A 144,179-nucleotide genomic window follows, 5' to 3' on the forward strand; every position below is an offset into this window, starting at 1 on the left:
GCTAGAGCTACCACTGAAATGGTAGTGAAAATAGGGGAACGTGAAACTCCTTATGTTGCTTTACTTGACCATGGGTCTGAGATAAATGTCATTCAGCGGGGATTTTATGAAAATGGTGCATGGCCTGTAGACACACTAATCATGGTTGGCAAATGAGGGCTGCAAATAATTCTTCAGGGGATCTCTATGCTGCATGTCCTAATGTAAAAGTGACGACTGGTAATGTACAGAAAGAGCAACACTTCTTTGTGCAAGATAATTTCTCATATGCAGTGATTTTGGGGCAGCCCTATATTACAGGAGTGCGTATGGAAACAAAGGTGCTTGATGATGGTTCTGCTTATGCAAGAGTAAGAAGCAAGGATGGGAGAAAAGCATTCCAATTTCTTATTGTTTGTGTTAATCATCCTAGAAATCGGGATACGCTTCGAGAGTCTCCTTTGGTTCCAAATGCAAGGGAATTCAAAGACTTGGATTTTCATTAAGCACTACTGTAATGCAGGGCTACAATAGTGATGTTCAGTGGTTGGGTGTACTCGCCTCTTGATGAAATGAAGCATGTATTTACTATTGGTAATTCTTAGTTTACAGCAAACAGTTCATGTTGGTTTAAGCTTATGGAAGTTATGTGTAGGGCTGAACACATATCTATGAAATGGGCTACTAAGAAACTGAGAGTATTAGGGTTGTTAGCTGAAAATGATGGCATTTCAGGCATCTTTTATGGGCTAAATATTACTAACACTATGGCTGAAATTTTAGTAACTATACATGCAGAAAATGAGACTGAAAACAAAGTGTTGTCAGTATGTTCTTTGGATATGTATGATGTTACAACATTGTTTGCTTAGCAGGAAGGATTACAATCGGCTAAAGCACTTGTGGAGACAAAGTATAAGACAATTGACAAAAAGGTGAAACCAATTGCTTTGCCACTTCCACTAAAGAGTGAGGATATGTATGAAAAAGTGTCAAGGTAGCCAAGCTTACAGGATCCTAAAGATATAAGTCATCAGTTTACATATGAAACATTATAGGAATTGAAAGTTGGTGTAGAAGGGTTTCTTTTGCCTGCTGAGAGAGACTGTTTTATGTGGATGTTGACTAGACATGGGAAGGCATTTGCATTTCAACCAAGTGAAATATGTTGTGTGGATCCAAATGTTGTCTCTCCTATGGTCATATTTACTATGCCACATGTACCATGGAACTTGAGGCCTATTCCAGTGCCTAAAGCTTCCTTCCCAAAGCTGATGGATTTGCTAAATGAAAAGATTCGCGTGAAGATCTTGGAGCCTTCTTCAGCCCCGTACTCAAATCGTTGGTTTATTGTGCCCAAAAGAAATGGGGCTTTGAGATTTATTCAAGACATGCAATGGTCAATAAAGTGACCATAAGAAATGTGGGTGCAGGTCCTGTGGTTGATGAATTTGTAGAGGCTTTTGCAGGTAGAGCGATCTATTCTTTGGGTGATCTTTACTCGGGTTATGATCAGTTTCAGCTTGCAATTGAAAGTAGGGATATCACAACCATGAAGACTCCTTTGGGGTTAGTACGGATGTGTACTCTCCCACAGGGTGCAACAAACTTAGTGGCACACATGACAAATGCTATGAATAGGGTACTCAGGGATTTTATACCACAATTGACTATGCCCTCTTGGATGATGTTCCAATCAAAGGGTGTGCAGTGGATGAAAAGAATGAAGAAATGGGTGCTCATGGATGCAGATAGTTTGTTGCAGACTGTGGATTGTGAGAGGATTTTGACAGGTCTGGAAGAGGTGCATTTAACTCTTTCTAGACAAAAATCTGTCTTTGGAGTTGAAGAGGTTTTGATTGTTGGGCATATGTGTGGGCCTTATGGGTGAAGGCCATCACTAGCAAAAATAGATGGGATTGATAGAATGCAAGATGTATGCACGAATGTATCAGAGGTGCGTAGATTCTTGGGTGCATGTGTGTTCTATTTGATATGGACTCCTCACTTTGCACATGTAGCAGATGCTCTTTATCAGCTTCTAAGGAAAGGTCAGAAATTTTATTGGGAAAGAAAGCATCGGAAAGCAATGAAGAAATTGAAGCAACTCTTAAAATCTACTCTTACATTGAGAAAGACTGACTATTCACATGGAAAGCCTATCATTATTACTATTAATACAAGCCCAATCGGGATTGGATGGGCAAGATGATGAGGAAGGACAAAGATATGCAATTCGCTTTGGTGCTAAAGTATTGATTGAACGATAGAGAAGATATCCACAGGTTAAAAGAGAATTATGGGGAATTGTGACAGCCCTTAAATGTGATAAGGAGTATTTTATGGGTGCTCATGTAGTCATTGAGACCAAATGTTTGCCGGTATTGGGTATGATTACTAGTTGTGCTACTCTGGACATTGCTATGCTCCGATGGATTGCATACATCAAATCTTTGAACCCTGAATTTCAGCATATTGCAAGAAGAGATAACCTAGTGGTAGATATGTTATCTCGAGCACGTTATGAGAATGAAGATGGGATGATGGATGAGGAGGAAGAAGATGACTTTCTTATGGCTGAAAATGATGTTGCAAGAGTGAATTTAGCAATGCAAGGTGTTGCTACAGGCATTAACAGAAGCTTGGACAACAAAAAGACGATACTTTAGATGTTTTGTATCTTGTGTAGAAGTGTTTTTGGAAGACAAATATACAAGAGAGTGGCTGAGAATTGGTCAATACCTCACTACATTAACAAAGAGAGATGAATGGTCAGATGAAGAGTTTAAGAAAATCAAGAGGAAAGAGTATGGGTTTTTTTTTTAAAGATGGATACTTATGGAAACATGCTAAAAAGAAACAGGGTATGCCATTGCGAGTTTTGGGTGATAGAGCTGAGCAAGTAAAAGTGATGCAAGAATTTCATGAAACCTTGTGGGCTGGTCATAGAGGTGTTTGGGATACTTTTACAAAGATCAAATAAAGATATTGGTGGCAGGGTATATATAAGGATGTTGCTCACTTTGTGGAAACATGTACGACATGTCAAATGTATTCATTTGTGAGACATCGGGATGGATTGCAACCCACATATCCATTGTCTTTTCATTTTAAGTGGGTGGTGGATTTGGTCACAATGCCTACAGGTCTTTGGCAAATGAGGTATCTTGTGCTTGCTCGTGAAGACTTGACTAATCAAGTGGAAGGGAAAGCTTTACGTACTAAGACAACAAATGTTGTGTGTACTTTTCTCTTAGAAGAGATCTTTTGTCGATATGGCTGTGTGGGAAAAATTACAGCAGATAGGGGTGAGTTGGATGCAGATGAAGCTCATGATTTCTTTGCATGGTTAGGGATAAAGCTTGCTTTAACTTCATCCTATAACCTTGAAGGAAATGGAAAAAGTGAAAGAGGTCACCCACCTATTGTGAAGGCATTGGCAAAATCATGTGGAGAGAAGGTGAAAGAGTGGCCATGATTGCTCCCTTATGCTTTGTGGGCTGACATAACAACTCATAGTGCTGTTACAGGATATATGCCTGCAAAATTGATGTATGGTCAAAAACCTATCATGTCGATAGAAGAGATGACAGTCACATGGAGTGTATTACCTTGGGAGGAGGAGTTGAATCAAGAGGAGTTGTTGGCCTTACGCATTAGATAGTTGGAAAGAAAGTTAGAAGACATAGAGGCAGCAACTGCAAAGTTAAGGGCAGCAAGGATACAGAATAAGAAATGGTTTGACAAAAGATATAGATTGAGACCAAGAACCATACAAGATGGGGATTGAGTATTGGTTTATGATAGCAGTTTAGATAACCAGCATAGTGCCATGCGTAAAGTTTTCAAAAGATGGTTTGGACCCTATGTGGTAAGACAGGTGTTTGATAATGCTACTTATGCATTAAATGAGTTGGATGGGACAGTCATCAAAATTTGGTAGTAGGGAAAAGAATCAAATTATTCAAAAGGCCGGAATCTACTACCTATGAGTTGCCAGAATTAGAAGAAAATAGTGGTCCTGATACATGGGCTAGCCAGGAAGATGTGGAAGAAGAAGAAGTAAAGGATATGGTTGCAAAGGATGAGGAGGACTCAGAATCCTGTGACAACTAGGATTTTGGCACATACCGGAGGATGTGCAAGTTTAGAGGGGGTGGATGTTGTGATGTTATGAGGACACAGTGTGAAAAAGTATGGAATGCATCATCATCCGACTTCTTTATTGATCTAGAGAGTCAATGTGATCTGAGCCATTAGTACTAGTGCGAGTTGCATGGATTATCTGAAAATACTAGATTTTTGGATAATTTTAACCTATTTTTTATATTATTCATTGTAAAAATATGAAAAAGTTAGAAAAAAAAGCTTCTAGATTAGGATGGCATGCAAAAAGATAGTTGCTTTTTCAGTCAATTAGGGGATTTTCACAAGAGGGATAGATTGACGAAATCACGTGCATTGCGATCATTGTAAATAGGTTGAAAACTGCAGATTGAACTAAAAGAAGAAGGAGTGATCTGGGAGATCCGTGACTAGTTGTCCTAGAGTTTTACCCATCTTTCGAAGCCAACGGAGCCATTAGATTTGGGTTCCGGGCAGTAGAGAAAGAGCAGATTTTTCTGATCCACATTTTTGGTCTACGAAGCAACTCCAAGAGAACTAATGCCTGGAGATTGCTTCTGAGTAGTGCAAAGATTCCAGGTTCTTTCAATACATATTGATTCAATTCATTGTGCTTTGTCTTTGTCGTGTTTACCACTTGTGTATTCTCTTTCTTCTCTTCCATCTCCTATATCTACTTCCTTCTACCTCTGATTCCTCGGTGGATTCGACCTTTCAACAAAAACCCCTCTGACAACGTACTTGTTATATTAGGGGAATCCACAAGAAAGGGGATTGTTGAGACACAAGGGCACAAGTTAGTGTTCTCAGCTATAAAGTTCTATAAGCTTAGGGCAATCATACACATTTCAATGTTACATTAGCCAATGAAACAAAGGTTAGGGCATTTGGTACCATGAACGATGCCTATTAATATCATAGGCATTAGGTTCTTAGTAAACTTCACTATTATACATGGATTGGACTATGATATTATACTCGATTAACCTTAGTTGTGAAGTGCATAGGTAATTGAGGATTGGGGTAATGGCTTAATATTCTTCAAAAACCACAAAGAATCAATTATAATTGAGATGGATACATGGAAGACCTCACTAGTCAACTTGGATACCATCTCTACCATGCTAAAGGGTGACGTTAAACTTGTATGATGGTAGAAGTATGCTCATAGCTCTTAGCATGACATACCCTATGTATACCAATGAAAAGTCGATCAAAATCATAGGATTTTTGAAGAATAAATTACAAGACAACCCAGGTGTAATCTTGAGTAGCTCTTGGAAGCTCGGCTATGGAAATGGACAAAGGTGCACGATCTAAATTTACTCTATAACCGGGTGCTTCTCAATAGGAGTTTTAAGTTGCTTGAAGACCAATGATGAGTTTCTAGAGGTAGATGAGTTTGTAGAGGTAGAAGATATAGAAAGAACCTATACTAATTATGAATTAGTAGGGAAAGCCTTAGTCATGGAGCTTAAAATGATTGACTATGACACCATGGACAATCAATAGAATAAATCATCATTAACTCTAATCTTGGCAAAATGCAAGCATTGCTCATTGTTGGGGCAGTCAGAATGGATTGTGTATTGGACATTGCTAGAGTATCTAGAGGTGGTGGATTTTGAGCAGGGTAGACTCAACCAAGCTAATTTAGTAGCATTATATGAAATTGGGTCCACCTTTGAGCTACAACTACTAGAGGTGGTGGATTTTGAGCAAGGTAGACTCAACCAAGCTAATCCAGTAGCATTATATGAAATTGGGTCCACCTTTGAGCTACACCTACTTGGAGAAACACCACTGTCTATTGAGGGATATGATTTTAACTCTGCATCAAACATTAACTCTAATACCAAAATTCCTTCACTACCTAAGACGTGACACACTAAAGAGGATCTTCCAGTCCACTTGAGGTACAAAAAGTTAAAGGAGGAGAGAAAAAAGACTACTAAAAACTTTGATGTTGAATAAAAAACCGTAAAACCGCCCTAAGCACTTTATAAAGTTAAAAAAAGGGAGATTATATAGTAGTATTGCTAGGGGCAAAGAGACAAGGACAAATGAATGAGTTGATTGAAGGGCCAATCAAAGTAAAGGAAGTCAATTTAGTTGAAGAATGTGAAAAATCTAGACTAGCCTTCATAGTTAATGAGCTTGCTGAAGATAAGGAGACTAACCTTATAAGTCTCTTACACAAGCTCAAGGATATGTTTGCCTAATCACTCGAGGAGCTGAAAGGGATAAGTCCTAGCATTGCCACCCACAGCATCCCCTTGATACCAATTATGATGCTAGTTAGACAACACCCTTATGCAAGGAGTCATAAATATGCTCACACAATCAAAGAGAAGATTGACAAACTCTTGAATGCTCGATTCGTTTATGAAATCGAGCATAGGGATTAGATTTTCCCTATCATCATCATGCTAAAGGAAAATCAAAATGTGATAAATGATTTAAAAAATTCAATGTTGCAATGAATAGAGACAATTATTCACTGCCCTACATGAAACACATGTTGGAGAGGGTTGCAAGAAAAGCCTATAGTTTCCTTAACTAGTTTTTAGATTATAATCAAGTGTAAGTTCATCTGAATGATAGCCACAATAAGACTTTTGCAATTGAATGGGGAGCGTTTGCATACATAGTGATACCCTTCGGTTTGATCAATGTTCCTACCGCATTCCAATAGCTCATGTGTAGCATCTTCGAGGAGATGCTCCAAAAACAGTTGGAGGTGTTCATTGACTATCTTTGCATACACATGAATTAGAAGGAACACTTGGAAAGACTTTGAGCTTTGCATACATATGAATTAGAAGGAGCATCTAGAAAAACTCGAAGCTGTCTTTAAGCATTGCATGCACTATAGTTGAACATGGTTGTATCCAATGAATTACAAGTTATTATCAAAGGTTGTATGGTTGTATCCAATGAATTACAAGGGAGTTTGATGTTTCCTTGTGTATACAAGTTATTATCAAAGGTTTGTGCTCAATATGTATTGATTGCTTGATTCCTGTACAAACTATTGATCAATTTTGAATGGACAGGGAATGCTAATGTGCCTATGAGGAACTAAAAATGCTCTAACCACAACACTGATTTTACAGGCCTTAGATTGAAACTTGACCTTTCATGTACACACTGATGCTTCCACTTTGCTATAGGAGTGGTTTTGTGACAGCCTTGTGAGACTTTTAGTGAGTAGATCTACTGGATTTTGGTTAGTTAAGATCTTGAGAAGCCTAATGGACTTGTCCTTAATGACCTCTCAAATAAAGTGGTAACTCACCTCAACGTCCTTTGTCTTTACATGGAAGACCAAATTCCTGGCCAACTAAATAGCACTAATAGAATCCGAATGTAGTGTAGGGACCATATTGGTAATGCCAATGTCTATCACCAGATGACCTAGCTAGAAGGCCTCCTCGCAAGCCTCAGTAGTTGCAACATACTCTGCCTCTGTAGTAGTAGATAGGGTCGTGTATTTCTGCATCCTATACATCCAAGAAACAATACATCCATCAAAAGTGAAAACATAGAGACAGAGGTGGACTTTCTACTATCTACATGTCTTACATAATCATAGTAAGTGTATTCCATGACTCCTATATCCTAGCCACCATAACATATGCACATAACTTTTTTACCATTTCCCAGTGTCGTCTACTAGGTGTAGCCATATAGCATGCCACAATTCCCATTGCAAATGCTATGTCAGGATGAGTGGCTATCATGCATATACCAAACTACCCACTACAGATGCATAAAGAATGATCATTAGAATGTAGATAATCAACTTGACTAACCTTCATGTAAGAAGGTAAAGGATAGCCAACAGGCATAATATCCTACTGATGAAATCGTTCTTAAGGATCTTCTGGATGTACTCCTTCTGTGCGACAAGTAGAGGAGCCCCTTAAAGCGATCACACATAATGCATATCCCAAGATTATGTGAGGCATATACCATGTCCTTCATCTCAAAGCTCTTCTTGAGCTAACCTTTCAAGGCATCTAACTCGTCATGAGCACTCCTAGCACCAAAATATCATCCATGTAGAGAATCAAAATCATAGGGCTACCATCAAGCACCTTCTTCATGTAAAACACTGATCCATATCATTGCGAGAATATTCATGCAAATGCATAAAGGCATCAAACTTGTGGTACCATTCCCTAGGTGCTTGCTTAAGGCCATAAAGACTCTTCCTCAATTAGCACACTAGGTGGTCCCTGCCAAGATTTACAAACCCCTTAGGTTGCTCCATGTAAATCTCATCATGCAAGTTCCCATGAAGAAAAGCCATTGTGACATCCATTTGAGAAAGATCTAAGTCATGCTGAGCAACCAAAGCTAGTACCGAGCGTAGGATAGTACAACAAGAGAAAAGACTTCATTAAAGTTCACACCAGGTTCCTTCTTGAAGCCCTTAGCAACCAATCAGGTTCTTGTATTCTGTCTTGGGGTATCCGGGGGTACTTTTCAACTTATATACCCACTTGCATGGCAAAGCATGCTTGCCACTAGGCAAATGAACCAAATCCCATGTATGATTTTTCTACAATGAGTCATATTGTGACTATATGACCCTCTCCCAAGAGTGACTATCACCTCTACACATGGCCTCATCATAAGTAAGAGACTCACCAGTATTTGTCACCATAGCATAATCCATAGAGAGCTCAAATCGTGCAAGCTATCATCTATCTCTAGTAGACTGCTTGGCTATGGGGCATGTACTTCCTATGGAGCATCAGGGACTTAGGCCACAGGGGCATTAGCTTTGTTGTTTTAGGTTGTCTAGATGGCTATACAGTAGTAGGAGGCTCCTCTTGAAATATTACCATGCATATCTCAATGACAGGCTCAAGCTACTTATGCATTTTCTCCTAATGGAAAATAACATCATGGCTGCGGATAACCTTATGAGCTTGCACATCCATAGGCGATAGCGTATCTCATATCCATCTCCATAACCAATAAATATGCATTTCCTAGACTTAGGATCCAGATTATTACGCTTATTCTTGGGTACATGGTAGAAAGCCTCACAACCAAAGACACACAAATAAGCATATGAGGGAGTTTTTCCAGATCATACCTCCTCTATAACTGATAGTCAAGAGCAGTATATGGGGACCGATTTATCAAGTGTACGGTAATAGTAACCACCTTAGTCCAAAAATTATATGGTAAGCCTACTTGGCTAAGAATACTTCGAACTCACTCCTGAATTTTCCTATTCATGCACTCAACCATACCATTCCAGGGTGGGGCATATGGGGCCATCAATTAACGCTTAATACCCTTCCTGTCACAAAATTGCTCAAAGTCTTTAGAGATATACTCACCCGTGTTGTTTGACCTTAGGTATTTCAGCCTATACCCAAGCTAGTTCTCGACCAAAAGCAAGCCAACACTAAAATGTAGCCAAGATTTCTGCTTAATAGGATATGCCGAGACCTTACGTGTATAGTCACCAATGAAAGGAACAAAATACTTTGTGTCACCTAACGACTTGCAGGGCATGGGACCACATACATTCGAATGACCAAGAGCTAAAGACTCACCCGTGCATGTCATACCAAATTTTTTATGCATATTGCGTATTTGCCTGCCATATAAATAATGATCACAAGACTCAAAATGTTTGTAGTCAAGGGGCGAAAGATACTACAAACAAGTAACATTTTCATTTCTTTCAAGAACATGTGCCGAAGATGACGATGCCACAAAGATACATGTGGAACTACATCCACTACCAGAATATGGTCAATAGACCCAGATATAAGCAAGGAATAGAGAGCATTGGACTTAGTACCACATGCAATGACAAGATTCCTATGTGTAATCAATCTTCCATGAGGAATCACCAAAAGAGACTACATAACTTACATAATCCAATGTGCCAGCAAAGATAAGGCTCTTCGTGAGAGCCAGTACATGGCATAGATCATCGAGTCAAATGAGGTGGACATCGAGCCACTAGAGTGGGGTAGATGCTCAAAGAAGGGTGAAACCCTAACCAAATGTGCACAAAAAGAATGAGAATTGATGGAGAAGCTATTATGTGTATGGAAACTATGCTTTTGTCATATTCTATGACTCTCTCGAGAGTGTGAAGGAGAGGAAGAGAGTGAAGGAGTGTGAGAAAGTGAGGGATAAGGAGAGAAGCTTCTTCCTTCTTGCCAATCTACTTCTCATTTCATCCTGTTGAGTGCATGTGGGTGCAAGACAATGTGAGGTTGAGAGGGTGAGGAAGTGAGGGATGCATGTGCAAAGTTTCTCTCTCTCTTATTCTTTTATATTCATCGCTAACCATTCTTCATGTCAAACAACCATGGATGCAAAGTAGCGAGCAAGGTGCAACAACCTGTGTGGATCATGGAGCGATGCATGCCAACCATTTGTGACAACAATTTAGTAAGTGAAGATAAGTGCCCTCACTACATTGTAGGTTAGATCATGTGTGTGTTCATGCAAGCATGAATGGGCTAGGCGAGAGATGTCCTATGCGTTAGTGTTGAACTCTTGAATCAATAGGAGCATGCCCATGGTCCCAAAGTAGCAAGTGAACATGACATAGCATGATACTTTTGACACTTGGGTCAATTTTGTTGCTCTCTCTATAGGGCCCTTGCAATGGCTATTATTTGGTACTTGCTTGATTGGATGATTTCCTCCCTTAAAATTAAATGCCTAAGTAGCTAAGTTGTGTTGTGAATTTCAATCCTCATGTTACTAGGTGGTTTTGACCTAATAATACTAGAATATTGAATTAATATATAATGATATCATATTTATTATTATTATCTATATTTATATATATTGAATATAATAATACATTTAATTATATATAATATATACTTATAAATATGATAATAATAATCATAAGTACATGTTAATAATTATAATCCACATATTGTAATTACAATTATTTTAAATAATAAATTATTTATTAACTATACATAATAATGAAGTGTTCATATGTAATATAAATATTAATTACACACACACATATCATATGTTAAGTATAGTTTATACAATAACAATTAATTATTAATTATTAATATGTAATTAATGTGTATGAATGATACACATGCACACACACATACTTTTTTTTTTCTTATTGCCTATTCTTGTTTTTCCTATGCTTTGTACATGCACACACACACACACACACACACAAAATGTATGTATATATGTGTTTAATACACGTGTGCTTATTTGTGTAGTCTCATAAAAATGTGTCGTCTCTCTCCCTCTCATCATTTTTATTTTCTCTCCTTTCTTTGTCTTCCTACTGTACCTCATCTTTCTTCACCGCATATGTATGCATGTGTATGCACATATTTGAATGCATTACATACATGTGTGTGTGTGCGCGCGCGCGTGCATGCGCATATATGCATATTTATAAGATCATATTTTAAAAGCGTGGATCCATTCTCTCTCCTATGCTCTCTCTCACTCCATCTATGTATATATACATACATGTATGTTTGCACATGTGTGTGCTCACATACATGTGTATGTATGTATATATTGTTCATGTCTTTTTATAGTCTATGTGTATTTGTCTATGATTTTAGAGTATGTATGTATTGCAATAACATGTTCAACCATTAAAACTATTATGCATGCACATGTTCGACCATTAACTATCATGTCATTTCATATATCTAATTAAAAAACAAATTCATCTCTCTAGAGAGAGAGAGAGAGAGAGAGAGAGATAGAGTACACAGTGCGGAATCCCATTCTCTGTATGTATCATCGTATTGCGATGACCCTACTTGAAGAGTTTGAGAGGGTGTCTTTTTAGCTGATTCCACGTTACTGGAATCAGTTTGCAGATTCATTGGCAAATCTTGCTTATGAGGAAGACCTCTTCTTTAATTATGGTCCTAGTCTGGATATTATTATCAATGATGAAACATGACCCTGTCGCTTGTGGGGAATGTTATCAGAGCATGCAATATATGGCAAACGATGGTTGATATGGGTGATGCAAAGAGTTGCCGAGACCAATCTACCGTTATTATCTTGGACCCATAGGTTAATTAGACAACATATTATGCGTACGCCTCTTGCTATATATGCAGGAGGGATGGGCCATAACCTTATGCATTTAGTTTAGGGCTGCGAGCCTGTTTTTCCTCCTTGGAAGGAGTCTATTATTGTATATCTAGATTCTTTCAGGGAGGGATGTGTAGGTGCTACTACGTTTGATCTCATTAGGCCAAGAAGGCCCATTGTCTGTTTAGTGCAGGTGCGGTTAATGGTTTCTTGTTTGAGTTCTATGCTAGACAGGTTTGAAGAAGAGCTTGGAAGGAGCCTTTTATTGCGTGGAAGCTTCTTGTGGCCCTATGGAACCATTCGATTAGGGGGTGTATGTGTGTTCAATTGGGTAAGGGATATGACAAAAAATAAATATAACCCCCACTCACCCTTGAAGAGAAAGCTATCTTCATTTCTTGAATACCAAACTCCTTCTCCTTGTGCCACATAGGCTTGGGGGACCCCTTCTCCTTGTGCCACATAGGCTTGGGGGTCATTTGGTTGGTTTGGGATCCCCAAGGCAAAGCTTTTATTAATATATATAATATATTTTTAAGGATTCAAGGTTTTAAGCCTTCTTCTTTAAATTTTAAAGGTTTTTTTAACATTTTTGTAATTCATTTTCATTAAACCTTGATTTATCGTGAACACTGAACAAACCCAAGGTTACGAGTATAGACTTGGATCTTTTGTGAGCGAGTGCAACTCTTCGACTAGGAGGGTGAGTGGTAGCCTAAGCAACAATTAGAATTATGTATTCGATTAGTAAGCATTGATCGACAAGGAGGAGCCCAAAGGTAAAGGGTTTGACTCACTACACCTGCTCAAAAGGCATGCTACCAAAGGACACAACTCCACATCCATATATTGATCAAAACCAAATCATTAGTGCATGCTTTTCTGATCTTGGAATCCATGCATACCCAACAACCCATTACAAGACAAGTGATCCACAAAATGAATCTTTTAGTAATAATGGTGCCACACAATCTATTTACAATAAAAGTTAACATTTTGGGTGCTTGTATTTTCTATTTTGTATTTTTAGGCTTCGCCTTTATGGTTTGTACTCTCTCTTTCCTTCCTTTAATGCACACACCACTAACCATTCTTGATGAGTGAGATGCATTAACAAATCTTAATGGTGTCAACATGTCCAAGCAAGAAGAGTTGAGTTTTGTGTTTTGGGTTTTTATTGTGTTTTTGTGTTTATCTTTTGTGTTTTCTCCTACTCAAACAAATCCAATCTTTTCAATCTTCAATTCAAACTTTCTAAACTAGCTATATATGTTTTGATGTATGCAATTTATGAGCATAGATAACTATTGCCCCATCAATCCAATCCACACTCAAGTGTACAAGTGATGCCAGGAGGCATATTTCACGGTGGATTTCGTGAGGTTTTACGATGGATTTCGTAAACTTTTATTACCGAGGCTCATACACAAAGTGGATTCTTTGTGCGAGAAGTTGATGGGGATGCCTATTCTTTTCAAGTGTTTTGTTAATTTAGTGTGTACATGGGTGATTCCATAGCGGGTGATTCCGCAAAATACATATTTAAATTAATAAACGTTTATGAGTTTAGAGTGCGCACTCGTGATAAATTAAGGTTAGGATTGATTTCTAACCAATTGATTTATTTATGTAGCTGAAAACTGCTAGGTATTCACTTTTGTCAGTTTAATTGTATTATTTTACTAGCGATTGTGAATGCTTCAGTTGATGTGTAGAGATAGCAGCAGTGGCGGTGGAAAGCATTGGAGGATAGTGTATATTCGAGTTATCATCTATATTTTGATGGGCGCATACCTTAGGCATGGCACCTATATTTTGTCGGGCCTATTTATTAAGGCGTTTGATATTTATTTATTATTTTTGTATGTGCATGGGCGCACGATTTAGATATTTGTATTTGGACATTGTATTGGGTATGCCTGACTTCTTGGGCGCCCATTAGCTTTATTTCTATTTGGCACTAAAGCAAACTCAAAAGCCAAAAGTGTGCTATTTTGTAATTTGGGCTATTATTTGAGCTTGAAGATGATTAATATATAAAAAATACATGCTTTGTGGAGCGCTCACACAAGGCATGGGGGAAGATTGCACCCAATTGGTCTCTTGTTTATGTCGTGCATGCTTTTTACATTGATTTGTGTGCAAAAAGTAGAGTTCTTTTGTTCTTGAGGACCTTCTATCACTCACTACGCGCACTTACGGCATCCGATCTGTGCAACAATGATATCAGAGCGAAGCTGAGATCGAGAGCTTCCAATCGCTACCCATCTTGCGCGAAGGCGGAGCTCCTAGAATGATCGAGCTCTACAGTGAGTTTCATTGCGAACGGTCGATATGGGTGGATTCCTGGCGGTCAAGAACCTCTGTCTACAGCCTCTGATTGCGAGGGACCCGCCTGAGGAGGCAGAGGACCACTCCTATATCTCCCTCTCCAAGTCGTTTTTTCCACAGAGAATATAGTAAGCTTTACCTCCATATCCAAAAGTTCTTAAGCTTCAAAATAAAGATTAGTAAGCTTTAAAAGCTTACTTAATACGAATTTCAACTACTATGGCCGTGGCATCTTCTGGACGGAATTGGCAGCGTGAAAAACGGTCCCCCCCCCTCAAAATTCGTCGACATCTTCAGTCTTCTTAAGCTTAAATCACTTAAGCTTTACAAAAGCTAAATCATCTAAGTAATCTCCCAAGTTCAAGCTTACTTACTCTGCAAGTTCTGCAAGTCCACATAAATCAAAACAGACTTATCTCAATTACTCCCATAAACACTGTTCCTGGGCAGAAGCACAGAATCACGAAATTGTTCTCTGGAAGACTCTGTTCACATACGCACACTTTGCTAAACTAGTTTCAGCAAACGCAGAAGGTCATACACAGTTTTTACAAAGATAATGAATCTCGCAACTGCAAAAGACAAAGACTGTTAAAGCCAAACAAAAATATATAAGCCTTGTATACCCGACTTTGAGCTACGCTCATCTCGCTAATCAGATTTCGAGAGTGTGAGGTCTTTTGGATTTTTACAGGATGACGGAACAAAATATGGACGATTTAATGGCTAAAGGCAATCTTCTCAAACCAACGATGGAACACAAATTGGATTTAATTATGATGCAGCTTGATGGAGAACGAAGAGCCCGACAAGCTTTGAAAGTTCAATTGGCCAATTTGCAACGAACTACCACCGATAAAGATGAACCGCAACTCGAAGATCTTATCCGACATGCTATCGATGCGACACTCGAAGCCCAATCCATCTGCAAAGAAACAAAGATAAGTAAAAGAAATTTCAAATTTCGTACTTTCAATGGAACTCGAGATGGAATGACTGTACTTGAATTTATCAGTCAATTTGATGACTACTTTCGTGAAGAGACATATGCTGAGAAAGACAAAATTAAATGTGTCACTAATCATTTAGCCGATCGAGCATCTCTATGGTGGACTGTGGTTCACAAGAGCATTGATCGTCCCACTACCTGGGAGAGTTTTCAAAAGAAGTTTTTGCAGAATTTCCTTCCTCCTCAATTCCATGAAAAAGCCATAAAGCAATGGGATCTTCTACAGTAAAGAGAACGTGAACCTATTTCCCAATACACTTAACGTTTTTGGAATGCCCTACTGCAACTCCGAATACTCGAAGATGTACCTGAATCGACTCACAAACGCAAGTTTATGTCTAGCCTACTTGGACATTACTATGCTGAAGTCAATATGTTTAAGCCTACAACCCTTGAAGATGCAATTTCTTTGGCTCATGATACTGAAGACAAGATTCGAGGAAGAGACAAGCATCCATAACAATTTCAAGCAAATGGTAACTACGGTTCCAAGCAATTCAATTCAAATTTTAGAAGATTCAATCAAAGTCGTTTTCTTCTATCTTCATTCCGTAAGTCTTGGACAAAACCACCTGCTTTGCCATCAAATACCAATCCAAACCCTAAGCCATCCTCACAGCCAAATCCTAATATTCCTAGACTTCCTGCCATTGCCAACAATGTGTCTAAAGCCAAACCCATAGTTTGTTACAAATGCCATCAACCTGGACATCTAACAACCAATTGCCAATCGAAGAAACCACCTGTCCATATCAATTATCTTGGAGCAATGGAAGAAGAAGAACATGAGGAAATGCCTGACTTTACGGAAGATGATGACGACATTGCTACTCCTTCATATATTTTGCCAGGTATGCCAACTCCACATTTTTTGTTGACAATGAAATGTTTAGTGCATGGTAAAGAAAATATTATTTTGCATGATGATGGTAGCACACATGATTTTATTTCTGCAAAGTTAGTGAAAGAATTGAAATTACAAACTGTTTCTACACATTAGCGCATTAAAGTAGCATTCCTAGGCACAAGATATAATGGAACACAAGAGGTGCATAACTTAGAAATTAAAATTGGTGAATACACCAAACGAAGGAATTTCCTAGTTGTACCTTTGTAGTCTAGTGATATTATCCTAGGTATACCTTGGCATCATCAGTATAATCCTGACATAGATTATTCCACGCATTCAATTAAAATTCATTTTCAAGGAAAACAAATTACATTGCATGGTATGCACGCTTCTAATAATTTTCCACTGCTTACTCATACTCAAGCTAAACGTGCATTACGTAAAAGTAGTAAATCTTATTTAATTTGGATGAATGAACTTCAAGCTAAAGAAAAACATATGCATCCTAGGCATACATAATTTCTTGCTCAATTTAAAGATTGTTTTGCTGATGATTTACCACCTGGACTACCACCTTCACGTCCTGAAGATCACAAAATAGATTTAATTCCTGCTATACAACCAGCATATAAAGCACCATATAGGCATAATAAAATTGAACAGAAAGAAATTCAAAATCAAGTAGAAGAATTACTAAACAGAGGATTAATTGGACCTAGTAGTTCTCCATTTGGCGCACCTGTTTTGTTAGTAAATAAGAATAATAATACTTATCGTATGTGCATTGATTATCGTGCCCTAAATAAAATTAAAGTTAAGAATAGATATCCAATTCCTAGGGTAGATGATCTTATGGATAACCTACAAGGTTATGCCATATTCAGTAAGATAGATCTTAAATCTGGTTATCATCAAGTGAGATTGGATAAATCTGATATATTCAAAACTGCATTTAGAACATAATTTGGACATTATGAATTTCTAGTGATGCCTTTTGGATTAACTAATGCACCTGCTACATTTAGTTGAATGATGAATCGCATATTCTTGAAATATCAGCATTGTGTTATAGTATTCTTTGATGATATATTGGTATTCAGTAAAAATGAGAATGAGCATTATGAACATATGTCTTTAGTTTTCAAGTTGTTGAAATATATACCAGAAAAGAGTGAATTCTTTCAAACTAAAATTGAATATCTAGGTCATATTGTTTTATCAGAAGGTATTAAGATTGACCCTAAAAAGATAGAAGCAATTTTAAATTGGCCTATACCCAAAAATGTGCATGAGTTACGTTCTTTTCTAGGTCTTGCTAGTTTTTACGGAAAGTTTGTGCGAAATTTTTCATTATTTGCCTTGCCTTTGACTAAACTTTTAAAGAAGGGTATTGTGTATAGCTGGACTGATAACCAACAAAAATCTTTTGATTTATTGAAACATGCATTAACACATGCTCCTGTATTACAACTATCTGATTTCAATAGACCATTCTTTTTAGTAGTTACTGATGCTAGCGGATCTGGAATAGGAGCTGTACTTATGCAAGATAATCATCCCATAGCCTATTCTAGCTGTAAACCAAAACCATCCGAACTTAAATATTCTACATATGATAAAGAATTGCTAGATGTAGTACAAGCCTTATGACAATGGAAACATTACTTAATGGGTTCTGAATTTATGATCAAGACTGACCAACAAAGTATTAGACATCTCCTTAGTCAACCCCAAATCTTTGACAGACATATCAAATGGGCAGCTTTCATCCAAAGTTTTCATCCCCTTGTACAATATCAACCAGGAAAAGAGAATGTAATAGCTGACGCTTTGAGTAGAAGACCGACCATTCATAATATTTATGTGATATCATTTGATTCTCTTATCCCTATGAAAGATACTTATCATCAGGATCTTACTTTTCAAGCTGATTTGAATAAATTAGTTGCAAACAACTAGATTCCTATTGATTCACTGTCTTACAATAATGGATTCATGTTTTATGAAAAGAGATTATGTGTTACAGTTCCATTTAGATCTATTGTTTTGCATGAGATTCATTGTCCTCCATATCAAGGTCATAGAGGTATTATATCTACTTTGCGTACATTGACTGAAGATTTTTATTGGCCACATATGGACACTGATGTATCTAACTTTGTTTTTGAATGTTTAGTTTGTCAAAGAATTAAAAGACATCATGGTAAACAGTATGGTTTACTAATGCCCTTATCTATTTCATCACGACCATGGGAACAGATTTCTATGGATTTTATTACTAGTTTACCTAACACTAAAGCTAACCATGATATGATTTAGACTGTTATAGACAGGTTTAGTAAACAAGCATATTTCATTCCATGCAAGAAAACTCTAACTACATCTCAAGCAGCTCAGTTGTTTTTGAAAACTATGTTTACTAATCGTGGTTTACCAAAAGTTGTTATTTCTGATCGTGATTCTAGATTCAGTAATAATTTTTGGATTACTTTGTTTGCTAACTTAGGAACAAAGATTGATTTTTCATATGCATTTCATCTTGAAACTAATGGTCAGACAGAAGCTACTAACAATACTATTTTAGATCTTTTACGTGCTTACACTATTTCTAAACCACACACATGGGATACACATCTACATTTACTTCAGTTTGCATATAACAATACTTCACACACAACTACAAAGAAAGCACCATTTGAAGTCATTTATGATTATAGGTTGCCTACACATGTTGCATCATTATCAAATAAAATTCAGACTGCTGCTGATATTGCTAACATGCACGCTACTATTTTTGATGGAGTTAAAGACATGATTGCCAAAGCCCAGCAATCATATACAAAGCAAGCAAATAAGAAAAGACAGGCCATAAATTTCAAAGTTGATGACTATGTTTGGTTAAGAATAGAAAAACGTAGATTACAAAGTGTAGATAAACACCCAGTTGTGAAATTAGCACCTAGATTCTATGGACCATTCAAGATCATACACAAAATCAATGACAATGTATTTAAACTAGAACTATCACCACATTGGAAAATCCACAACACCTTTCATATTAGTTTATTACGACCCTTTAGAGGCCAATTACCTGTACACCCTGTCTATGAAAACCCACCTTTGTTAGATGAAGAGAGTGAAATCCTTGAACCTGAAGCTATTATAGATACTGACTTTATGACCACTAGAACTGGCCATAGATACTCTAGATATTTGGTCAAGTTTAAAAACCATCCTGTTGAAGATGCCCAATGGATGCACGCTAGAGACTTAAATGCTTTCCCCACTCTGTTAGCTCCACATTGAGCTAATAGCAATTGAGAAAAATTGCTATCTCACCCCAGGGGTATGATGCCAGGAAGCATATTTCACGATGGATTCCATGCCACTGTGGATTCCGTGAGGTTTTACGGTGGATTCCGCAAACTTTTATTACCAGGGCTCATACACAAAGTGGATTCTTTGTGCGAGAAGTTGATGGGGATGCCTATCCTTTTCGGGCATTTTATTAATTTAGTGTGTACATGGGTGATTCCATAGCGGGTGATTCCACAAAATACATATTTAAATTATATAAACGTTTATGAGTTTAGAGTACGCACTTGTGATAAATTAAGGTTAGGATTAATTTTTAACCAATTGATTTATTTATGTAGCTGAAAACTGCTAGGTATTCACTTTTGTCAATTTAATTGTATTATTTTACTAACGATTGTGAATGCTTCAGTTGATGTGTAGAGATAGTAGCAGTGGCAGTGGAAAGCATTGGAGGATAGCGTGTATTCGAGTTATCATCTATATTTTGATGGGCGCATACCTTAGGCATGGTGCCTATATTTTGTTGCGCCTATTTATCAAGGCGTTTGATATTTATTTATTATTTTTGTATGCGCATGGGTGCACGATTTAGATATTTTTTTTTGGACATTGTATTGGGTATACCTGACTTCTCGGGTGCCCATTAGCTTTATTTCTATTTGGCACTAAAGCAAACTCAAAAGCCAAAAGCGTGCTATTTTGTAATTTGGGCTATGATTTGAGCTTGAAGATGATTAATACATAAAAAATACATGCTTTGTGGAGCGCTCACACAAGGCATGGGGGGGGGGGGGGGAGATTGCACCCAATTGGTCTCTTGTTCGTGTTATGCATGCTTTTTACATTGATTTGTGTGCAAAAAGTAGAGTTCTTTTGTTCTTAGGGACCTTCTATCGCTCACTACGCGCGCTTACGGCATCCGATCTGTGCACCAACAAGCCTCCTATTCTACCATATGTTAGGAATGAGAGAACCTCAATGGTTTCATTGTCCTTTTGTCGTAACAATGGAACCAAAATGTTAAGGTAAATACACTACATTCAAGACATTGGATATACTTCTACTCTTTTAGAAGTTGGAACTCACTTTAGTAACAATCTCTCACCTTGTATTCTCGGCACTTTACTCTAACTAACCATGTATCCCTCTCTCTAACCCTATAAAGCAAATAACATAAGATTAGTTTTGAGGTGTAGTAAACTCGCTAACTTATCTTCGTGCATTATAGTCCAAAAGCTCAAAAGCTTGAAGACGATTCCACAATTTAAGCAACGTGATTCAACATCATAACTCCTTCACATCCACTAGCAAATACGCCCATGTCAAGAGAAGAGATAAAGAAGATAGAGAAGAGATTCACCTCATTGGATCTCTCTCTCTCTCTCTCTCTCTCTCTCTCTCTCCTCTCTCTCTCTCTCTCTCTCTCTCTCTCTCGCAATCCCACAACCTCAAACTCAAACCTCTTACGAGATGAATGGGGAGAAGAAGAATAAGAAAAGTAAGAAAATGATGCAAAGCTTCATTATCCCCAATTACTCACTCAAACATGACTCTCATTCACTCTCTCCCTCACTCTCAACAATGATGACATAAGATGATAGAATAGAAGAAGAGATTGGTTGCTCAATAGTTGCAAATACAACTACCGAGCATATCAATTTAGTGCAACATAGATACACTAAACAAAATGACTATAACTAAGACCTCCCATTCTTATGTAGGCTAAAATTAGGGTATAGGTCCCTTGTGAATTAGGATTGGGGTTTGCACCCCACTATGCATTCTAGGATTTCCACCACTTTTTGGGTGCCCTATATGACTTTATGGGCTCTTGGTCGATCCTTCCTTGATACATGCTTCTATCTTAACATAATTGAACCTAGCTTAGACTATTACGATTACATTTATTATGCACAATCCACACGATATCTACAAGAGTGCCAAATACAACTACATGAAATAATATGCTGTGCATGAGTCTAAGCCTAGCTCTCACAAAATAATACACCCATAAATATAGTGTGTCCATGAAGTGATACAATTGCCCAAAATATTATTGCCACTTATATACTGAAGCTTAAAAAATGAATAATCTTTCAAAGTCTGAATTTGGCACTAATGCTTTGCTTTTTTGACCTTCTTTTGACTTTGCCTTTTCACGTTTATTGTTAACAAGCACTGAAGTCTTCTAGCTATTGGCAAGGTCTTTTCCCTTAGAACCATTGACTTTGTACCATCTCTTCTCCTTACCTTACTGCTCTTGCATTGTCCCATCAATCTTTTCCTCCTTTTGAGTCGATTCAGCCACCTCCAATCATGTCCACTTCTTAGATTTTGGTGCTTGTTGGCTTCAACCTTCTTACTGAGCGGGGCATTCTTTATAATAATGTCTACATTGACCACAACTAAGACTACAAATTTTCTTTAAGCTAATTAGAGCATGAGTTGCCCCATGCACATAATGTTAAGCTCCAAGTATTTAGGTTTCTTTTCATTTGTGTTCCATAGGAGATACACCCTATTCCTAATATGGCTTGCTCGTGGGGGAATGTAGAGGGTTTTGTGAAGTCCCTTGGTGATGTCCAACAATAGGTCTTAGAGATAGGCTAGGAGATTCGGTATCTCAACCCAAATTGGGCATTTCTTCCTAAGAGAGTCTTTGCCAATTACAACTAGTTGTGAGGGCATTATGTAAACCAAGTTGAGGCCCTAGAAGTGTATTCCTTACGCCAAGACTCTCTAGTTGCTTCATGCTCTTTGAAGACCACCTTACAAAATCCACAACCACAACAATAGATCTAGTTGACAAAGTGGTCATCCTTGAGAATTGTATTGAACTAGGTGACAATATTCAGAGCCTATAGGGGACGACTTGTAAAGAAGACGAGAACTGCCTTAGTGATGAATCATAGCACATTGCTTGCATCCAAGACCACTTTTGAGAATGGCTTTCTAGCTTATCTTGCATATTATAGTTAAGCATTTCTACAAGAATACCAGAGACAAGTCGAGAGTTGGATTCCACTTGCATTTTGAAGTCCTCTTTGCTGATAGTAGAGCATTGCCCAGCATTGTGTCATTGTTTTGAGAATCAACCAAGCTATCTTCAACATGGATGGTAGATTTAGTCTCCTCCCTTTATCTCTTGTGGAAAATGCTAGTGCAGTTTGAATCATGGTTCTCCCCTATGCTTTCGTCCTCCATGGCTTGTTCATGCCTTTCCTAAACTCTTGGAATCTTTAGAGCGAGGCTCCATGGAGTGTCTTGCTCGACGTGTTGTTGAGACACATCGGTAAGTGAATTAGTACTCACTTAATGCGATTAAATACAATTGGTGAGATGTTAATACTACCGTGGGATCTTGCTGTTTCGTTTCGAAAAATGTACGAGCCTTGAGGTGCTAGTTCTTGCAAGCTTTGTCGGGGGAAGAATGGCCAACCCTCCTGTACGCCTCCTCAATTTCATCTCTGAGCAAGAGGTGCGTCAAAATTTCTTCCTGTTGTTGCTTCCCTTTGGTCATGGTCTGCCGATCGGTCCCGACTGATTGTATAACCTATTTTTAGGTAGAGGAAATCAAGCAGAAGAGAGGAGAGCGTGGTGAAAGCGACTCCACCTCTCCTGATAAGCCCTTGTTTGAGGTAGCTCTCTGTCTTTACGGCTCTCACTATTGTTGTTTATGCGCTTGTGTTTTCATCATTCTTGTCTACTGGTGTTGTTCTTGTTCGTGTTCTACATTTTTTTTTGGGTAGCAAAGCGTTTGAAGAAGGACATTGAACAAAATGGAAGCTTTAAGGCTAAGCTTTCGCAACAAAGGAAGAAAGTTACAAATTAAGAACGACAAAGGAAAAAAGTTACTCTCTTCAACCGGAGAATAAGAGATCTGGCAGCAAATTTAAGCAGTAACAGATTCCGGATCCCTAGAGTGGCTCATTGTGATTTCTGTGATTTAAGATTAGACATTGCAGCTTCTAGGAGAGGTATGCACGATAGTCAAGTACCCTTGGAAGGTTGTAGGTGGGGGTTTTACTTGCTGTGAGGACGGTTCTTTTCATCTTGGGAGATTTCTGAACCAGTTATAGGTATTTGATTACTTATGATTCTGATAATAGTCGTGGAGAGGAGTGTGCCTCCTCACATTCGGCTTTCTTTAGTCTCATTGGGAGACGTTCCGATTCCAAAGGGGGCTCACTTTAATGTTTAGGTTCCTTTGGGAGCCATTTCCTCCGAGGGAGAGACATCTAAGTTCCTATGGAGCAGTCCACGTTGGAGTTCTTGTATGAGCCATCCAAGACTTTGAGGGGGCCAACCTAGTCCTTGAGGGCAAGGGGCATTTTATTGACATTTTTGACACTTTAGTTTCAAGGACATTTTTTTGACAATCTTTTCATATTATAGACATAGTTGTGGTTGATAATGTCAAGTTTCATCTAAGCGGGGGAAATGGCAGCTCCCTAGCCCTCATGGAGGGTTGCTACTTTTTCCTTGGATTTACTAGAGATTCAAGGAGAGTTGAAGTTCTGATTCTTGATTGAGATCAAGCAAGAGTATTAGGTAACATCGTCTCAGAATAAATATAAATGTTTTTGACATTTGAGTTGATATTGGCATGTACCTATTAGAGTGCAGCGATGTAGAAGGGGATGCATGGGGTGAGAATGAGATGAAATGCAGAAGGGAGAGAGAGAAAGTAAGCGAGAGAAACTCTCAAGAAGATGAATGCTGAATACTGAATATTGAGAGTAGAATATGTACAAGAATGTGTGTGTGCGTGACTCTTGAAAACCTCATAGTCTCTCACTGACTGAATTAGATCAGACTGAATGTTGATGACCACATATTTTTGTAAGCAGTTTAGTCAGCTCATGTGCGAGTTTGGGTCATGCATGACATTACTAGGTATATTAGGCATTTTGTTGTGGCCATTATGATGATTATTTGGGCATTTTATGCTGGCTGGTCTGCTGCCATTTATGGCATTGTTTTGTCCTTTATATTTTGGCTCCTCCTCCTTGATCAATCGTTTATCGCCTGAGGTTCTATTGGAGAGAGGGACGCAGTGCCGTTGTCTACGCAGCTAGTGACTCATTGCTGTATGCGACTATCTCATGTTTGGTATATGGATTCCATTTCTTGAGCATTCTTCTAAGTTCTCTTCTTTGCAATGTTCTTCTCTGTTTTTATCTTTCGTCCTTGGGTTCAATAGTTTATTTCAACATTTGTTTATGGTTCCACTGCTGTATCCACTTGTGACATAGTATTAGATTTCAGGATCTATGCTTTTGCTACTGTTTTCTGCTGATTATAAGTCTTCCCTTGCTGATCATTGACTTTCCTTGACTGCTGCAACCTCTTTACAGCTTGACGACAGCTGTTTGCTGCTGATCGCACTGTTTTCTGCCCTTTTCAGGCTGCGGTTTTGGTTCAATAGGCTGCATTTTCCATTTTTGCATTATTTTATTATTGATTAGTTGGCGGTTTGCTGCACAGCTGCTATGTTTACTACATTTAATGCCTTCGCAGGCTGGGTGACAACTTTGGATAGTGTCTGTTGGCTGTACTTCATCTCCTCTCTCTATTTTTGCAGTTGGTTCTTGTGATCAACTTGTGTACACTGTGTGTGAACTCTGTTTAGTGCAGTTAGTGCTATTGGTTTGGCTATAGTCTCTCTCTCTCTCTCTCTCTCCCCTCTTTGGTCCTTTATTTTCTCTCCCTATCCTCTCCAAATTGCTCCTTTGTGCTGTTCTATTGATGAAAAATTACATGGCCTTGATTATTTAACGCGGAGTGCTGTTATAAAAGCATGGTTGTTCGAGCCAAAGGACGCTATTTAGTCTTTCTTACTTCATGTCCCACAAGTATAGGATCAGTTTTGACACATAGTTTGCCCTTCCAGAGATTCATCTTGTGGAGATTGTGCTTCATAAGCTCTCTTTGGAGTTTCATGGAATAGCCAATGCTTTGAGGGCTCAAATATCATTGACACTTGTCAGTTTTCTACAGATGTCCTCGATGCTGCTTGTGCGTGAAACGTCTTTGTGGTTACAGAGGAGGCTTCCATCATAGTTTGGTGGCTCAAGTGAGGTCTTTACAGCTTCAGAGAGGGGTAACAAGAAGTCGGCGCAGATCTAGTATTATCACTGTGGTAAGAAGGGACATTTGTGCAAGGATTGCAAAGAATTAGCGGCTTTGAGGAAGGAGGAGGAGAAAAAGAATAAGCAGTAGGATATAGACTCTGCCAACTCATTCCTTAGACTCAGACTTGGATCCTTTGGCAAGGGCCAAGGCCAAGGTGCAGACAAGATTAGCTTCTTCGGATTGTGGGAAGGGCTTAATAGCCCCTCGTTTTGCTTTCTAGTATAGTAATGGGGTCATTCCTCACTACTCTCTAGTGCTAGAGAGGGAGTGTGAGAGTGGTGGTGAGATGGGGCAGTTGAGCCTCATCTATACAGATATACAAGTGCACAAGTTTTGGAGAGGGACGTTTCCGATGCATTGACCAAATTTTAGCAGGTTTTCAAATCTTGGAGTTGGGATTGACTTTCTGATTCATAATGGACTATTCCTTGACAAAGAGTAACATTGGCTCCTAGTTTGAGCTCACATGAGGAGACACTGGCGATCTTGGTTGAAGCAGGGAATCCATGGTCACGTATGTTCAAAGGCATTTTCGACAGGACAGTCTTGAATGTTGTTGTGAGACATTGTTGACAGAGATAGAGATCTATTATGTTTCTTCTTTAGTTTTTAGGTTTTGGTACGATCAACATTGAGACTTAGGTTTTCTTCGAGACACCTTGGTGGTGGCTTAATCACCCACTGCTTGGGTATCCACGGTTCTATTTTGGTGGTCTTTGTTGTATGGACTATGATAAGTCATTATCATTGTATTGTATTAGATTACCCATGATTTGAGAGAGGGTGTTAGCAATTTAGTTAGTTCATATGTGAGTCTGGATCGTGTTGACATTACTAGGTATGTTAGGCATTTTATCGTAGCCATTATGATGATTATTTGGGCATTTTATGTTGGCCTACTAGCTGCCCTTTATACCATTGTTTTGTCCTTTATATTTAGGCTCCTCCTCTTGAGTCAATCATTCATCACTTGAGGATTTGTCGGAGAGAGGGAGCCGGTGCCATTACCTACGCAACCGGTGACTCATTATTGTATACAATTGTCTTGTGTTTGGTATATGGATTTCATTTTCCAAGCATTCTTTTGAGTTCTCTTCTTTCTAGTGTTTTTTTTGTGTTTTTCTCTTTTGTCCTTGTGCTCCGCAATTTATTTCAGCATGTGTTTATGCCTCCATTGTTGCATCCACTTCTGATAGTTTCAGCCTATAAATAGGTGATAAATGTAGTTTACTCAGCCTGGAAAATTTGGCTAACCTGTTGCCAAATGTACAAAAATAAAGTAATGAGCAATAAATGTTCTTTGCAGTTTGTTGTACATGTTTGACAGACTAAAAATGATGTTGATTGTTGTCCCATTGCCCATGACATGCACAATTAATTGCCTAACTTGACATACGTAGGAGCTGATTCCTCTATCACCTTGTCTCAAATCTTGTATGTGTTAGGAGATTAAGGAACTTGGAGTGTAATTACCTTGGGAGGTGAGGAAAAGCCTTGGTGAAGGGATCTTTCCAAATTGTCTTCAGTCTTGTGAGACTCCACCATGATTGTATTGTCCAATATCTTTTTCTAGATGTAATGATACTGGATCTCTATATGCTTGGTCTAGGTTTGAAACACTAGGTTCCGAGCAATAGCTATGCAACTTTGATTGTCGCATAAAATGGTAGTAGCATGACTTTGAGAATGGCCAAGCTCAGCTAATAGTCTACGATGCCACAAGCCTTATATATGATAGTACACATGCTCAATGCTCTACCTTGGTAGAAGAAAGGGCTACTTTGGTTTGCTCCTTGTTGCTCTATGAAACAACTTTTGAACCCAACAAGAAACAATAGCCCGTAGTCTACCCTTGATAGTTGATATCTCTTTGCTGAATTGGAATTGATTAATGTATGCATCACAATGTTTGGATCATGTATACCTACCAGAAAGAACAAACCACAATCTAGTATGATCTTCAGGAATCACAAAATCCTCAAAGCTGTATGTCAATGAGTTTTCTTGGGCTCACTCATAAACCTTGCAAGAAGGTGAACTGAAAAGCATAGACCTAGGCTTTTGATAAGAAGCCAAATCAAAGAACCCACTAACTTCTGGTAATTGGAGGCATCCACAAGGTCGAGATTGTAGGAATCTCCTTCTCACTCTGCCATATCTCATGGTGGGGAAAGATTTGTGATATCGCTATGTTTGTCATCCCAAACTCATGGTTGAGTAAATTTTGGGCCTTCTACACTATTTGGGTGTGGTCTCTTGTCAAAATGAGGTTATCCATTTGGAGCACAAACACAACGGTTTGGCCACTTGAGATGTGGACATAGAGATTGGGATCAAAGTTCAATATTTGATACCCAAGCCTTTCCCTAAGAAAAGCATTGATCTTTTCATTCCTTGCACATGGAACCTGTTTCAAGCCGTACAGGGCCTTATTCAACTTATATATGTGTCCCTTGCCATCTAACCTTGCAAACCCGAGAGGTTGCTTAATATAGAACTCATCCTTCGAATCTTCATTGAGAAAAGTAAACTTCACATCAAGGTAATAGATTGGCCATCGCCTATAGCTAGCAAAAGCAAGACCAGCCTTGATGGTCGCAATCCTTGCGGTAGGCAGGTAAAGGTATCATGAAAATCCATTTTAGGTTTCTGACAATACCCCTTGACCACCGCCCACAAATTGAGCCTCGTGCTTGTCCAAAGAATCATTCTTGTGATGCTTGTTTTGAGCATCTAGTTCACTTCAATGGCATCGTTTTTGGCCAATTAAGGCAGTAGCTCCTATGTGTTTGTCTAATTCCACTCAATAGTCTCTAATTCTTGCTCCATGGCTCTCCACCAATGGTCATGCTGCACAGTCTTTTCAATTGAAGTTGCTACTTGAGCCAATGTGTTAGAAATGATTTAGCGCTCTATATCTTGGCCACTTCCTCTTTTGTGTAGATAATGAGATTATGTTGTGACCCTAGCTCGAGGAAGACTCCTGTATTTGTTAATGCTATCTTTTGTCATCGGCCTCATCTGATGTCCTTACTGACGCCTTGGGCTACATGTAGGAATTGATTAATTCTCTTTCTATTTAGCATTCCTTTGAGTTCAATGCAAATTTTATTCTTTCATTGCAGTCTTTCTTTTCCCTTCTTTCTTTGTGTTCGTGTTTCTATTTTGTTACACACTCTCATAGTATCATCATCAAAGTGAGGACTTGGAGGTTCTATGAAGAGAAGACCACACTTAGCTTGCTCTTTGTGTTCGTGTTTTTATTTTGTTGCAGTCTTTCTCTTCCCTTATTTCTTTGTGTTTGTATTTCTATTTTGTTGCACACTCTCACATAGTATCGTCACCAAAGTGAGGACTTGGAGGTTTTACGAAGAGAAGACCACACTTAGCTTGCTCTTTGGAGTAGATGTGCTGCGAATAACGTTGATTTTCTGCCTTGTTTGGGCCTTTTGTATGAAGTGTATGGGGCAATTGCAACTTCCTTTTGCAAGGTGTAGTTGATATGCATAGCTGCATTGCCAATAATGTTTCCCTTTGAAAGGGATGGGAGGTAAGATTGCCTTGGAGGACCTTGTACAATGAAAGGGGAGTGGAGTCTATAGAACTTCTCTTCTACCAACCTATAGCTAAAATGACTCCTCAACAAGAACGGCCTGGTTAGTGAAGACAACTTAGATATTGAGTCTAGTAAGGCCATGAAGAGAAAGGAATGGAAAGCTAACTCCCGAACATGTAGGACTTTCGAAACAAAGCTCGATGGATGGTTAGGTAGTAATGGCAAATCGATAACACCACTAATAGGTACAAAAAAAAAGTCACCAACAATAACTATACCCTCAGTTGGACAAAGATCTTGTAACAAATCTCCTTGAGGAGTCGTATGACTTAAAGCACTGTTCTCAATATACCAAGGCCTCTTTGAAGACAAGACAACCATTGAAGAAGCCTCCTCCATCTCATAGATGTGAAGGAACATTGACTCATGGGTAATAGCTAGTGTAGAAGTAGAGGAGGGCTCAAATGATTTGACTCCATCCTTCTCTCTTGGACAAAGGTGAAGGTATTTCTTTCAATTCTTCTCCTTGGGATGAGTTTCCTTCCCATAGTGTGGGCATTTTGGCTTCTCTAAATCTGTGTTAGAGCTTGAGAAAGACTTTGAATGTTTAACCTTTTTCTTGTTCTTGTTCTTCACTTCCACTCCTCCAGTTATGAACAACTCTCGTATATAGTGGATCTGAAATGTATTCAACATGCATCCAAGGTACTACGTTGACAATATGTTTGCCATGAGATCACTACTTAGTGTACTAGTCACCATGAGATGTATATAGATGAGTATGAGTTTCACCCGGGCACTGGAACTATACTTTTGCATCAGCTTATGATCAATTTAGCATGAATTTTGTCTCAATTTTGAAACAAAGTTTCTGATCAGTTTCAGCTCAGTTTTAGATCAACTTGAGAACTGTTTATGGTCACTTTTTGGATCAGTTGTGCATCAGTTTTTGCATTGATTGCTAGTTAGTTTTTGCAATGAGGTTGTGATTAGTTTGGGGTCACATTCGCAGCAATTTGTGATTAGTTCTTAGATCAGCAAGTGATCGGATTATGCTCAGTTTTCTATGATTTACATCTAGTTCCATGGACAATATATGTTATGATGCCATTGATGTTTTAGCTATGGTTTATGCTTGGTTACGCTATAATATGGTTTGGTTTTGCTAGATGAGTTCAGCTCATGAGAAATGGACATGTCACATGATAATCTAGCAATGTTTTTGAGATTCTTTGTGAGTCTTATGCTATGTTATGTTGGTTGGTAATTTTCAGCATATGTTGGGCATAGGAATGGTTGAACAACAGTGCGCAATGTTGTGTTGACTATAATACCCTATGGAAATTCCAGTGTAGTACTTTGCTTTTGATGCATTTGGCAGTGCAATTGAGGACGATTGCAAGGATTTCAACGGGGAGGTTTGTCATGAGGACATGTATTTTGAAACCTCACTTAACATGTGGATTAATTTGTAATCACATGATTAACTAAGTATTGCAGATGTGAGGTGTAACTGGGGTTAAAGTAAACTTATGAGGTCAAGACCTGAAGAAATTATGGGATATCAAAGGCAAAAGTTATTATAAGTTATGCCACACAGGTACTTGGTGGTATCTGGTGCCAGTTGTTAGCCTAGGTCATTCATTTGGCCATAAGTGTCAATTGGTGACACTAGAGAAGTGGCGTTTAATGATACCTAACGCCAATTTGATGGTCAAAGATGGCGTAGAGACACTCGGGAATGGAAGTTGTCTAGCCAATTTAATTATTGGTCGGTCAGATTATTTTTCAAGGCATCGAAATAATTATTAGAATAAATTTTAATATTTAAAGACTGAAAATTACTATTTAATTATGGAAAATGTTGGAAAAACCATTTGGGAAGGTTGCCACTTGTCAAAATTGCCCATGCAAGACTGAAAAACGTCTTTAGAGGCTAGAGGGAGGCATTTTTATGATTCAGCCTACAAGAGAGAAAAGAGGAGAGACTGTTGGTTTGATTTGTAGCCATCGGAGGACCTTCTGAGGCAGCCAAGGGCAAAAGAAGACCAATCAACAGCAAGAGACAGCATCTACAGGCTGTTGAGATAGGGCAGCAACAGTAAATGACTGATTTTCTTCAGTTCTTTGCATCTACATGCTGTTGTGGTAGGGCAGTAGTTGCACTTGATTGATTTTCAGTCATTCTTTGCGACAAAACTCTGGATTTTCTCTCTCTACAGCTTTCCATCTCATGTCCCAGCCATTTCACAGCCTTGCTCCAAAGATCTCAGCATTTGGACCCCTGGAGGCTAAGAAACTGCAAATTTCTTTGCTATAAACCCTAATTTACAGCAGAAATTAGGGTTTAACAGCAGCCTTGGGAAGTGTGCCAGAAATTGGAAGCTCTAAGACTTGGATTCAACAAGGCTGAAGGTGAATTTCAGCTGAATTCAGGTGGAGGACTAGCCAGCCATTGAATTTGGGGCATTTCCATCGTCTATGAAGTGGGTGAAGGCCAATTGAGTGCCCGAATAAAGAGGCAAAATAGATTGAAGACTTGCTGGTCACTTTGGACAGCAAGGGGAGTCGAATCACCAAAAGGGATTGGGAGAATCCCATTATAAATCAACTTTTTCTTCAATAAAGCTAAAGAAATACCGAAAGGGGCACCAATTTTGGGGCCAATCAGGTGTGCATTGTCCAAGATCAGTAGGTAAATTTGTATTTTCAGATTTGCATTTATTGTTTGCTGTTGTAATTAAGTTGTAATTAGGGATTTACCACCCTATTCGAGGAGGAAGGCTGGTTTCAGTAGACTCTATGTGAAATATGCAAAGAAGCAATGAGGAGAAGGGGGCTCTTGTTAGCTTGCCTATTTTAGGGTTTGCTATTCTGTCATCTCTTGGTTGTGAGCCCTTGTCACAGTTAGATAGAGAAATAGGAGCTCTGACAATTTAGTGTGTCTTTCTTAGTGTACGTTTCTTGTGTCTACCAGTCATATGACAATTAGTGTAGTTATATTCAGCATTCATCTTCAGCCAATGCAGATTTCTTCCTTCTTCTTTTTGTTGTCTCTCTCTTTCTTTCTCTTTGTGTTTGTATCCTTCTTCTTCCACTTTGCAGTTTCACATGGTATCATCGCCAAATAAGAGGACACAGAGGTGACGAGCTGAGGTGACCTTCCTAGACTCTTGACTCAGCCTTCCACATCAGTGCTTTGCTGCGGGTGGCAGTCTCCATGAGCAAACACAATTGTTCTTGGTGTAGACGACAGTCAACAATTGTTGGTGAGAGTCTACATCTGCATTTTTGTGCAAACACATCGGTTTCTTGTGTAGATGCTAACTAATCTTCTCTAGACAGACCATCTACATTGTTTCTATCGTGAACTTGTAGCCAATTTCCTTGTTTGAGAGGCTGTCTACAGCAATTGCAAGTTTTTCTGGGTATTTTGCAGGTCATTGAAGAAGTCTTATTACCAATTTGGAGGCTTTGATGACTCAAGGATGAGCGTTCTCATCATTCCTTTGAAAGGCGGCAAGATTATCACGATGATTCTTGTGAAGACCACAAAGAATAGAGGTCACCAGGTCCATTTGTCTAGCAGCCTTCTCCTCCCCCCTCCCTCCATACTTCTCAAAAGACCCGCCATCCTGGTCTTAAGATGCCTCCTATGGCACCCTCAATGTAGATGCCGCTCCTTCTTTTGCCCAAGGACTACTTGGATGGTTTCAACTATTCATTGTGGTCATGTATGGTGGAGTATTTTCTTGTCACCTTTGACCTTTGGGAGTTTGTTTTTCATCTTGTACCTGTCTCGTGGAGGATCCCAAAGTGGGATTAACGATGGATTGTGCTACCTTATGGGATCAGCTCAACTCTCGAGCTAGATTTTTTCTTTTTATGAGCTTGACAGATATTGCCCTAGTGCATATTCACAAATTGAAGATTGCTGCAAAGGTATGGAAGAAGCTAGTGTCTCTCTACCATCAGAAGATGTTTGCCCTTGCATATCCCTTGAGAAGAAGCTTCGGATGCTCAGCTTTGATAAGTCTCCTTCCACGAAGGACCACATCAACAAATTGGAGGACATGAGAGATGAGCTTGCATCTCTCGAATGGACTATATTTGCCGAGGACTTGGCCATGATTCTTTTGACTTAGTTGCTATCTTTGAAATTCGATGTATTTTATACTAGTCTTCAGACTTGGAGGACTTGAGATATACTTCTTTGGGGCTTCCCTCACTAGTCTTGGAGCACAACGAGTAGCTTAGAGATCTAGATATCAGTGGATCGAGCACCACGAAGGCCGTTACAATAGGTACAGGGGGAGGGAAGAAGAAAGGGAAGTCCTAAGCCAAGAAATAGAAGGATAAGAATAAGGACGATTCCAAGGATTCCAAGAAGCAGCCTAAGTGCCCCCATTGCAGCAAGGATACTTATTCTTTAGAGAAGTACTGGCAGAAGTTGTGAGAGTGCGCAATGAAAAGAGGAAAGTGAATACAGAGATGAGACAAAGAGAACGTAGAAGAAAGAATGAACAATCTGACTGCAATGGCTAAAGGTACAAGGCTACAATGGTTAGCCCCAATGCGTAGCTCTACGCATTAGTATGGGTGCCACACGGTAGTAGGGGGATGAGCAAATGAGGAGGGCTGGCTGATCCACGAAGGACCAATGATGGATAATGGATAATGAAAGTGGGAGGGTAGGCTGTCTATATATAGGCAAAAAAGTGGGAAAACCCTAAATGTGGTGAAACCCCTAAAAAATAGCAAAAAGTGCACAAAAAGAAATGCAGTAATGTGCTCGCCACGTAAAGTGTTTAAAACACATAAAACGATATACAAATACAATGTTAGAGCTTCTAATGTCCTCATTCGACTCAAACAGAGGCTCTTAGGCAGGAGGTGACCACACAAGACATGATTGCTAACAGAAGTACCCCCATTTGAAGCCCAAGGAGGGGTCCAAGGTTTTGAAAGCTACACTTCGTACCACTAAGTTCATCTTTGTATACTTGTTTGAGGTGGAGGATATAGCACTTGCTTCTTCTTCTAAGGAGAAGCCTTGGCTCATGGATAGTGGGGCCTCTTCCCATATGACTTACTGCCAAGATTGGCTTCAAGATGAGATCCAGAGGGGATCCCTCACTATTGGTGACAACTCTTCTGTCCCCATACAAGGAGTGGGGGCCATTTCCCTATTACCCAATCGGCATACTTCTTCAGCCAAAGTCCTCCTATATGTACCAGATTTAGGCTTTAACCTCTTATTTGTTTATGGTCTTACATAGCTAGGTGTCCGAGTCATCTTCACCCAGGATGCAATCATAGTGGAGGATGCATTTAGAGGCGCCGCTCTTTGAATAGGTACGCAGGAGGGATGACTTTATAGAGTTATAGCCCTTGTTGCACAATCTTTCCACGAGCTTGGAGTTCTTTGGTATGCTTGCTATGGGCATTTAAACCTTGATGCTATTCGACGGGCTTCTCAAAAGAAGATGGTGGAGGGACTTTTAGATTTCCCTTTCGTTCACACTCTATGCCCCAATTACTTGAGGGGTAAGCAACACAAACAGTCTCATCTATAGGTTGCTACTTAAGAGGGCATAGATACCTCTTAAGTTGGTTCACATCAACCTTGTGGACTTATGGGCATGGCCTCTTTTGGGAAGGCCGAGTATCTCATGTTGATTGTTGATGACTTTAGTCGTTATGTATGGCCCTACTTCTTGGAGTACATGAGTGAGGCGTACCCCCACTTCTGCGAGTCGAAGGTGTTTGTAGAGAGGTGTTTGTGGTTACAAAAATCTCTTTCAAAGTTCGTGGTGTATAAGTAGGCCACGGTAGTGAATTTTGTTCTAATCTATTTTCTTAGTTTTGCAGGGATCACGGTATTTGAATGGAGCACTCCCATCCAAATATACCATCTAAGAATGGTGTGGTGAAGGGCGCCAATCGGACCATGCTTGAAATGGCACGATCAATGTTGGAGCATAGGAGTCTCCTCCATTTCCTTTGGGATGAGGCAGTGGCTATAGTGGTACATATTCGCAATAGGTCCCCTACTTCGGCATTGCAGGGTATGACTCCCTCGGAGGCTTTCCTTGGGAAGAAGCTTTCCGTATCCCACTTCTGCATCTTTGGGAGTGAGGCATGTGTCCATGTGGACAAGAAGAAAAGAGGGAGTAAACTTGACCCCAAGTCGAAGAAGCTTATCTTCGTGGGTTACAACATAACTATGAAGGGCTATTAGCTCTATGACTCGAAGACTCCAAAGATTTGAGGTAAGTAGGGATATGATCTTCGATGAGGTTGCGGTTTTCGAAGATCCGATTGAGGATTCTTTTATTGTAGGGGTTTCTTTGTCACCAATTGACCTTCCCTCCCATATATCCCCCCTCCCCTAACCCAAAAAAACCATCAGTCCCTGCCCTTCCTTCTAGGTTACCCATTAGCACCCCTCCTTTGTTTGCAACTCCTTCCCCTCCTTCCTCTTTTCCCTTACCTTCGATCCTTGATAGCTCCTTCATCTACTACCTCTTCATTGAGTGTTTCTACCCCTTCCCTATCTCCTCAGGTTTCTTTTGGGGAGATTGAGCTATCAGAGAGGGAGCCTTTTTCATCGGATGAGGAGGATTTACCTTCCCTTCGTGAGGAAGAGTTTCTTCCATAGACATGTGCATTACAAGTACCGAAGTGTGGTCCTTCGCAGTAGGTTGAGCATATCACCATCTCTTGATGGTATGAGCAGCTCATGTAGAATTCAAGGATCATCTAGTTCCCCGAGATGCCTCTTGGCCCACACAGATCAGCCCAGATTCAGGCCCAATGGGATAGTTCACTTTGTGTGACCTATGGGCTTATGTCACAGATTCCTTAGGACCATGAGCCCACTACCGTTGATGAGGCTCTTGCATAGGAGGTCTGGCACAATGCTATCCAGGCTAAGTTCGATTCTATCGAGAGGAACTAGACTTAGGAGTTGGCTCCTTTTTGGAAGAAGTAGAAAGTGATTGGTGTAAAGTGGGTCTATAAGACCAAGTATCTTGTAGATGGGACCTTGGACAAGCATAAGGCTTGGCTTGTTTCTGTTATGGGCACAATAAGTGCTCTTCAAGGGTGAGGAGATTGCTCTCACAACTTACAAGCGAAGAACTTGATTGTGAGATAACTTGATTACAAGAGATTACTCACAAGACCGTGGCTTGATTACAAGACAAGACTCGAAACAAGACAAGACTAGAACAAGACATGAACCAGAAGAGAACTTACCTTGTAGGAGCCTTACGACTAGTGTTGGCTAGATGGAAGGGTTTGTAGCCCATGACCCCTATTTATACTGTAGCCTACGGAGGTTAAGGCGAATACAAGTCATTACAAGAGTATGCCACATGGCATGACATGCACGTTGACACATGGCATGACGTACCATTAACAATAATGTAAGTGATGGTGGAGATTTCTTCTAGAATATTTTAGAATCTTCTAGAAACTTAATGGAACCAGAGGCTACCCCAACTTGTATACGAACCAAAGGTTGTCCTTGCTTGAGCGTTCGTTACATTACCCCCTCTTCTAGCAGATGTGAAGTTGGTTCCCATGTTTGTTCACTTGCATCATAGCCCTTCCAATGGACAAGATACTGCAGTCTACCTCTTGAAATTCTTGAATCTAGGATTTTGTCTACCATAGTAGCTAGGAGTTTTGGAAATGGGTTTCAAACAAGTTTCCTACAATATTAATTTTTAGGAAATATTTGAAAAACGTTTCTTACCTATATAGTATAAAATATGGGTTATAGAATCCATATACATGAAACAATCAAAAGAAATAATCTTATCTATCCATTATCTACGTGACCAATGATCAAATTGTACAATGTAAGCATGCAAACAATGCCGAATCTTCAAGAAAATAGGCTTTATTGACCATTTCTAAACCACCTTTCGATTTATAACTATTGCCATCATGATTCATTATCAATGATCGTCAGCATAACTCATCAGTCTCATTGCTAGACTTGGAGTTCTCAAGTAGATCCTCATGAGTGGCTGTAGCAGTACTTGTATTAGCTACATTATGAGTATGAGCTTGTATCTTGTAGTTGGAACAAGCATCATAAGCTCCTCATAAGTTTGTAGAGTACAAACTATCACAGGGATTGATTGGAAGGGCTATAGCCTATCACCATGCATGAATCCCAAGGTTTCAAGTAGAAGGCATGATTATAAAGGGAAAAATGCCACTTTTAGGTGCTTTCACAAGGGAAAAGATTCTTTCATGATAGGACACACTTTTTTAGGCCAAAATGTCACTTTCAAGCCACTTACCTTTTTCTTGATGTATAAGAAATGCTTAAAAAGGTAAGAAACGTTTCTTATCCGTTTCATATGTTTCCTACCTTAGAAGACACGTTTCCATGCAACTACGTTGTCTACTTGATATCCTTGGTGATCTTCAATTATGATTGGAGGGGATGGCTTTGATATTCTTGAAGGGATATTGGATGTATGACATGGCTCCAAGATTGAAACATGGAATATAGGATGGATTTTCATGGATTGGGAAAGTTGGGGACGATAGGTGATTGGATTTACTTGGCTAAGAATCTTGAGAGGGTCCAAGTCATTGACAATTCAATTTCTAGGAGGGGTGAGAATAACGTAGATCATGTCAAAGAAGCCAAACTTGATCTTCAATTTTGTATAATGGATGGTGCATGTGAAGCTTATCTACATTTCTCTTATATTTCTCTTGAGCTTATTTGATGTGTGCTTACAACGCTTTATGAATATCAAAGAGGTCTTGAGCTAAGTTTGTAGTAGTTGGATTCTTCTATTGTATTCTTACACGATTGTCTATCCTTGGGTATTGACGATAATTAGTAAAGAATGGTGTGAATTGAGTGGAGGCATGGGAGAAATTATTATATGCAAACTCAACAAGGGGTAATAGATCCACCCAATTGTCTTGATTATAGTTAATTGTGCATCTAAGATATTGCTCCGAGACTTGATTAACTCTTTTTGTTTGTCCATTACTTTCTAGGTGATTGTTTGAAGAAAGATTCACTTGTACACCTAGAAGTCTAAAGAGGCTTTTCCAAAACCCAGATACAAATTGGGGGTTGTGATCACAGAGAATATCATTAGGTGACTTGTGGTGCCGATATTTCTATTCCAGGAAGAGCAATGCTATCTCTTCTCCATTGATATTTGCAGCGTCTTGGGTTTATGTTCTTACTATAGGAAGTATATACAAGGGCTTGCTGAAATTGCATTTCCACTACATGTTTTGTAGAAGAAAAATGTGCCATTTAGATGGACAGCAATGGAAATTTCAGCATTCGAAAAGCTGAAGGAAAAGATAACTTTAGATGTTGTGCTTGTGTTGCCGGATCTTAGGAAGTCATTTGTGGTTCAATGTGATGCGTGTGGTTATAACATTGGGGCTGTTCTTATGCAAGATGACTGAGTTGTGGCTTATGAGAGTAGAATTCTCCAAAGTGCAGAGAAGAATTTATAGGTCTATGAGAAAGAACTCTTGGCTGTAATTCATGCATTGTCTATGTGAAAACATTACTTATTGGGGGCTGATTTTACAGTGCAGATAGACCATGAGACTTTGACATTTTTTTTCGATGCAGACAAAGTTGTTAGAGAAACATATGAGATGGGTAAATTTTCTCTCTATGTTTCATTTTCAGATTGTATATATTGATGGTAAAAAGAATGTTGTGGTTGATGCATTGTCATAGAAGCGACAAATTTTAGCCGTTAGCATGGTTTATCGCATTGAGTTGGATGCTATGAAAAACCAGTATATTATTGATTCAAACTTTGCAAATTGTTATGATTAGCTTTGCAATGGCCAGAGGCAGGAGACTTTGTGCTACGAGATAGATTTCTGATGATGCACGGACGACTATGTGTCACAAAGCAGTTGAAGCCTAGAGTGATCACTGGAAGTCATACTTCTCCGTATGTAGGACATAGAGGTATTGATGCCATAGTCAAGGCAGTGGAGCATTTCTTTTATTGGTCAGCATTGAGACATGATATAGAGCAGTTTGTCAGAACATGTATCATATGTTAGAATGTAAAGCATAATAGGCAAAAGATGTCAGGCTTGTTGCAGCCCTTGCCTATTCCAGATAGGCCTTGACAAAGCATTGCTATGGACTTTACTTTTTAGCTTCCTAGGACACCTGCAGGGAATGATGGGATATGATTATGATTTGTAGGTTTAACAAATAGACCCATTTCATTCTAGTGAGGAAGAAAATAAAGGTTGATTATATGGGATGATTATTTTTGCAACACATCTTTAAGTATTATGGTATGCCACAGTCGATCGTCAGTGATTGAGATCCTTGGATGTCGACTTTATTTTGGAAGGGGTTGTTTGAGAATATGGATATCACATTGAAATTCTCATCATCCTTCTATTCGTAAACAAATGGTTAGACTGAGGAAGCAAATTCCATAGTGTTGGATTTGTTGAGGTGCTATGTTTTAGACCACAAGACACAATGAGAGCAGTATTTGCTATTGGTTGAGTTTGCTTATAACAACACCATGCATAGCTCCACTGGTAAAGCTCTTTTTGAGGTGGTTGAGGGTGGCAAGAAGGTACCACCTTTCTTGCATACTAAGAATACGATCTTTAAGGTTGATTGCTATGTGGAAAATTTGGATACAACTTATGCAAAGATAAAGTATACACTTTAAAGATCATAGGAAAAGCATAAGAGGGCAACTAATCACTATAGATGTGCTTTGCAGTTTGCAGAGGGCGATTCTGTATTGTTGTGTTTTGAAAAGGCAATACTAAAAAAGATAAAAGGAAGAGAGAGATTGTACTCAAAGTTGAGCATCAGATACTATGGGTTGTATAATTGTTTTTCCGTGTTTGATATAATGCTTAACACTTGTCACTCCTTGAGATAAGTAATCTAGTGGAGCACCAGCCTATCCTGGAATCCTTGGCATTTGAACTTATAAAAAAAAGCTCTAAATAAGTTATATATTCCTTTATATTGCACATCTAAGTTTCCATACCACCTCAACGCTTCATCTTTTAATGTCATAGAAAAGATCTGAAGCTTTTGATCATCATCAACTATTTCTTTTGCTACGTAGGTTACCTTGAGCCTTTGCTTATGTGCATCTAGGTTTTTGTTTCAAAGTCCCCTTGATTTGGTGAAATTAACTAGATGCATAGGATTTTGTGCCATTTCTTCTCTAAATAATGTCCCTAAATCGAGGTTTTGAATAAGCTTTTTAATCTGTATACTTCTCTGTAGGTGTCATACCATGTACAATAGTTGTGGATGCCCTATTCATGATATATACAATAGTAGTAACTGCATTAGCTAAATAGTAATCAGGTAAGTTTCTTTAAGATATTAATGTATGAGCCATATCTACAATATATAGATTTTTCTTCTTAGTAACTCCATTTCAAGCTCGTGTGTTTATCTCTCTTCCCTTCAAGTGTATCTTTGTTGGTAACATATAGCTAGACGTTGGATCTATCGATAGAAAGAGACCTTTTGGGTTTCTTGAAGCTTTGTCCATTTGTATGGTCTCTACTAAGGCTGGACATCAATGTTTCGTGGCAGTGATGGAGGAGTGGCACCATGAATTCTCATGCTTCCTTTGTCAGGATAATATTTAGCTATGTGTTCCGATTGGTTGCAATACATGCATAATCCATTAATGTGTTGCCAATAGGTGGTGGTCACATTCAATTGCTTGAGATATAAATTCACTAAGTGTAGGCACCTGTGTGATGGTAAGCAAAAGATCTTTGATATTATCTTTCAATTCCCAACGGAATTGACTAATAAAGTAATCCTCATGCCATATTAAATTGCATGTGAGTTGCTAAAATTCTGATGTATATATTGAGGCAGGTCTCAATCCTTGGTGTAGATTTCTAATCTTTGTTTCAGCTACTCTTGCTCTATCTACTTTTCCAAATGTGGTAGAGAACTCTTGTACAAAGGCCTAAAGAATTATATATTGCAATGGGGATTCCTTCTCAAGCAAGGGGGCAACCGAGAGAGAACTGTGTTAAAAGATGACGCACTAGCTGTGAGTGCGCGGATAGCGGAAGCGTGAAGATTTGCAGCAGAGAAGTGAGCAGGTGAGTGAGAGTGAGAGACCGAGAGAGTATGTGCTGATTTGGGTGTACCAACAATGTGTTGGTACACAAAGAATAAAATGTATTTATACTTAGGGCCCGTAAGGGTGCATTCACATGTACAACATAATAATACACGTGTAAAATACACGGAGATGAATAAAGGACCTTTACATCCCAACAACCTCCCACTTAAAGGTCCGAAGTGAACCTTTAACCAACTCCCACTAGTCGTATGCAATGCTCATGTTGAGCCTTGCCTAGACTTTTAGTGAGAACATTTGCAGGGTTGTCCTGTGTTTTGATCTTGGTCAATGTGATGAGACCATCTTCCAGAATCTGTTTGATAAAGTGATATCGCACATCAATATGCTTTGTGCGTGAATGATACATGGCATTTTTAGCCAGATACACAGCACTCTGGCTATCACATCCCAACACTGGAGTACTTATAGACATGCCGAGATCCTCCGCAAGTCTGCTCAACCATATAGCTTCCTTAGAAGCTTCAGTAGCTGATATGTATTCAGCTTCAGTAGTACTCAGTGCTATGATGTTCTGCAACCTGGAGCACCAAGAGACGGCCCCTCCAGCAATTGTAAAGACATATCCGCTAGTGGACCTGCGAGTGTCTAAGTCACTTGCCATGTCTGCATCACAATAACCTTGCAGATTAAGTGCACCCTGCCCATAGCAAATACATTTTCTTTGTGTACCCTTTAGATATCTAAGTATACGCTTGACAGCCTCCCAATGTGGTTTGCTAGGGTTTGACATAAACCTGCTGACAACTCCCACTGCATGAGCAATGTCTGGACGAGTAGCCACCATAGCATACATAAGAGAGCCACAAGCTGATGCATAAGGGACTCCCTTCATAGCATTGGCTTCCATGTCATCTTTTGGGCTGTTGGCTTTACTAAGCTTAAGGTATGGAGGTAAGGGTACTCCGAGAGGCTTAGCTTCAGCCATGTTAAATCTGTCCAGTACCTTTTCAATGTACTTTTCTTGAGATAAGAACAGCAATTTCTGCGTTCTATCCCTATGAATCCTCATGCCCAATATATGCTCTGCATTCCCCAAATCTTTCATGGAAAAAGCTTATTTCAGCTGATCTTTGAGAGCATCCAAGCTAGTCTTTCTCTTCCCAGCTAGCAACATATCATCCACATACAAAACAAGTATGATAGGGCTGCCATTTGTATCCTTTTTCATATACAAACAATGATCTGCATGGCTGCATGTAAACCCATGAGAGAGCATAATTGTCTTGGGAGTCCAACTCTCCCATGGATCTCCAAGGACGGGGTGCTTCTCACTCCTCTTTGTGGTCGGAACTTCCATGAACTGCACATCTTGGCTCGTGTAGACATCCCGCTTGACAGGATCAAACAAACGATAACCTTGGGACTGGGAGCTATAACCAATAAAAACTTGTCGTCGGGAAGCTGCCTCAAACTTATCACGTTGCGTCTTCGAAATGTGCACATAAGTGTCATATACCCAAAGATCCTGAAATAAGAGACATCAGGCTTAGTCCGAAGTAAGTCTCAAAAGTTACTTTGTAAACCCATTTGTTTGGAAGAGGCTTTCTTTCTTTGGGCAACGACATAAGATCCCAAGTATCATTAGCATACAGAGATTTAATCTCTTCCTGTATAGCTAGCTCCCACTTATTGCTGAATTTGCATGACTTGGCCTCTTTATATGTCAGAGGCTCACCCTCATCAGTAAGCATCACATAATGCAAAGAGGGGTCATACCTATGTGGCTGCCTTCTTAGGCGTGTAGACCTGCGTACCCAATGATCTACATTCTCAGGAATCGGATCTACATCTGGAGGCATGTTATTTTTAGCATTTATTGGCTGCTGTAAGCCATTTTCAGCATGCTGTTCATGCTGTACAGCACCTTCATTTTCATTTCCAGCACCTGCATTTTCATAATCAGCAAGTCTATCTTGCTGTCCATGACCTCCCTGTGCTTCTATTTGCTGTCCATCATCATCTGGCTCAAAGATAACCGGCTGATCATCAGTTTTAGCCTGTGGTACAGCACCATGAGGCTCATCATTTGAGGTAATAGGTGGCTGCAAATTCTGAAATTTGACCTTTTTCATGTCTTCATTAGAGGCTAAAGTACTTTTCAGCACCTTCGCCTCATTAAACACAACATTACGGCTGCGAACAATTTTCTTAGACTGAGGTAGCCACACTCTATAGCCAAATTCACTCTCATCACCATAGCCCATGAAAATGCCTTTGGTGGATTTCGGGTCAAGTTTATTCCTCAGCTCATTTCTAACATGCACAAAAGCATCACAGCCAAATATTCGTAAATGGTCATATGAGGCCGGTTTGCCAGACCAAACCTCCTCAGGGATGCCATTATTTAAGGACCTGTTTGGAGAGCGGTTGCAAATGTGAACCGCGGTTTTAAGTGCCTCTCCCCAAAATTCATGAGGGAGATTAGTAGTGGACAGCATGCACCGCACTCTCTCACATAGGGTCCTATTGTATCTTTCAGCCACACCATTTGAAGGACTGTAAGGGGCTGTAAGCTCCCTCTTGATTCCATGCAAGTCACAAAAGGACTTAAATTCATTAGATGTGAACTCACCCCCATTATCAGTTCTCAAGCATTTCAACTTTCTACCTGTGTGAGTGGTCACGAATGCATGAAAAGTTTTAAAAACAGCAAACACTTCACTTTTCTTTTTCAACAAATAAACCCAAATCTTCCTGGAACAATCATCAATAAAAGAGGCAAAGTATGTAGCACCACCCAACGATTTCACAGGCATGCTACATACATCAGAATGCACTACGTCCAAGACATTTGACTTATGGGAGACACTAGAGTAAAATGAATTTTTCATTTGCTTTCCAAACTGACAGTCATTACAAAAATCAAGTTTAGAGCCTTTTCCATCCATCAACCCTCTTGAAAGAGGTAAGGACATCAAGTCCTTTCTGGCTCATATGGCCTAATCTCTTATGCCATAACTCCAAATGACAGTCAATTTCAGCAACTGCAAGAAACTTGCCATTTAAGGCTTTACAGTGCAGACAATACAAAGTGCCCTTCTTGGTTCCTTTAGCAATCAGCATGGAACCCCTTTTTAATTTCCACAAACCACCACCAAACAGTGTGGTGCAACCATGCAAGTCAAGCTGTCCAACAGATAGTAAACTCTTCTTGATGCCAGGCACATATTTGACATCTTTCAACACAAGTTCTTGCCCATTATCCAAAGACAAGTGTATGGTGCCAATCCCCTCAATGCTGCAAGCATGATTATTTCCAAGTTAAACCTTGCCATAACAGCCTGCATCAAAAGTAGCAAAGCACTCCAAGCATATAGTCACATGGAAAGAGGCACTAGAGTCTACAATCCAAGTTTGAGTGACACCATCATCAACTGACAAAAGTGCATCAATCACATCAGCCTTGGTGATCTGCATATCCTGCATGTGACATACAAGGGCATCATAATCCACTGCACATAAGACATCAGCCTCTACATTCGAGAGCTCCTCTATGACAACACTGGAGGCCACATTGGCCTTTTCCTTGCCTTTGCCTGCCTCAGATGCATCTGTCTTTTCCTCTTTCTTCTTTTTGTCTCCTGCATTCTTCTTTCTCTCTTGTTCCTTCTTGTAATACCTGCAATCAGGCTTCTTGTGGCCCTTCTGACCACACTGATAGCATGTAACATCACTTTTTTCTTTTCCTTTGCTCTTGCTCCTGCTTCTCTGTCCAGCATTTGCATTTTTCTTTTCAGCCCTGCCTCTAACATTATAAGCTGAGTTGCTGCCTTCTCCATTAGACTTACGTCTAATTTCTTCATTCAAGATTGAACCCCTCACACCATCATATGTGAGATTGGGGTTATTATTGAGAGAAACAACCAAAGTCTCCCAAGAGTCGGGCAATGTTATGATAAAAAAGATCACCCTCAACTTATTATCAAAATCCAAATTAGCATCCTTGAGCTGATTTAAAATACCAGTAAATGCACTCAAGTGCTCAGCTGCAGGCTTGGACTCATCCAGCCGCATATTCACCAACTTGCGCATTAAATGCACCTGATTAACAGGTGTGGTGATCTCATAGGTAGTTTTCCACTTCTCCCATATTGCATGACCAGTGTCTAAACCCTTAATGTCTGTCAAAATGTCATCAGTGACACCCATCTTTATATAAGCCACAGCCTTTTTATTGACTTTGGCCCAATCTGCCTCAGACATTTGTGCGGGTTTATCCTTCTATAAAGCATCCTCACAATCCTTTAAGAACAATATGCCCTGCATACGATCTTTCCAAAGATGAAAACCCTGACCATCAAACCGTTTGATTTTCATCAAACTCTTAATGTCAGAGCTGGAAGAAGTAGCAGCCATTTTTATCACAAGTACAAGTGTAAATGCACTGAACTGCAAGAGTACAAAGCTAAATCAGCAAATACACTGTTGTTCTTGCATAACCAGCAATAATCCTCTGCTGTTTTTACATAAACCAGCCACTGCACAGGCAAATAATGCAGAAATTTATCAAATTCTGCACAAAATCCCAATTTTCCAGGTCCAAATGTGCGCAAATGTCAGCCAGACTGACTCAGCTGAGCAAAATTACATCAATACATGAAAAGCCCCAATTTTTATTGGTCCAATGCCAATAAATTTTACTCGGATGAGCAAAATTCTAACAAATTTGGCAAAATCCCCAATTTAATTGAGGTCAATGCGCATAATGTTTGCAATTTCTGACACAGATGCCACTGTCAAGCATAAACAACATCAAATCTGGGAAAAGCCCCAAATTTCCAGGCTCAAAATTGCATAAATCTGCAACTTGTGCCTGGTTTTTCAGGTCAAATCTGACTGCCGCTTGTTTGTGTGAGCTGTCGCCTGACGATTTTGACCTGCCACTTGCTTGCGTGAGCTGTCGCCTGGTCATCACCTGCACTCGCTTGGTCATCGCCTGCACTCCTGATGAAAAACGACCTGTCCCAAGTGTCGCCTTAGCTGTCGCTTCACTTTCGTGAACTGCCGCCTGTAGAGAAACTATCGCCTGCACTCCTGTGAGCTGTCGCCTGCAGTCGCCTGGTCAGGCACGACCTGTGTGAGCTGTTGTTGGTCAGACACGACCTGTGTGAGCTTGCCAGGTCAAAAACGATCTGTGTATTTCGCACGAGGGAACACTGAAGATGTCTCGCACGGACTCCGAGGAGCGCGAGCACCTTAACCGAAGCTTTGATACCAGTTGTGAGTGCGCGGATAGCAGAAGCGTGAAGATTTACAGCAGAGAAGTGAGCAGGTGAGTGAGAGTGAGAGACCGAGAGAGTACGAGCTGATTTGGGTGTACCAACAATGTGTTGGTACATTAAAATGTATTTGCACTTAGGGCTCGTAAGGGTGCATTCACATGTACAACATAACAATACACGTGTAAAATACACGGAGATGAATAAATGACCTTTACATCCCAACACTAGCGAGACAGTAGGGTTAGCGGGGAGGAACACGGAGTGAACTCGGTAAACATGGAGAAGAGAAGAGAAGAGAGAAGACACTCTGATGAATGGAATGATGAAGTTCCGAATCATGGAGTGAATGTGATACAAGGGAACAAGGGTGCTGTAGCACAAGGAAGATGATGATGACAGCCACGAACCACGAACCGCAATGTCCTCCCGAAGGGGTGTGAGGATAGTGGAGAGGCTGGAAAGAAGAGGTGACGGATTGAATGAATCAGCCGTAAGGAATGAATGAGAGAGTGGCCTATAAATAAGCACAGTCAGTCTAGGATGGCGCCCCTTTTTGGGGCTGCAAACCCTAAACGCAAAACACAGAAACACAAAAACGCAAACTGCAAGTGAAGGGTGAAGGGCTTCTCAACACCCCCTCTCAGGCCCAAAAAGGGGAATAAGAGAAGAGGGAGGTGGAGATGCAGTGCTTATGTAGCAAGTGCCACTTGGACAGTGTCCCTCGTGGAGAAATTGTTTACTTGCCCAAGCACCCTAGTACAAAGATGATGAAAACATGCAATGCATAGGAGGTAGAGGATCCCTAAGATCCAAGATTTCCATTGAAAAGGGAACCTGCAGTAAAGAACAGTAGACAGAGTGAATTGGAGAACCCGAAACTTAACCTCGGGAGAGAAGCCACTAGCTCTGTGCATCCATGCTGGAAGGAATATGAAGGCCTCGTCACCAAGTCGCGGCTAAACCTTAGAGGTCCCGATCTAGGTGGTACCTGAAGATCTTGGGTATTAGTAGAAGAGTTGAAGATAGCCACCCCAAGAAAGTAGAGGATGAGTGAACAACGTCATGTGGAGTAGGTTCCCCCTCTGAGATGGGAGGTGGAGGGGCCCTCGCTGAAGTCGAAGAAGAAGTAGATGCCCCCTCTGAGGGCAAAGAAGTAACATCCCCCTCTGAATCCCCCTCTGAAGTAGATAGGGAATTCAAAAACTCATGGATCATGGACTCCGAAATGTCTAATGACGAAGGAAGTGCTGCTGGTCGTGTCGAAGAAGGTATCTGGGATACCGAAGAGCTCCCAGAGGTGGCCTCTCAAACTTGAGGAGTCAAGGGCGGGGAAGGGTGGGACTCAGAATGAGCAAGAGGTGGGCAACAGTCGCTGTCTCTCAGTGGAGCAGATTGGGTAGCTGAAGAAAAGGAAGGAGTCAAGCAGCCATTGTCTCTCGAAGGAGCGGACTGACGAGGAGACGGTATCAAACAGTCACTGTCTCTCAATGGAGCGGACTGCAGATCCGTAGGTTGTGGAAGCCACAGCACCCGAAAATAGATGGGAGAAGACTGCCATTGGCATTGCAACGATCTCCAGGAGGTCGTAGCGCCAATCGATTCTCCATGTGCTCGAAAGGACTTAAGTGCGCATCAGATGCGTCTTAGTGCCTTGAGCATAGTACTTTGATAGCCGATACAGAACAATCTCTGTGGCCTAGAAAGGAGAGGTGGCACAAGAAGTGCCTAGTGGAAGACGCATATACTCCAGGGGGGTGGGGAGCAAGGGTCGAAGTCGGCAAGCATCGGTGGTGTGTCCGGTGATGCCATAGTAGAAGCACCTAGTAGTCTAGTCATCTGTTGGTAAAGAAGCCATGGATACCAGTGTGCCTTGCTGAAGAAGGAAGAGGTCAGCCACCATGAACCACGAACTGCAATGTCCGCCTTAGGGGTGTGAGGGCAGTGTGAAGCATGAACCGCAATGTTCGCCTCAAGGGATGGGAGGGTAGGGGAAGGGCTGGAAGTGAGCTGTTAGTGGAAGGAGGATGCGACTAGCAGTAAGAAGTTGCAACCAGTAGAAAAACGTAGGTGAGGAGAGAGAGAGACTAAAAACGCAGGCAAGACAGCCTTTGAGAGAGAGAAAGACTAAAAACGTAGGCAGTAGATGAGAGAGACTAAAAACGCAGGCAGGACAGTCTGCAGGAGAGAAAAAGACTAAAAACGTAGGCAATAGGAGAGAGAAAGACTAAAAATGCAGGCAAAATAGCCTGCAAGAGAGAGAAAGACTAAAAACGCAGGAAGAAAACAGCAGCAATAGTCAATATGCTGAAATCAGCTCCAAATAGTGTGTGATAGGCTGGAAACAAGTGCCAGACTGTTGTAGACAGCAATGGCTAGCTTGGACCGTGATGTTCTCTGTGTTTGGGGTGTGGGCAGCAAGTTAAAATACCTGAAATCTGTAAAAACGAGATTGTTTTCTGAATGGAGAGTGATCAGCAACAGTCCTGCTGTAAACAGCTGCAAATTGCGGGTGGAAGGTTGGAAACGGGTGCCAGACTGTAGATGACAGCAAGGGACAGTTGAGACTGCGATGTCCTCCGCGAAAGGGGTGTGGGTAGCAAGCTGAAAACACTTGAAACATGCAAAAACGAGATTTTGATGCAGCAGAAGAAGAAGAGAAGTGGATATCGAACCTGCCACCGGTCTTTGCCTTCACTGGAGTGGAGGATCTTTGCCACTGTTTGAGCAAAACCGGCTCTGATACCATGTCAAAAGATGATGTATCAGCAAGACAGTAGGGTTGGCAGGAAGGAACATGGAGTGAACTTGGCAAACATGGAGAAGAGAAGAGAAGAGAGAAGAAACTCTGATGAATGGAACATGGAGTGAACTTGGTAAACATGGAGAAGAGAAGAGAAGAGAGAAGAAACTCTGATGAATGGAATGATGAAGTTCCGAATCATGGAGTGTATGTGATACAAGGGAACAAGGGTGCTGTAGCACAAGGAAGATGATGATTACAGCCACGAACCACGAACCGCAATGTTCTCTTGAAGGGGTGTGAGGGTAGTGTAGAGGTTGGAGAGAAGAGGTGACGGACTGAATGAATCAGCTGTAAGGAATGAATGAGATAGTGGCCTATAAATAGGCATAGTCAGTCTAGGATGGCGCCCCTTTTTGGGGCTGCAAACCGTAAATGCAAACCCTAAATGTGAAACACAGAAACGCAAAAACATGTTTCTCAACAAGCTGTACTTCAAAGAAGAGTTTCTATGAGGTTGACCTGAGAAGCATCATTTGGATAATGATCTGGTTGTATGCGTATAAACAATTGTACTTGTGGGAGGAAACTTCTGAATTTTGATCTTGTGCCATCAAATTTATTTGGAGGATTGACCTTTGGTTCTTTCTTATGTTGATCATGAGGTTGTTGGTTAGTTGATGGACCTTTGGCTTGATGTAGGCTTGTCTCTTAAATTTCTTGAAGTTGTCATTGTAGCTTTTTCATAGTTAAGCCCAAAGCTTGTGGTTGCTCTGCTTGTAGTCTTACATTACTTTCTTGAAGCTCTTGGATTTTCTACTAGATGCTTTGTGAAGAAAAAGCAACGATACCTTCCATCACAGACTCCATCACAACTAGGCAAGATCGTGGTAGGAGTGTCTTACCAAACTATTATGGGCATAGCAAGTGCTCTTGGAGGGCGAGATTGCTCTCTCAACTTACAAGAGAAGAACTTGAAAGAGATTGAACTAGAACTTGATTGCGAGAGAACTCGATTACGAGAGAACTTGATTATAGGAGGATGCTGACAAGAGTGTGGCTTGATTACAAGACAAGACTGGAGTAGGTTAAGAACTTAAAGAGGACTTAATCTGGCAAGAGCCTCACAATTGGTGTTGCATTGAAGGGCTTGTAGCCCATGACCTCTATTTACACTATAGCCTAGGGAGGCTAAGGGAAACATATGTCACTACAAGAGGATGCCACATGGCATGACATGCATGTCGACACATGGCATGTCATCCATGCCGACACATGGCATGTTGACATTGGCGATGATATAAGTGATAATGTAGATATCTTCTAGAATGTTCTAGAATCTTCCAGAAACTTCATGAAACCAAGGGCTATCCTAGCTTGCATACGAACCAAAGGTTGTCCTTGCTTAAGTGTCCCTTATAATTGCCAAGGGATTTTCTTAGTGGGCACGTTTGGATTACTTTGAGACTTTTCACCTACAGCTCCGATGTCCACTATCGGGGATATCTTGACTCTTGCTGCTCATCACCACTAGCTAGTTTATTAGATGGACGTGAAGTTAGTCTTTCTGAATGATGTCTTGGAGGAGGAGATCTAAGTCTCACAGCCTAACGGTTTTCTTACACAGGGAAAGGACCATGTTTGCAGGTTGTGAAAGACTTTTTATGGCCTAAAGCAAGCTTCTTAAGCTTGGTATTGGAGGATTGATTGTCTCTTCTTACAGAGTGGCTTCCATTGTTCGTATCTTGACCCCAACCTTTATTATATGGTTTAGGGTGACAAGTGTGTGTCGGTCATCTTTAATGTTGATGACCTTATTATCATAGGAAGTGACTTACAAGAGGTTGATCGGACTTTGGAGAAATTGTGATAGGAGTTCAACATGACAGATCTTGGGATCCTTCACTTTTTCCTTGGTTTGGAGATTTTTTAGATGTCACAGGGCATCTTTATTTTCCAGGACAAAGTACATCTCCGAGTTACTTTCGGATTTTGGTATGTTCGAGTGTCGGCCTATTTCTTGTCCCATGGACCTCGAGTCCAAGTTATTGGCTGCAAGTGATCTCCTTCCAAGTGTTGCCTGCTACAGGTGCCTTGTTGGCACTTTGATCTGGTTGATTTGCACTTAGCCGGGGACATATCTTTTGTGGTGGCTTTGCTGTATTCTTTCATGAAGACTTCTACGCAGGCTCATTAGAGAGCCGTTTTGTGCGTTTTGCACTATTACAGGGGATTGGATTCTACGGGATCATGTGTGGAGAGGGGGCCGCTCTTTCTAGATGGAGTGACTTTGATTGGGTCCACTGCAGGTTTTACTTTCTTCCTTGGATTGGGAGCCATCTCATGGAGTAGTAAGAAGTAGCCTACTCTGGTACTTTCTTCTACAAAGGTAGAGTACCATGCTCTTTGTTTGACTGCTATGGGGGCAGTGTGGCTTGGTGGAGATTAACTTTCCCTAGTTAGGACCCACTCAGCTATGTGTGGACAACTAGAGTGCCCTAGCTTTGGCTAAGATTCCCATGTTTCATGCTTGCACAAAACACGTCAAGGTTTAGTACCATTATGATTGAGAGCGGATCACACTCGATGGCTTACTGTCCCATGGAGGACAACATAGTGGATCTCTTCACAAAGCCTTTGCCCAAGGCTTCCATGCTTTATCACTTGAGGTTGTTGGGTTTTTAGACACTCCTAGGAATTGAGAACGGGTGTCAGCCTCCCTATTTTAGGGTTTGTCAGTTTGCCATCTCTTGGTTGTGAGCTCCTGTTAGAGTCTGACGGAGACATAGTGTGTGTTTCTTAGTTTGTTCACATCTTAGTGTGCATTTCTCGTGTATGCTAGTCATATGACAGTGAGTGCTGCTTGCTTGCCAATGGTCCCCTTGCTCTAGGATGTTGCGATTTCACTCAAGCAGCCACGTCAACATGTTTCGCTTTGTTTGTTGCTGCTGATTGCATTGATTGGAGGTTGCACAACATTTATGGCCACGTGGACAACAGTCTTGTGTATGCTAGTCATATGACAGTGAGTGCTGCTTGCTTGCCAATGGTCCCCTTGCTCTAGGATGTTGCGATTTACTCAAGCAACCACGTCAACATGTTTCGCTTTGTTTGTTGCTACTGATTGCATTGATTGGAGGTTGCACAACATTTATGGCCACGTGGACAACAGATGCCCAGTTTTGGGGCTGTTTTGCTATTTATGGCAGCCCCCCCACACTTGGTAGATCATTCTTTTGCTGGTTGCTGATTTGCACACTTCGTCTCTAGAATACTCCTTTGTCTTTGGTGTTACTGCCATCATCATTCTCAGGCTGATCTAGTGCCCTCATTGACACCTCGAGGCTCGGGCAGTCCACATTGTTGTATTCAACATTCATCTTTAGTCAGTGCAGATTTCTTCCTTCTTCCTCTTGTTGTGTCTCTCTTCCTTTCTGTCAATGTTCGTGTCCTTCTTCCCTAGCACACTCTCATATGTCCTTTCTGTCTATGTTCGTGTCCTTTCCTTGCGCAGTCACATGTCCAATCTTCTTGATCTATTAGAGTGACAATGAGGCATTGAATGTTGATCTTCTTGTTGCTCTTTGCACTGTTTGATTGATGGGACTGCCTATTGAAGGAAAATTGAATGGTCTCCTCATTTGAGTCATTAAACATATCAAATGGGTACTCCATAACTCTTCAAATAGACCTGTAAACACACAAAAACTCGTGTTTTGGGGTCAGATTGATCAAATGGAGGGAAAATCAGCTACACCTTGCAAAGAGAAGTTGTAGATGACCTACACATTTCATAGAAGTCTTGAACAAGACAAAACATTTGCGTTCTTTGCAACAAATTTACTCCAAACAGCAAGCTAAGTGTGGTCTTTTCTTTGTAGAACCTCCGAGTCATCACTTTGGTGATGATACCTTCGAGTCTTCGGCTCTTTGCATTTACAAGTTGTTGTGGCAGGCCAGTAGCTGCATTTGATTGATTTTTAGTAATTCTTCGCGACAAAACTCTGAATTTTCTCTCTCTATAGCTTTCTCTCTCATCTCCCAGCCATTTCACAATGTTGCTCCGAAGATCTTAGCATTTGGACCCTTGGAGGCTAAGAAATTGCAAATTTCTCTTTTGTAAACCCTAATTTATAGTAGAAATTAGGGTTTAGCAACAGCCTCGGGAAGTGTGTTGGAAATTGGAAGCTCCAAGACTTGAATTCAATAGGGCTGAAGTTGTTTTTAGCCTATTCAAATGGAGGGACCAGCAAATAATTGAATTTGGGGCATTTTCCATCTCCATCAAAGCGGGTGAAGGCCAATTAAGTGCCCGAATCAAGTGGCAAAATAGATTGAAGACTTGTCGGTCACTTTGGACAGCAAGGGGAGTTTGGATTGTGAAGGGGATCGGGAGAATCCCATTGTAAATCAACTTCTTCTTCAATAAAGCTAAAGAAATATCAAAAGGGGCACCAATTTTGGGGCCAATCAAGTGTGCATTGTCTAAGATCAGTAGGTAAATTTGTATTTTCAGATTTGCATTAATTGTTTGTTGCTGTAATTGAGTTGTAATCAAGGATTTACCACCCTATCCAAGGAGGAAGGCTGGCTGCAGAGTGGAAGGAGAAAATCTAAACTGAATTGAATGAAAGTTGAATACAAAAGAGGATTGATGAATCCTTGCATGCAGCCCAAGGTGTCATTGGGGGCACCGGATTAGGCTATTCAAGTGTGCTAAAACTTACCTTGTGTGTCCTTTTCAATCATTTCCTACGTATGAGTCTCAATTTGAGTCAGATGAGAACATTATGAGCTTTGACACTTGGTCTGTCATGTGATTTGATAGAGGAGGCAGCTCTTTCTAGAGCATGTATTTCTGTTTTAGTTGGATTTAGGAGTGTTCGCTTTGATTGGTTAGTTTTTAGCTTTGATATTTCTTTTTCAATGGGTCTAGATTGTGTTCGCACTAGGCAAGATGGGGCAACAACATTTTCTTGATATGCAAAATTTACCACTTAATTTTGGGCAATGGAGAGCCCATTGGCCCCAAAATTGGCGTCTCTTGCAATATTTCTTTAAGTTGTATTGCTAAAGATTGAAGTACACTACGATCCAACCTAATCTCCTTCAATCTTCAATACATCTTGCTATCCATAGCAACTAGTAAGCCTTCAAATCAATTTACCCCTTGGTTTGCTTGGGGATTGACCTTTGATTTTGCTCATTGGATGACAAATTTTGCCCCAAACTTAATGTCACCTGCCTAGCCTCTTGAAATTCTCTGAAATCCCAAAATTTTAGTTGCCTATTCAAGTGCTAGGCCTTGAATTTTGAGCACTCTTCCTAGTGTGGTTGGTAAACCCTAATTTTTGATGTAAATTAGGGTTTAACAACATAAATTCTTCAATTGCACCTTGCTAGGACTGAATTTGGTTGAGATCTCTTGAGGAAATTGTGAATTGGCTAAGAGAATAGAGAGGAAGTTGGAGAGAAATTTCAGAGTTTCATTGCCGACATTGGCTGAAATTTAGTGCTACTCTGCTGTGAATGGTTGATTGACTATAACCACCATCAATAGGAGCCCCACATGTAGTCGCCTACCCTTGTGGGCCCCAAAATTGTTGTAACTTGCATGTAGACAACTTGCAGGGGTTGTCATTTTCCTCCAATGGCCTCCTGATCAATTTTGGAAAAAGCTCTTTGGTAGCCTCTAATGGTTGGCTGACCTCCGATGGCTGAAAAATTGTAGTAGCAAGTCTCTCTTCTCCTCTCCTCACCTCCACAATGTTGGAAGGAGGTTAGAGGCTCCAATAGATTCTTATTGCCTTTTCTTACTTGCACGGTGTCAAAGAGTTTACTATCCATGATATAAATCATGGGATTCTTATGAACTCAGAAGAGTTTCATTGGGAATTATATGAGATATTTTCAGGCATTGTTATCCAATATCTACCTTAGTTATACAAGTTCTTTTGTATTTAGCATATAATTTGCAGATATACCATATACATTTATGAAAAATAAGTCTATGGGAACCTAAAACTTGGACATCTGGAAGTAATTGACAGTCTGCTGGATAAATCACATTAATTCAGGCACAAAAATATGGACAAAAATCTAAAAATGTTGCCAAAAACTGTTAAAAGTCCACTAGGTCCACACGGGACCAAAAGTAACTGACTAAGGTGACCAGCAGGTGACCTAGGCTGGTCAAAAAAGTGACCAAGGTTGGAGTAGAGAGCAGCCCACGATTTTCGGCGCAAAATGCGGGCTGCTCTGCCTGAGGGAAACTGGGAGAAAGCTGGAGCTGAGATGCATGGATTGGAGCATGCAAACTGAAGATTGACAGGCCAACAACTGAAGATGATAACTTGGTGAGAGCTCCACTTCTCTGCCTCTTTGGTTTGACGAAAATGCATGCTGAAACTGTCTATAAAAGAGGGGAAATATGAGAGAAGAGTATTCAGCCTGCTCTTATGCACGACTTCTCTCATCTTCTCTACCTTATTCTTGGTCCAATGAAGCCCGACTTGTGTCCAAGTACTTGAGTGACTTTGGGGCAAGCAAAGGGTGAGGATAATGAAGACTTATGGACTGTTATGGGCTGGAATAACCAGTCATAAACAGGGTAGCCCACTATTTTGATCCATTTTTATGAGCAAACATGGGTTTTTTATGATTGTAATAGAGGAAAATGACTCTTTTCTTCAGGGCATTGTTCATAGATGATCAAGAGTGCTTCTTCTTGAGTTTATGCACTCATTTTGAATATGTTTATGGGTTGGAATTTTCTGTTTTAAAACAGGGCTGAAGCTAAAATTATTCATTTTTCAATCCATTTCATGCATCTTTGGCCCAAATCTTGGATGTATTTGATTCTAGCATCAATATACTTGACCCAAAGGATTGAAATCTATCTATGTACATGAAATAAATGCCAAAAGAGCTTGCATTTGATATTCATAAATGAATTAGAAATCTGAAAATATCCTTTATGAAATGATGTATGCATCCTGAAGCATTTGATGTAATCAAGTTAGTCTTATTCCTTTTGTTCATGTATGTTAAGTACAAAGTGAGAAGGCTTGAATTCCTTCTCCGTACCTAAATTCTTTGTAAACCCCAAATCTTATTAAAACCCAATCCATTTTTCTTTCTAAATCTTGAATTCCAAACTCTTCTTCTGCACTAAAAGCCCCGGTGGTAGACCTTCAACTCTTAACACGACGACAGTGGTGAACCCGATGTGAAGGTCCGCTGCAGAAGAAGAATGGGAGAATTATTAAGCTCGGGAGGAGATGCTTTGCAACAGTTGATTCGTCTAATGCAAGAAAGCCAACAACAACAGCTGCAATTTCAGCAGCAGTTGCAATTGCAACAATAATGGAGACAAGAAGAAGAACGGATTGATGCTGCTGCCATTAAGGCCTTAGAAGCAGTTGGGCATGAGCTCAAGCAATTTAATGGGCAAAATGTGTCCTCTTTTATCCGTCTCTACACCGACAAGATGGTCTTCTTTGGAGTTCCTCAACATGCCTGGAGCCGTTACTTTGCCCGCTTAGCTGTGCATGGCCTTCAGGACCGAATTCATGGTCTTTCCCAAAAAGATGCTGGATGGACTGTGTTTAAGAAGGCTCTTCGAGAAGAATTTTTCCTTGAAGATTTTGGCCTTATGACAAAGAAAATCTTTACCGAATGGGTTGAAAGGCCCAACAAGAATCTAACTGCTACTGCTCTTCATCGAGAGTTTGAAAGCAAATTTGCCCAACTAGATCCTGATGACCAACAAGGTATGGAAAGTCAAAAGATTGAGTTATTTTTAAAAGCTGCAGATTCTTCTCTTCAGGAGAAATTGACTGATCGACTTGAAAACCCTGACTCTGAGTTGGGACTAAAGACTGCTTGGAGTGATGTCACTGAAGCAGTTAATATGATTGCTCAAAGAGATCGATTGCGCCTAAGATGGGGTTCAACCCCTGTAACAACTGATTCTATGAAGGAGCCTGTTCCAGCCTCTCGACCTCCTATCTCTATGACCGAGCAACTAAGAAATTCTGCCGTTCCTTCTCCAAAGAAGGATGTCATGGATGAGTTAATTAAAAGCATGCGGGGTCTCCATCTGTCAGAAGTGGAGCAGCGGTGGAAGCATAAACATGTGCTGAAATAAACTGCTGAAACACAAGACAAAAAGAGAAAAGAAAAGAACACGATACAGATGAGAACTCAGATGTATGCATGGGAAATGGAATCCATATATCTGAACACGAGACAGTCGCATACAACAGTGAGTCACTGGCTGCGTGGGCACTGGCACTGGCTCCTCTCTCCACAGAGTCTGCAGATGGTGAAGATGATGTGACTGACTGAGGAGGAGCCACTGAGTATAAATAGGCTGAAAAAGTGGAGAGCAATAATGCTGGTCGGACAGCATTTAATGCTGGCCGACTGGTGCATAAAATGCTCCACTGGCATAAAATGCCACACCAGAAAAATACCTAAAATACCTAATAAAAATGCCCAGCCCAGATCAAGCTCAGACTCACACATGAGCTGACAAATACTCTGCTAACACCCTCTCTCAGATCATGAGTGATCTGATACAATACAATAGTACAATGAAAAGGGATCAGAAAACTATACAACATAGAACCACCAAGTAGAACCATGGATACCCAAGCAGTGGGTGATCAAGCCACCACCAAGGTGCCTCGGAGAGAACCTGATGTTGATCGTACCAAACACCTGAAAATAGAGAAGAGCATAGCATGTCTCTGTGTCCATCATCAATGTCTCGCAGTAGTATACAAGACCATCCTGTCAAAAATGCCTCTGAACATAGGTGACCATGGATTCCCCGCCTTTGACCAGACCGCCAAAGTGTCCCCTCATGTGAGCTCCAGACGAAAGCCTCCCGCTCTCTGTCAGATAACCAGCTCAGCATGAACCTGGATGTCAATTCCAGCTCCAGGATTTGATTCCGCCAGACTAAAGTCGATGCGTCAGGGACGTCCCTCTCTGGAACCTGTGCACCTGTATAAAATATAGATGAGGCGGGGCTGCCCCATCTGAACACCCGCTCACACTCCCTCTCTGGCACAAAAGAGTCGTGAGGGATGACCTCATCACCACCACTAGAAAGCAGCCGAGGAAGGGGCCACCAAGCCCTTCCCGCGATCCAAAGAAGAGGATCCCTTTCGCGCCTTGGACTTCACCTTGGTCGGAAGATCGGAGTTGGAGTCTGATGAAGGAGAGGACTCATCGGTAGAGCCAGTATCCCGCTTCGTCTTTTGCTCCTTCTTCCTGGAAGCCGCTAACTTCTTGCAGTCCTTCCGCAAATGTCCCTTCTTGCCACAGTGGTAACACTGGGCCTTCGACTTCTTCTTCCCGTCACCCCTCTCTGAAGCTACATAAGCCGCACCTCCATAATGTGCCGGAAGCTGCCCCTGTAATCTCAAGGAGGCCTCATGCTCAAGAAGCATCGAGGTCATATGTAACTTATTATCAGTGGAAGTGCACGGAGGAGCCATATGGAGAGGATAAGAAGAGAAGTAGAGAAGAGATGGAATTTAGAGAGGAAACACAGCCAAAACACAAGCACAGACTACAGAAAATGAGAGTTCACATGCAATAGAACCCAAAATCTGATCAATAGAAGACAAAATCTGCTGCAGAAAGTCAAAAAATCAGTCAAAAACTGCCAAAAACAGAGAAAACGGCCTGAAGTAATAGTCACCCAGCCACGAGAGATGCTGAATCAGCAAAACGCAGGCTGTAAACTGGAGAAAAAACAGGTAGAAAACTGTCGCCAGCAGCTGCAGATGAAAAACGCAGGCAGCAGAGGGTGCGTAGGCAGCAGGCGATGGCAAAACTGCAAAAAACGCAGGCTGAAAACAGCCCCAAAACAGGTCGCCTGGTTGCGACAGCAGTCGTCTGATCAGCAGGGGTACAAAACAGTCCTGAAATCAGCAAGAAAACACAGCAGAAACACAAATCCTGAAAACTGATACCATGTCAGAAGTGGAGCAGCGGTGGAAGCATAAACATGTGCTGAAATAAACTGTTGAAACACAAGACAAAAAGAGAAAAGAAAAGAACACGATACAGATGAGAACTCAGATGTATCCACGGGAAATGGAATCCATATATCTGAACACGAGACAGTCGCATACAACAGTGAGTCACTGGCTGCGTGGGCACTGGCACTGGCTCCTCTCTCCACAGAGTCTGCAGATGGTGAAGATGATGTGACTGACTGAGGAGGAGCCACTGAGTATAAATAGGCTGAAAAAGTGGGGAGCAATAATGCTGGTCGGACAGCATTTAATGCTGGCCGACTGGTGCATAAAATGCTCCACTGGCATAAAATGCCACACCAGAAAATACCTAAAATACCTAATAAAAATGCCCAGCCCAGATCAAGCTCAAACTTACACATGAGCTGACAAATACTCTGCTAACACCATCTTAATTTAACAGAAATTAATTCTAAAGTAGAAAGGCTTGATGTTAAAGTAGAAGAAAGGGGTTGGTCATCCGCGCAGAGACCTGCACGAGAAGGCTTTAAAAGACTCTGCATTTGGTGTGATAGCCTTCAGCATGACAAGAGGGAGTGTGGAGCATTCCGTGAAGCCGAAGCACAAAAATTAGTCTTTTGAAAGGATGGCAAAATTCATGCAACCGAAACCGGGCTTCCTCTTGAGCCAAACTTCGGTAACGGCTGCATGAAGAAAAGATTGGAGGATTTGGCAACAAGAACAGCCTATGCAGCTGTTGATGCTGCAACTTATGGGTTGCAAATTGAGCCGACTAATGAAATTGTTAAAGCATGTAAAACTAATGCAAAATCTAAAGTGTGGACGCAGGCCTTTGAACGCATGGAGCAAGGCAAGGAAACTAAGGATGATTTAACTATTGCCAGCCAATGTATTCGGGGAAGAACCGGATGGTCCGGGCCTGTGGATTTATTTTCAGCTTTTGTCCGGCTAGCTGAAATTAATAATCAAGAAGCCATGATAGAAGAAAAGAGAAGAAGATGTTGCCGGTCCTTCTTCTTCAGGACCGACTAATCGCATAACAAGAAGCAAACCAGACCAACAAAAGGCTGCTGAAAATCCGCCACCACCAGAATTTGACATGGGAGATGCCCCTCAAGCAAAGAAGATAGAAGGAAAAAGAAAAAGCGAAAATCCCAGTTACAAGTTGCAGTCAGACATAGAGACCGCAACGGATCTTAAACGGATCCTAGAAGAAAGGATTCTTGGAAGTAGAATTGAATTTACATTAGGTGAAATTCTCGGTATTGCAAAACGAGGATTTCATGATGTAATAATTGACGTAATTAAACGAAAAAGACAATATGTTGGTGAGGAAACTGAAGAATCTGTACATGCTTTTTTGCAAGTACTTCATGTGTATTTGTAGGATGAAGAAAAGTTGAAAACTCAAGGGATTCGATTGGAGGCAATCAAAGAATTGATTGCAGCCATAGAAGCCAAAGATGAAGACATTTATGAAGCAGAAGTTGAAGAAGCCATAATGGTGGAAACTTCTCAATCTAAAGTGCAGCCCATGCAAAAGAAAGAGACTTTTCTTCACAATATGCAGGAAGAAAGTGAAACTCACTTTATTCCAAGTAGTCACTATTCCCGTACCCATTGTGCAAGGGCGACTACTGAAACTGTTGTTAAAATTGGTGAGAAAGAAACCCCATGCATTGCCCTTATAGACCATGGCTCAGAAATTAATGTTATGTTAAGAAGTCTCTATGAGAATGGTGGATGGCCCATTGATGTGGACCCAGGATGGTGCATGAAGGCAGCCAATAACTCTTCTGGCGATCTTTATGCAGCGTGTCCTTATGTACAAGCTACTATTGGTAACGTAAAATATGAATTTCATTTATTTGTTCAAGATTCTTGCAGTTATCCAATCATTCTTGGACAACCATTTAATTCCGAGTCTCATTTAGAGACAAAGGCTCTTGATGATGGTTCATCATACGCTCGGATAAGAAGCAAGGATAATGATAAGGCTGTTCAATTCCTAACTGTTTGTGTTAATCACTATCGGAATAGGGATCGATTGAGAGATCATCCCGTTCCTCCTAATGTCCGAGAATTTAAGGGTTTTCGGGTAGCGCTGCTATAAGTGGAGGCTATGGCAGTGTATCATGTCATAAAAAATTGTCTCCACATATGAAGAAGGCAAGGTCTAAAGTTGAATTGCAGGTTTTTTCAGCCAATGGAGTGGGCTGTTACAAACAATTTTCAGCCATGAACAGGGTTGAAAGAAAATATTTGAGTCATATGGAGCAAGAACTGAAGCAAATTGATGTTTTACCTAAAGATGAAGAAATTTCAGGTCTATTTTATGGGCTGAATTATAATGATACAATGGCTGAAATTTATATAGCTGTTCATGCAGAAAATCAAGCTGAAAATCAGTCCATACAGGTATGTACATTGGATATGTATGACATAATTCAAGAATTTGCAGATTATGAAGCCTTTGGACAGCCAAACAAGGATGAAGCAAGAGTAGAAACAAAATATAAAACAGTTGATAAGAAGGTCAAGCCGGTAGCTACTCTTCTACCACCTGAAAGCGAAGGATTGGCAGAAAGGGTATCTAAGCAACCAAGCCTTCGTGATCCTAAAGATATTGGCCATCAATTTACAGCTGAAAGTCTACAAAAGCTGAAAATTGGTGAAGACTCTTTCCTCTTGCCGGCTGAAAAACAAATTTTCATGCAGATGTTAAAGAACCATGGTAAAGCCTTTTCATTTTAGCCGCATGAAATCGGTTGTGTGGATCCAAGCATTGTGGCTCCAATGGCAATTTTTACAGTCCCACATGTGCCTTGGAATCTTAAACCAATTCCGGTTCCAAGGGCTCATTTGCCTAAGTTATTGGAACTTTTAAATGAAAAGATAAAAATGCGAATATTGGAGCCATCTTCAGCTCCATATTTCAACTGATGGTTTACCGTACCTAAGAAGAATGGATCTTTACGATTCATTCAAGATTTGCAACCCGTTAATAAAGTCACTATTAGAAATGTTGGATCAGGATCAATTGTGGATGAATTTGTTGAAGCTTTTGCAGGAAGGGCAATCTATTCCATGGGAGACTTATATTCAGGCTACGACCAATTTCAGCTTGCTTTGGAAAGCCGTGACATTACTACAATGAAGACACCACTTGGCCTAGTCCGCATGTGTACTTTACCTCAAGGGGCTACGAATTCAGTAGCTCACATGATGAATGCCATGCATAAAGTATTGAGGGATTATATTCCTCAATTAACTCTTCCTTTCCTTGATAATGTTCCAATCAAAGGATGTGAAGTTCATGAGAAAACTGAAGAACTCAATGAACTTGGATATCGAAAGTTTGTTTTTGATCATATTAATGATTGTGCTCAAATCCTGTCTAAATTAGAAGAAGTTCATCTTACTCTTTCAGGAGCTAAATTTGTTTTTGGAGTTGAAGAAGTCCTTGTGGTCGGTCATATGTGTGGACCATATGGCCAAAAGCCTTCTCCATCGAAGATAAATGCAATCAGCAAGATGCAAGAAGAATGTACAAATGTTTCAGAAGTGAGAAGATTTCTTGGTGCATGTGTCTTCTACCTTATTTTGATATCACATTTTGCTCATGTTGCTGAAAGTCTTTATCAGCTTCTAAGAAAGGGCCAAAGGTTTCTTTGGACAAAAGAACACACTCAGGCTATTCGGAAACTCAAGAAAATGCTGACTTCGGCCCCCACTTTAAAGAGGGCTAACTACTCTAATGGACAGCCCATTATACTCACAGTGGACATAAGTCCTATTGGAATAGGATGGGCAGTTGGTCAAGACGACCTTGAAGGCAACAGATATGTGATCCGCTTTGGAGCAAAGGTTCTTAATGAACGACAAAGAAGGTATGCTCAAATTAAAAGAGAGCTTTGGAGAGTAGTAACCGCATTAAAATGTGACAGGGAGTACTTCATGGGCGCACATGTTATAGTTGAGACAGATTGCCTTCCACTCTTGGGCATGATAGCCAACTGTTCCACTCCTGACATAGCCATGCTAAGATGGATAGCCTATATTAAATCCTTAAATCCTGATTTGAAACATATTGCAGGTAAAGAAAATCCAGTTGTTTGCTGACATGCTTTCACGTACCAGATATATGGATGAAGAAGAAATGATGGATGAAGAAGAATCAGAGTTTATAAATGAAGCTGTTAATGCAGGTACAACAAAAAGTACAACAAGAACAACAGGTTCAGCTGATAATATAACTTTTACATCAGCCAGGATGGATGAATCAATTAAAGAAGGACAATGGACAGCTAGTAAACAGCATATTCCATGTTTTGTTATGGTTTGTTCACACTTTAAAGAAGAATATTATGCAGATGATTGGCTAAAGATCGGCCAATTTTTGAGCACTATGACAAAGAAGGAAGAATGGACTCATGAAGAGTTCAAGAGAATTAAGAGAAAAGCCTATGGTTTTTTTCTTAAAGATGGCTACCTTTGGAGGCATGCAAAGAAGAAAGGAAGAGCGCCTGTTCGTGTCTTAGGTGACAAAAAGACACAAAGATAGGTCACGCAAGAATTCCATGAAAGCCTATTGGCTGGTCAAACAGGCATATTGGGTATTTTTGCCAAAATAAAAGAAAATTTTTGGTGGCAAAACATGTATAAAGACATTGAGCATTTTGTTGAGTCTTGTCATGCTTGTCAAATGTATTTCATGGTAAAACATAGAGATGGGCTTCAGCCTACCTATCCTTTATCTATTCACTATAGATGGGTTATTAATTTAGTAACCATGCCTACAGGAATGTGAAACATGAGGTATCTAGTACTTGCTAGAGAAGATCTCACAAATCAAGTGGAAGGAAAGGCCTTGATAACAAAGTCCACTCATGCTGTTTGCAAATTTTTACTTGAAGAAGTATTTTGCAGTTATGGATGTGTTGCTAAAGTAACTGCTGATAGAGGAGAATTGGATGCCGATGAAGCTCGCCATTTCTTTACTCAATTGGGGATTAAGCTATCTTTTACTTCAGCCTACAACCCTGAAGGCAATGGTAAGAGTGAAAGAGGTCATCAACCAATTCTTAAAGCTTTAGCAAAATCATGCAAAGGAAAGTTGAGGGAATGGCCTAAAATGCTACCATTCGCATTATGGGTTGATAGAACAACCCATAGTGCAGTGACAGGATATATGCTAGCTGAACTCATGTATGGACAGCCACCTATTATGCCTATTGAGAAATCCATTGTTACATGGAGTATCTTGCCTTGGGATGAAGGCATGAACATGGAAGAATTGCTGTCTTTACGCATAAGGCAACTTGAAAGAAGGCCAGAGGATGTTAAAATAGCCATTGAAAGGCTAAAAACAACAAGATTAAAGAATAAGAAGAGGTTTGATAAACACCATCGACTCCGTCCAAGAGCTATTCAAGAGAACGACTGGGTTCTTGTTTATGATAGCAGCCTCGATAATCAATATAGTGCTCATAGGAAGTTAGCCAAGCGATGGTTTGGACCATATGTTGTCAAAGTAGTATATAATAATGCTACTTACTCTTTGGCTAAAATGGATGGGACCATGATAAAGACTCCAATAGCTGGGAAACGAATCAAACTTTTCAAACGAAGAGAATCTTCAACTTATGAACTTGATGACTTTGATACAAGCTCTTTACTTGAAAACATGCAGGAAGACGAAGACTTAGAGAATGAAGATGAAGAAAAAGAAGACCCTCCTTGACCTGTAATCTTATGAAATGGCACATGCCGGAGGATGTGCAAGTTAGGAGGGGGTGAATGTCAAAGAGTTTACTGTCCATGATATAAATCATGGGATTCTTATGAACTCAGAAGAGTTTCACTGGGAATTATATGAGATATTTTCAGGCATTGTTATCCAATATCTACCTTAGTTATATAAGTTCTTTTGTATTTAGCATATAATTTGCAGATATACCTTATACATTTATGAAAAATAAGTCTATGGAAACCTAAAACTTGGACATCTGGAAGTAATTGATAGTCTGCTGGATAAATCACATTAATTCAGGTACAAAAATATGGACAAAAACCCAAAAATGTTGCCAAAAACTGTCAAAAGTCCACTAGGTCCACACGGCACCAAAAGTAACTGACTAAGGTGACCAGCAGGTGACCTAGGCTGGTCAAAAAGTGACCAGGGTTGGAGTAGAGAGCAGCCCACGATTTTCAGCGCAAAATGCGGGCTGCTCTACCTGAGGGAAACTGGGAGAAAGCTGGAGCTGAGATGCATGGATTGGAGCATGCAAACTGAAGATTGACAGGCCAACAACTGAAGATGATAACTTGGTGAGAGCTCCACTTCTCTGCCTCTTTGGTCTGACGAAAATGCATGCTGAAACTGTCTATAAAAGAGGGGAAATCTGAGAGAAGAGTATTCAGCCTGCTCTTATGCACGACTTCTCTCATCTTCTCCACCTTATTCTTGGTCCAATGAAGCCCGACTTGTGTCCAAGTACTTGAGTAACTTTGGGGCAAGCAAAGGGTGAGGATAATGAAAACTTATGGACTGTTATGGGCTGGAATAACCAGTCATAAACAGGGTAGCCCACTATTTTGATCCATTTTTATGAGCAAACATGGGTTTTTTATGATTGTAATAGAGGAAAATGACCTCTTTTCTTCAGGACATTGTTCATAGATGATCAAGAGTGCTTCTTCTTGAGTTTATGCATTCATTTTGAATATGTTTATGGGCTGGAATTTTCTGTTTTAAAACAGGGCTGAAGCTAAAATTATTCATTTTTCAATCCATTTCATGCATCTTTGGCCCAAATCTTGGATGTATTTGATTCTAGCATCAATATACTTGACCCAAAGGATTGAAATCCATTTGTGTACATGAAATAAATGCCAAAAGAGCTTGCATTTGACATTCATAAATGAATTAGAAATTTGAAAATATCCTTTATGAAATGATGTATGCATCCTGAAGCATTTGATGTAATCAAGTTAGTCTTATTCCTTCTGTTCACGTATGTTAAGTACAAAGTGAGAAGGCTTGAATTCCTTCTCCGTACCTAAATTCTTTCTAAACCCCAAATCTTATTAAAACCCAATCCATTTTTCTTTCTGAATCTTGAATCCCAAACTCTTTTTCTGCACTAAAAGCCCCGGTGGTAGACCTTCAACTCTTAACACGACGACAACGGGCAAATTTTGCCAAGTGGCAGCCTTCTAAATGCATTTCTTAGCCAATTAAATTGATTTTCAGGATAATAACTTTGAAAATTAATTAATTTATTAAATCTTGCTTAGAAAAATAATTGTACTAGGCAACAATCAAATCTAGTTCCTAATGTTACCATTGACGTTAATGGCTGATAAAATCTTTTGGGCCAAAATTTGTCACCAAGCGCTGCCTAGTACTTGACTAATATAAGTTATTACAACTTTTGCCTTTGATACTCAGTGACTTCTCAGGGTCCTTGGCCCATCATTGTGAAATAACTAACTTGCATATCATGTGCACCTCACCTTTTCTCATTTGATTAACACTTAAATCAAGTGCTAAGCAAATCATAAAAAATTTCATGTCATTGTGACGTTGTAGGTTTCAAATTGTGGATATTTTGATTTCCTTATCAAGGTAAACATTGTAAAGTGGGACTTCTTTATAGACTACTAAAAGCTAAACATCAAGAATTGTGGAGTTGCAAGCTTGAGGTTGTCTATTAGTGGGTTTTGAATCTTAAGGTTTTATGTATTGGATAACTGCATTTGAGTGTGATCATTCACTTGAAGTAGCCAAGTGTTTCTATGTGTCTAGATGAGCATCAGTTGTCCATGCTGCTTGTGATCGTAGGTAGAAGAACACACATGCTCCTTTCTTATCAAAGAAGTTCAAAATGTTTGCTGTTTTTTCTGCAGATTTTGAAAGAGAACAAAGATAAACAACAGGCAGAGTTCAATGAAAGATTCAAACATAGTAAGTTTGTTTTAAATCCAGGAATGCTATCAAAATCATAACATGACATGCACTAGGGCCATGCACTTTTAAAGATTAAAAGCCTTCAAGGTTGTCATGGAGGTCAATTTGAAATTAAAGTATTGATATGCAATTGGCATTCACATGCTTGAACCACTTGCTTTTAATAGGTGTGCAACTTGTGGTGGTTGTCAAAGTCTACTGAATTGTCAGGATTTACAGTTAGAGAAGTTCAAATGAAATGCTGGAATTCTTTGTTTGTCTATATATGGAAATATCTAACTCACAGCAATGGACATGGGAGACATGATGGAGACCTTAATTCCAAAACACCGAATGATTATGAATGTGGGTGTAGGAGGAGAGTGTATGGAGAGAAATAATAGAAAAGATTGCAAATCTGCCATGGATGGCCACCATGCTCTGATTAAGTTTGATCCTACCTCCAATTGAAGATTTCTTGAGACTGTTGAGATACATCTATTTGATATTCAGTTATAAATTGTCCCTCTTCACCACATTTCAAGCAGTGACCAGCAAATGAGCCCCACTTAAGAGTAGCAACAAAGGGGCCTTCTAGATAGGGCTTGTATCCCAAAGCATGCAAGTATGAATCCTGCTATGAGAGGCCATTCTCTGCCAAGACCTCCTTAATGATACACGATACTAGTGTCAACAAGTCCCAATATTGAAACAAAAAATCCAATACCTCAACTAAAATGGGACAAGCTTGATGATGCTTGTCCTTATAGTCCACCATTTGTGTCCATGGTACTACATGTACAAGCTGCCCATTCTAAAACATGGGAACCCATTGCAAAAAAGTGTCTGGGGCTCTTTTGCGAGAAACAAAACCTTATAGAAACGACGAGGACCCTCCAATATATTTCGAATAACATCTCACTGCAAGATATGCACAAACCATTATTGAGTATGACCCACTACAGGGATCCTTCCTATAGGAACACGCTGCACCCTTATGATGGAAGGCTGTGATGTGAACCAAGCGGGTGTCCAACATTGCCTCCATTATTTTCTTGGGAGAAGTAGATGCAACTCTCTCATGGTTAGGTGCCACATAAATGCTCATAATTGCATTTTCTTGTACAAGCATACACAAAAACTCTTCCTTATCCGCTTGTATTGTATGATTCACTTTGATGTCCTCAATAAGAGCATCATGAACTGTCGTGATCGTTTCTCCAACACATTTTGTTATTTGGAATCATCATCCCCTTTTGAAACTGTAGCTCGGTAGAGCGTAGTTCTAGCTACATTGTGGATTAGCTCTAGCAAAGCCACAGATGAAAACATGGTAACAAGGCCTTTTTCTTTCACTAGGGAGGCCTTTTAACTTAACTTTTTCGAAGTCCAAGCTTCATCTGAGAAGATACTTTTTACAGCCAAAGTGGTTACTCCAGGCAATTTTGGTAGAGTGGTTACTTTGCAGGTGCTCTAGCTGCCTGAGGGATAAAGATGTTATTAAGTGCATTCATGTGACGTGTGGTACCATTGTCAACGATCCAAATGGTTGTATGGCCATAGGATCATAGAGGGTGGGCCTTTGTGGTAGCCTCATCTATGGGCAACTTGCGTATGCGGACCAAGACCTCAACCTTAGATTTCTCTCTAGAGATGAGGTGGGCCTAAGGATCGAAGTCCATTGTGTTAGAGACTTGGTCACCTCCAAGACGGGCAAGCTTGGCCAGGGCAAATTTGAGTAGTTTAGGCATCATCATTCTATACAGGAGCATGTTGGCCATTTTGGGAATTTGAGCTAGCTGGATAGGATGGGTAGGATGGGCAGCAGTGCCACGTTGCATTCCAGCAGGTGGTGCATTTATGGCAGAAGTCGGACCATCATTTGCTGCGATTGACCTGTTTTTGACTGTTCAACCTGCATTATTTTATCATTATTTTGCTGCTCTTTATAGCAGCCCTGCCCCCAGTAAATTTCACATTGTCTTGTGCAGGTTGAGAGAGATATTTGGTTGTGTATACTTCCACAGTCCATTGTACATAGCATACTGTCTGTTGTATTTAACATTCATTCTCTGGAGTGTTTAGCGTTCTCTACTCTCTCTCTCTCTCACCTTTGTGTTATGTGGGTGGACATGAAGAGAAGATTTCAACACGACACCAAGGCTGCATTTTCAGCATTTGAGCAAGTGAGCAAAGATGTGTGGAAAAGGAGATTTATTTTTGTTTTTATGTAGGGATAGCTATCAAACAGGAGTTAATTCTGCGTTTTTAGCCTTTTGCAACAGATTTTAGACTTTGATCACTGGTGGTTGAAGCGTGTTCGGCAATGAGTGAAGGAAGCCCTAGTAGGCTTCCTTTTTGAAGTTAGAGGATTCTACCCAGTTTGTGTGGATATTCTCAAGTGATAATGTCTTTCGAAGTTGATATGGAGTTTTAGACTAATATGGACCGACAAGTCCTTATGCTACCAGCTCTTCTATAGGATTAGAATGTTGGAGGTGCGGTGATGATGTTGGCCATATTGGACCTTATGATTTTGGTGGAGTTTGTGACTAAGGCCCGATTGTTCGATGATCAAGGATTCTTCCATACTTTTGCAAGAGGAGTAAATGCAGGTGGCGAAAGTACATGCCCATTGGGATAAGCTGAATGTCTGCATTTGCTCGTTTCTCTCTCTCTTTTGCACACCAACTGTGATTGCTCATATCAAGCATTTGACCAATGTCGGTGAGATATGGTTAGAGTTGGACCAGCTTTATAATAGGATGATTGTGATAAAGAGGGTATCTTTAGAGGTGCAAAGTGGACTTCAAACCCAAACAAGTCCGCTTCCATGAACAAGCATGTGAACACCGCAATCGCAAATGTAGGTTTAGAATATGGGAAAGGCTATTACTTTTGAGGACATGGTGAGCACGTTGTTGTCACAATTGCCACCCCAATTCAATGCATTCTAATTCACCTTGATTGCTTTTGGGTAGACAGACACCCTTAAGTGGGAACAATTGGTTCCTATGGTCTTGGACCAAGAGGAGCAATTAAAGAGTCTCAATCCTGAAATATGAGGCTCTTGTAGGTTAGAGTTCTCAAAAGAAAGGGAAAGAGAAGAAGAAGGAGGATGATAAAAACAAGAAGGATAGGAAGTCTACTTGTCATATGTGTGGTAAGACAGGTCATTCGAAGAAGGACTATCATGATAAGGATAAGAATGATACCAAGGATTGTCTTGATAGACGCATGACAAGTCTAGACTGTTGCTGCGCCAAGGGCATGTGGAGAATGGTGTCTCGAAGATGCAAAGTTCCACCATTCTTACTTTCTTACTTTTTTCTTTTCAGTCTCAGACCGAGTTGTGGCATGCTTGGTTCGGCCACCTCAACTACGAGTACCTTCAAAAGGTAGCATGTGACCAACTGGTGTGGGATTGCCAGCTATTGGGGTGAGCTATCCCCCTTGTGTGTCTTGTATTTGGGGCAAGCAACATTGAGATTCGATTCTTAGTAAGGCTTCTAGATGGGCTAGGAGCGGCTAGGAGCCCATGGAGCTTGTTTTCCATAGATTTATGTGGGCATATGCAGACAGAGTCCCTCAAGGAGAATCTTTTTTTTAATGTTGATCATGGATATTTTAACATGATGACTTATTGAAGTTAAAGGCTTTCTCTCATTTTAGAGATTGGCTTATCTTTGAGGAGATCCATTTTGTGCAGAAGTTAAAGATAGTTAGATTCGATAAAGGTGGAGAGCTGTCTCCAATGAGGTGGCTCATTTCTGTGCAGAGTGAGGGATTCATCAGGGGTATGCCAACACCAAAACCCCTTAGGAGAATGGGATCTTGGAGCAAAAGAATAGAAGTGTGATCGAGATGGCATGGACTAGCATCGGTAGACACGTGGGTGTCTATGGGCTGAAACAATGGCCATTGCAGTTCATATTCTCAATTGATCACCTACCTCAAGTTTATCGGTATGACTCCGTTGAGGCTTTTTTTGGACTAAAGCCAAATGCTTTTACTTGAGGATGTTCAGAATGTGAACATAGACATCACATCCCAAAGAACACTTGAAGCAAGTTCGAGCCCATGTCTAAGAAATAGATGTTTGTTGGTTATAATTCAGAGTCATAGGGCTATTGAATCTATGATCCAATCTCACGAGATATCTATCCAAGCTGAGATAGGGCTACTGAATCTATGATCCAATCTTGCAAGATATCTATGCAAGTTGAGATGTTCGGTTCTAGTTGTAGAGGTGGGTGAAGGAGCACTATTCTTGGGGAACTTGGTGACAGTTGGACACTTGAACCAATGCCTATTGAGGCTCCTTCTGCTGATGAGGAGATTGCTTCTCCACTAGATGCCCCATCGGTGGATGTTCAAGAGACTTTTGCAAAGGTAGAGAGATAGGGGGGAAGTGTTGGCCTCCTCCTTGTTGGGCACGTGACACACTCCATGATGTAGGGATTGAGGGAGTTCTTGAGGAGTGACATTTGTAGGATGGCCCATGGTGATCTCAAGGAAGTAGGCACATGTGACAGATCTTGTTTGTACTAATTATGGTTTGATGATCCATGCCATGAGGGATAGAGTCAACATTTTGTGAAAGGGGCATTGTAGTTTGATCATTGGCAGAATGCCATTGAGTGGAATGGCACTTGGTATGTTGTGCCATGTCCCCTTCATAAGAATGTTATTGGAGTGATGGTGGAAGTATTCCTTACTTTTCAAGAGTAGACAACCGTCGGAGGAGCGTGGGCGGAGCTGGTTGGGATGCTAGCCTCTAAACAAGGTCTCATAAGTTAATGAGAATCTAAGATATGCCTCATGAGATTAGAATATATAATGAGTTTTGACATTGAAAGCATTCTTGGTAGAGCATGATGTGGATTGTGAACTTTGAGGCGTGTTTTAAGAGGGGTATAGTAGGGAGACATAATAAAGCTTGGTATACTAGTAGTTATTGAAGTAGGAGGCCTTGAAACCCAAGGTTCTTACCCATTTGTAGGCTAAGGCATTGAAACATAGCCAGATGGTCCACCAATTAACGATAGCTGTGGAATTGTGGGAGCAACTATGCAACACTTGGGTAGGTAACCTTTGCCGATAATCTCCGAAGGTGCTTGGTTTGGGGGATAAGCCCCCACCATTGGGTGCACCCCCACGACCTTGTTGTGCATAAGTATAAGGACCAAAGGGATAAATGTATAAAGATTGTGGTCTCCCTAGTGTGGTGAATTGTGCCAAAGGTGAATGCATAGATGAATATGCAGTGGAAAGAAAGGGTGCGATGGGTGGGATTTCAAAGCTAGATGCTTGTGGAATTTGAGTGTAAGATGTAGGTGGAATGGGTGGGGTGTTGGTATGCAAAAAAACACCAAAAAAACTTATCTACCTAAATTTCCAACCATATGAGAGGTATTACCTGGTGGTCTTCTTTTTGAGCCACCTCTATTCATATTAACATACTGGTATATGTGTACAGGGTATCATGAATACTTGGACCCATAACCTGCACATCAGCTGAAGTAAAAGGACTAGCAAATGAAACCTGTTTACCATTACCCATTCAAATTGATTTGAATTGAAATACTGTACATGTTCAGTGTTGTTGTATCCTCCTTGAGCTGAGGGTTCTAGATCCCCATCAGCTTTGTGCCTTGATTGTGGTGCACTTCCCTTGAGCCTCACGAAATGATCAACTGGATGATATGCCTAAGTGGAAGGAGTATTGTCTCGACTCTTGATGTCCAATTGGAGGTAGGCCTTGTTCTACTCTTTGTTTTCTCTCATATTGATAACCTAAACATATTCGTTAAAAGTGAATGTTAACATTCTGTTGGTAGGATGACCTGGATGAGAAGGAGCATTTTGGATTTTAGGAGGTAGTTCCCAGCCTCTCAGAGCCTCCATGGAAGGTGCTATCGGTGCCTAAGAAGTTGGCTCTGGTGATGGTGGAAGAGACATCTTCTCTTTTTGCATTCTTACTTTTCCTTGATGTCAAGCTTTTAGATCAAGGCTTAGGTATCTATAGAGTGTACCTAGCTCTAATACCATGTAAAGAAATACTCGGAACAAATAAGATCAATACAAAGTGTATGACAGTAAGACAATGATAAAGAGTAGAACTTGAAGGTGAAGAGCTACTGAGAGAGAATGTAAATTAAAGATCAAACACACTGCGCTAATGTGAATCCAATGATCTTGAACCTTCGTGTCTTGGCTGGGCTGGGGCAGAGATGAGCTGAAGAGTGTGTCTGTCCTGAAACACAGCAGGTAGCCTCAAGAAGTGATCTGCTGCTGCAAACGCAGTCGGAGACAATGAAGTCCGGACAGGCTGAATCTAACAGTAGGCAGCAGGGTGGCTTGCACAGACAATACAGTGTGTGACAGCTCCAGTCGACTGTTGCACTGAAAACCAACACCTGTAGTCAAGGCAGCAGCTTGAAGATGATGTTTGATGTTAGGGTGGCTACTGTATGCTTAAAGCACAGCTATTTGCTGCCCCAGAATGGCCAGGTGACGGCTGTAGATACTAACATCAGCTGATGGCAGCCTAAACAATGAAAACGCAGCCCCAGATAGATGGTGACAGCTGCTGAATGCTTGTAGAAGGCTGTGAACATGTTGTGATCAGCAAACACAGGCTGAAGCAGGGCTGGACAAGTTGCCAGGGGCTGGAGCCAGGCTATCTGCACAATAAATTGAGATATCTGCTGAAGGAAGGGTGTAGACACTAGTGGAAGAAGGCACCAGCGGATGGAGAGAGTGATTTGCAAAACAAGGATGAGCTAAGTGGCTGTGCAATCCTATTTATAGATGCGGATCCAACCAAAGTTTGGGGGTTTGCTTACGGGACAAAAACTTTGTAGCATTTTTGAGTTTTGAGCTGTTTAAAATGAGCTAATTAAGGTTTTAACTGAAATGCATCCTTTTTAGCTTAACATGTGTGGGTGTGTACTATCACCTGTTACACTATCACAGAAGATGTGTATATGCGTGCATGCGTGCATCTAGATATCAATCCAAAAAATGTTTTGTGTGTGTGAGAGATATGAGCCGATTTGGTATGTGAGTTTCAGACAGGGCTGATTCTAGTATGTGTGTATGAGAAAAGGGGAAGAAACAACGGTAAATGACATTTTTAAGTCAGTGAAAATTCCACAAAAGAAAAGAACAAGTTCCCCACTGGTTGTCTTTGACAAGGGGATGGAGAGATGTTTGGGATAGGTGTAATGGATGTCCAGGATGTGGGACAGGGCCTGCCCCTCATTTGTAGGATAGGCCCCCCCAAATTCTTGTATCTGGGGTCTCCAAAGGTGTGGAAACAGTTGTGTCTTGTAAGTCGTTACTATGATAAAAATGCTGGTTGTGTTACTATGTTGTTTTGAACCTTTGTGGATCACACCTTTCTGTTAAAATGGGATTAGGATGACAGGAGCACCACTTGCATGAGTCTTGATCCTGGTTTTACTTTATGGTTGGATCACTTTGTGCTTGCACATCTTATGGTTTTCAATGACATCCCACTTTTGTCCTCTCTATGGACAGCCGAGTTGTACATCGGTGTACATAAACTCATTAGAAAGAGCTCATATCATTGTTCATTCTCCCACGCTGTGTCCATTATGAGCTTCTCCAATCAATTCTGTACAGGCGCATGCACTTTATCATGGTTCAAAGTGCCAAGTTGCAGAGTGGATCATGTATGAATCAGGAGGACATTTTGCATAAGAAGTGCTTGCTGCTGACTTTTATCCACCCTCCAAATTGATCCCCACATGCCACTAAGAACAAACCTGGCTAGTCATTAACGTGCTACTCAATAACCACACAGACTATGAACTAAGTGCATTTTTACTGATTTGTGGCCTCTAGTTTGTATAACATAAAAATAATGTATATCAAGCAATCAACAAGGGATAGGCTCCATGATAATGCTATTTGTTGATCATAACTTCTTTTGGAACCAATCTAGCCCATGCTAGAAGCTACTGATCCTTTCTATGTGAGCATGGCATGAGAATGAGTACAATACCACCAAGGTAACTGGCATTTGGTGACTAGCCACAGTACCTCCAATCTCACTCTCTCCCACGGTATGCTTAAACCAAACACCCTCTCTCAGATCATGGGTGATCTAGATAATGACATATACAATGATGTATGGCCGAATAAGCAGCCACCCAAAAACATCCTTTGGATGTCCCAACATATCCTATACCACTGTAAACACCAGAAAACCCTCAACAACATAGTATATACAACAACAGTAGCAACAAATATTGATAAACAGGTATTGTAGTAAGAAAGAAAAATTATTTAATCATTTGTTTTCCTAAATGTTTTGTCATTGAATATATTGGCAAAATTCTTGTTATTTGAAAGCAAAAAGAAAAATTCATGGGCAAAAATGGACTCTTATCTCATTTTTCCTAGTTGAATCAAGAAAACACAAAATTTTTCTTTTTAAAAATTTTATTCAATTGAGCATAAGTTTCTTTTGTCATCACACACTAGCATATGCTTCACACGTGTCTGAGTCACAGCAATCAAATTTCCTAATACCATATTAAGAGTGGCTGATACTTCCAAAACCATATGCCACTCATTAGTGAGATGTGGAAAAAGAATACCGAAGAGTCCTGTAGATAAAGCTAGAGCTGCTACTTTAGAAGTCATGGAAAAGAAAGCAATGACCGCACCATGAATACCCTAGCCTGGGATGATCAACAAAATGCTAAGGTGCCTTGGAGAAGACACTAATGTCTATTCAAAGCTCGGATCACAGAGGTAGAAATAACTGAATTCTCTTTGCCTATGGAAGCACATCATGATCGGGGATTACCTGTCTTAGCCATCTTGCGAAAGGGGTTCCCAATGTTAGAACGAACTAGGAGCAAAGCTAGCTTCTTGTTGTATCTCCAATCATGGATGTGAAGGCACACCGGGTTCAGTGTTTGAAAAGTGCTGGATAAATCAATGCGTGTAGAAAGCTATGCTTGAGGAACCACTGCACCAAGGATATGAGCAAGGCTGATGTGCATAGGAGTGGAAGCCTAAAAATAAACACTGGAACCAAGACCAAATTGCCATACAATGCCTAATGCCCATTATATGCATGAAATTAACAAACTAAGCTTAGCCTTTGCATTGGTAGTTGCTATAATGCCTAATGCCCATGATATGTTTAAAACTAACAAACTTAAGGGTTGCATAGCCTCCTCATTGGCAGTTGCTTTTCTTGCTTTCATTTGTGCTCGATACTACAACTCTGTATTTCAAGACTCCATTGACAAGTCAGGCTGAGATAAATATGAAAATTAGGTTGAGGTGATTTGGATTACTTTAAGAGGATTTGTAGTCTTCTTCCCTTTTTTGCAAGACATGAAGTTTAGACATTGTAATTTGTGCATTATCAAGGGTTGATTCACTCATTTTTATTTTGGCAAACATTTCTACATTCAAGAAGTCAATATTTTCCTTGTTTCGACAGGACCTCCAAAGGCACTTGATGAGGATGAAACGGAGTTCTTAGAGAACTTGGAGACGGTGAGGATGGCTTACATTTATTATGTACATATACGATTTATTTGTTAAGAAAAAAAACAAGGCCAGTGACTCCTGATGCAGTTAGGATACCTCACTTCACTTAATATGAATAGCTACAGTAACTTCCACTGTGAAGACCTAAGAGGCAGCAATCTTCCTCATGCTGCTATAGTCTACAATGGTTGGTTTTGATAGGCAGATCAGAGGCTTTTTGAAGGAAAATTGCTTCTTCATTACTTCATTGTTTTAGTTATAATCTTGCAGAAATACAAAGGAAAGATTGGTTGCGAAAGTAACATATCTCCTCAATAAAGGATGAGGAGGTTCATGTATGATTAACCATGAGTGTTTCAGTAGGTATTGTAACTTTATCTATTGCCAAAATTTAATTATACAGTGTCATAATGTATAGTACAAACGAAAGCAAGAAAAGCAACTTGCCAATGAGGAGGCTGAGCAGCTCTTAAGCTTTCAGGTGAGCTTTCGTTTATTTTTAATTTTTTTGTAAATAATGTGTGGAAAGTATTTCTGCTCGTGGTTGTAAGTTTTGAATCTAGAGAATCTAATGTGTATAATACTAATTAGTGAAAACAATACCCTTTTTGTCGGTTACAGGCAGCAGTTGCAAGTAGGACAATTGCGATCGAAGAACCTAAAATATATTTCCAACAGCCAAAAGAGGTTGGGTGCTGTTATCAGAGGGATTTTCCTTGACTTGTGAGCTCATATTGAGCATTCTTGTCGTTTCTTGATATGCTTTTGATTGGCTCAAGGGAAACAATGCCTAAATTCCAATCAGGCAATGTGTAGTAAAAATAATTTTCTAGTCACACTTATTGATGCTTTATTTCTTATACAATAGGTGTATATCGTGTTTGTAGCCAATTATTGATTTTCTTGAAGGATATATATGGTAGACCAATATGATTGGCAGGATCTTGTGGATTGGGATTGTGAGGGCTGTCAAAGTGATGACCGAGATTGAAAAGATGTGTGTTTTGATCATAGTGACTATGAGGATCGTTGGGATGATTGCCAAGATCAAGATAGAAATTGTGACATGGATTGACAGTTGCGAACCATGATCGGGTTCCTTCTTGCGACCACCTTCATATCATTCTATTCCCCCTTTCATGGCATCAAGTCCACAATTGGCCTTTATGGCACCATGTGTATAGGTGTCTGTTCTACCCTCTCTTCCCATTTCAGAAATACTCGAGGGACATTATTCTCTATGGTTGTACAAAGTTGACAGCATCCTCGAAACCTTTGACCTTAAGGATTTGCTGACAGTCCCTCATCACTAACCTACCTTGGATCCGGGTGTTGTAGCTATTGTGGACTCTGCAGCTTCAGGACCGCCTCAAGGCTAGAACTTGCTCTTTTCTATTTCTCAGTTGTACAAATTTTGTGCTTATGCATGTAAGATGCATTTGTACTGTGCCACAGAGATTTGGACCAGATTGACATCTCTTTACTATATTCAGACTTTTGGGTATCATATGATGCTTGAGTTGTAGCTATGATATCTCTATCGCAAATTCCCCTATGATAGAGGACCATATCACCAAGATGGAGGAGGTTTGAGATGGGCTTGCAATCCTTGTAAATTATCGCTTTGGAAGACCTTATTGTGACACTTTTGCCACACCTTCCAGTATGAAAGTATGACATATTCAACACTAGTCTTTTCACCTCTCATACGAGCAATACTAACCCTTGGGAGGAGCTAGTCGTGGCAATTCTAGAGCTGGATGTGCATCACTAGGAGATCGATTCTTGCACTGCGGGTGCATAGAGTCATGCTTTTGTGGCATCATCTTCAAGTAAAGAACAAGCCAAGCATAAAAAAGGGAAGAAGTTGAAGAAATCGGAATTACTTTCCAATCGTCATATAAATACAAAGGGGAAGTGCAAAGGATATCCCAGGTGTCCACATTGTGGGAAGACCTCACACCCCAAGGAGTAATGCTGAAAGAAAAGCCCTTACCTTCATTCAGAAGCAAAGGAAGGAGCAATGATAGAGCCTCCTTCGACCTCTACCTCTACATTTGCCATTATCACTAAGTCAACGTCTCTTCACAATCATTAGTTGGAGGAGCCATTTGTGGCTATCTCATCTATAGAGAGGCCTTGGCTCATCGATAGTCGTGCTTTGATTCATATGACTCCATGAAGAGATTGGCTCTAAGATTTATCAACTCCATTCCCCTTCTAGTGTAAAGGACCCTCCAAGGCATCTTCCCATTGTCGCACCCATTCCGATCTGTGCATCACCAATTCCACAATTCTATCCTATCCCGCACACTCTCCTCTAGTAGTTCCTTCATGCCCTCTGTTTTAGAGAGGGGCGATCTTGGAGATGGAGATGTGTTTTGCCTAGTCCTTAATGTTTTAGAGGGGGGTTCCGAGGATTGCGAGGAGATTTTTTGGGGATTGTAGTCTTCTACAGTCCTTTTCTTTATGGAATAGCCTCTTTCCTTCGTCATCAAGCCACCATCCCATGCCGTTTGTATATCCTTGCCATGGCCCTTGTTCTCGGTTGCTCTTTTTTAAGAAGTTATAGTACCCTTGATAGCTTTTCACTATCATCTCTTAGTTGGGTTAGAGGCATGGCTCATCCATTTCCGAGACATCTTTGGAGTGATTTGTTCGAGGCCTCTCCACTCACATTGGCCTATAATACCCTTCGTTGGACCGTGTTTTAATTTGGTGGGGAGGTCTTGCTTTTTGACTGGCATTCATCATTGATGGACTTCATCAACACAATGGCACTCCTCCTGCATCTATCTCATTTCGTCTGGTCTTCTATCACATCTAGGATCTAAGGCTTTTTTTAAAGCAATCATGTGTATCATATATGGACATCTCTTACCCAGGGTTGCATTCAGTGCGTTGTCGTACTGCTGCGCATCCGAGGTGTGGAATCCACCAAAAAGTTGTGTGTGTGACATTTGTTACTTTGTACATACTTAGTCGTTGTGTTTGCATTTTTGTTCTGCATGGGCAGTATAGTGGAGAGGGGTTTGGAGCAAGAGGAACTTATCTGTAATGCTTTAGTTGACATGTATGCAAAATCTGGCATGCTTGGAAAAGCCCAAGAAGTATTTGACAATATTTCAGCTCGAGATGTCATATCATGGAGTGCGTTGATTACAGGTTATGTTCAACATGGATATGATGAGCAAGCAGTGATGTGTTTTGAAAAGATGCAGCTAGAGGGCCTCTTTACAAATGCAATAATATTTTCTTGCATTGTGAAAGCTTGTGGCAACATAGGAGCTTTGACAAGGCCAAAGAAATACATGATGAGATTGTGAAGGAGGGATTGCTGGAAAAAGATGTTGTTCTTGACACTGCATTGGTGGATATGTATGCCAAATGTGGTCTGTTTGCAGAAGCACTAGAAGATCGATTACCATCTATCTTGGATCTTGTAATGGAGGTTCCTAAAGTTGAAAAGCTAAGGGCTGCAACAGAGTTCATTAACGAAGAGCATCTTATGGGACTTGAAGACCTTGATATGCAGAAGGATGTGTCTGTAACAATGGATATGGATGATGGATTTCAAAGTGTTACCAAGGAGAAGATTGGACCTAGCCATCCCATCCTTGATGAGACTCCTGTTCTAAGAGAAGAGTCAACTCCTTTCAGGCCTCAAATATCTTCAACAGTCATTCAAACTCCCTAAGTTGCTTTTGAGGACACTGACATTTTGGGATACACCATGCTGGCATGTTACGATCTGACCGAAACCTTACAGAGAGAATATTTTCAATTGGCCTAATAAAGATTCTTGTATGCACTGCAACATTAGTGTGGGAGAAGCCGCTTTTCTGGTCAGAGGGAGGAGCTTTACCGGCTTGGGGGAAGAAAAAGCAACGGTAGGTATTGCGACTCGCTCTCTCTGCCCCCTGACACAGCTTTCATAGAGGCCCTATTATACCAGGGAAAAGGCAACCCCACGCGCAAGAAAAATCAGATTCCCCGGCTGTAATTCTGGGTGTTTCATCTTAAACTCGTGAAATTCACCCGGTAAACTGTTCGATAGTGTTTATTATGTGCGGCTCACTTGTAAGCTAGCTACAGCGATCGATGATAACTTCTACAGAGGTACAGATAGACGCATCGACATGAGAATAGAGAGGGTATAGAGAGATGGAAGCATGAGGATTTGGCCAGGTCATAGAGGACGGAATGCCTCTTGAGGTATTGGTATTCTTGTAAGAGAGGGGAACAGAGGAACGGAAACAGGGGAGGAGGGGTGTCATGTCTTTCTGCAATATGGATGGCGGCCAGTGGACTTCTGCCAGCAGAGGAGAGTATAATATCCTTGATGCAGTTGCTCGCTCGACCATGCAGTGTCATGCGAATTAGAGTTGTGTATTGGGTTGCATCTAGCACCTACATATGTTTCTCAGATTGACATTTAGTACTAAACCTCTTCAAGGGGGCTGGAAGGCCAGCTATTTCCCGCATTCTCATGTATGTTGGAGTTTGTGACGTTCAGCATTAATCAGCTTTGCGAAACTTACAAGAGCCATGTGCGGATGCCATAATCCATTCGTATTGTAATGCTGTCATGAAATCTGAAGGATTAACCAACTTTTCCATGGAAGATGCTCCCCATAATCACATGTCCAAGATGTCTCTTAGCGATTTACAGTGGAATGTACTGGTTTAACAGGGCGGAAACATGCCATGTGCTTGAAATGTTGCTAGTACTTATGGGGAGGACATGAAGGAGACGGTTCAGAAGTGTTATGAATTGACAGGAGAGTATAGTAATCCAGGAAGAGCCTCACCTCGCAGCGCAAATGGCCTGTGTCACAGGCTGCAAAAGCTAAATCCAGTCTCTCATGCTTGGCCGATTGTCATGCAGTTAATTCCAATACGAACCTGTCCATAAATTCAAACACCAGTTGTCCTGCTGGCATGCAAAGCGTTGGAGATGAGAGTGACCAAACCAACACAAAAAGGTCAAGGGAAATTATATCTTCTGAGCTAGATCTTGAGCCGAATGATGGACGGCAGACTGATTGCAACAATCCTGTCTCAGATGAATACTGTGCTATATTGAATGACTAGAGTTTCAGAATCATTTGCAGACCTGAAGCAGAAGATCAACAGGCCAATGCATGCAGCACACCTAATGTTTGCCAAAACAAGTCTGTGTTCTATCATGCAGATAATGAGTTGAGCTGTAGTGAAGACTGCACTGATGCAATGACTCCTCAGAGTCTGTCTCAGTGTGCATTTGATGTTCTTTCTAGCACGGATTTGGATGATTCACCGACTCAGCATAAAACAAAAAAAGATTGAATGTTGCAAGGATGAGGAGAAATTATCTGAATGCTTTGAAAGAGCAAGAGGCAGAAACCGTGAGACTGAGAAAGCAAGGAAGCAAGCAGGGGATTGGATGCTCAATTGTGCCATGGAAGAGATCTTGCACAGGCTTGCACCAAATGGGAATGCCCGTCCTCTTCGCATATCTGGTAATGCTGCCAACAACAATTATGGCTATATCTGTAGCTGATTGAATAGTGGATTCTGCAGATTTTTCTGGCACAGTATTAGTAGCATTGCTGCAACTCTGATGCTGCACTTTTATTGAGGAAATTGCCCTCATTTGTGTAATGTGGAATGACCAAAAGCAGTATACATTGTTTGTATTTACTGGAAGGATGTTAATGATTGCAGTGCACATGTAAGCAATCAAGTTTCATGTTTCATGGGAAGACAAGGTGTATGAATACTCTAGTATTTGAGTAGATTTTCCACAGCAGATTCACTTGAATGGGCATCTAACTTCTCTGCAAAATGCAGTGTTTTCTACCATCCGGAGTATGAACATGCCCTCCGTTTTCTGCCGCTTTTGCTGCTCACAAATCCTCTCATCTTGCTTATTCATATGATTAATCTTCTATCTTGAGATTAGTCAAGGTCCTCTGTGGTCGTGACTTTGCCTTCGAAAACCCTTCGACAGCGTGAATGGTACGTTCTGTACAGTCATATCATCTGGTACCATTTAGGATTTGTGCGTTCGAACAATTTGAAAATCACGACTGTTGGTTGCGTGCTTTCCCTATCCCTCTTTCTCTTCCTCTCCCTCTCCCTATCCCTTTTCCTCTCTCTCTCTCTCTCTCTCTCTCTCTCTCTCTCTCTCTTTCCCTCTCCCTCTCTCACTTTCAAGTTTTCTTCATACATATTATAGCCTCTCCCTCTCCCTTTTGTAAATCCCTCTTTCTCTCCCTCTCCTTTCTTCTTATTTCTTTCCACAATGCACAATGCCTAGGCCTCTTCATAAAGCCTTTCAATCTCTGCACAAATCTTGAGAAGGTTATGGGTAAGTCAAATTACTACCATTGGACTTGCAAGTTTTGTGGGAAAACGATGACAAGTAGTGCGACAAGGCTCAGCATTCATTTGACCTAGATGAGTGGTCAAAGTGTCCATATTCTCAAATCCCTCAATTCATGGCCAACGAAAACATGAAGAAGTATTCTCTGCTCTCCAATCGAAGTGGTCATGTGTCATGGAGCATTGCAAAGGCTCAAGAGGAGGTCGTCACCCTTGACATGGAAGTGAATACTTTCAAGACTTCTATTCGTAGTCCATGCATCTCAACAGGCTCGGGCTCCGCCGCCACCGTCGAAAGCAAAAGGCCATGTAGATAAGTTTCGCTACAAAAAGCTACACATGGTATTTCTGGTTCTCGGTCTTTCCTCAAAGAGAAGCAAAGGAATGCTAAGATAAAGATTTTGCATGCACTATCATGGAGTGCAATCTCCCATTCCATTTGCTTCGAGTGGATAGGTGGAAAAGAATGGTCAAAGCCATTGCCGTGGTAGTTCATGCGATGGGTGGTATAGCGTCACCTGCAATGACACGCAGATGAAGAAGCTTGATGACGAGGAGAGGGAGAGAATCAACAAATCTCTCGAGCTCGTGTGTGCCGAATAGGCAAAGTATGGTTGCATCCTATTTTCTAATGGATGGAGTGATAGGAAGATGTTGGGAATAAAGGCCTCGTGCCTTTAAATGTGCTCGGGTGTGAACACACCTTTAGCACTTGTACTTATACATATATATCTATTTAAAAACCTAGAGATACACTCTTGTCATTGTACCTACAAATGTGCTCACTCTCTACTTTGCTCTCTCTCACTCTCTTTGTCTCTCTGCGCGCTACAAACACCTACTGTCTCGATCTTCGTGCCTCTCTCGTCACTACAAACTGGTATCAAAGCCATCAGGCAAGATCTGACAAGACCAGCATTCTTGATGACCTGTGTGTTGGCTGAGGTAAAAGGCATAGAGGGTGACCAGCGACTAGGCAACGTGTGGCGTCAGGAAGCGTAGATTGCTGAAGGTTCAGGCGGGCAGGACCAGCGGGCAGCACCAATCGACAGGCGTTAGACGAGCTAACGACACGCAACAAACGACGTCAGACAGGGACAAGGCTGTAGATGTTAGACAGGGAGGGGGTTGCAGGCGTCAAACAGGGATGGTGACTTGGCGACAACAGGGCATGCGGGCACCAAACACGCCACGCCAGCGGCTAGGCGCTAGTGCGTGGCGTCACAGGACGGCGGTCGGGCAGGCGACGTGATGTTGGTAGGTCACGTGACCCGCCCCACAGGTCAACAGGGTCACGAATTTTTTTTTCTTCAAAATTCTTCTTGAATTTTCCCTTAGCCTGACGGAAGTTTGCGCAAATAAGCATAGAATTCAAATTTGTGCATATTTTGGCTTGAAAATTTGGGGCTTTTCCTGAATTTGGGGATCATAATGCAGAATTGGACAATCTGACTCAGAAATTGCAAAGTCGGTGCACATTTGCTCGGGAATTTTGGGGCTTTTCACATTTTAGTGAAATTCTTTCAATTTCGCTGAAATTAGTGTATGCAAGACTTGGAAAATTTGGGGATTTGTCCAGATTTGGTGTGAGCAAGATGCAACAGTGATATCTGTCTTAGAAATTGCAGGAATTTGTGACATTTTGCCTCCGGCATTTGGGGCTTTTCTTGTACATGCACAAATTGGGCTGAAATTTACCCAATTTCTCGACATTGATGCACATTGGACCCCGTGCAATTTGGGGCTTTTGCAGTTTGGGCAAAATCTGTGCACCATTCGGTCATTTTATGTACATGCAGGTTCAATTTCATGCAATTTGGACATTCAACACCTGGGAATTTTGGGGGTTTTGCTGAAATTTCTCTATTTTGCCAAAATTGGCCTATCTTATACATGTCAAAGACAGCTCAGATGTATGGTTAATGCTTTGAGTATGATATTCTGGGGCAGTTTGAGCGTGTGTGTCAAATTTTATGCCCTGGGTACATGTACAACAGAAATTGCAGCTAAAATTTGGGATTTCTCATGTAATGTGATGTATATGCCCTTGGAATAGCTGTAATCAGTTGTGGAATGCTGTAGCTCATGGTTTGGTGCTTTTGAAAATTTAATATAGATCTGAAATCTATGCTTTAGCGTGGTTATTTATTGCTGGTTGGTACTTGTTTGTACCTTGGTCACTTGGGTGACAGTTGTGGGCCTGCATTTGTTGTTTTTTGGCCATGTTTGGGCTGAGAATCATGGCCGGCAGCCATGACAGTAGTAATCTAATGCACATAAAGAAGCTTGAAGGAGCACACAACTTTGCAGTTTGGCAAAAGCAGTGCTACAATATCTTGTTACAAAAGAAGCAGGCAGAGCCGATTAAGACACAAGGGGCAAAGCTTGCAGATATGGAATAGGACGATTGGGATGAGTTAAATGAGCTTGCACGCTCAACCATCAAGCTATCGATTTTTGATGCCTTGTTGTTTAACATTGAAGGTTTGGATTCTGCATATGCTTTATGGACTTGACTTGAAGAATTGTATGCACAGAAGAGTGCTGCAAGCAAAGTGTATTGGCTGAAAAAGCTTATGGATTTGCGTATGAAAGAGGGTACGGCAATGTCTACTCATTTGAGTGAGTTTAACTCCATTTTCAGCTAGGTGGTTGCCTTGAAGTTCATGATTGATGAGGAATTTAAGGCTACTTTCTTGCTTTACACTGTTGGGATACATTCAGGAATGCTATGAGCAATTCTAATGTGATCCTTTTGTATGTTGATGTAGAGAGTGCTCTACTTATGGAAGAAATGAATCGGTAGAACAATGCATCCAGTAAGTCTTCCAGTGCTTTGCATACTAGGGGCAAATCACAGCAAAAAGGGAAATCTGATAGCAAGGGATGCAGTAAATGACGTGGCAAAGATGTTGAATGCCATCATTGTGGCAAGAGGGTCACTTTAAACGTGACTGCTACAAATGGAAGAAAGAGAAAGGAAAGGGCAAGAAGATAGACGATAGCAAGGAAGAGAAAAAGGATAGTCAGCCTAAGAAGAGCAGTGTAAAAATTGAAGAGGTGAATGTAGTCACTCATGACAGTGATAGTGGAAGTGACGTACTCTTTGTCTCTTCACACTTTTGTGCACATGCTTTACTTGCAGATACAGATGATGACATGCATACCTGAATTCTCGATTCAGGTGCTTTCTTTCATGTCACCCCTCATCATGAGTGGCTCTCTGTCTATACAGGCGGTCGACGTGGTGTTGTCCATCTTGGGGACAACTATGAATGTGAGATTTTAGGTATTGGCAGTGTGCAGTTACAGTCTCGGCATGGCTCTGTCTTTACACTTTAGCATGTACGACATGTAACTCAGCTCAAGAAGAGCTTGATTAGCACAGGGTAGCTAGATGATGATGGTTTTCATACCACCTTTGGTGATGGAAAATGGAAGATCTGTAAGAGATCTAGAGTGATTGCCAAAGGTTGCAAGAGTGATACTTTGTATCCACTTCATATATCCTAGTGTGCGTGACCATATTGTTGCCGTGACCGAGCAACCAAGCGTTTCTTTGTGGCATGGCCGGTTGGGACACATGAGTCAAACAAGAATGAAAGTGCTTTCTCGTTGGGTTACTTGCCTTGTCTTCGTTATGTTGATTTTCAGCATTGTAATCATTGTATTTATGGTAAACATGTACAGACACCTCATAAAAAGTCAAGATTATCTTTAGGGGAAAATAAATATTTTGTCACCTTTGTTGATGATGCTACACGGAAGGTATGGGTTTACCCTATTCGTAGCAAGGATGAAGTGCTTGACAAGTTTAAAAAATTCTTGCCATGGGCTGAAAATCAGACAAATAAGACACTTAAGTATCTTCGCTTTGACAATGGTGGGGAATATGTGTCCAAGGCCTTTCAGGCATTTTGTGACAGCAAAGGGATAAAGAGGGAGCTCACTGTCCCTCATAATCCACCCCAAAATGGAGTTGCAGAGCGTATGAATCGGACCATACAGGATAAGGTCCGTACGACCCTGTCTCATGTTGCATTACCCCATGGTTTTTGGGCAGAGGCTGTTATGACAGTCGTTCACTTAATTAATTGGTCACCAAACAGGTCTTTTGGGGGGGGGGGGGGGAGGAAAGGGGAAGTTCCCCAAGAAGGGTGGTCGGGCAAGCCACCTTCATATGCTCATCCGAAACTATTTGGCTGTGAGGCTTTTGTGCACATTCATAAAGAAAAGCGCAGCAAACCCAAGCCAAAGTCCTGTAAATGCATTTTCTTAGGATATGGTGACGAGGGTGAAATGGGATATAGTTTATGGGATCCTGAGAAAAGGAAAGTAGTACGCAGCAATGATGTGATCTTTTGGGAAGATCGCATACATCAACAGCCCGAAAAGACTGAGGAGCTCCGTAGGACGCAACAATGATGCGATCTTCCGGGAAGATTGCATGCATAAAGAGCCCGAAAAGACTGAGGAGGTTTGTAGGGTTGTATTCCGAGAAGAAATACCTTTTGGACAGCAAAATGTGCCCTTTGTACAGCAGCAAATACTTGCTGTAAATGAACTTGTAAATGCAGGAAATGATGCTGGAAATGATCAGCCAGCTATTGCCCATGATAATGAGCCACTACATGTGTAGAAACAGCCAGGACAGCAAGCTGTTAATGCTGATTTGTAGGCTGAAATGCCAGGACAGCATTCTGAAAATAGAAATTTGTAGGAATAGCCAGCAAACAATGATCATTGGGTTAGGAGATCGTCAAGGGCTACTAGACAACCTGATATATTTGTTCCTGGTGCAAATAATGTGGTTGATTATGTCATGTTGATAGACTGTGGTGAACCAACTTGCTTCAAGGAAGCAATGGACAAACAGGATAGCAAGAAATGGTATAAAGCCATGTTGTCAAAGATGGAATCTCTTGAGAAAAATGACACTTGCGACTTGGTGCAGTTACCTAAAGGGCAGAAAACACTTCCATGTAAATGGTTTACAAGATGAAGGTCACTTCGAGTTCCTCACCAAAGTACAAAGCAAGATTGGTTGCAAAGGGGTACAAACAGGAGCATGGAATTGACTTTGGTGAGATTTTCTCTCCTGTAGTCAAGATGACTACATTGAGAACCATTTTGGACTTGGTTGCAGTTGAGGATATGGAACTCATACAGATGGATGTAAAGACTGCATTTTTACATAGTGATCTGCATGAGGACATAGATATGTAGCAGCTTGAAGGGTTTGTTGAAAAAGGGAAAGAAAAGATGGTATGCAAACTCAAAAGGAGTTTGTATGGGTTGAAACAAGCACAAAGAGAATGGTATCATAAGTTTGATACATTCATGCAGTCTCAAGGCTTTCATAGAAGTCAAGTGGATCACTGCTTGTACACCAAGAAGGCAGCAGATGGCAGTCTGATTATCTTGGTTTTGTATGTTGATAATATGCTGATTGCTGGCAGGGATACTCATGCCTTGGACTCATTGAAGCAAAGTCTTCATGACAGCTTTGACATGAAGGATCTTGGTGATGCAAATCACATTCTTGGCATGCGAATACTTAGAGATAGGTCAAAAGGATCACCCTATCTATCTCAGCAAGAGTATATCTCCAAGGTTTTGCATTGTTTCAATATGGAGGAGGGGAAAACAATTGGGGTTCCATTGCCTCCATATGTGAAACTTAGTGCAGAGGACAGCCTTACATCTGATGATGAGAAGGCTAAAATGGCCAAGATACCATATGCTTCAGCTGTTGGCAGTTTGATGTATGCTATGGTTGCTACACATCTTGACATTGCCTTTGCAATAGGAGTGGTTAGTAGATACATGGCAACCCTTGGCAAGAAGCATTGGGATGTAGTGAAAGGTATTATAAGATACCTCAAAGGCACAAAGGAGTTGTGTATCTGCTTTGGGAAGCAGAAGGCATCTATTGTTGGCTTTACGGATGCAAACTATACTGGTCATGCGGATTGTAGGAAGTCTACTCCTGGGTATGTGTTTACTTTCACAGGAGAAGCAGTCTCTTGGATCTCCAGACTACAAAAGTATGTTGCATTGTCTACTACAGAGGCAGAGTATGTGGTTGCCACTGAGGCATACAAGGAGGCTTTATGGCTTTTACGTTTGGTGGGAGAGCTTGGCATCACAGAGTTACGTGTTCTCCATTGTGATAGTCAGAGTGCTATCATGCTAGCACGGAATCTTGTCTTTCATGCAAAGACAAAGCACATATAGGTGAAGTATCACTTCGTTGGAGATGTACTTAACAACAAGAGCACTGAGCTTGTCAAAGTGCATACAGATCATAATCCTGCAGACCTTCTCAAGAAGGGTTTTCCAGCAGAGCGGTTTGCTCATTGCCGACAAATGATGGGAGTTGGATAGATATATGTATTTCAGCTTTGTACATACCTAGACTTAGCTGACTCTTTTCTCCTCTTAAGGCACATTGCCTTTAGGTAGGAGGTTGTTGGGAATAAAGGCCTCGTATCTTTAAATGTGCTTGGGTTTGAACACACCCTTAGCACTTGTACTTATACATATATATCTATCTAAAAACCTAGAGGCACACTCTTGTCATTGTATCTACAAACGTGCTCATTCTCTACTCTGCTCTCTCTTAATCTCTCTGTCTCTCCGCGCACAACGAACACCTGTTGTCTCGATCTTTGTGCCTCTCCTATCATTACAGAAGAAATGACGTATCTTCAATGTTCTTATTTCTTCACCTCTTGGCATCTTTTTCTTGCGGGCCATGGATGTGGAGCAACAAGAATGAATAACAATGACGACTCTCACATACACGCATATTTGACAATCTATTATTGAGCTAATCTTTAGAATCAAGATTTAAAATTTAAATTTTAGTTTATAGTTCATTTTTCATTTTTTGTTTCAATCTATGTTTTCTAGAAATTTTCAATGTAGATTACTTGTAAGTTGTCATGACTCATGACTCGTGACTCATGAATGATGGGCCACGAGTCATGAGTCTTTTTTCTATGTCCCTTAAATCTAATGTCCATCTCTTGAGTCTTATCTCACCACCTATCCCAATACTTTTGATTCTCACCCCCCTTCTCTTTCTCTTGTACCATGTTGGTACGGCCAACGTGGTACAAGTGGTCCTCAACAATGCCTCTAATTGTCAGAGGATGGGATGCTTGCTTGAAGTAGGGTTTCCATCCATTTTTTGGACTCCATGTGCCGTCCATTGCATTGACCTCCTCATGGAAGGCATTGGGTCACTTGATTGGGTGAAAAAGATTGTTGGGATACCTACTTCATTGTAGATTTTATCACAAAGAAAGTAAAGGTCTTGGCTATCTTTCGTGCCTAAGCAACTATATAATGTGCAAAACGAAATTCAGCAAGCCTTAGTCTTAGAGGAGTTTAAGGCATGTCTAAAAGAGAAGCCACTCTTGAGTGTAGAAGAGGGGAAAGCCATTTAGAGGCTTTCCTTGAAAGAGGCATTTTGGCATGATGTACATGCATTGTTCATAGCAACCACCCCCTTGTATAGGGTGTTACACATGATTGACATGGAGGACACCACCTTGGAGCTTCTTGTACACTCTATGACAGAGGTCATTGAGGAGATCAAGGTGTGTAGAGCACTTGATGTCGAGGATAGGAGGTAATTGCTTTAGGTTTTATACAAGTTAATTAACTACTTCAAGTTTTAAATTCTAAAGGCTAAATGTAATGTTTTTAAAAAAATGTAGTGTTGGTATATTGGATGCCACGCCGTTGGCAGCCAATAGAGATGCCCACCTTTTGAAGGCTCTGGATGAGGACTAGCACGCAGCATTCCTACAAGAAATCATTAATTATAGTGACCAAAGAGAAATTGCCTTTGCAAGAGCTCTATGTTAGAAGAGGCTCTCTTTGATGAAGCCTCTATTTTGGTGGGAATCTTTTGGATATGAAGTACCCAATGTCCAAAGAATTGCCCTCAAGAGTCCTTGCACAAGTAAGTTGAACTTTTGAAGTTTGAAATTTGCATTTTAAACTTGTAAATTCTCACTTAGAGGCTAGAACCTTAAGAGTTTATAATCTTTGAATCTTGATTGCTATGCAAGTTTAAACTTTGAACATTGAAGATCATTTTAAATTTTTATTTAATGTAGGATTGTTCGATTGGTGATGTGAGAGAAATTGGTCAACATACTCTATTATACATAACAAGATCTTAAATAGAGCGACTAATTTACTGTCGTTCTAACTCATGTATGCTATAGACTATGCATGAGATGCATGTTAGTAGTCATGTTTGTCATGCCTTGTCATTTCTTGTTTGTGAGCCTTAGTTTGAGAGACGAGGAGTATAGGAGCTATGATGTGTCTATCACTTGTTTTAACGAAGGAGGTAGAGCATTCTAGAGCACTCTGTTTATTGCATTTCAGTGCATTTTCTTCTCCAGTCGAGATTTTATGTGCATTTCCCACTTGGCAGTCAGTCAGATTATCATCTTCCCTCCTTCCTTAGCAGGTGCACACTCCGACTCTTATCATCTTCCTCCATCTTTGGTGCTACCGTCATCATTAGCATGATTTGGTGCCCTCATTGACGCTAAGGGCTGCATGTAGGGATTGCATCTGTTCCTTGTTCAGTGTAGGTTTCTTTTCTTCTTCTCTTGCAGATTGTCTCTCTTCCTCTGTGTTCAAGTTTCTTTTTCCATTGCACACTCTCACATGGTATCAAAGCATGGTATTTGAGAGCGACATAGAGTTGGTGAGGCCATCCATATCTGCGTTTGCTGAAAACGCAAGCTTCTAGTAGTTAGCGATTGCATCTGGTGCTTAGATTTCATCATTTGGAGCCTATTGGGTGGAGGTGATTGTCTGTTGGCCAGGCAACTACCTTCTGTAGTCAAACGCAACCTTTTAGGAGCAAGTGACAACATTCACATCAGCGTTTTGGTGCTTTTGCATCCTTCGTGAGCAGGTGACGAAATTTTCTCCCTTAGGCAGACCGTCTACATCGTGCTCTTTGTATCTTGTAGCCAATTCCTCTTGTCTCGGGGCTTGTCTCAGGGCTATCCATAGCCAAACATAACTTTATGTGGGTGTTTTGTAGATATATACGAAGATGTCTTATCATCGATTCTTTGCTGACTCAGAGGATGAGGTCTCTATTCCTTTCACTGAGAGACGTAGAGATTTTTATGCTAGTTCACGTGACGACCGGAGTTCACCTAGCCTGTTTGTATGAGATCCCTCTCCTCCTTGTTCTCTCCATGTTTCACAGAAGGCTCATTCTCTTGGCCTTCATATGCCTTTCATGGCACCCTCTATATAGGTGTCTGTACTCCCTTCTTTGCCCAAAGAAGACCGGCTTGATGGTTCCAACTACTTGCTTTGGTCATGTAAGGTGGAGTGTATGCTTGATACCTTTGATCTTTGGGAGTTTGTTACCCACCCTATTTCCCATCCAGTGGAGGATCCCACCGTTGGATCATCGATGGATCGTGCAGCCTTATGGGATCGGCTCAACTCAAGAGCTCGATCTTTCCTCTTTCTAAGCTTACAAGATTCTATCCTAGTGCATGTGTGCAGGTTGTAGAATGTAGTGGAAGTGTGGACAAAGCTTGCTTCTTTGTACTATTAGAAGACATTTGCCCATCAGATTAATCTCGAGAAGAAATTATGAATATTCGTTGTTAATGATGTTTCGGACTTGGGCTTTCCACTTCTCTCAGTTTATGGCCTTACAAAGCTTGGTACCCGGGTTGCCTTTACTGAGCAGGCCGTTTGTATTGAGGATTCTTCTATAGGGGCTATTATTGCGACTGGTTGGCAAGAGAGCAGGCTTTACAGGCTCCATTTTCCTTCTCTTATGCTAGGTCCTCCAAGTCAGTTGTCTATTGCTACACCCATTCCCGCTTGTGCACCCTCTTTTCCACAGGTTCCTTCCCATCCCCCACCCTCTCCTTCAGCGGTTCCCTTGTACTCTCCTTACCGTTCAGAGGGAGATGATCTCGGTGATGCGGTTATGGATTTTTTGGCCCCTATTGTTTTAGAGAGGGCTTCTTAGGATCGTGAGGAGCTTCTTTATCAGCAATCTTTATGGACGGACTTCATCGACATTGGCATTCCTCTTGCCATCCGAGGATCTGTTTCTCCCTTCGCGTTCCGTCACATCTAGGATCTGAGAGGGGGTGTTAGCGGTCATGTTTGTCATTCCTTGTTATCTCCTACTTGTGAGTCTCAGTCCGAGTCAGACGAGGACTTTAGAAGCTTTGGCTTGTCTATCACTTGTTTTTACAGAGGAGGTAGCTCATTCTAGAGCACTCCTTTTATTGCATTTCAGTGTAATTTTCTTCTCCAAACGAGATTTTATGTGCATTTTCTACTTGGCAATCAATTAGATTATCATCTTCCCTCCTTCCTTGGCAGGTGCACACTTCGAGTCCGTCATCTTCCTCCGTCTTTGGTGTTGCCATCATCATCAGCTTGATCTGGTGCCCTCACTGATGCTGTGGGTTGTGTGCAAGGATTGATCAATCCTCCTTTTGTATTCAGCATTTGTTCCTTGTTCAGTGCAAGTTTTTTTTTTCTTCTCTTGCACAATGCCTATGGCTAGACATGCAAACCCTAAGTTAAAAAGTTAATTGTTTAATATCTTCTAGAGTTAAATCAGAATCTTCATATGCAAGTTGCAACAATCAACTTATCATTTTGCTCCAAGTAGGTGAATGTTGATGAGTTAAAGTTGAGTGGGGCCACCGTGAAAAGCGTAAACAAAGAGCTGAATGAGGAGCAAGAGGCCATCTTTAGGGATCTCTACATGGAGAAGATTGATTGCTGAGTCTCACACATTCGTCGAGGGCGTCGATTTGTTGCTTGAGTTGCGAGCACCAAGACCATAGTGATGCACCAGTCATCACACTATGTGAGGTAAGGCTTGGAGAGTTCCTCTATTGCATGTGCAGTTGTTGCAGAGGATGCTCAAGCTAGAGAGTCTGAGTATAATGATGATGGGAATGTCATTGATGATGGGGACTTTGGTGAGGTGTCTGATGCCTCTTCTAGTGAGGGTGACTCTCCACCTTCTTCTGATGTATCTAGGCTTGATGATGAGTCCTCATGAGTGATGAGCTATTTTGTATTTTGTCATTCAAAGTCCTTTTATGAGCATTAAATAATAGGCTATAGCATGTGCCATGACAAATGCCATTTTGTATCTTTTTCTCCTACTCAACTGAACATGTTATAGTTATCCTGACTCTAGTTTCAAGTTCAACTCTTATATGGCCTTGCAATTGTTGTCTAAATTCAAATTGCATGGTTTATATGTGTGTAGGCTGATTTTATATTTAATTTTATATGTATTTTTTTCAATGAGTGTATGAAACAACGTATTTTGTTCTTAAAATTTTTGTGTACGTACTAAATTGCACATATTCACGTATTAAATGTATTGTACCAAACGTACGAAAGCACCTTGCTCTTGCCCATGGGTCTCAGTCTGAGTCCAATGAGGACATTTGGAGCTCTAATAGTGTATTTATCTGTTATTTCTTTTGTCCCAAACATTTTATTTGGAGATCCACATTTGGATTTCATGTCTAGCAGTCTGATTCTTGAGTTTTGAGCAGGCAGCAGTGCCTTGTGGCAGGGTGGATTCTTGTTAGGCATGGCCAACATTCTAGTGCATTTTTCTTTGTTCTTCTGGGATTATTTGCTGCTCTGAGGTGTATTAAATGCAAGTTGCCCAGTTTTCGCACCTTTTGCCTATTTATAGACTGTCTCCCCTAATAGAAGGTTACATATGTGCACGCTTTCAATCTCATACCTATTCTTGTACAATCCCTTTATTCTCTCTCTTCTCTTCCATTGCACCATCATACAGTCAAATGCAATCATGGCTAGGAGGTGCGAGAGGGGGGGGGCTTTATTGAGTTACATATTACATCTCTCCATTGGAGGAGGTTTCATCCTTCTATATAGTCTCATGGCTTCCCTAGTAGATACATGCATGTTATGGTATCAAAGTTATGGTTATCTTTCATTCAATAGGTTGAGCCTTCTTTATCATAGATCTATTGCTATAGGTTCACCACCCATGGAGTGTAAGGGGCTACATCAATTGATGGGTGAGAGTGACTCAAATTGTACTTTCATAAGCAACTTAATAAGCAAGACTTGTTCTTGTACTTTTGAGCTCTTCTCTCCCTTTTGTGCACATCTCAATGCTGCTTCACTCTGATTTTGCACGTGGTATCAGAGCCATCTCTGATCTCCTCGGCTTCCTTTAGCATCATCTATCACTGAGTGCACATGAGCCTTCATCTTATTCCTTGACCTCCATAGCCACAGCTTGGTTGACCCCCTAACCTTGGTGGACTTGGTCCAAGCAAAGGAGGCAATATTTTGGCACGTTGTCTTCTAGAAGTTTGTTCCCTATCCTTGGGTGTAGTTGCTTATCAGCTCAAACACCAACATTCCAGTCGCAAGAGCACAGCATTGCCGCAAATGCAGATTTGGTGCAGTTACAGGCAGCGAGCTGCTTCAAGCTGGAGCACGGGAAGCATAGGGTGCAATGGAGGTGGCTATTATGGGACTTTTAAAGCCCCCCAAGAGGGCCATCTACACCTAAGAGGGGCTAGAAATTTCCTCTCTATTGCCCATAATCAACAAAACCCTGAGTGTGGTTTTTGTGGCAGCCATAGCCGCAAGCTTGAAAGCTTGACTTTCTTGCTTTTTTCTCTTTACTATTATCATTAACTATGACTTTAATCACTGATGCACTTCATCCAGAGCCTATTCCATGTCTGGAGATCTTCAACTAATCTTCATGATGAGGTTGTGTGCATCAAGGCCGACTATTTTAGTTATGGTCAAGTATCACACTAAGCTTACAACTAGTGTTTGTTGACATTGATGCTAAAGTATTTTGACATATTCTTAATTGCTGATATTCTCTGGTCTGATTCTCTAAATCAATAAGCTTAAATTAGTAAACCACTTCCTATTAAGCTTTGTCTATTTTTTGGTAATATTTGTGTGTCCACTTATAAGCACACAAATACTTGCCCGCTATGTCTAAAACATCTTGTGTTAAATTTGCTTGCATTGAGCTATTCCTGGCCTATTATAAAGGATTAGACATTGCTACTTGCACTTAGCAAGGAGTAAGACCTTCCTATGGCCTATGTTGACATTCGTCCACAAATCCAGAAATTTAACGGAAATGACTTCCATCCATGGCAAGTGCTTATGAATCATGGGGACCAAACCTATTAATCCTTGCAACCCAAATGATGTGGAAGACGATCAATAAGCTCAGGCTATTATCATGCTCCACCTTGATGAATCTTTAATACACCATGTAGATCAACACTCTATTGCCAAGGCCAAATGGGATGAGTTGGAAAAACTCTATGGTGGCTGTGGGAAAAATTCACGAACTTTTCTTAAAATTAAATATTTCAACCTAGAATATAATGAAGGGGAGGATTTGGGAAAATTTATCTCCCATATGAAGGGGCTTATGGCCCAATTGGCTTCCATACAAGCACCAGTAGTAGAGCTTGATGCTATTGCTATCCTTTTGAAGGCCATCAAAAAGGTTTTTTCTACTCTTGTAACAATGTTAACAAACATCCCAAATCTTAGCTTGAAAGGTACCATCCAATCATGCTTGAATGAAGAGAAGAGGAACCATAAGGAGGGCACTTTAGCATCTACTTTCCATGAGCAAGTGTTAGTTTATATAGTTTCCACGAAGTGTTCTTTCTGTTATAAAAAAGGGTAGATTGTGACTAATTGTTAAAAGAAGTACACAGAAAAAATGAAATGCAATAAATGCAAAAAGATTGGGCATATTACTGGTGTCCTAGTGTTCCAAAACAACCTAAGGAATTGGAGGCTAACTTTACCTCCCAATCAACTGAAGATTGGGTCCACATCAATTGATGAGTGAAAGTGACTCAAGTTTTCATAAGCAACTTAATAAGCAAGACTTATTCTTGTACTTTTGAGCTCTTCTCTCTCTTTTGTGCACACATCTCAATGCTGCTTCACTCTGATTTTGCACAAGGTATTGTGGGCTACTATCAATACATTTTCCATTTGGACTTCTATGACCTCCAACTAAACCTCATCAATTATATCCTCAAACACCTTATCTTCAAAAGTTCTTAAGCAAATTCACACAAAGAGCATTGTGATGTTGAGCAATGAAAATGTGTCCCCTAAATGATCATAATGCTGAGTTGATGTAGGGGTTACTACCTATTTCATTCACAACTTTAGCACCTTTCCCTAGCATTTGATCATTGGAGTCATCTTATCAATTGCTATGCAACCAAAGATTTCCCCATTAAGAAAGGGAATGATCTAAAAGTTAAGATATCCATTTTGTGCTTATGGTGTGCTTTTACCCATTCCATGGGTGACTCAAATGTAGGGATATTCATCCCATGCTTATAGTGTGCCTCCTCATCCTCCCTGGGCTATGCATACAATGACCATGCCTATACCTAGTCATCCTAGCCACACATTTGGATCCACCATGCATACCTCATGATACATGGTGGGCATTGGGTCACATATCCAAGTTTACTCAAGTCTCCTACCCTACCCTACCTACTCACCACTTAGCATTCACATCGATGGTTGCTATGGCCGAGACTTTTTAATAAGTTGAAATTCATGACTTGGTCAAACCTCGTGCAATAATTGTTTGAGCCTTAGGGTCTTTGAGACTTGGTACTTCCATAGAGTGTATATTAGATCCTTGGCTTGCTCGTTGTGATCATATCTATCAATGGAAGGCTTGCAATGTTGAAGTCGATGTTGAGTTGATGCAGGGCTATCTGAGTTTCACTCACAACTTGAGTAGTTTCCCCTAACTTCTAGTCATTGGAGTCATCTTATTGGCAGCTATGCGATGAGAGATTGAATCCGATGCATCGATCTTGATCATGAGTTGCAAGAGTTCTCCATTAAGAAAGGTCCAAGGAGATGATCAAAAGTCAAGATGTCTGAACATATGCCCTTGCACATCGACTTCGCCACCACTAGCTCATGGAAGTTAGATGGGGATCATGTCACATTGTGACAAGTTGCCTTCAAAGTATTTTGTAGCATGATTCTCTTTTACCTCATTGAGCAGAACATAAATGAGCACACTTCATCTATCACTCTTTTGTACTTCTTCATCAACACCCTTAATTGTGGTTGTGTATTATTGGGTCCTACTTTTGTATGAACTAAGGAGTGAGTGTTGAATCCAACAAAAAAAACAAAAATTAAGTCTCATTTACTTGGGCGACTCAAAAGAAGATATCCTTCAACTTCGTGATCCACATAGGTCCTTGGACAGTCCATAATTCTATCTTGGCCCAATGCCTTGGTTTCTTTGGGTGGAACCTTTTGGATTAGGGCTGAACTATTTGTTGAGCTAAAAATGCATTATACCTTGATTAGCTCTTTATTGAACGCCCAAAACATGCTTGTTACCTGAAGTATCATTAATGACCACTGTACCAGAGAGTGTTTGTGTCCTGCATGCCAAACCCTAATTTTGGAGGATCCATTCACCTATAAATAGATAGGATGCTTGCCACTCAGCCCTAGTCCTATTTCGCAGATTTCTCCATCAGCTGGCACCATCATCCACTGCTGTCTACACCCCTCCATTGGTGGATACATTAGTTCATGGTTCAGCCAACCCTCCATCCCCTCTGGGTGATCAGTCCACTCAGCCTAACTGCTCCCCTTGGGCTATTTCTTTAACTTCATTCCATGAACTACTGTTACAAAGGATGAAACTTGGGAGTTCTTCAAATCTAACAACATATGACCACTACTTGCATTTGCAAACATTGATCTTTGCACGCCCCACTGAAATACAATCGTAGACATGCAACACAGCACTCTGTAGAATATGTGTGTAGTCCAGTTTGATGCTGTATGACTTACAGCTCACATGCAACCAATCTTCTTGAGAATTGCAAGAAACGTTCCTCTTGATGGCAAAGTCAGCTTTGCCTCAGCCACAAATGTGATTGGATAAATCCAGCTCTCTTCACATAAGGTGAGGATAGAGATAGGGAGCTACACAGTTTGCAAGTTATGCCATCAGGAGGTGGAGTCATAGGAATATTATGCATATGAATGCACAATACATTATGAGATAAGAGGGAGATATCATTGTCTCTTCTGAGAGGGCTTTGAGCCTCTTCACAGAGTGATTGAGTATGAGCCACTGGACACAGGATTCTAGTTGCATTTAGATAAAAAATTCTAAGAACTTTGCATCGCATTAGACGAAGGTAGCAAAGTCAAAAATTATTTTTGACTACATTCCATTAGAAAGAGGCAAGGTCTAATTTTGCATCACAATACATTAGAAAGAGGAAAAGTCTAATTCTTCATTGCAATGCATTATGCACTAGGGAAGGATAAAGTCTAAAATTGTATTACAATGTCTAGAGAAAGATGAAGTCTAAATTTGCGTTGCATGACATTAGGGAAAGATAGGGAAAGCTATTATTTTATTCTATATCGAATTGCACAATGCCAAACTCCTAGGACTATCTTTAGAATTAACGAGTGTTTCAAAGTTAAGAAAAATAAAGAGTTAGATTCTCTCCACGTGATGATTAAGAAAATATCTTCTACATCACTCCAATCAGCACACCCACTAGAGTCACATCACTATATCGTTAGGACTGCAGACTCGGCATAGAGGAATCACAGTGGACTGGCCAATACCTTATGCAGATCATGTTGCCCACCATCATGAGGACCTCATCCCCAACCACTTTATCTTTGTGAGATAAAAATTAATTAGCATCTGAGTATGGTGGGCAGTCAAGGGTATGCTTATGCTTTCCAAAAAGGTGCACATGAGCAGCTAGGGCAGATCAGTTCCCTCTTGTTGGTCTTAAGAGGGACTCCATTATGTTGTTTGTGTGCCCATGATAGAGAGAGTATTTCTGATACCATCAACATGAATGTTTGGCACTTTGAGCATACTTTGCATCTTCCTTGAATGATGGGGCCATTATTTTTATGAAGTCTGCTGGTGCCACTGGCATGCAACTGATGTTTTAAGATTCAAACTTTTGCAATGCAATTGAAGAAGTTCAGCGAGGTGGAAAAGTAATTGTGTTGCAAACATCTGCTGAAGTTTTTAGGTTTATGAAAAGAAAAGTTCAACGATGTAGGAAATTAAATGTGTTGGATGCAACTGCTCAAGTTTGAGGTTTAGAAAGGCTATGTGCCCTGCTTTCTTGTGTGCTTTTCAGGTACCAGTTTCTCATAAGGAGAAAAGGCCTCCACCGCAAAAATCCCTCACAGCTTCAATCATATTCAAAACGCAACCAAAGAAGGCCAAATCAAGTGAAATGGCTTCTCTGGAGTCTGTCAAAAAGCTTAAGTCTTCTTCACCTTCCAGTGCTGAAAGGATAAGCAAGCCAAAAAGCAATGACAAGGGTGACTCAGCAGTACTTCAAGGTCTAGTTTCATATGGACCTGACAGTGAAGAAGAAGACTAAAAATAGGTATCTAGGCATCATTCACATGTGTTTTCTCCTATCTCATACCCTCACTCGAACAGATGCATGCGCACAATGTTGGATGCACAGCTTGCACCTGCACGAGTTGTTTCCTGTGTAATGAAATAGCCAAAGATGTCATTTCTTCTACCCATGCTGGAACTTGATTTCACAGGTTTTGGCAATCCAGTAAGGTGCGGTCGCTACTGCACTTGAGTTTATTTGAGCTGTTTATCAAGCATGCAAGAACATAGGGCAGGGCTGTTATCTGGTGAACAGATGAAAGTGATTGGTCTGATGCGTTACTGGGAAATTGTTCAATTGGTGCCCAGCATGAGTCCAAAGTCCATAGGCCCATCAAGGAGCTCATCTTTAGTGCGTTGAGTGATGCTCCTGAATGCCTTTGTGGTTGCCTTCACTAAATGTCTTTCATGCCTAAAACCAACTGTATTTTACATCTTTAAGTTCTTAGGAAATATTTATATTATCTTCAAGCCTTCTCACCCCCCTTCCCCACAACAACAAAAAGCTAAAGAATGTTGGACTTCTTGCTTCCAACCTCAAAGAGAAGCGTCTGCAAGTTCTATCATCCATGCCTTGTAATTATGAAGCACCCAAATAACTGTCTGTAAAACCTTAAAATGCTTCTGCAAATGGAGCAAGCTGTATAATTTTTGTTGGGAAGGTAACAATTTGCACCGCTAAGTTAATGTCCCTCTCCAGTCATCAAGTCACTCTTCCATTGAGATATATCAGAGATGGCCACAAGGAACTATTTGAAGAGGCATTTACACATCCAAATGATTTCCAGGTTCAATTCTCTACCACTGATTGTTTTGCATTTGGGTCAGCTCGTCATGTACAAACCTGTAGGTGCACACATCAACATGATAAATATAGGTTTTATGTTGTGCATAACAAGTCATTGCGTCGCAAATCAGGTTGTGATGGTTGGAAACCGAACTCTACGTCGATTTTGGAGCTTCATGAACCATCCTTCCCCTTGTCTGTTGCCTATAATTTGCACATAGACAATTATTGGTTCAGAACTTCAGTTTGTAAGTACTTGTAACTTTGGCGAGGGATTTCAAACTGCCGGGTATGGTGGTCAAAAGCTGTTCTCCAGCCATGTGAGCTCATTTTAAGTAGGCACAATGGTTGCCAAATGCTGTCCATTGTTGTGCTTAGGCACGCAAGTAAATGCATCATGTAGGGTCTACGAAGTGTGAAGTATGCCCTTAACAATATGCACTATACCCATCTTAAAAGTGAAATAATATTGGTGAGGCTTTAAAGATTATGAAGTTTTGCAAACACGAAGGAAATTCAATTACACGTGCATACACATTGATTAAGTATTCTTGTGATCAACTTTTAAATGTTATAATGTAAATTATACTTAACTTTTAATTAATACATATATGTATAGTTAATATTTATATTACATATTAATACTTAATCATAGTGTATAATCATCACTAATTTAGCATCTATTATTTTGGATATTAATTATTCATTATAAATATATCAATTAGTTATTAACAAAAGATGTATAATTCTATTTCAATCAATGTAGTATATGTATATAATTATATATTTTAATTATTAACTTTGAGAGAGAGAGAGAGAAGAAGAACTAGTAGTAGTATAATTTATGGGTTATTAAGTATATGTGATGTTATAAGCTTAATGTGTGAGAATGATATATATACCATGATAGGCTTAATGAAAATAGAAATCACCATTAAATGTGTCTTTGAGAAACTTAAATAAATGGTCATAAGGGTTCTTTGGAGATATAGTTTAGGCTTAATTCTATTAATGTTGGTCTTTCACTCTATATATATGAGTGAGTATCATATAGGTTGCTATTTTGTGCATTTGACATTGTATTAGTCTAAGTTTCCAAAGCTATCAGAGTTTGGATTATCTTTTTTATATCAACCTCTCATTTTACCACATGGAATGTAGTTTCAAACCTTGATAGGAAGCTAGGAAGCAGTAGGAGAATATCGATGCAAAGTGTCAGAAGAATTTAGGTGGGGAGTACTTAGTTTTTATTATACATAATTTATTTTGATAGATCCATTTTTACCTTAAAAGGAGTGTCAACAATAGAGTTGTTGAGGAATCTTCTCTTTTATACAAGCGATATTCAATGGACCATTCTCACATTTAATTCAATTTCTTTAACTTTTAGACAAGTATTTATTTCACTTTTCTAACATGCTGATTTATGAAGAGAAAAAATAAATTATGAGTTGGAGTGAGAAAAACTATAGAAGTATTTTTCATAAGTCACTCATGTAAGTAAATGCTTCTTTTTACGAGCAAAAGGTTAGAGCATGCCAATAAAGTGGATGGTGGGGGTCAAGAACTTGAGTAGAATAGATCACATGTAAATTCCATATGAAGTATTTAGAAGATAATCCATTTTTAAATCCTTAGACTAGCTTATCTTTGGTGGAGTGGGACTAAACCTCTACATGAGAGAAACTCAATATTAATGAAAGATATTGATTTGATTAACAATGTTCCTTATTCTTGAATATTAGGTAGCCTAGGCCTTTAGTTTGCACATCCATTGCATTTACCTTGCAACATCATATTACCTTGACTCATGACTCATGTTGTAGTCCATCTCTTCTTTGTGCTATATAGGAAATTGAAACTTGTAAGGCTATCTATGTTGAGAAGGTGACTAATTGATGGTTTGAATAGAATTCTTGATATGTGCAATCATTACTAAACTACGAGGTACCAAGCTTCTCCAAAGGCAATTGGAGATAAATCTTGTTCGTGGATTTTCTTTATGGACTATTTATCAAAACATTTTCTTCGAGGATTAATTTTATATTAGCTTCTCAGCTATATTGTATATAGAATGTTTCAATTAGGGAAGTTCTATAAATGATGTCATAACTTTATTTTTGGTAGAGTTGGCAACTAATCGGTAAGAGCACAAAGTTTTGCATACCTTGATTTTTAATAAAAGCCTATGATATCTTTTAATTGTTGTATTATAACATAAAAATTGTTGATTGTAATGGATTTCTTTATAGATATGTTTTCTCTTGCATTAGGAATTATTTCTTTAAAGCACCTGGTTGTACAATTCGTTTAGTGCTTACACTTTCCAACAAGTCAAATGCATTTGAGGAAAAGTTTTTTAAAATTTTTGAGAGTTCAAAATACTTTATTTGGAGAATAATTTCATCCTTTCTTAATCCAATTGGAACTATCATTTCCCTTTGTTTTTAATTGTTATAGTCTCTCTAATCATTTCATTAGAACATGGTGGATAAAAGGATCAAAACCTTCACCTTATATTAATTAAATTAAGCTTACTATCCCCAATGAGTTTAAGGCCTTGAGTTTTCTTATAAACATGTAAAATAGGTTTAATTATTGATTTAAGTATGAATGAGGACCAACCTTGGTCTTATATGCCAATGGAAGGTTGGTCCTATATCGTGACAACCTCCTTAAAGCTAACTGTCCAAAGTTATTGAAGCCTTGTGGAATGATATTTTGCATGCAATCAAAAAGCAAGAAACAATGAGTTTAAGGCCTTGAATTTTCTTATAAACATGTAAAATAGGTTTAATTATTGATTTAAGTATGAATGAGGACCAACCTTGGTCTTATATGCCAATGGAAGGTTGGTCCTATATCGTGACAACCTCCTTAAAGCTAACTGTCCAAAGTTATTGAAGCCTTGTGGAATGATATTTTGCATGCAATCAAAAAGCAAGAAAGCTAGCCTTGAGTAAGGAACCCTTATTCTAGATAAAATATTACCTCAAAATTTTAGCTTATCATTTGGATGAGGAATCCTTATTCTAGAGTAGAATATATGCTTCCTCTCTCAAGTGCAAATCATTGTAGGACTATATAGCATTGAAAGGGAACTTAAACATTGGATATATGATAGACCAGGCTCTTCTAGATAAGGACTTTTCTATCACTTTTAAGTTTGCTGAAGTGATCTTCTCCTAGTTAGTTGTGGTGGTAAGCTTTCAACTTTGGCTACTATGAAATAACTCTAAAAAATATTGTATCCTTATCAAGGCAACATAGATACCTTGAGCTACTAATACTTGGATCATACTTTTTTGGACATCACTAGTAGGTCCTATATTAATAGCTAGCAAGCTTTCATAACGAGAGTTGGTGATCTTACCGTTTTGCATGCTTATTTGATATCTAGGTGGAAATCCATGTAAGTTTGGTTATTAGTAGTTTGCTACCTAAGATAATTCCATTTAATAGAGCGATGAGTTCTAATCTTTTGGTATGGGTGTAGGATTCAAGGTGGCTTTAGGCCCTTGCACTCAAGATACTTAGTGGAGCTTTTGATGTCCAAATTACCACAAGGAAAACGGTCTTGGGAGATTGTGTTACTTGATAACAAAAATGGTATTGGGAGATTTAGGATGTTGCTCCTATATACTAAACCCCAAGCATTGCTCCCTGAGATCTGAGTTGTGTATCTCTCTTTCTAATAAATTATCTTGTAGCAATTGGCATGCCATAGCAAATGCCTTGGTTTCCCATTAACAACTTGAAAAGTTTGAACATTTTTAAGTGGTGTTTGAAGTTCATTGTTATCTTGATATCTCGGTATAGAATATCATTTTGCAATCATGAAGGAATTTGGTTTTCACATTTTGATAATTAGAGAATTCTTTAAACTCGATAATTGTAGGTCTTTGGAAATTTTCAATTTTCTTTTATTCCAAGTGTTTAAAGTAAGCAAATAAAACACGAATTGTCTCTATTTGAATTAGTTATGTGAACTTAAAATGCAAGAAATAACTTATTGGCCTTTCTTACAACTACAAAGACAATATTTTGGTGATTGACCTTCTAATATCTATCTTGTCTCAAATTGGTGAATCAAGTTATGATCTTCAATAATACAAGGTTTATGATACACCTAGTACAAGCCATACTAGTGTCACATTAGTGCACATGCGTTCATTGCACTAAAGCACACATTCATAAACATTTTACATAGAGCATTGTCCACACTAGTGTGTGCACACCCACACCACACTAGCCTATTACATCACCCATACACAAACTTTGTCTACCTATAGTGCATAGACCTCACTTTAGGAATCTTTTCATACAAACCAATCTAGTGACACATGCACTAGCAAACCAAGTGCACATATGGACAAAAGACATTCATATTTTGCAAATATTTTATATTTTGAATTCTTTGAGAGATTTGATGTTACACCTAGATAGTTGATATCAATAGAAATTGGATAAGTCTAATACGGAAGCTAAATTTTTTCAAGACATTTTGCACAATTTTCAAGATATTATGCAAAAGTTTAAAATTTTTCACAAAGTTAGTATTAGAATTGTGACCCACTAATATGAAACTTTCAAGAAAATGATTGATACCTAAGAAATTTGTGAGCATATCCTTTAACACATTACTACACAACATGTTCCCTTTTTGGCACCTAGAGCACAATTGCCCCCTCTACATCCATTGAACTAAATTAATGCCCTAAGAGTTTTGTGACCTTATAATATAGCAACTAAATAAGCCTAAGTCAATGATTCAAAAGTGGAAGCATAGTTGATTGCACACCATTTTAAAGAGCAATCCTAAGGCTAACTAGCATGGGCCAACAAATCACTTTTATTTGTTCATTTATTGACCCTATTTGATTTCTAAAAGCATTGGTTTATGTTAAAGCGGTAAAGGTTTAACTTGTGTGATCAAGGATATGAGATTTAGAAATTGTAAGATATTGCTCATAGTTTTGTGACTTGACCTAAATTCCAATGGTTTCAAATTTTACTCATTGTGAATGTGATGAGCCAAAAGAACTTGCACACCATTCAACATACCACATTGGACCACATCCATTTTATTACCTCAATAAGCTTTTGAATATGGACATGCATATTAGAATACATGAATGTATAACCATTGATAATCAAGCACTTAAAGGAAAAAATCCAACATTATATATGAGCAAAGGTAAACATTCAATTTTAATACCTCAATAAGCTTTTGAATATGAACATGCATATTAGAATACATGAATGTACAACCATTGATAATCAAGCACTTCAAGGAAGAAATCCAACGTTGTACATGAGCAAAGGGACAACAATACACAATGCGTGATGTTATAAGGACACAATGTGAAAAAGTATGGAATGCATCATCATCTGAATTTTTTATTGATCTAGAGAGTCAATGTGATCTGAGCCATTAGTACTAGTGTGAGTTGCATGGATTATTCGAAAATACTAAATTTTTGGATAATTTAAACATATTTTCGATATTATTTATTGTAAAAATCCAAAAAAGTTAAAAAAAAAAGCTTCTAGATTAGGATGTCATGTAAAAAGCTAGTTGCTTTTTCAATCAATTATGGGATTTTCACAAGAGGGATAGATTAACGAAATCGCGCACGTCGCGATCACTGTAAACAGGCTGAAAACTGCAAATTGAACTAAAAGAAGAAGAATGAGTAATCTAGGAGACCCGTGAGCAAGTGTCCTGAGGTTTTACCTCCCTTTCAAAGCCAACGGAGCCATCAAATTGGGGTTACGGGCAGTAGAGAAAGAGTGAATTTTTCTGATCCACGTTTTGGGTCTACAAAGGAGCTCCAAGAGAACTAATGCCTGGAGATTGCTTCTGAGTAGTGCATTTGCAATGGGAGATAAAATTGGTAGGTGATTGTGGCTATGCTTATAAGAAAGTTCAAAGAAAGTGGATGAGACTCTCTCTCTCTAGAAGGGGATGCTTCCAAAGTACTTAAGCAATCATAACCTCCCTAAAAACCAATGGTTGACAATCTTCGAGCACAAGCACCAAAAAGGTGAAAAGATCTACTTGAATCACACACACCCTCACTTGGCAAATGATTGCAAGTTGCTTTTCCACATAGTGTATCAAGCACCCTATCTTGTGGTGAGATCATTGCCAAGTTTGCACGCTGATATAAATTTGAGCAATGCCGTGTTGTGACAAAAGACCTCATAAGCCACAAAGTAGCATGGGGCAAGTTTGGGAAATTTACAATTCAAATGTGGATGAGCAAACGCCCGAAGGATTGAGACATGTAGAAAGGGCAAATGGTGCCTCCCAAAATGGTGTGCCTCATAAGAAGGGGCCTCACATGACACTCCTTTGTCTCTCTCTCTCTCTCTCTCTCTCTCTCTCTCTCTCTCTCTCTCAAATGTTGTGTAACTATTTCCAATTTTTTGAGTTTGAAATTTACAAGAGTTCAAAACTAGAAATTCAAGGATATGCCTTGATGTTTCTTATGATTGCCAAGATGAAGGCAACAAGGAAAAAAGGAAAATGACCAATTTATCGAGGCTTGACACACTATCATAAACACGTTTTGAAATCCTATGCAGTTGAGGTGTTTAGGATCATAATGTATTTAGTGATGTGCATAAAATAAGAGCTACAGGATTCGAGAAGTCAGTTAGGGTAAGGAGACCCTCGACCACTTACTGCTGTTCTTTCCAATCGAATCTTCATGCAAACTGCATATTTTCATCCCAGTGACCTTAAAGCCCTTTGTTCAAATTTCCTTGCCATCATTTCAGAATTCTCTTGCAGATAAGTTGCTCGCCTTGTTCTTAAGCCTGCAGTTATGCAGACTAGCATATTTCGACATTGTATTGTTGGACGATTGCATGCACAAAATCTTCAAGAATACTTAGTTTTCTGCAGGAGATATAAACACTGAATTCACTTCAAGGTGTGATCCACAAATGTCTACATTAGGTATAAATAGTTAGACTGGAATGAAGTACCTTAAGTAGATACCATCACTGCCCTGGCGTATCTAAATAAATAAATTTTATCTTTTCTCTCTCTACTATCAACCTTCATGATGGTATATAGCAAAATGCTTCCCAACAGCCTATGTTTTATATGGCCACCAACATCTCATGACTTTGCTCCCATTCAGTTAATCAATGATGTAACAATCTTTGAGTAACCTTCAAAAGAATAGTAGTAATAGGGACACAGATGTTACCCTAAAGATGGCCTACTGGGGCCCCAACACCCCACCTATGCTTATGAAAAAGAAAATTGCAATTAAGGTGAAGCCCCCATTTATATTCACTCTGATAACTAGTGTAGCTGACCCTTGCAATCCTGGTACTCTTTTGGGGCACCATAGGAGTTTGGAGGTCGGCTTCCAATGAGGTTCTGTAAGAACAAGCTCTACCTAAATACATGGAAGTAGCAAGCACAAGCATATGACCAAACTTATTTTATCAAATAAAATGAGAACTGCCCAAACAATCACAAGGGCCGTTCAACGTATGAACTGTGATGTAGGTCTCTTTAGGAGGCCTATCTCAACAAATTATTTCCTAACACAGATTTCACCACTCAGACACATCAGAATGACTTAATGGGAGATCTTCCTTGAAAAAATACCATCCAGACTAACCCAAATACTGCTCTGTCCAGTAATCTGCACTTCGCAGTTAAAAACCTCCCAAGGGGATTTTCTATAGCATTCAAATTATCTAAAATCCGCCCAAAATTGGTGGTTGCCCAAATAGCAAACACATCAGCTGAAGAAAGTTTCCATGTTGTGTAACCATCGCATGTACTCTCGTTGCTCCTTTGACTTTAGATAATCCAGCATATTTGCTGCAAGTTTTACAGTAAGCCCTCTGGCTTTTATGATATCCAGGAATGCCCGTTGAAGGTTCTCATCAAGCTCCCTGTAAAAGCCATCAGTCAGTCAGATTCAAAGTCACAGGTCTGGAGTTTGAAGTGCAGTTCAAACCAATATCCCAAAATTGTTTAAACAAAATGAAACTACTTACTCAAAAGAAGGCCCCTCATATTGCGCCAAGGGTTTTTCAGACTTCTCGGTCTCATCTTCATTAACATATACAACAGACTCAACCAGAATCTCTGTGGCTCCATTGACGAAGCTACCATGTATTTCCACAGCAGGTTTTGTTTCACCTTTCTTAATGTTGCAATGCATATGTATGACATCAACATAACCATCATCAGAACCAGAGCCCTCTTCCTCCTCATTCCCCTCTTCTTCTTCATCGTCTTCATCATATTGCTTCTCTGTGTAACATCGGACAGAGATTTGTTCATCTCCAAATGTCCGTTTCAAGAGAACTTCCACAGTTCCTGGCTCATCAACTAGCTCATAAGGTGCTGTTGAGCTCTTGCGTGTCTGGTGCTATCAGCAAAATTAGAACATTTATCAAACTTCTTAAAACAGAAGCAAAAACAGCTATGATATTTTAAAATGAGGATCATCATTTACATCCCAAACAGGTACTTACTTCTTAAGCATTATTCTGAATACCCTTGACAGATATGCCTAATGCAAAGCTAGCCACATGTGACCTTTCCATAAAAAAGACTAGTGTCCCTCTACTTCTATTTAACTCTCTGTTAATGTCTTCCACAGGTGAATTGGCATAAGTTTCTTTTTTATAACGCATCTCGTATTAAGAATAAATATTTACATCACCCACACAAAGTTGAGGATAGGCCTTAGTCGATACTCGTAGGACTTAGCTATCCTTCTTAAAAACTCTAAAAGCTGCTTTACATGTAAAGCCAAATTTCAAACCGTCTGCTAGATCCAAGTTTCTGCTAAATAACACTACAGCTCACCTCGTCTTTTGTGCAAGTTTGAGTCCTCTGTTTCCCTTCATGCATTGTATGCAAGTCTCCATCAGCTAGAACCAGGTTTACTGCACCTAGATGCCTAGTCCATATTTAAGCTACACTCAATAATCTGTTAAAGCCTGAACTACAAGATCCAGATTGTCACATGCAAGGCTAAATGGAACAGATTCAAAATAAGCGTTACTACATAGAACCATAATGCGTATTGTGTTTAAGCTATACCTAATGCTCAACAAATCGATGATCAGACAGAACATTGAACATGACTACATAGAACATAATGTGTATTGAGTTTAAACTATATCTAAGGTTCAACAAATCGATGATTAGACAGAACACTGATGTTCATTCTCTAGAGTTCATGTCACTCCTTACTTAAAAAGCCTACATAATTCAAAAATTTTTTACCGTTGCAACTCATTGTTAACCCTGAATGCTAGCATGAATAGTTTGATGGGGCAGGTTCTGATTTCTTATTTGGCAATGCATGCATTTATCTTTCAAGAAGAAACAGCCAAAAAAACCAGTCCAGATCATCTCCAATCAGACCCAAATGGCACCAAATGGATCTCCCAACTATTCAAAAAACCACACCAGTGTTTGCCTGGCTAGGTGCAAATGAGGGCGGGGGCTGCTAGCAAGGCATGCTATCCCTCCCTTGCAGAGTGGGGGCAGGGGCAACTGCACCTGGCTAACTATACAGGCCCTACCTTGCAGAACAATGCTGGCCAGCTCCCAACTGCGCCTGGCTAAGTATGCAGACCCTCCCTTGTAGAAGCTCATGCTATTGTAGCAATTCAAAATGTGGGAATTATAGGGGATTCATCTACAACTTGTGATAGAACCGTATGGTTAATTCAGGCCATAGACTGAGGACTCAGGTTTGATCAATACTGTGCAGGAGATGCTCCTCATGAAGTTTCAGAATTAAGACAATCAATAAAACAAACAAAACAGCACTAAATTTGCAACAGATATCCAATTCGAAGAAAAGACAAAGCCAGACGTTTTAAGAGCTCCACGGACCTTCCCAGCTTCCTCGTGAAGTTCATGTTCAATCTCGGACTTGAGGACCTCGACGAGATGGCTGTCCGCAGAGCTGCGCGTGGCGAAGCCACGGGTGGCAGTAGAGGCAGCCTGCTGCGGCCTTAAGAAGAGACCCTGGTCGTGGCTAGTAGCGGCAAAGAGAGGACGAGAGAGCAAGTGTCTGCAACAACCGGAGGCTGAATCAGCGGTTTGCGAGGCGCGGCCAAGGCAGAGGGAGGGAGCGACCTTGCGGAGGAGATGGCGCGTCCACATCTTCACACACACACACACACTCTCTCTCTCTCTCTCTCTCTCTCTGTGCTGGAAGAGGGGGAAGATCTAGTTAACTCTCGCTCGGTCTGAGTCTGTGTCCTGTACCCTTCCCTTCTCAAAGAAAGCTGGAGAGGGAGAGTTGAGGGTTCAGGTAGGGTTTAAGATCCGCCCCCGTTACCTATTGGGACGCAAGGACGGTTGGCTAACGAGGATACCCTAAATTTTGTCCTCACTAATTCAGAAATAATAATAGCAAATTCATAATTAATTAAGTAACTAGCTGGCCTGCCTGCACAATTAAAATCATTGCAAAGCTTCCAAGCTTGCGCTGCTCGTTTTACGTTTTTGTGAGCAAAACAAAGTAACAATGATATTGTTGTTGGTGATGGTTGCTTCCCTTTGTTTATAAAAGGAAAATAAAACAATGTGTTTTGTGCACATCAAACGATACGCTCCAAGTGTAAGGGGAGGTAGATGGTGTAAAAGATCTCTCCCTAAGAGAGAGAGAGAGAGAGAGAGACCTCCCTCTATCTTTCCTTCCATTATAAAGCATACTAGCGTTCCGCGCGTGCTTCGTCCGCACAGAACACTAGGTTGCTGCGCAGCAGGTTCGCTGCCTCGAAGTGGCAGGTGAAGTTGCTGTGCTATCGCATGACTTCGCTCAACAATCCATTTCTCATCTTTCTCTCTCCTCTTTTTCCTCTCTCTTTCTCTCTCTTCCTCCCAATTTCTCTATGTCTAATTCTCTCTCTCTCTCTCTCTCTCTCTCTCTCTCTCTCTCTCTCTTTCTTTGTCTTCTATTTTAGTTTATTTTTTTCCTCTCCTGGTTCTCTCTCTCTCCTTTTTTTCTCTCCCTGCTTTTCTTCTCTCTCTCTCTCTCTCTCTCTCTCTCTCTCTCTCTCTCTCTCTCTCATTTTATTCTCCCCCCTCTCTCCTCTTTTTTCATTTTTCTTCTTCTTCTCTCTCTCTCTTCATTCTCTTTTTAAAATTTTTCTTTTCTCTCTCTCTCTCTCTCTCCTTTTCTTCTCTTTGCACTTTTCTTCTCTCTCTCTCTCTCTCTCTCTCTCTCTCTCTCTCTCTCTCTTTTCCTTCTCTTTCTCCTCTATTTTTTATTCTCTCTCTCTTTTTAAATTGTATCTTTTCTCTCTCTATAATTCTCTTTACATGTTCTCTCTCTCTCTTCTTCTTCTTCTTTCACTTTCTTTCCCCCCCCCCCTCAATCTCTCTTAAAGTAACAATCACGGCTACGACTATGATGAAGACAACGACCATGACTACGACCACGACCACGACCACGACTAGGATGACCACGACCACGACCATGACTAGGATGACCATGACCACGACCACGACTAGGATGATCACAACCACGACTACGACTACAACCACAACTACAACTACGACCACCACCGCCACCACCGCCACGACGATGACGATGATGATGACTACGACTACGATGAAGACTATGACCACGACTACGACTACAACCACGACCACGACCACAACCACGACTAGGATGACCACGACCACGACTACGAGTACGACCACAACTACAACTACAACCACCACCACCACCACGGCCACGACGACGACGACAATTACGACTCCGACGACCACGACCACAACTACCACCACCATGACCACGACGACCACGACCATGACCATGACCACGACTACGACTATGACCACGACCACGACCACGATCATGATCGCGACTATGACTATGACTACGACTATAGAGAGGAAGAGAGAGACAAGAGTTAGGCAGAGAGTAAAGTTAGAGAAGAAGAGGAGAGAAGTGAGAGAGGTAAAAATAGAAAGAGAGATAGAGAGAGAAAAGAGATAGGGGGAGAGAGAAGGATTTAGGGAGAGTATAGGAAGAGAGAAAGAGGGAAGATTGAGGGAGAGAGAAGGGTTGAGAGAAGGGAGAGGAGAAAGAGAGAGAGATCCGACTAGAGCATTTGACACCCACAGCCAACACATCGTGGAGAACACAAGCACAAATTGACATTGACTTATGTCAAGAAAATCCACCACAAAACAATAGTTATAATACTCAAGGTAGGATTTCAAAGTCTTACTGATTTCAATCGGTCATGGATGCCACACTATGGGTAGTTGCACTCACTAAGAATAAAATTGTCTTTTCTACCTCATTTTCTCTCCATCATCAATAGAATTTCCCTTTACCATTTACAACTCACCTACCTTCTCTCCACACTATTACACACTACAATCTCTATGAGTGCATGAGATTGGGATCTCCACAGATACCAAAGCATGATCTCTAGCTTGATGGTTGCATATATACTACTACTACTTATGGAAGAAACCTTAAAATAGTTATTATGCTCAAATATGTGCTTGTTAGAGCAGAAATTTGTTCCTAAGACTATTCTAAGGATGAAAGAGGGTTAATGATAAAAGAGTATCATTCCTTGCAAGTGATATTATATTATATTTTTAAATTAAAATTGATAGTTGAAGATGATTTTCCTAAGAGATCTTGTGTTGATGAACATAAGGGACAATCTAGAAGTTATGTAGAAAAGAACCTTTACTACCTAGGCTACTCATCACCTAATGTACTACCAGGACTAGTAACTTTAAATAATGTAAGATAAATAAAGTACAATGGTATACTTGGGATGGAATTGTTTATCTTTACTACTAGTTATTATTGTACTTAACATAACAAGGGTAAGTTATTGTAGATCGCATCTTCTTTTGCGAAGCATATGAATGATGTTGTTTTATTTTTTTGTATTTGTCTTTTTAAGAAGAGATTGATTTTTATGGAATATTTAAAGCTATTTTTGGATTTACGTTATGAAAAATGAATGTTTTCCTAACTGATAGGCTGATTGCCTTCGTTGTATACTTCTACAAAAGTTCTTGTGTCCTCATAGGTGGATATTTGGTTACACACTAAACCTCCCCCAAGGTTAGTGGCTAGATCCCTTCACCAAGTGGATAGTTTGAGCGTGGTGGAGGCTAGGACAAGCCCCATGTATGAGAGGTCTCTTTGTAGGAAGGACATTATGCTAGGAGGCGCAAGTATGCTAGGGTTCTCTAGCCATATATCCCTTAGGTTTATTGAGGATCGGCCTAACCCCTATGAGCCTAGGATGAGCTTATTGTAAGGTATTATTTCATTTTCTCTCTTTCCTCCCTCTCTCATTTCCTCTCCCTCCCTCACTCTCACCCTCTCTTTCTCTCTTTCCCTATTAGGTTTAATGTTTTTTCTCTCTTTTTCTCTCTCCTCTTCCTCTCTCATTTCCTCTCCCTCCCTCACCCTCACCCTCTCCCTCTCTTTCTCTCTTTTCCTATTATGTTTAACATCTTTTCTCTCTTTTTCTCTCTCCTCTCCTTCTCTCATTTGTTTCTCTCTCCTATCCCTCTCTCATTTCCTTTTTCTCTCTTCCTCTCCCTCTCTCATTTCTTCTCCCTCCCTCACCCTCACCCTCTCCCTCTCTTTCTCTCTTTCCCTATGATGTATAACATCTTTTCTCTCTCCTCTCCTTCTCTCATTTCTCTCTCCTCTCCTTCTCTCATTTTTTCTCTCTCCTCTCCCTCTCTCATTTCCTCTCCCTCCCTCACCCTCATCCTCTCTTTCTCTCTTCCCCTATTATGTTTAATGTTTTTTCTCTCTCCTCTCCCTCTTTCATTTTCTTTTCTCTTCCTCTCCCTCTCTCATTTCCTCTCCCTCCCTCACCCTCACCCTCTCTTTCTCTCTTTCGCTATTATATTTAATTTTTTTTCTCTCTTTTCCTCTCCCTCCCCCTCTCTTTCTCTCTCCCTCCCTCTGCCTCTCCCTCTCCCTCTCTCAATACACATGAATTATATCAAAAACAAGTAAAAGAGAGAGAGAAAACACAAAAGCAAAGCAAGAATGGACAATGCACTCACCGCAAAGGCTCGAAGAAGGGTTTGGTGGCTCCTCTTCGCGACGACGGCTCCTCTTCACCCTCCATACACCTCCTCCTCTTCTTCGCGAGAACAGCAACGGTGGCGGTGAGAAGCCTTCTTTCTCTCTTTCTCTCCCTCTCAGCAAGATGGCCGCTCTCCCTCTCGCTCTCTCTTTCATGAATGCGCGAAAAATGATGCGCTTGGGTTTCAGCTCGCGTTTTTTTGCTCTGGATACCGTCGCTATTAGTATCACATTTGCGATGCAAATAGCGACACCGCTATTTGTCATCGCTAACGCGCGTCGCTATAGCCTCATATCCTCGTAGTGATTCTCATGTGAATTAGGTGTACCTTGCATGTTCATAATGTTGCCAAGTGCTCTAAACATATCATCACGAACTTGAAAATCGTCCACCTTATGCACAAGATTTTTTAGCCAACTCCTTCTCACATGCCATATACATAGATATATAGGAACACCAAAAACCTCCCTGTGAAAATACAAATGTATAAAAAATCACTTTGTGGTTAACCATGAGGAGAAAAGATAGCAAATGTAATTGTAGAAAGAAACCTTACTGAATAGCATTGATTTCTGCTTGAGCATCATCCACCATAAAAGCATTTGGTTCCCATGACTTGTTATAGTCCAAGACTCGATTGCTTAAGGCAACTAGCCATGATGTAACTGACATGGTACAAGACTAATGGTCCATGCCACAAGCACTCCATTGCAAAAGTTATCAAACACAAGAATTGTATACAAATGGAACTCCAAAGAGAAGCTAAAAAATCAAAGAACTTTAGGATAATATAATTACAAAATTAAAGCTAAGAAAGAATAAGAAATATAGTACCTTATACTTATTAGTGTCGAATGTCGCATCCATTGCTAGCAAGCTATTATGGCCATACTTGCTAAGCATTTGAAGTTGCCATGTTGTTTGGATACCCAATATCAAAGGATTATCCCCATCACCATAAGCTTGATAAAAGAAGGTACTATCAGGATTAGCTAAAGCTCAGTTATGGACACTTTTTGCATCATTTGAAGCAGTCTTTAGAGATAATACTTCTAATTTTTTAGCAACATTTAGTATATCACAAAGTGTTAGGAAAGTGTATCTTATGGCTTGGAATGTGCCTAGAACAGTACTTTGTCGAATCAATTGAATGTGTTGCATTAGTACCTGTTGGGGAGTGAATCCCTTAAGCAACATTTCACAAATCCAATCCTTCATCCCATAAGACAGCCATGGTGAAAATGTAATTTGACGTGGTGGATCTAATACACACAAGGAGCCATGGCAAATGTCTCCAATATGATCTGTATGTTGATATTGCACATAATTGATGCGAGGGATCCATGGCCATATATATAGTTGCGATATCACAAAGTGGCATATATATCCACATGCTCTTTTGCCTGAGACGACACACCTTTTGTTTACTAGTCATGGCTACAAAGCCTTATCCCTCGAGTCCTTCGGTCCATATGTGCACCAATATTTATAACACATCCAAGAAATTCTTTTTGTGAAAACAAAGATCCAATACTTCTATGAAAAAAAAAATCAATACTTTTCTAACATGATATCTTATAAGAGTAAAATTTCTTACACTTTTAGCTCTTTAAAACTATCATGCTTTGGTTTTTTTAGTGCCCCTTCACTATGTTTTTTGGTCCATTGGACACGAAAGTTTGTGGGGGAATCGGGCCTTTCATTTTTACCCTTGATAAAATCGGCAATGTGGTCCATGGGAATATAAGCTATATTCATGATGTCGTACTTGGAAGAGGTATCCACCACTAACTTCACCCATTGTAAGGATAAAGCATGGATAGGCCCTTGTGGTAGCAATTGCACTTTCATGCATGGCTGTGTCAAAAAACAAAAAGATAGTGATATTTTGCTTCACAAATTTTGAGACAATTTTATAGTTGTGGGATGCAAATATTTAGCTTTTACAGAAGAATTTTTTATAGTAAAAAGTTGAATTTGCAAATCGCAACATTATTAATAAAACATTTGCAAAGTTGCACTTAACCATGCATTATGCACATTGAGTTATAATAACTTTCTATCAAATCATATCAAATCCAAGATTAACAATGATGATAGCTCACCTCGGTACTCAAAGTAGATGGCTGACAAGGTGTAGACATAATAAAAATATTGAATATATTTCCACAAGAAGTATACAATTTCATAGATAAGATTTTATAAGAGCCATGCTTAGTGATATTCCACCCATGGACCAATGACTATCCAAACATATATACTTTTCTTTTCAAGGAAGAAGGTTCCAAGGCAAGAAAGAGGCTTTGAGGTTGAGGGCAATGCTCTGCAACATGCCACAGGTTGGAGGGTCCATGAAAAGTGAAAGAGGAGGCTTGATGTCTATTCTACCTTAGGGAGAAATGAGAATAGGTTGAGCCAAATGCTTGAGTCAAGGGAAGGATCCCCTTGCCTGTTGTTAGAGGGACCCCAATAAGATTTGTCCTCCAAGTGCTCAATGCCAGCACCACCATCTTCCAACTATGCACAGATTATGTCCCACCTTATTTGGTGGTGGATAGATTCCTGATTTCGAGACCGCAGGAGAGCTGTCTGAATGACTTTTCAATCTAAAGCCAGGAGGGTTTGCTAAAGTTGAAGAGAGATGCCATATACATCGTAGGGGAGGTAAGTACGCTCTTTAGTATTGTGAAGAACTAGGCACAATGGATCCATTATTGTCAGTGAAGAACTGGGCAGCATTGATGGAAACATCTGGGAGAGGGAGGCTTTCGATGGTGCCATCGTGACTCATTTTGTCAAGCTTATGTAGCAGGGGGTACATACAGAGTGCGGAAGAGGGAAGAGCTTGATGGCACGAGAGAGAGGCCACAGGCGCGTGATGGCACAAGAGAGAGAGAGAGAGAGAGAGAGAGAGAGAGAGAGAGAGAGGTCCTATGCCTCCATGGACAGGTGCCACAGGGAAGGGTAAAACCAATATGGCTATGTCTCTCATAACATTATATAAGGAGTACGTCTTCTGCAGATATTGATGGCTCTGCATTAGGATGCATTGTCTGGCTTATGCCTTCCGCAGATATTGAGTGTCAATAGTATATGATGAGAGAGCCATTAATCTCGAGCAATGGCCAGTGCTGCAACCTGTGTGGTGATGTGGGATTCGAAGAGGAGCTCTTTCACTGCTCCATCTGCATTACGCGAGTCCAACACAGGTACGATGTGTGGCTCAGGATAAATAACAAGCCCCATCCCTACGTGGTGGCGATGGGGGTACATACAGAGTGCGGAAGAGGGAAGAGTTTGATGGCACGAGAGAGAGGTCACAGGCACCTGATGGCAAGAGAGAGAGAGAGAGTGTGTGTGTGTGTGTGTGTGTGAGTGAGTGAGGAGTTACATGCCAATAAATGTTGGCTGTCAGGTCGGGTCTATCACCAAGATGGCAGTGGCTTTAGTCGATAGCCTTCTCCGACGGGATCGCAATCAAATGGGAGGATGGTTCAAAGGAAAACGTGCGAGAGCCCCATCGCCTACGTTTGACATATAGCCCAAGCCCGCAAGCTCACCATGTGTGTGCTTTCTTTAGTGATCGCCTTGTTTTTTGACCCCATCATTGGATAGCGGAGGTCATCAATGAGAGAAAGATCACATTGCTGAGCAAAAACCCCTCCATATCAGGACCACACAGGTTGCTTGCAACCATCGACACAGTTATCCTTTCCATCGAGCAACAAGGAGGCGGAGGGTCGTCATCAACAAGGTGGCACTTATGCACTACTTGCATCCTTTGACAATTGATTTGACAGCCCTACTGATTATTGTGTAGCATAATGCTCCACCTCAAATTTCATAACAAGCCATCAGTCGTCGACATACCTTCATGAGTTTCAGTCGGCACACTTTAGCTCTTCGTAATTTTATTTCGTTTATGGTCTATTATACTGGACTACAATCTTTTGCCTGGATCGGCAACTTAACCATCTCGACTGGCGCTTCTCTCCAGACGGCTAGCGATTGTGCACACATTTGGCTAGCTCGCATGCGTTCTGGGCGGCTTCGTTTTGCAACAGGCTGTGATTTTTCACCGCCGGGTGGCGAGGTCTCCAGCATGCCTGATCATGATAGCGTGCTGGCCGCGCGCGAGCTGGTGGTAGCGTGTCTGCAGACTCAACAGTGGACTGCAGGTGATTTCTCTGGCGTGTTTAGACTAGTGACTTGGGTGGTGGCTGCTCCTGCCTGACGACGTGGACACGCAAACAACGTTGTTGAGCAGGCTGGCTGGCATGGATGACGGTGGTGGGTTGGCGGCATCATTCGACATCCTGTGCCTGAAGGTAAGCACAATATTCATTAATTAAGTTTTTTTTTAATAAAAACACACTTACGCACGCGAATGCAAACTCGCACACACAAATTCACACGCACATACACATACGTATCACCATACACATAAAAGCATATATATGTGTGTGTAAACACATGTACAATAAAAACACAAACACGAAAACAGTACCATATAAACACACATATACACAAACATAAAACACTAAAACACGAATATACATGTATAATAGGTCACACACCACATAAACTTCTAGTTTTTTAGAAGCTACACCTTATTTTAGTGACAATCTCTAATCTTGTCTCTCAACACTCCACTTTAGATTACCAAGCATCTTCTTTTCTCTCCCAAAAAAGCAAGAATACAAGACTAACTTCGAGATGTAGTGAACTCACCGATCTTATATTTTCACATTGTAGTTAGAAAGCTTGAAATATCGAATCACAACCAAATAACACAATCTAATGTTATCGCTTCTTTGCATCACACACCAAAAAGTTGAGAAGCTAATAAAGAAGAAAAAGAAAAGCAAGAAGACAACAAAGAGCTTTACCCTCTCTCAATCCCTCACTAAACACACCTCACACACACACACACACACTCTCTCTCTCTCTCTCTCTCTCCCTCTCTCTCAACAATAGAGACAAGATGATTGAATGAAAGAAGAGAATAGAAAGCTTCAATACTTGCACTCATAGAGCTTCTACAACATGGATACACCAAAATGATAAATATAACTAAGACTTCCTACCCTTATGCAGACAAAGATTAGAGTTAGGGTTAGGTCACTTCTCTAGAGTGGCATCCCATTCACATTTTAGGGTTTGCATCCCATTTGCATTTTAGGGTCTTCACAACTATGAATTAGGTTTTGGACCCTCTCTTAGATATTCTATCCACTTTGTGGGCTCTATGCCAATCAATCCTTGAAGCATACTTATTCCTTAGCCACATTAGACTTAGCTTACACTATTGCAAGTACAAGTTCATGTGTGTAGCCCACACAACAATTGTGGATGCGATAAATACAATTGTGGGTGATTATACAATTTGCATAGGAGGCTCTCACAAAGTTTAAAAACTATGATAATAATGTGTCCATGAAGTACAAAATAATACAAATGTCCAAAAAAAAAAGCTTCAAAAAGCAATATCCTTTCAAAATATTATTCAACACTTGCACTTTCAACTTTGCCTTCTCAAAACATTGTTAACATTCTTCCCCTCCAAGATGAGTACCAGTCCCATGGTACTCATATCAAAGCTAGATACGTAATACTACGATGATCAATGAAAAAGCAATCCTAATAAAGTAAGGGCTCTCATGGAGGAATCATTATCATTGCAGGTGAAGAATGAGCCCGATGATGATAATATCCTATGAATTGTATAAATGATGTTGCTAATACTATGGTGGATAGCAATAAGAGTGTTGTTGATAACAAGATTTGCAAAAGTTGGTATTTTGGCTTGTGCACATGATTGATGATCCTTCTTGGTGGATAGAGCTACAATGGTCATGAAAAAAAAAAGAGATTCTAGAACTTGTGAGAGCTAAGACTGAAGAGAATTGATGGCTCATGAGTGTCCACAAACTATTAAATCTATAAAGTAAAATCTCACAAGGAAGATGGGTCACTACAAGATAAAGGTTGTATATCAGTAAAGTAAAATATCACAAGAAAGATGGGTTACTACAAGAATATAAAGGCCATACATCAATATTTAAAGAAATTGACTTATTTATCTAAAAAATTATCCCCATCATCACCAAAATCATTGGTATGCCTATCTCTATAGATGTGTTGCTATTTATGTTATTATTGCGATTCATATAGCAACAAATAGTGATGTACGTAATTTATCTATGACATGAATAGTGCCAATTGTAGAGAAAAAAATTTAGATGCCATGGCTATATGCCCTACCACCCTTCTAGCCATATATATTGACACTACAAGATACAAGCCTCATACCGATGTTCAAAGTGATGCAAATGCTCATTTAAAAAATTGCCCTCATCTTGTCACTAAAGCGTTGGTATAAGCGTCTCAACAAAATCGGCACAGAAACCATCAATATTTGTGTGGCTATTTGAGTCGCTTTTGTGACACAAATAATAATGCATATAGCAACATTTTGTGATGTAAATTGCGATGGCAATAGTGACGCGTGCAAATAAATTAGCGACAGTTATAGAGAAAAAAAACTATGGCGGGGCAACACATATAGCACCATGTGCTGTATAATATTCTACAAATGAATTACATGTTGGGTATGCAATGGTTGTCAAGATGAGCACAAAATGTACTTGAACCCACAAGATTGATACATAGAATAAGTACAAGACCGCTGATGAAAACTCATGACATTACATAGAACCATGGAGAGAGACAAGAGCCAAAACTAACATGAAATTCTATCTGTAATTATCGCAAGATACAATTTTATACAAAGGATGATAAATACATCTAAGGAATTGTACATGGAAGATGCCTGCACAAATCATAGCACAAAAAAAGAAGAGGGTGTGTGCTCCATGAATCCAAGCACGAGTTACGAAACCTCGCCATTAGAAAGCTCGTCCCGACACAAAGAAGCATCGAACGGACTCTACAAAATAAACAACTATACATCAGTCCACCATACATAATGTATCTTTAAAAAAATAGAAGCCGAGTGTCCTTGCACTACAAGGATTTGGGCCACTAGCAATGCCGATTAGCGACGGCGGATAGCGGTGTCGCTATTGGCATCGCTATTTGCGTCGCATTTGCGACGCAAATAGCAACGGGCCGCAGGGAAAAAACGCGGTCGAAACCCGAGCGCGTTTTTCATTTCTTTTGCTCCATTGAGAGTTTTGAGAGCGAGAGCGAGGGAGAGAGCGACTGTCGTGAGAGAAGGAGAGGAAGAAGACTTGCCGCCGCCGCCACCGTTGTTCGCGAAGGAGAGCAGGAGCCTTCATCGCAAAGAGAAGCCGCCCTACGCTCGCCATATCTCATCAACGAGTCTCCCTCTCTCTTTCTTTTGCTTGTTCAAGGTTTAAATCACTCTCTTTTGCTTGTTTAGGAGAGGAAATGAAAGAGAAAGAGAGGGAGAGGGAGAGGGAGAGAGAGGGAGAGAAAGAGAAAGAGAAAGAGAGGGAGAGGGAGAGGGAGAGTGCATTCTCTCTCTCCCTCTCCCTTTTGCTTGTTTAATGTTTAAATCACTTTCTTTTTGGCTTGTTTAGGAGAGGAAACAATAGAGTAAGAGAGAAAGAGAGGGAGAGGGAGAGGGAGAGAGAGAGAAAGAGAAAGAGAAAGAGAAAGAGAGGGAGAGGGAGAGGGAGGGGGAGGAAATGAGAGAGGGAGAGAAAGAGAAAGAGAGGGAGAGGGAGGGAGAGTGCATTCTCTCTCTCCCTCTCCCTTTTGCTTGTTTAATGTTTAAATCACATTATTTTTTGCTTGTTTAGGAGAGGAAATGAGAGAGAAAGAGAGGGAGAGGGAGAGGGAGGGGAAGGAAATGAGAGAGGGGAAGAAAGAGAAAGAGAGGGAGAGTGCATTGTCTCTCTCCCTCTCCCTTTTGCTTGTTTAATGTTTAAATCACTTTATTTTTTGCTTGTTTAGGAAATGAGAGAGAAAGAGAGATAGAGAGGGAGAGAAAGAGAAAGAGAGGGAGAGGGAGGGGAAGGAAATTTAAGATAATAGACTTATCGATAATGGTATGCAATGTGCTTTGCCATGGGCCACGTACATTGGTGACTCTTTAAGATGGCTTAAAAATGGTCATGTCCTTCACAATGTCCAAGTAGGGGATCTAATTGTGATATGCATAATTCATTATTTTTGTATTAACTTTATAGGCATAACAAATTAGAAATCATGCCAACTAGTCAACGGAAGGACTAAAAGAAAATGATACCCTAGCTAATGGTCATTACGGTACTTCATCAAAATGAACCCAAAAGTATTGTTATAGAAGAAGAATCCCTTAAATTGAGTATAGGATATTTTCTCTCAGGTCTTATGACTATGAGTAGAATTGATTGAAATAAATTTTATTGCTATAGTTGATAAATTTCATAGATGGCGCGCATTAATTTTAATACGCGATCCTAGGAAAAAAACCACATTTCTAAGATGCTTTTTGTTAAGACTAATTTATTATTAGACTAAGAGATCCTCAATGATGCTCAAAATGGATTACAGCATACTCAAAGCCCTCTAGTGCAGTTTTTTACAATAACGAATAATTATCTACCGGGACAAACAAATCCTTGAGCATGATACAAGGCCAAGATATAACATCGGAGAATCTCTCAACTACTATATACAATGCAAGATTTATGGTCAACTTGCAACTTGACGTACATCTCCATAAAGCTATCCATTTAAGCCTCGTTTGCTGTAATGTAGATAAGATGGAAAACGAAGAAGGTCTTATTGTTCAAGACCGCGAGACGTATCTTAATCAGCGTGTCCCATGTCCTTGCTCTCAATGCAAGTTGGCAATTAGACGAAAACGTCGATTGTCTATAGAACACGTATGACGATTTGGCGAGTTTCAATCTGAGATCATTGATCAGGCGATTGCCGATTTTCAGCAAACAGTAACTTGAAGTTAATATTAATCATGCATTGTACTCGCAAGCCAATTGAAAACCATACACAATAAGATTGGGTCTTGTTGGCAAATTTTCTATCCAGGGGGGTGATGTCTCGACCCAAGGGGGAGTGCACCCTTTGCGGCCAATTAGAAGAGTTCGTGGACGTGCGATGGATGGATTGTAGAAGCCAATCCACCACTCGCAAAGGCCCATCTATACCGTCAATGCCAGAGGAGACAGACAACCTTCCCGACCTACCTACAATCTTGGAGCCTGAGATGGAGGCAATGATCGATGCATTGATTCCCATGGATGTTGAGACATCTGACCCGCTTAGAGAGGAAGCATCCATACCATTATATGATGGGTGCCGAGTATCTCAGTTGAAGACATTGCTTGTACTCTTAAGTGTGCAAGCAAAATACGGTTGGAGCGATACGAGTGTGACTGAGTTATTCAGGTACCTTGCACATAGGCTTCATTGATTTTTTTTAAAAACAGTATTATTGCAAACATTTGTGCTTTTTCAAGGTTTTTTATGATTTTTTTCAGGTTATTGAAATATCATATATTACCACCTGCAAATACCATGCCTGAGTCTCATGATGATGCACGACATGTTTTACGGAAGCTTGGCATGGACTACAATAACATCCATGCATGTATCAATGACTGCATATTGTTTCGAGATGAATACGAGACTATGGAGACATGTCCAAAGTGTGGTGCTCACAGGTATCGACAGGACTTGCAAAGGCAAACCATCCCTCAAAAAGTTCTCAGACACTTTCCGCTCATCCCCCGCATAAACCACATGTTTCACACGTCTGGCATGGCAAGCTTGACAACGTGGCATGTGCAGAATAGGTCCACGGATGGAGTTCAACAAATATTAGCGGATTCACGCGCATGGAGCCACATTGACTCTACCTTCCCAGGCTTTGCGCGAGAGCCAAGGAATCTTCGGTTCGGTCTCGCCATAGATGGTATGAACCCATTCGGTCTGCGCTCAACTTCTTACAGTGTGTGGCCTATAGTGCTTGTCAACTACAACATCCCTCCATGGCTTTCTACGAAGAAAGGACATCTCATCCTTAGCTTGCTCGTCCCGGGCCGCTACAAAGTAAAAAATATGGACGTGTATCTTCGTCCATTAGTCGATGAGCTTAAGATTTGTGGGAGGAGGGGGTCACTACGCAAGATATGAGCAGGCGCGATGGTCGGCGGTCAGCCAACATTCGAGCCATTCTCATGTGGACGATGCATGACTTTTCGGGATTGGGAGAGTGCTCAGGTGAGCAGACCTCTGTTCTCGTTGGTAATATCTATATTTTATTTCATTCAATCAAGTATTCACTAGGTCGTGGCTCGCCTTACAGGTCTGGTTACCTCGGGTTATCATGCATGTCCATTGTGTGGGCCACAGTTAGACTCCCGAAGGTCACAAACCATGAAGAAGATGGTATATCAAGGATACGCCGCTTTCTTGCCGGAGGATCATGAACTCAAGGAAGGTTTTCTTGGACGACCTCCAGCACGTATGAACGCTTCAAGCTGGTATGAGTTGAAAATGGTAAACTCGGAATCACATCCAAATGGAATGTGATGGTTCTCAGTTTTCTACGAGTTGCCATATTGGACCCACTTACAGGTCAACCACTTGTTGGATCCCATGCATATTTTCAAGAATGTGGGCAGCTTGCTATGGGACCACATCATAGGAAAGAGAGACACTATAGGGTCACGAATGGATTTGAAGGAGGTAGGTAGGATGGAGTCATTTGCTTGCTAATTGTAATACGACATGGTTTATGTCACAATGGTTTGAACTCGCTTTGTAAGTGTTTGTGAACAGGTAATCTTCTATCCAAACCCCCGATAACCTCGATGGTGGTATGTTATACCTTCAACTCCTCGAAGTGCGAGAATATATGATCAAAGCGATGTTCCAGGCATAGATGAAGAAAATATACAAATAGAGGGGTTGATATTACAAGGGGTGGAGGCCACCGCAAGCTTGGAGCCCGCATCGGCTAACAATGATGGAAATACAGAAGTCCAAGAATTTTTTGAGAACGAGGCAGACTCATTCTTTTGTGGTGACATGTCTATCGACCTTCCAGTGTATGCAGAGTTGTGTCAAGAGATTAACATGGGACCATAGAATACTTCATTCTTGGAGAATTGTATTACTCAATTCGTCAGGCCTGGCGCCGACTGAGGGAGGAGGCTACAAATTCGCTAGGACGTTGGAGTCAGCAGCGGGAGGCGGCGAGGGCACGACTCAAGGCCGGAGTGGTGCATCATCTTGGAAGTGGCGGCCACAGGTCATATTTGGAGGACTTTGTAAGTTTCTCTTTTGTTTTGCTTATTTGTTTTTTGAAATATTCTTTGTACTGACAATCATGTTTCTAACAGTTAGCATTTTGTTTTCTTTGTAGCACTCCATTACAAATCGCGATCCGCAAGGCCTTGAGACTTGATATGCAGAGAGGCATGGTCTCAATGCATTGATCGACCGATTGTATAGACACGGCGGCCTTGTAAGTCACTCATATTTCTTGTCCGTAGTTACCATGAGATATTTGAATGCATTGTTGTATGGTGGATTGATATGTTGTTTCTTTTTCTGCAGAATCCGTTCGATGCTCCTTTGCGGCGGGATGAGCTTTCGGGGAATGAGGATTTCTAGCTCGCCCTTGGATAGTTTGAGCTCACACACCTTTAGTTTTTAGTTGCATGATCTATGTAGACATTTTCTATGTATTAGTGATATCCTTTCATGATTGTACCAATTGCATTTTATGCGATCATGTATTTATTTTATGTATTAATTTTATGATTTCAGTATACATTCTTTTTGTTTCCAAACGCTTTGTATGCAGTAGTGCAGAAACTATTTTGTATGTCTCTCATACAGCACACAGTGCTATATGTGGCAGGGCAGCTTGTTGCCGTGCCATAATTTTTTTTCCCCTGTTACCATCGCTGTTTGCATCGCAAATTTACTGCTCGCGTCGCTATTGTCCTCGCTATGAGCGTCGCAACTTTATTGGTTGCGTCGCTATTTTGCGACGCAAATAGCGACGTTTCTATGGTGTCGTCAATAACGACGCTTTTGCGACGATGTGGGCAAATTTTATTGTTTGTATTTTCATCGCTTTAAATGTCGGTATAAGGTCTATATCTTGTAGTGTTGATACACCATCTTCTTCATGGTTTGTGACCTTCGGGAGTCTTATCATGGCCCACACAATGAGCATGCATGATAACCCTAGGTAACCCCTATTTAGTCAACACAAACCTGAACGAGCTTATATGTTAGATATCACCAATGAGAATGAAAGCCTACTTACCTGAGCACTCTGCGAATCCCATAAAGTCATGTATTGTTCACATGAAAATGGCTCGTATATTGATGGACCGACCGTCCACCATCACGCTTGCTCATATCTTCCACAACAACCCCCTCCTCCCACAAAATCTTGAGCTTGGACAGCGATAGATGTCCATATTCTTGACTTTGTAGTGCCCAAGAACGAGCAAGCTAAGAATCATGTGTCCTTTCTTCGTAGAAAGCCATGGTGGGATGTTGTAGTTAACAAGGACTACATGTCACACACTGAAAAAAGTTGAGCAAAGATCAAATAGGTTCATGCCATCCATAGTAAGATCAAGCCACTCTCGTGCAAAGCTTGGAAAGGTAGAGTCAATGTGGCTCTATACTCGTGAATCTGTTGATATTTATTAGACTCTATCTGTGGATCTATTCACGCATTCCACATTGTCAAGCTCGCCATGCCTAACATACGAAACATATGATGTATATGCAGTATAAGTGAAAAGTATCGAATAACTTTTTGAGGGATGGTTTGCCCTTGTAAGTCTTATGGATACATGTGAGCACCACACTTTGGACATGTTTCCATAGTCTTGGAGTCTCCTCGAAACAGCACGCAATCATTGACACATGCATGGATGCTATTATAGTCCATGCCAAGCTTTCGTAAAACATGTTGCACATCATCGTGAGATAGAGACACCGTATTTCCAGGTGGTAATATATGATACTTTAGCAGCTAGAAAAAAAATAGTAAAATACCTTGAAAAATCACAAGTGTTTTTATAATGAAGTAAAAAAGATCAATGGAGCATACGCAGAATATACCTGAATAACTCAATCACACTCGCATCGCTCCATCTGTATTATGCCTACACACTTAGGAGTGCAAGCAGCATCTTCAGGCGAGATACTTGGCACCCATCATATAATGGTATGGACACTTCCTCTCTCTGTGGATCAGATGACTCGGCATCCATGGGTATCAATGCATCAATCATTGCCTCTATCTTAGGCTCTAAGATTGAAGGAAGGTTCGAAAGGCTGACTGTCTCCTCTGGCATCGAGGGCATAGTCTGAGTTGTGTCTTCTAACTGGTGGATTGGCTTAGGCACTCCATCCATCGCACACCCATGAACTCTTCTCACTGGCCGTAATAGATGCATTCCTCCTTGGGATGAGGCAACACCTCCCTGTATAAATTTTATGGGCATGTCTAATGTTTTTGTATATGATATTCAATTAGTTTGCAAATGTAAGGAATGATGGATACACACTTTTCTTACTATTCGCTCAAAGTTAGAGATCGCCTGATCAATTATCTCCATTTGGAACTCACCAAAGCGCCGTACGTATTCTGTAGACAAGCAACACTTTTATTTAATTGCTAGCTTGCATTGAGAGCAAGGGCACAGGACATGCTGATTAAGATACGCCTCACGATCTTGGACATCATGACCATCATCATTTTCCATTTGGTCTACATTACGACAAACAACAGGTTTTTGTTCCTATCATTATGATCTTCCTTCATTTTAATCTCTAATCTTGTTTCTCTCCCTTTCCCTTTATTTGTTTGCCTCCCTTCATATCTTTTTATTTGCTCATTTTCTCTCTGTGTCCCTCTATCTTTATCTATACCCCTTTTTATTTCTCTCCCCGTCCCTCTTTTCCTCTCTCTCTCTTCCCTTTTTTAATTTACCTCCCTTTCTCCTTATTTATTTCTCTTCCCACCTTTCACATTCTCTTTCTCTTTCTCTTTTTTTATTTGCCTCCCTTCATTCTTATTTGCCTCTCTTTCCTCTCTCTTTCTATAAATGTTTCTTTCTCTTCCCCATCTTCCCTCCCCACTCTCACTTCTTCTCTCTTTTCTTTTTCCTCCCTTCTTTTCTCTATGTCTTTCTCTAGTTTCCTCTCCACTCGCACTCATCCATCTCATTAAAATCAAAATCAAAGATAGAAAATAAAAAACTCATAAATAAGACATTGAAAGACTCTATTTCCCCACCTCTCTTCCTAACTCTCTTCTGCCATTCTCTTTCTATCATTTCATTCTCTCTAATTCTCTTGTTGTTTTTGTTTTTCTATCTCTTTCTCTCGCCCTCTATTTATTGTTTTCTCTATCTCTCTTTCTCTCTCTCTTTTTGTCCCTTTTTCTACCCTTCTCTTTCTAGCTCTCTCTTTGTTTTTTTCCACTATCCTTCCTCTCTTTACTTCACCCTTTTATTCACCTCTCCCTTCACACTCTGTTTTTTTTCTCTCCCCCCTCTTTCTTTCTCTCTTTCTCTTTCTTTGTTACCTCTCTCTTTGTTTCTCTCTCCTTTCCTCTCTTTCTCTCTCAATGTATCTCATCCTCAAGAAAAACAAACAAAATAAAAGAAGAAAGCACAAGAACAAAGCAAAAGAGGCAATGTACCTACCGCAAAGGCCTGAGGATGGATTCTTTGTCTCCTTTTCACAACGTCCTCTCTTTCTCCCTCGTGCAATTCTCCATCTTCTTTGCATACGACGGTAGCAGCGGCAGTTGTGAGAAGCTCTTCTTCTCTCTCTTCCTCTCCTTCTCCCTCCCAAAGCCACTATCTGTCTCAGTCTCTCTTTCACTCTCTCAAAATTGTTGGTGGCAAAATGCCGCCCTTGGGTTTTCAATGCTTTTTTTTCTCAGAATGGCATCGCTTTTGCATTGCTAACATCGACGCCGCTGTTTTCCATTGAAAATGACCTTCACTATTTGCCCATTCCCTTATAATGTGAATATTGTTTCATAAATCATTTATAAAATGAGTATACAATTGTTATCACAATACATACATCTTGAGATACTTAAAAAAAAAGGGTTTATTAATTCAATTTCTAAATAAATACAATATCGATGATGACATCTCATAAAAATATATGGATTGATAGGGAGAAGAATCCAAAATAGACAAATATATCCATAAATGGGATGTGTACTCCATGAATCTATATAGCTACTATAGCTCCTCGCCATATGAGAGCTTGTCTTGACACAATGAAATGTTGAGCTAACTCTACAATATAAACAACCAAATATTAATCTGCAATACATAATGCATCACAAACAAACTAAAAATTGAAAACATGAAAGAGGCATGACTTAACAGATCACTATGCCTCCAAACCTATTGGGTTGGTGGTTTGTGATCGAGTATTGCAAAGAAAATGAAGCAGTATTGTTAGAAATAATGTTGTTAGTACAAGTGACTATCAAGAATGTGGGAGCAAGTCCTATTATGGATGAGTTTGCAGAGGCATTTGTTGGTAGAGCAATACATTCTTTGGGTGACTTATACTTTGGTTATGATTAGTCCCAATTAGCAATTGAAAGCACAGATTTTACTACCATGAAGACACCATTGGGATTGGTGCAAGTGTGGACTTTACCATAGGAGGCAATGAATTCTATTGCACACATGATGAATGTAATGAACAAAGTTTTGTAAGATTATATACCTCATCTTATCATACATTTTCTAGATGGTCTACCGATAAAACTGTGCGTAGAAAATGAAAAATATAAAAAACTAAATAAACAAGGATGTAGAAATTTTATATGCTGACCATACTACTGACAATGAAAAGTTTCTGACTAGGCTAGAAGAGGTACATCTGACTCTTTTAGGACATAAATTGATCTTTGCGGTGAATGAGGTTTTGATTCTTGGACATATATGTGGTCCATGTGGCAAAAGGCCATCTCTAGTAAAAGTTGATACTATTGATAGGATATAAGAGACTTGCTATTCAGTTTCAAAGATGAGGAGATTCATGGGAGCCTGTGAATTTTATATTATCTAGATATCTTATTTTGCACATATTGCAAATGCTCTCTATTAGTTATTAAGAAAATGGCGAAAATTCTAGTGGGATGAAATGCACATGAAAGCTATTAGGAAGTTAAAACAATTGTTGAAGACTACACCTACTTTGAGAAAAGTTGATAATGCATGTGCCTTGTGCACATCTCATTGACTAGTAGCATCCCATACCACCCTATAAAAGATGAAAGCATATCTATCAGGTATGAGGCATCAGGATTCCATGAGTGAATGTTGGTTTTGTGCACAAGTAATGGACGTTAGGCTCTCATCCCATCCATTGAGCCAAACGGGCCCAAGCCTAGAAGCTAGCAACATATTGAGTTATGAACATGTGCAAAGGGCTGGCGTCCAATGCCATTGGCCTGCACTATTCCATTATATGAACATGTCTTCCTATAATGGGCCAAGAGTCCAAGAATGGTGATCACATAGTGATGTGCACAATAGGACTTTGAGTCTAATAAATAGGACTCGATTACCTTGACCTTGAAGTGCTCATAGTGCATTTGTACTAGGTCACTTTCATGACCAATGTGACCAATGCTACTGGCACCCATCTAGATGTCCAATGATGTAACATATGAAAGGCTTGGGATTGTGATTACCCTCAAGAGAGAGAATTATTGCATGAAGTCATTATCAGGAGATAGAACATTTGCATAGAGAGTCACTATGGAGGCATTCATGACTAGAGAAACTCTCAAGTTAAGAAGCAAATGAGAACTAGTTTTGTAGGGGAACAAAGATATAGGTATTGCTTTGGGATGGCTACATAGTTAAGGATGCCATATTGTATAACTAGAGGAATGGAGGAAATTTATTGTTAAAGTTACAATTAAGAAACAAAGCTTTTGAGGCCTTTATCTTTTGGCTAAAGCTAAAGGGATCTATGGTTATTGCACAATCGATTAAATATTTTGCATGGAAGCATTTTACGACTAATCTCTACTATCAATAACGATTGTGGCATGCAATTGTTACCAAAAATGTTTCTCGTGTCACACTGCTCATGAACAGTTAGCTTGACATCAAGCCCTACATCACCTTGGTAATTCCTAGAGTTCATGAAAAGTTGAGGTTTAATGGAAAATAAACTTCAAAGATTGCAAAAAAACTTCTAAAACATGAAGAAGATGTTTGAAAACCTTGAATTTTATAAAAGTTTGCTGATATAAACGATACATATGTGTGATTTGATTTAAAAATCCCTTCAAACTTTTGAGACTAAGGTTTTGTAAATTTGCTGCTGAAGAATGAATTTCCTGAACGCCCAAGAAGCTTTGGATGGGTGGGCTAGTCTTTCTTTAGCTGGACGTTAAGAAAGGGCTTGCCCGTGTGGGCGCCTAAAAAACCTATCCATTCGTTCCAATCCAATGGCAGAGGATGATGTGTGACTCTTGGATAGAGCAGCTCTGCAGAACCAGAAGCAGCAGCAGCTGGAGAAGAAGAATCGGTGGCAGCAGCAGCTATGGCGGAATCCTCTCCAACAACGGCGTCCATGCCCGTGGTCTCTCACTTCCTTAAGGAGAAGGGCATGCCCGAGGTGGCCATCAGAAAGATGCTGCAGAAATGCGGGCAGCTCCGCCATGGCGGCCCAGAGGAGAAGCTCCAATCCAACTGGTCCTTCCTGGAGCAGCAGATGGCCATCCCCAAGCGCAAGGTTCCCTCTATGGTCGCCCGTTGCCCGCAGCTCCTCGTCCTCGGCGTGCAGGACAAGCTCAAGCCTATGGCCGACTGTCTCACTGGCCTCGGTGCCAAGCAGGCCGACCTTGCTGCTGCAGTCCTCCGCTTCCCGAACCTCTTCGTGTACAGCGTTGAGGAGAAACTCTGCCCCCTTCTTGGCTTCCTGCAGGGTGCCGGTGTCCCTGAGAACCGCCTTGCCCGTGTCTTCCTGTCCTGCCCTCGACTCCTCAGCTACAGCATCCAGTCCAAGCTCAGCCCCACTGTTGCCTACCTGCGCGAGCTCGGTGTCACACGGAGCGAGGACATGGGCAAGCTCCTCCTGCGGTGGCCACACATATTCGGGTATAGTGTTGACCGCCGCCTTCGTCCCACAGTTGAGTTTCTGAAGAATCTGGGATTGAAAGGTGAGGAAATTGCCAGGGTTGCTGTTAAGTTCCCTCATCTCCTTTGCCGCGACGCGACCAAATCCTACAAGGAGAACATAGATTATCTGCAGAGTTTCGGGTTTGATTCTAGACAAATAGCTAATCTAGTTGCAGGCTATCCTCCCATTCTTCTTGCTAGTGTAAGGAACTCTCTGCAACCCAAGATGGACTTCCTTATCAAGGACATGGGGAGAACACGGGATGAAGTTGTGGCCTATCCTGCTTTCTTTGCTCATAGCCTGAGCAGGAAAATAGAGCCGCGGTTCCGGAAACTCAAGCAGGATGGTGTGCATTGCAGTCTGGAAGGTATGCTGAGCTGCAATGGGAAGAAATTTTCAGAGGGCAATTTGAGTTTTGGCAATCCAACTGCTAAACTTGCAAATTTGACACTTAGCACTGCATGAAAATGAAGAGAGTTTTTGCTGGGCATCATGCTTTAGGCAGTTCGGGAGCATTAGTCATGAGTCAAAATTTTCAACCGCGGTTAGACTTCCTCACCTCTCTAAAGCCCTTGTTTAAATATCATGTGTTCTAGTTGGTTAATCAAGCAACCATCTGCAATAACTTTAATTAGTTTGAGCTTGTTTATTTACTTGAATCAATGTCCATATCTTGGTAACCATTATTGTCACACCTCAACTGCTCCTTGTGCATATTGCCCTTCAGCAACTTTGTTATGTATGGCTACAATGGCATCAATGAATATTTGCATGCAGTCTCAATCAGACAAGTTATACATAAACATCCAGCTCAAGAGTGTGTGAGAGCATCATTTTGGTGACTTATATTGCAGGTAGTGGGGCTGGACGCAAGGCTGCAGAATATTACATGGAGTGAATTAGGGGTACAGCTCATGGTTGCCTCTCACACATTCCCTTTCCTCCTATAGCCAGTGGTTGGTATATAGTGATAGTCCTGTGAAAATTCCTGATTGTTCAACATCAGAAATGCTACCTTTATACTGATGGGGCATGATCCAATGATATCACATATTTTGCCAGAGCTATTGACAAGCTAGTGACAGTTCCAGGACAGGGTGAATGAAGGTTCAAAGCTTAGTGATAAGATATATATACCCAGAAAAAAATGCTGACACTATAGGGATAACTTGTACACAAGGGACACTGCTGCACTCAGCACTGAGCTTTTAATCTGACTACTTGAGTTCACTTGCAACATCTGGGCAACTTGCCTCCATATTGGATGTGACCGAGGCAAATATCCGCCCAAGTGGCTTATGTCAATGTCCTGGGCTGATTTATGATGCGTTGCCTTTTCTTAGGTTTTTGTGTCATGTTTTAGTTTGTGTACTCACAAAAATGGTGCTAGTACTCTGCTGCTTAGATTAGACATGGTTTTTCAAAGATGTTTAAGGGCACAAGAGCTTTTTGGAACATTGTGAGTGTTCTGCATGCCAGTGTGCTATCCTGTCTAAAAATGTGAGTTTGTTGCTGTCTAAGTATCCAGGGGTTCTGTTATTTACAGTGTTATTGTTATGACAAAGGTAATAAAAGTTGATGTCACGGAAGTGGTGCTGCTGTCAGACCTGTTCATGGTGAGTTCTGAATGTAAAGGAGGCTTACTTTTGCAGCCTATGCCAATCTCAGATCTCTTTGTGTTGGAGCTCAGTTATGACTATTTAGTCTTAAATTGACATCAGCTTTGAAACATGACGATTGTTGATTCCTGGCCCATTGATTGTGTACTTGCATATTGAGACTGATAATTCAAAGTACGGGCCAGGATCAGCAAGGGAGTACAAACATTTGTTGCGAAGAATAAGCTTCAAATAATGAAGAGCAATAAGCTGCATGAAAAAGTCGTATTTTGTCCAAATAAGTTGTTGGATTCTTCTATCCTTGTCACAAAAAGAATTGGCATAACTTGGGCTTTCCATCCCTTCACGATCATGGGTTTACTCCCTCCGCAATCATGAGCTTATTTCCTTTGCTGCCTTTGACAATAGTAAGGTATATAGTCTAGGAAACACAGGTCGATATGGTGTCTGTCGAGGGAGGAGAAAACTAGACGTATACACTGCTTATCCAGTTTTAAGGCTTTGTGTCTTGGTGGAATCAAATCAATGTTTGTGATTCCTAAGGAAGAAGGCTGAGAATGAAAGATGGGTCATAAAAAAGGTGGCAAAAAGAATGCGAGACGGATTCCTTTAGTTATATAAGACCAAAGATCTGTTATCTAATTGAAGTATTTGCTTGGAGAGAAGAATTCACAACAAGACGCCCTCCCTTGTGGTGTATGTGGAGTGGCAAGATTGCTTGTCACTTGTTCTATGCTATGTCCTTGTGCATGCCACTGTCCAGCCACTGTCCAAACGTACTTGAACACCCCTTGATGTGTCAAATATACCATCCCTTATACATATAGAGAAGGACCAAACATAGCCCCTATAGGTAACAAGATTCCCATTCAAGTCGCTAAGAGGCAAACTATCTTACATTTTTACATCAGTTGCATATGGCGTTCCATCTTTATCAATTGCAATGTTTTCATTTTTATCAAATTCCAGCCATCGAATATATTTTGATTCACTCTTAAATAAATTATGTTGTTTCTTGCCCTTCCCAATAGTTCTCTCTAGTCTTCAGCTAATGTTTCATTGTGTTGTAGGCCTTGAATGATAAGAAATTAGGACTTGACAATGTGATTAGAGGGTTGCATGTGATTTGAACCTTGTCTAGAGGCTTATAAACCTTAGTAATTTAGATTTTGATTATTTTCCTTCTTCCATTTTGAAATATCCTGCTCATGGATAAAGTTGGTGCTGCTATATGGTTTTAAAAGCAGGACATGAAAACTCTATGATCAAATATATTTGGAAGGTTCAAATGGTGTTGATCTTGCTTGCTGTACATTGCATTTGGCGATGAGTTTTTTGCATTGTTGTTGTCATGCGACACTTGAATATGGCTTGCATGCATATCTTATTTGATGTGCAGAAGCATTTAATTTTTCAAGACTATGGTTTGGATCTTTGTGCTTGAAGGGAAAGAAAGAGAGTTATGTTTGAGAAAAAGCATGAATTTTGGGGCGGTTGTGTTTAGCAAAGTTAGGCATGATTTGAATTGGGAGATTTAATGCATTTTTTCGTCACATGGAGGGCTATTAAGGATATTAAAAAATGTGGGTAGGATAGGCACAAGCAATGGGTAGGATAGGCACAAGCAAGGCTGATCTATGGGGGATGTAGAGGAAGATTATGGATTACAAAGTAGAAACAAGGTTGAATTGTCATATATACAGATCATGCATGAACTGTCAAGGAGGTATACAGTGCTGCCTTGAATCAAGAGTAGTGCATGCCTGAATTGTTCAAAGGATAGTCTACTGCTACCTTGAAACAGAAGAAGATTGGATTGATGAAGAGGATGGTCTTGATCAAGTGTAGGGTAAGTCAGGAGAAAATGGGTTGAATAAGAGCAGGGCTGTTCATAGATAAAAGCAGTTTTGTTTTTGAACAATAGAAGCATACATCATTGTCCAAAAATATATAGGCCTGTTTATAAACAAACAAGTCTGTTTATAGTTAAGAACGTGATGTGCATAAGCCATCTATGCTGAAACTCTTGCATTATTTGTGTGAAATGTATACGTTCTTTGGTTTGCAAGGATGTTCTAGTTGCTTTCAATGTATTTGTTTGCGATGGTAATTTTGAGCTTTCACTTTAAATAGTGTCATTTGTATCTTTTTAAGAACTCTCATTGTGTGAGACTCCATGTCTTTTTGATCATACATGCAAGTCTCAACATCTTTTTGGTGAACTTGACATGAACAATCTAGGGTATGAGTTCAACATCATGGAAGATAATTATTTAGATGTGGAGTTTGTATAGCAAGAAGAATTGAGTCAGATTATGCGGATGTATGGAATGCATAAACAAAAAGTAGTAGTGACAAATGTGATCCAATTAGTTGTACATGAGCTAAAGCGATTTGAAGGGTGAGATGTATCTTAATACTTGAGATTTTATGTAGAGAAATTGGAATTTATTGGAAATTTTGCAAATCATACAAGTCAGAATTTTGTATAGGCTGTATTCCTAGAGATTAGGTTGTATGCAAGAGATATTATGGTAGATGATGGATCAAGTTGGGATGATGTTAAAAAAGCTCTCAAGGATGAATACTTCATGGAAGATGTGAGATGATTGACAAAAAGAACCATTTTGGAATGGGTTGCTAAGCCTAAGAAGAGGCCGTGACAAAATTGTTATGAGAATTTGAGCTAGATATGTGTAATTGTTGAGATTATAGCGTTTGACTCTTGAGGTGGAGAAAATTGGATTGTTTCTTTAGGTGGTAGGTTCTTCAATGGAGTTAAGCCTTGAGGTGCTTTTGGAAGATAAAAGTACATAGAAGGGTTGAAAATTGATTGGGAAGATGTAGAGGATATGATTATTATGCTTGCAAAAAGAGACAAAGAGACAATGTAGTTATTATACGAATTACATTGATGTCGAATAAGAAAGAGAAAGTGAGTATTTACCTAGTTGTCATTGCATCTCTAAATAAGGATGACATGATAGAGGAATTAGTAAAAGGAATGTGGGATTTGGAGCTCCTAGTTGCATAATTAGCACAAAAAAAAAAAACTAGTATAAAAAGGATGGTCTTTAGGGCATAGGCATCAAAATTGAGAAAGTTTTGTTCACAAGTGTATTTGGTGTGATAACATAGATCATGCGTGAAAGATTGCAAGGCCCACGAAGATGCATTGAGCAAGGCTCTTATTTTCTTTAAAGATGTTAAGATCCATATGTGAGAAATAGGGTTGTTGCTTGGTACCAGTTTTGGGAAGGTTGGTATGAGAAAGCCAGTGGAAGATATGCCATTAAGGTATGCATTTGTTGATGTTGAAGCTCCAACTTATGATCCGCAACCTGAAAATGTCACAAAGAGGGATTTTGAAAGAGAAGGCATGGTTAGCATGAAGAATGGACTTTGATGTCATGTGATAAAAAGTGCTCATCTATTAATGAGTTGAATCATGTAGAAAGGTGCATTCGTAAAGTGATTGGTTTGAATGATCATGTAGGCTCTTTTTCAGTGTATGCTTCCATTGCTCAAGGTCAAAACCATGAAGTTTTTTGTCAACTCTCTCAATGGAGTAAGTACAAAACATCATGAAAGTTGCTTGCATGTGTTGTGACATAGACTAGGAGGAAGTGTGCATGTACAAACTATACATGAATTAGGTATGTTTAATTGGTGATATGAAAATGCTTGGATTACATTTTTCTAATAATTGATAATTTGTGTGGATCCTTGTAGAGTCGATAAGTCGCAATTGCATGAGATTCATATATTTTATGGTAATTTCTGTTCAAAAAGTGGAAGCACAAGAGGAACATCATAGACACATGATATGTTATGAGAGAAAGAAGAATGATATTTTATAGGGTGAACCCAGGTTTACAAGTGAGTCTCATGCATCTTGCATGAGCATGACTTGCTTCTATCAAGGAGGAGAAATTGTGAAGTTGTAGTGTGAAAGAGAGATTTTCGCAAGAAAGGGGCCATAATGTGAGTTGAAAGAGGAGGATAAAGGAAGTGATTCCACATAGAAATGGGCCCTAGCTTCTTTATTGTGCTTTTTCCTTCATCTAACGTTCGGGAAAAGGCGGGTTCACTTCAACCTAGAACTTGTTCACCTTTGAGAAAAATCCTTCTCAATTCTTTGGAAGGAGATAAAAATGCAATTATATCTTTTTAATTTATGCATAAAATACCCTCTTAATAGAGAATATTTCCTTTGGAGAAGATGGTGAAAAAGATTTACTTCCTTATCCTCAATTTTTTTTTCTCCATTCATCCATTTAAAAAAAAAAAAGAAAAGAAAAGAAGCATGTTGCATGGTCTAAGGCGGGATGCCTCCTTGGAAGGGCTGAGGATAGATATATATAAGGGGCCTGCCATGGCGCTTTACGTGTGGGTTTTTCCAATCGGAAGCGCCGCGAAAAGCTTTTTTTTCATTTTTTGCAATAAAAGTTTCAAGAGGGGTATTCTTGTATAATCGTAATACGCGGGCAAAGTGGAAGCATTGCCACAGTTTGTGGCGGTGGCATGCTGGATCGATTTCCAGGTAAAGCAGGCAAGGCTGTGCGCATCTTACATTTTTAGGGGCCTTTTTATTCTCATTGCCCCTTGGAAGATGTCGCATGTACTCGTCTACACGACATCGTCCAGCAACATCCTGGATCCCATCGCTGCGAGCTATACAGCTGTCGGCTTTGCACAGCCAGTGCCTTGCCTGGCCGCCAAAAACATTTGCCAAGCAGCGCCATGTTGCTCTTCAATCCCACTCGTCCAACCTGCACCTTGGAGGCCCTCATTCGCAATGCCGCTGTGAACACCGCTGGGTCCCGCCATCGCCACACGTTGGCTATCGCTGCCTTGGTCGCTACAGACACGTTGCCTCAGTTGATCATGGTCACCTTCTGTGTTCAAGTTGCCTGGCGAGCATAATCGACCACCGCCATATCTCGCAGCTGTTGCATGTCGGCTAAAATCGCTGCCCTAGGCTGGACATTGCCACCTGTGCCACATGCCCTTCCAGACCAGGCCGCCTAGCTGTGACTAGCACACAGCCCCACACCACCTGCCCTCATTCGCCCATATGCCGGCCATCGGCCACAATTTTACTGGTGTGTAAAGACTTCGAAGCCAGCTTCGCCCGTGTAAAACGCCGCTGGCCTCAGAGAACATCCTCTCTTGGTTGTGAACCACACCGCCACCTGCCTGTTCTTGGCTGCCTTGCCAGCTCCATCCCAGTGCATCCTCACCATTGTTTCCGTCGCCTCTCCTCTGACATATCCAGTAACATCTCCACTGTATCTTCTCTTTATCGCCACCATAATCCCACCACCATCTAAACCATTCCTTCTTCCTGTGGGACTTCTCTTTTTTATTTTTCTATCCTATCATAAGCATCATCGTGGGACTAAAAAGGAGAGAGTGGTAGTGGACTGACGCATAACTGCATCAACCAACTCAAGGTATGCCCCTTAGTTTGTATCCTGATAGATTGAGGTTTATCTTGGTATTGATTGAATGCATCTTTATCGCTAGCTACTCTTACATATTCCATTTGTTGCAGGATATACTTAATAGTGTGAGCTTGGATTTTTGTGGTCGATTGCTCACTGTTAATATTGGATTCACTGTTGCATTTATTACAACAATGCTGTAATTGCAGGTTTATGCATTCTTTATGAGAGCATATGCTTTGATTTGATAGGTCATTGTTGGAAATTAGTAGACAACCTCACACTTTGGGATTTTCTTCCATTTAAGCCTTGTCTTGGCTATGATTTGGGACTGATTTGCAATCATTTATAGTATTAGCTTGTTTTCTTGTCTTGCGCTTTTCATTTGTTGACATGATGGTTGGCTGATCCAATGATAATACTATCTTTAACATTGACAAGGCAGATATATGGCAAGTTTTGATGTAGAAATTGCAACTTAAGCCACTACAATACGAGTGTAAAGCCCAAAGGCTTTGATGAGGAGAATTGGGTTGAATTGGATGACTTATGTAAATCTACAATCATTTGGTTACTCTCTAAGCATATATGCTACAATGTTGTTTCGAAAGGGTATAATGCATGGTAGTTATGGGAGGAGATTTGTAATGCCTATGATAAGAAAACCCTTACCTCTTGGATTTATCGATTGAAGTAACTCATGGACTTTGAATGAAGGAGAGAATTTTATGTTTGTCCACTTAAAATAATTTTCATTCTATTTTTAGTCACTTGTCTTTGTAAGGAATTGATTTTAAGAAGAATCTTTTACCATTGTTCTTATTGGTTATATTGCTTGAATTATGGGATACATTCCATTTTATTGTGTGTGCAAATATATCTATTGATGGGCTAAAATTAGAGGATGTAGAGGGTGCATTATTGAATGAAAAAATTAATAGAAAGAATGTTGATGCTTTCCACATCTTTCATGGCTTGACAGGAGATAGTAAGGATGTTAAGATTAGTAATGATCATTGTAGGAGGGACTTTTAGAAGTCTTGTTATTAGTCACATGGATAGTCTTGTAGTAAGTCCTATGGTCATAAGTTTGCATTGACTTGTCATTATTGTGGGAAGCTAAGTTATATTCGGTCATATTGCGTAAAATGCATGATGACAAGGGCAAGGAAAACGGAAATAAAAAAATGATGATTGTAGTATTGTTCCTAGTAAGTTTAACATCAAGATTAAAGAGATTAATATAGTGTAAACTAATTTGGATGATGATTATGTACTTGCAGCTTTTTCTCTTGATGTTTCACAATTGATTGATGTCTTGTTTACTTGTGCTCAATGTTGAATGATTGATTGAGAGGCTTCATTTCATATTATAACTCATTGAGAGTGGTTCAATTTCTATCATAGAATGATATGATTTGTTAGATTGGGTTATTACTTGGCATGGGATATATTGGTATTGGAGACCCGTGATTGCAGTTTGCTTTAGGTAGTATCTTTAATTTACATGATGTATGCCATGTTTTGACTTTAATCAAAAGCCTTGTTTCTATCTGTACATTGGATGATGTCGGTTACTTTATATATTTTGGTGATTCCTCGTGGAAGATTACTTGTGGGAATCTTATACTTACATGAGGTACTAACATTGACATTTATCCCTTGTATTTGGATCTATTGACCATTTATTGGTAGTGGTTATAATATCATATGTATCATTATGGTATCATTGCCTTGGACACATGCCATTAAAGAGAATGAAAATGCTTATTCATTTGTAGTGTCTTTCATCTCGACTGTAAATATTTTGATTCTTGTGATCATTGTCTTTATAGTAGGTAGACATGTAATTGGCATAAGAAGTTAGGTCTTATGTGCATGGGTGAGCCTTTGGCTATTGCTCATTTTGATATTTATGGACTTATGCTTTGTCAATTGGTAGGTGGTGTGAAGTATTTTGTTACTTTCATTGATTAGTCACATAAGGTCCATAAAGTAAAAATTGAATGTATTGGCTACGTTTCAACATTGGCTTGCTATTGTTGAGAACTAGTTTGGATATTTGCTAAAATACTTACAATTTGAAAAATGAGAATGAGTATGTATCTAAAGCCTTTGAGTAGTTTTGTGATAGAAAGGATATTATGTAACAGTTGATTGTCATGTATATCTACCCTAGAATGGTATGGTTGAGTACATGAATATGATGATTTAAGAGAGTCTATAATATGCTTAGCTAGCTATGCTTACTATGGCATTTTTGGATTGAAGCAATTATTATTGTCATACATTTGATTAATAGATCCCCATGTGCTACTATTAGCTATCAGCTTGTAGATGAAGTATGTTCAAGAAAACCTTTATCATATGCTCATTTACATGTCTTTGACTGTGAGGCTTTTTGTAGTGTTCTCAAGGATAAGTGTAATAATATAGATCCTAAGTTAGTGAAATGTATTTTTCTTGGTTATGGAGATGGTGTTGAGATGGGCATCTATGGGATTCGTAGGCTCAGAAGTTCATCTGTAGCCATGATGTTGTTTTTCTTGAGGAGAAAATACATAAGCAACATGAGCAAGTAGTTGAGGTACACATGTGATATTTTAAGAGGAGCCTATCACTTATGTTCAACTAGCTAGATAGTATATAAATAATGCTCCATTAGCCCATGATCATGATGTTAGATAAGATGTACATTTCACATAGTTTTCTTTGAGACATTCTACTAGAGAGAGAGATCCTCGTGAGCGGTTTGAGCCCTCTATGGACTATGCTATAGTGACAGATGCTCGTGAGCCTATTACTTATGATGAGGCCATGCACAAAGGTTATAGTCACTCTTGGGAGAGGGCCATGCAGTTAGAGTATGACTTATTGCAAAAAAACATACGTGGGATTGGATTTCTTTGCATAGTGGAAAATCTTCTTTGCCATGGAAGTGATTGTACAAGTTGAAAAGTATTCCTAGATGTCCCAAGCTAGTATATAAGGCCAAATTGATTGTTAAGGGTTTTAAAAAGGAGCATGGTATTGACTTTAATGAGGTCTTTTTTCATGTGTCATGATGACTATCTTATGCTTGGTATTAGTTAGATATGGTTCTTCATCAAATGGATATAAAGATAGCTTTCTTATATG

General features: G+C 40.3%; 3 protein-coding genes across 6 annotated transcripts; 2 read left to right on the forward strand and 1 right to left on the reverse strand.

The window, feature by feature from the left end:
- Nucleotides 1–22,849: 22,849 nt before the first annotated feature.
- On the forward strand, nucleotides 22,850–101,766 carry LOC148027068 (NEFA-interacting nuclear protein). Of its 2 annotated transcripts, XM_087691610.1 has the most exons (9): nucleotides 22,850–23,178; nucleotides 23,264–23,338; nucleotides 67,146–67,181; nucleotides 67,463–67,520; nucleotides 76,993–77,048; nucleotides 77,461–77,523; nucleotides 77,664–77,729; nucleotides 100,673–100,927; nucleotides 101,097–101,766. In XM_087691610.1, the coding sequence occupies exons 1-8, from the start codon at nucleotides 23,131–23,133 to the stop codon at nucleotides 100,919–100,921; spliced, it is 651 nt and encodes a 216-aa protein (XP_087547736.1). In that variant the 5' UTR covers nucleotides 22,850–23,130; the 3' UTR covers nucleotides 100,922–100,927; nucleotides 101,097–101,766. The 2 variants fall into 2 exon arrangements, with proteins under 2 accessions (XP_087547736.1, XP_087547737.1); XM_087691611.1 differs by lacking the exon at nucleotides 67,146–67,181 and having other exon boundaries at nucleotides 22,860–23,178; nucleotides 101,097–101,751.
- Nucleotides 101,767–109,181: 7,415 nt separating this feature from the next.
- LOC148027069 (uncharacterized protein At2g39795, mitochondrial-like) lies at nucleotides 109,182–112,090 on the reverse strand. 2 transcript variants are annotated; one of them, XM_087691612.1, is made up of 3 exons: nucleotides 111,624–112,090; nucleotides 109,763–110,139; nucleotides 109,182–109,657 (listed from the first exon to the last, which is right to left on the reverse strand). In XM_087691612.1, exons 1-3 carry the CDS (start codon nucleotides 111,894–111,896, stop codon nucleotides 109,501–109,503), a joined length of 807 nt encoding a protein of 268 aa, XP_087547738.1. In that variant the 5' UTR covers nucleotides 111,897–112,090; the 3' UTR covers nucleotides 109,182–109,500. The 2 variants fall into 2 exon arrangements, with proteins under 2 accessions (XP_087547738.1, XP_087547739.1); XM_087691613.1 differs by having other exon boundaries at nucleotides 109,763–110,133; nucleotides 111,624–112,089.
- Nucleotides 112,091–133,232: 21,142 nt separating this feature from the next.
- LOC148027070 (uncharacterized) lies at nucleotides 133,233–136,491 on the forward strand. Of its 2 annotated transcripts, none has more exons than XM_087691615.1 (2): nucleotides 133,233–134,519; nucleotides 135,541–136,491. In XM_087691615.1, the coding sequence occupies exon 1, from the start codon at nucleotides 133,397–133,399 to the stop codon at nucleotides 134,438–134,440; it is 1,044 nt and encodes a 347-aa protein (XP_087547741.1). In that variant the 5' UTR covers nucleotides 133,233–133,396; the 3' UTR covers nucleotides 134,441–134,519; nucleotides 135,541–136,491. The 2 variants fall into 2 exon arrangements, with proteins under 2 accessions (XP_087547741.1, XP_087547740.1); XM_087691614.1 differs by lacking the exon at nucleotides 135,541–136,491 and adding an exon at nucleotides 134,830–135,448.
- Nucleotides 136,492–144,179: the final 7,688 nt, after the last annotated feature.

Source organism: Lygodium microphyllum, chromosome 13 (assembly GCF_053477565.2).
Source record: "Lygodium microphyllum isolate KBCC chromosome 13, Lygodium_microphyllum_v1.1.10, whole genome shotgun sequence".
NCBI lineage: Eukaryota > Viridiplantae > Streptophyta > Polypodiopsida > Schizaeales > Lygodiaceae > Lygodium > Lygodium microphyllum.

Excerpts from the sequence above, each read along its gene's own strand:
- LOC148027068 (XM_087691610.1), top strand. The coding sequence starts at position 23,131 with ATGGCCAACCCTCCTGTACGCCTCCTCAATTTCATCTCTGAGCAAGAG. Across the intron at positions 23,179-23,263 it reads ATTTCATCTCTGAGCAAGAG|GTAGAGGAAATCAAGCAGAA; the intron begins GTGCGTCAAAAT and ends ACCTATTTTTAG. Across the intron at positions 77,049-77,460 it reads TCTTAGAGAACTTGGAGACG|TACAAACGAAAGCAAGAAAA; the intron begins GTGAGGATGGCT and ends CATAATGTATAG.
- LOC148027069 (XM_087691612.1), bottom strand. The coding sequence starts at position 111,896 with ATGTGGACGCGCCATCTCCTCCGCAAGGTCGCTCCCTCCCTCTGCCTT. Across the intron at positions 110,140-111,623 it reads TTCACGAGGAAGCTGGGAAG|CACCAGACACGCAAGAGCTC; the intron begins GTCCGTGGAGCT and ends TTTTGCTGATAG. Across the intron at positions 109,658-109,762 it reads TATGAGGGGCCTTCTTTTGA|GGAGCTTGATGAGAACCTTC; the intron begins GTAAGTAGTTTC and ends TGGCTTTTACAG.
- LOC148027070 (XM_087691615.1), top strand. The coding sequence starts at position 133,397 with ATGGCGGAATCCTCTCCAACAACGGCGTCCATGCCCGTGGTCTCTCAC.